Below are 143,759 nucleotides of genomic sequence, written 5' to 3'. Positions count from 1 at the left end.
GCTGAGAATAAATCTGCGACTCATCATTCAAAGGAATGAACGACCCTGGGAGTATTTCAGGCAGGCAACTCGAGCAGTGCGTTTACCTGGTTATTCCTCCCCACGGGCGGTTCAGTCTAATTAACTCACCTGTTCAGCGTCCTACTTAAGTTCCAGGTGCGGTCCAATCCCTCTTTTTTTCATTTCCGCGAGATCTGCGTTCATCACCCCACCCTCCTCCCCGGCTTCCACCTGTGAGCTCCGTTAGGGGTAGTTTAATACCCAAAGTTTTCTATGGAGATCTTTGTTTTATGTATCTCAAAGAAGCCTTAGGCTAAACCAAAAGAAATATGGAAATAAATCTTCTTTACTGCATGAGTTGTCTGACTGAAATAAAATATTGCATTGAAGTACTCCTAAATGAAATGCTAATAAAACAAGCAGACTGAATTCAGACTGAAAAAGTTCATTGGTCTGGACTGAATCGACTTAATTTAGTTCCGATCGAGTCCAGAACCTTGCATTTGGTCTGTATTCATACTGCCTTCAAACAGACTTTCCTGTTTTGGTCACGTGACTTGTAAACAAAACCATGTGATCAAAGATCTCTTCAGTCTTTCTCCGGGAAATACGAGGGTGGGGCAACACAACGAGAGAAAGAATAATGGAAGCTCTTCGCTTTGCAATCCTTGTCAGGATAATTCACGTACTCAAACGTCATATTTCACTGACCATGTGCAACAACTGCTTTTGTTGCTTTGGTACGGCAGAGGCATGTCGAGAAAACGGTGTGAGAAGCAATGTGTTGTAATGGAGACACATTTCAATGAGTTACTTTATTGCCCAGCTACTCTATTTACATCCCACAATGGCCGGCTACGGTGGCTGTTTCGATCCAGTTGTTCCGCTCCGAGCACAGAGCCTTTTCAGACTGAGGAAACTCATAGTGAACCAGAGCTTAGTCCTATTGTAAACAAACCAAGACCACCTCAAAAGATCCCGGACCACGATCTGCTTTGGTGTATTCAGACTGAAAATTTGTTTTCGAATTATCGGGGAAATCGAACTTTGGTTCTCTTTAAGAAAACCAAATATGTCCAGTCTGAATAAACACTAAATTTTAGGTAAGCTTGCCAGAGTTTTGTCTGAATTTGTGTATTCATATTTCTTATACAGAAACTTTTCTATATAATACATAACCCAAGCTTGAAATGCCGCTCAAAGAAAATGTTTTGCAATTAAATGTTTCCAATATCTTTTGAACATGAATGCTCAAAGGTTTGAACACAAAACAGCCTTATCTCATTTTGATCTGTGTCCTCAGTGTAAATCTTTAAACATGGTCTCTTTGATTTGAGAAACATTTATCTAGTGTCATTTGCTGGTTCAAATAGGCCGTATGGCTCCAGGACAAAGGACGAATACGATTTGTTAGTAAAGATCAATATACAGCCAGCCCAAACCATGATACCAATTATTTACTGATTTTCTAAACAGATAAAGGCAGCAATAAACATTTTAAGCTTATCTTTACATAGACCAACTTTTGGCTTGTCAACAAGAATTTCAAATCGCATGCACAGAAGCGGCCCTGCGACCAACTGGTGTCCTGTCTGGAGTGAACCCCACTCTCGCCTAACAGTGACAAGGATAGGCTCCAGCGACCCTGCAACCCCAAAAGGGATTAAGCAAGTTCCATAAATTGGATGGATTTTTCCCCTATTGTAATACCCTTGTGTTTTTAAAAAACATTTTTGTTTTGAAGCTTTCTTACATGTCACAGCAAGAAAAAGCTGTAACCATTGCAAAGATTCTTATAAGTTGAGATACTTAAGAGAACAAAACTGTTTGGGAAAGGCAGCAAGTGTCATGTTATGGTAAAGCATAGGGGCATTGTGTCCACAGACTCATAAAAAACACACTTCTCCAGAGTCTCTGAAAGCCAAAAGGAAGTCCCTCTTAAAAATGTGATGTATCTAAAATGTATTCAATCTTAGATAAATGGTTAGCTTGGTGAAGCAGCAACAAAGGCAATTATTGAGCCATTGCTTCTGAGATAATTAGGCGGATTCCAAAAATATCATGAAAAGCTTTTTTTTTGGTAATTAATGGAGGTAAAAAGACGTGATCATAGGTACTTATATGTTCTTATATCTATAAGATATATTGTTTGTTGACACCGGTTATTCTCATCTGTGGTCTGCTGGGGAAGCAGTATTGCAGTCAGTGACACCAACAGACTGAACAAGCTGATCAGGAAGGCGTGTTCTGTCATTGGCTGCAAACAGGACACATTTGAAACAGTGATGGAGAGGAGGTCACTGAACAGACTCCTTTCAATCATGGACAACCCAGTACATCCTTTCCACCCTGTTCTGGACAAACAGCGGAGCTCCTTCTCTAGGAGGCTCAGACAGCTCCGCTCCAAAACTGCCCGGTGCCAAAAATCCTTCATACCCAATGCAATAACCCTGTACAACAACTCACTATGCAAAAGATAACCTTTGCACATTTTTATTATCTATTTATTTAGTTTTTTTCTATTTTGCACATTTCTTTTGCACATCTTTTTACCTGCACTTTTCTGTAAATAGCTTTTTAAATTATACTACTACTTTGATGTTTGCATTTATGCTACAATTTCTTTGTTCTTGTTTTTTTTATTTCATTCTAAGTCTTTTTTTCCCTCTGCTGTCAGTTGCTATGGTGACAAACAAATTTCCCACGTGTGGGATCAATAAAGTATTTCTGATTCTGATTATAAAAAAAAAACGACAGTAAGAGGTTTATGAGAAAGAAGATATTTTTTAATGGGGATTCATTTTAGTAATGCTCTTTTTTATACATTGGGGCAAAAAGTATCTAGTCAGCCACCAATTGTGCAAGTTCTCCCACTTAAAAGATGAGAGAGGCCTGTAATTTTCATCTTAGGTATACCTCAACGATCACAGACAATATGAAAACCAAATCCAGAAAATCACATTGTCTGATTTTTAAAGAATTTATTTGTAAATTATGGTGGAAAATAAATATTTGGTCACCTACAAACAAGCAAGATTTCTGGCTCTCACAGACCTGTAACTTCTTCTGTAAGAGGATCCTCTGTCCTCCACTCGTTACCTGTAGCAGCACCATAATCATCGCTATCATAATCAATATGAAAGATAAACATGACCACTGATAATCTCCCTCCATTTGGGGCTTCAAGCAAGATGTTAAAAGGAAATTTACAGCTACCTAAAAAGCTTTTAACCTTTTTAGTAAACATTAAAAAATATTTCTATATTAATACAATAAAACAAAAACGCACAAGTGATGAATTTACACCCCTATTCCTCTGGTACAAATGGTTTCTTCCATCACCTTAAACATGTGTTTAAGCTCCAGCACAAACAGTTGCCAAAACACCAAAGACAGAAATGAAATGTTTAAAACCCAGGGATTCAACTTTAATATTCAGCTCTGCAATAGACTGCAACCATCATGTTTTCACAGGTTATTTGAGGTGAGATCTGCATCAACTCTACATAATGAGATGTCTAGACCCCTGGAGAATTGGAATTCACAATAAAAGAAATCATTAATAATGAACCCATCACTGAGTGCAATGCAGAAATGAAAATACCAATTAGTTTTGAAGTGCAATGAAATAATTAAATACTCTGTAAATCTAAACAAACCTCAGTAAATAATAAGTTCTTGAAGCCCCAAGAACGTAAAGTCCTCTGATCAGAATAAGTTCTGTTTCTGTGTCCACATACATCCGCTGCCACTATGTACAGTGCATATATATATATATATATATATATATATATATATATATATATATATATATATATATATATATATATATATATATATATATATATATATATATATATATATATATATATATATATATATATGTATATATATATATATATATATATGTATATATATATATGTATATATATATATATATATATATATATATATATATATGTATATATATATATGTGTATATATATATATATATATATATGTGTGTATATATATATGTGTGTATATATATATGTGTATATATATATATATATATATATGTGTGTATATATATATGTGTGTATATATATATGTGTGTATATATATATGTGTGTATATATATATATATATATATATATATATATATATATATATATATATATATATATATATATATATATATATATATATATATATATATATATATATATATATATGTGTGTATATATATATATATATATATATATGTGTGTATATATATATATATATATATATATATATATATATATATATATATATATATATATATATATATATATATATATATATATATATATATATGTGTGTATATATATATGTGTGTATATATATATGTGTGTGTGTCAGTAAACTGCCAGCTCTGAACTCACACAGAAAATTGCTTTAGAGATGTAAGGTGTTAATATCACCTGTTGCCTCTTAAGTCCTGTCAACCATCTCCATTCTGGGTTTCTGCTCCTTCCTCTTCCGCTCCTCTTGAACTTTCGCAGATGGTAGGAAAACTCACTAAATGTGACAAGCTTGCGGAAAAGAGAGTTTATGTGAAAGGAAAGTGTGCGTGTCCATGCGCTCTTGTATATTTGTGTGTTTGTGATGGAGGCCTTCTGTTTAACTAACAGAAAGATCTTAGGGCCCTGTTTTGTTCCTCCACTTAGTCTCCTGTAGATATCCGTGCAGGGCTCATGCAGAAACAAAAAAAACCACTAAATTAAAGACTCTTTACAGATTTTCCACTCTGCCTGCAGATACCCCACAGCTGAATGAGCTTTCCATAGACAAAAATCCTTTTTCTTCAGGTGGGCCAGAGTGCCCTTGTTTGGTCCACATTACACAAAGTTATCACACTTTCCATAGAAAGTTGCCCATTTGGGGGAAACAAAATCTGCATATGTGCAAGAGTGCATCAGAGTTCTGACTTGGCTCAGGAGTTATTTGAAAGTTGTTGCATTATCCCCCCCTTGGCAACTTTTCTAACGGTCTTCTTTCAGTCAGTGACACTTGTGTGCCAGTGGCTTTGTTTGGAGATTCATGGCCTTTGATGAGCTCCATATCCTATTTCCAAATACATCTCCAAATAATAAACTATCTTTTTAGACAATGTCTTTTATTCTTTCCTCAGAAAGTTTCCTCTATCTCTGTTCTTAGTGGTTTTGCACTGAGAAAATCCTTTGCTTGTTGAACACCAACATGTCCGACAGCTGTGGGACACATCTGCAGTTGTGTGTGTGTGTAGGTGTGTGTGTGTGTTTGTGTGTGTGTGTATCAGGGTCGTCCGTTGGCAGGAAGCAGTAGGCTGCGAGTGATGTGGTCAGACCCTCTGTCACCAAAAAGAAAGCGCAGTCTCGCTGTTTTTCTGTCGTTTTCCTGTTTGTTGTTTGTGTTTGCTGATGGATGTTATTCATTACAGAAAAAGCTTGTCATGTCTTTTAAAAACTTTCAAAGTTTGTCTTTTTTTGCATTTTTTTCTTTGCATTTATTTTCATAAACCTTATTTTTCTTTTTGTTTTTTCAAAAACAACTGTCTTCCGGTTTTAACCCCTGTAAAAGCTGTAGCGATCTTTTCATTAATGTCATGTGTGGCAAATCCATAATTAAAAAAGAAAAGCTCAAAATTCTGCAGAAAAACGATGGATGCATAACAAACTGCTTTCTGTTTTCCTCATGCTGGAAAAAGGAAGGTAATGGAAACTGCAGTGAGGGGTCATTGTGGAATATCATTTTTGTAAATAAAATGTGCAAATCAAAGGGAAGGAGCAACGAGAGGGGAAAGGAGGAAGATGACTGAGTGGGAAGTAAATTGAGGGAGTCAGGAGGACAATTAGACGGGAATTTCCAGTGTTAGTAAGAGAAGGAGCTTTTGTCATAACAGGGTGAGAGAGAGTTTCTGAGTTTTCTGCATGACGTGACTGAGTCAAACAGACATACAAAAAAGTTTAAACATGCAGTAGATAATGAAAAAAACAAGATCATAAAAGCAGAGAGTTCAACAAGTGTAAAAGCTGCAAAGACTTTTTTTTCAGTAACCTAACACTCAAAACATGAAATATCTAAATAACTTTGCTGATTTGTTTTAAAAAACTACATTATTATTTAGATGAAAGTTAAAAAAGATAGATTAAATTGATTAACCTCCTTTTTATTTCTTTTTGACAGGGCTCCAGTTATGCATTTTGGATGCGTTTTTTCTTCCAGATTGAAGCTTATTCGATAATAAACCTGGAGGTTACAGTTCATTTGGTGACCCCGTGTATATCTGTTCCCTACATATCCCCTGTTTGTTTTAAAAAGAAAACATACTTTAAGGTTTAAAATCACTGTAATGGAAGTAACACTTTGCAACATAAAATTCAACATAAATTCATGTTTATCAAAGATCCTTGTCCCCTCATTTTTTTAACTGATGCTTAAGAAGGAAGGAAATTATTCCTTAAAAAAAGGAAACAGTGCTTCAAAATTCAATGTCCGAAAACAAAAAGAAACATCCGAATTTCCTTCAAATTTTTTCTTCCTTCAGCTCTATGCATAGAATCTGTTGTGCAACTTCTTCGTGTGTCAGTTTGATGAGAAATATACCGTAAATCAGCAAGAAAACATATTAAAAGCACCTCTCCCAGCTTCTTCAATCAATTAAAAATAGAAAATGTATCATAAAAGTGTACTTAATATCTTCTTAGTATTGCAGTAATTTTCAATGGAATTAGAAATATTATTTGAATGTATATTTGGAATTTAAGCCTTAGATGAAAATGTGTTTTTCTGCGCTCTGAAGTGTTAATTTGAGGGCAAAGTGAAGAGGGAGGGGGGATGCAATGAACATGGAGAGCGGGTTACATCACACGAAGCATCAGAAATCGAGAGAAACACTGAATTGACACAACAGCTTTCGACTCAGTCAGATTTCTCCGGGGCCCTAAACAGACCCGTTCTGCCCCCTACAGGCCACCAGCGTGGATGCACACGCGTGCGCGTGAGCATCCTGAGGAAGAGTGACATCCTGTGATAGTGACTCAGTGCTTCTTCCCAACACACGCGCACACAGGCACGCGCACGTCCAGTGTGAGGCTCATTTTAAAGACATTCCTGATCAGACTCCCACATCTATCACAGCGGGTTACTGTAATCTGCGTTTTTACGCTAAATGAAGAGTGTGCGTTTGGAGACGTGGGGTTCTGTGGGGTGGAGTACACTCGCGCTCTCAGGTGAAAGCGCACGAGGGGGAAAAAACACACGGCTGGGCGGAGTCTGGAGGGAGTGGGTGTGGCGTTAAGTTTTTTACTCTTAGAGCAGAGACATGTAGACTGGGAGGCATTTGCAAACAAGTCTCTGAGTGGATCACAGGCTCTCCTGCGCTCATTTCAGCGCTCGCGCACGGACGCACAGGCTTGAGTGGAGTATCAGCGAGAGGAGCCCAGGGGGAGAACTGCACCTGTCCCACGCGCGCGGAGGATCCCACGGCTCGTCCTTATGTGTGGATGGGATCAAAGTTACATGGTGAGTCCGGGGCAGACTCCACATTTATACAAAGACAAAAAAAAAAGAAATATTTACTGTTTTCTTTTAGATATAAACTTTTTTCAGTTCGGTAAATTTCTTTTAAGTTTTTTTAAAACGAAAAGTTTTTATGGAACTTAAATTCAGGACAGTTAGGAGTTTAATTGTATTCACTTTAAAACAGTTGTTTCTAAATTAACATTTTTATAACATTTTAAATAATAGATTTAGAATTTTTCACACATTTGGAACATTTGAGTGTTATTATTATTATTATCTAAAATGGTTTCTTGGAATTTAAAACTTTGTTTTTTTTAATTGTTAATACTTTTTCAAAAATATGTTTTAAGTTTGACATCTGGACAGAAAGTGAAGAGGGAGAGGTCACTGAAACATGAAACTGAAAGCTGTTTTTTGTTTGTTTGTTTCTTTTTCTTCCCCTTTGACGCAATTTTGAAGGTGTTAATTTTTTTTAAATTATTTATTCCTCTCCCTCAGCTGTCGTGTTTTTTTCAGTTGGCCAGGATGTCTGAGAGCTGGATTGTTACTTGGTTGATGGTTTCAGTATTAGTTTTCGATGTTGCAGCTGTAATGCAAAGAAGTTTCTGACTTCTGCAGAGCAGAAAGAAATATTCAGTTTATTGTTTTAATGGGTCTCATTTAAATGGCAGATGGAGCTGAAGCTGCTGATTTAAAGAAATCTCTTTCTTGGTGGAAATGTTTGCGAATCCGTTTCTGATTTTAGTATTTTCCACATCATTTTATGTCTTTTGTAATAATTGTCTGGTCAGAGTTTGGTTCTGGTAAAGTGTTTAAAATAACTCATTAGAACACTTGTGCGGATTAATTTAGCATTGCAGGTGTGTAAAAGTGAGTTTTATTTGTACAAAAGCCTAAATTAAGTTTTCATGCAGCTATAAAGAATTTTACATTTATTTTCTGAGGGGGGGGGGGGTCAATTTTAGTTGTACATCTTTAAAAAAAAAAGGAAAAAAAATTCAATTGAGTCAGTTGAAAATGAAATCATTCTGTTCTTCAAGAAGACCTTACAGACTCTGATCACTGACTCTCCCCTCTCGCCTGCGTGGGACGAGCTCCTATCCCAGAGTGGAAATCTGCCTGTGTGTGTGTGGGATTGTCTTGGGTGGGATCATGTTTGAAGTTTTGTTTGCGCTGCCGTGGCCCCCCAAATGGAAAAGTTTTGACGCTCCCTTCCTCATTACTCCCCCCTGTCCATTACCAACACACGCACACACAGGCAGGGAGTTGGGATGATTTGCCGGTTCCGCTGCTTTGCCACTCTGCTTCCAATTTTAGCTTCATTCAGACACAGACAGCATTTCCTTCCTCTGTCTTCAACCCCAGGGACAGATGAGGAGGAGGGGGTCCAGAGCAAGGAAACACTGGGGATTTTACATCCCTAATTTGGAAGTAAATTTTGTGTTTTTGCATAAATAGAAAGTTTTGAGATGAAAAACGTCCACAAGACGTACAGGAATAAAAAAACAAAAAAATGCAGATTTGGAAAGAAATATTCAAAAAGTAATAATTTTGAGCATATTTTTGCTAACTATAAGTCATTCAATCCAAAGAAAATCATTTTTGAGGCTGTAGTTGTCTCTTTATTCTGCTTTCTTTAGTTTACTATGCAAACTTATTTTTTTACGACTTAAAAAGTAACGGCGGATCTACTGTCCCACAATCCAATAAAAGACTAGATTAGCCAGGGAAAAATAGGATCATGGGTTTGGATATTTGTGAAGACAATTATTCTCATTTTAGATGGTAATCAGACAGAATTAACCCTCTGCTGAATTCATGAATGAATCCCCTAATTGTTTCCCAAATTAGTTAACATTTAGTCTAAATGGTTCACAAGACGAGTAGTTTCCTGCCCGTTTCTTTGTGTGTGTGTGCCTGTGTGTGACATTAACATTAGTGACTCTTTCCTTTGAGTCACTACACAATAATCACTGATCTGTCTCTCCTTCTGTTTGGCTTTCCGTATTTCATCACTGATTGTATCTCCTTTATTCTTGTTTTTCTCATTTTTATTTCTTATCTCAACACACCCTTCTTTATATTTAGGTTTTAACTGGATTTTGCTTTCTTTGCTGCTGTTTTGGTTTTTGGTTTTTCTCTTTTTTTTCTTTTTTTTTTTAAATCTGAGCTCCACTTTTGCTCTTTGACTTTCAACAGATCCAAAAATAACGAACTTTTCTTTTTGTGTTCTTCTTGTAAAGGCGACCTCTCATAGCTCGGCCACATTGACCAGTGAGGGGGCACACACCATGGAGCAAGAGGACACACACCCCAAGATGGCCTCCACAGCCACCAGCATGCTGTCAGACGGAGCTGAGACGTTGACCGACACGGACGTCGACGTGGAGATGGAGGAGACAGACATGAGCACATGGACCGACACAGAGTTTGAGAAGAAGTGCACGTACATCGTCCAAGACACGCCGTGGGAGGCGGCCCCAGATGGCGATGGCATGATGACGACAACAAGAGCGGAGGTGTCGCTGCCGCGAAATCTTGCCTTCAAACACAAGGCTGGCAGCAAAGAGGTCAGAATATAACACACACACGGGAGTCGGTAAACTTTCTCTGCAGTCACAACGTCTGACACACATACAGGCAGAGAAAGCCATCTGCACGCTCTCACACAAATGAGTCAGTTGTGGGTCATGAAGGAAGAGGGGGTCGCATCTCGTAAAGTCTTCCCACAAACTCACACAGCAAAGCACCTTCATGGGAATATGTGTGTGTTGGTGAAAGAAGCTGGATTTGCACACAAACACAGCAACAATGCCTCTTCATCGGTTTGCATCCGTCCATGAAAACCCATTTATCATCCGAGAAAAAGCTGGCTCAGTCCCAGGAGCGCACTTTTATTACACCTTAAGCTCCGATTCCAGTCAGCAGGGGGCGCTCCGCAGCACCTTAACAGATGCATCTGCTCATGTTGCCTCACTTGTTGCATTAAAACACATCTTAAGCCACACAATATCCTCAGGAAGTGTTTTTTTTTCTTCCAGCTTTGATAAAATTTGATCTAATTTACCCGACAAGCACACCTTTAAATCTCCACAACAGGAAAGGATAACCCTTCTTCCTGATCAAACTGGATGTGAAAAAGTCAAAATGTCAGCCAGTCAAAGGTTGAACCCGAGATTGGATAACAGCGAGATAATACTCAGAATCAAAATGGCAGTGGCGACGTGATAAAGCGAAAAACAGAGGGTGTCGAGTGTCTGAGCAGACAAATGGGTTTGACGTTAACATCTGGAGATGAGTCTTTTCCACAGCTTTGATTGCCGTGACACTGAATAGTGTTTCACAATCAATCAAGTGACTAAAAGGGCAAACATAAACTTTCCTTGGCTGTCTGTTTCATCGTTGATTTGCTAAAGTCTTGAGGTACAAAAGCCAGGGTGCATGCTCTGTGTTTCCAGAGCATCTCTGGATTGAAAAAAAAAGAGGTGCATGACTGCAGGTTAAGAGATTGCAAATCTGTCAATTTTGACACTGTGGAGGAAAACCGGCGTGATCACATGGATTTTCTCATCAGGGTTTTATCAAGTGGAAACCGAAGCAAGTAAAAGGGAGAAAGAAATAAAAAGATGAGTCCTTTTTTTTACAATCTGATATGCTATCAGCTCGCATTCGTCGCAAGGAGGAGAGGAAGAAGGAAAAGCTATATGATCAAAGAAAGCTATGTTTTGGTTCAAAGGAAGAGGGAGAGCATTGTTAAAATCCTGTTAATGATCAAAAAAAAGTTGAGCACACAAGCTATCGCAGCCTTATGTCTGGTCCTTTTGAGGGAAAAGAGGAAAGGGGGATTTCCCACATCACAGTTTGGAAAAGACTTGTTTGTGTGGGTTTAGCATAAAAAAAAATGTGTCTCCTTTCCCTCCATGGCTGGAGCCTGAATCGCAGGCACTGCATAATCCCTCGCTTTTCTCCTCTTCCTCTTTGTCTGATTCTCACCCCTTCATCTTTGATTGTATCAGATGAGGAAGAGAAAAAAAAGTTTTTTTGATTATCTTGATGTCTTCCCTTGAGGTGTCTGAAGCGGCAGTGGTTTTGGTTTGATGTGGCAAACGGTGTAGGCGTGACTTGAACAAGAGAGGAGAGATTTGAGTTTTTCTTCAATCGGATAAAGACGCTCGTCATGAGCTGAAGTGCTTCTTCATTCCTTCAGCTGCCTGATGGCGTATTTGAAATGAGCCTTAATGTGAATGATGGATGTGCACATCAATATCAACACTCTGTACACTCGAATGAGGAACAATGGCCCCTGCGGTATACCTTATCACCCTATTTAAGTTGCAAATTTCCTAATGACTCGGCACGTCTGTGTGCAGGTGGTCGGCGTGTGCAGCAGAGAATACATCCCCCAAGGAACGCGCTTCGGCCCTCTGGTGGGCGAGATCTACACGGCCGACAGCGTACCCAAAGACGCCAACCGCAAATACTTCTGGAGGGTGAGTGCAGCGCTCGAAAACACACAACAGCACACACATTTCCTCAGAACCCGGAGGGACCCCTTCCTGTGACGTCACACACATCTAAAGTCAGTCAGTGGAACAGGAAGCCTCTGGGCTTGCTGTTTTCTGTGCGTGTACGAGGAAAAGGCACGGGGATGTGATGTCATCGTCACACAAATAGCTTGTCACACCGGGGTTCCTGTAAGCGCATGTATGCTCGCACACTCAGAACCATCACTACCGGTAACTAAGTGAGACCGTGCACGCTCACCAGCAACCTGCCTGACGCGGCTGTGTGTGTGTGTGTGTGCGTGGAGGGGTGGACTTGCTTGAAAAGAGTTTAACCACAAGCAGGCAGTCATAAAGGTGTTCCGTTAGTGCTCATATCAGAACTTCTCACACGTAGTGAAAGCAGAGAGTGGAGGGTTCGGATGAAAAATGAAAGACTAGCTGGTCTTTCCCTCTTCAATATAAGAGGATCTCCCCCCCCTTACAGACTCCTTTTCTTCAGCTGTCTCTCTGAAGGTGATGAAGGCGAAGAGATGCAGGTGGTAGGATTTGATGAAGAACAGGCAGAAAATGCCAACGTTTTAGATGTTTAGATTCAGATGGTTGAGAACATTTTAGAAGCTTATTTTTATGTTGAAATGATTCAAATGGGTCTTTTTCCTCTGGTTCCAGATCTATGCAGACGGTGATTTTCACCATTTTGTGGACGGCCTGGATGAGACTCGGTCCAACTGGATGCGCTACGTGAACCCGGCTCGCTCCGCCGCAGAGCAGAACCTGGCAGCGTGCCAGAACGGCATGGAGATATACTTCTACACGGTGAAGCCTGTCCCTGCCGGTGCCGAGCTGCTGGTGTGGTACTGCCACGAGTTTGCCCGCCGCCTGCGGTACCCGTCCTCAGGGGAGCTGATGATGCAGAAGCTCAGTAAGTTCAGGAACTTTTTAAAATCTATTATTGAGCAATCAGGCTGTTGAGGTGCGCTAAGGATGTCTTTTCTGCTGATAAAACACATTAGGAGGCAGGAGTATGCAAAAACAAAATCAATGATGAACCCGTGCATGTGCTCTGTGTCCTGTTGGCGCTGGTAAAGCATTACTGTTTTTGTGTGCTGCTCTGTCTCCTTCCTCTCTGAATGTTAGCCTGTCATTATCTCACACACACACAAAAGTACAAGAGCAACAACCTTTCATCTCTGTCAGTGCCATCGTTGTATTTCTGCGTGCGCGCCTGTGACAGTGTAATTACACACAGAGGGATACGGCCCCTAATGCCACAGTCTTCCACACTTAAAGACCCGCTTCTAACTTAAAAGCTGGCGCACACACAACCTTGCTCAATAAAAGGAGCGGAGACAGAGTGTGTTTGCTCGACTCCGTGCTTCACTGACTTTTTTTTATGAGGACAGCTTAATGTTCCCCTGTACTCACAATTGTTATCACTTTTTCTGCAGTATGACTTTCCTTACAGTCCACCTCAAACACAAACACACACAAAAAAAAAAATTCCCCCACATGCACTTTCACGACACAGCAGCTACAACGGCACTTATCCACTCTGGCCTGAGTGGATCAAAGAGAGCAAGCTGGGAGGAAAACAAAGACAGAGTGGGAGCTCAGGGCTTTCCAGGTGTGACTGCAGCCTAATAGTAGTGTGAGGGTGGCAGAGGGACCGGCCAGCCAAAGCGACTCCACTGCCAGGGGAAAAAATGCGCATGACCTAAGGGGCAGGAGGAATCCCCAGTCCGTTCACTATAGCCCCCCCAATTCCACCAGCACATTGTGTAAATGCCATATATCTTGTAATGGATTAGTGCCCTTTGTAGCAAAGCTTCGAAGGTCTACGGAATACGTTTGACTGTTGCTGCAGCTCATGAAATGGTTAAAAGGCCATGAGGAAGAAGCTGCTCTCTGACAGACATCTCAGCAGGTCACTCCACTCAAAAGAGTTTGTTTTTGCCACCTAAAAGACACCCAGAAAGAATAAAAATTCATGATTTAGTTGACTTTCTAATGATCTTGTGTGCAGATTAAACATGTTCATTGTTGAAGACTTACTCTGAGGAAAATGCTGGTTTTGGTGTTTTTAACGTGGACTAGTAGCATTTTTCTAAAGATGGAGGACACAGATAAAAAAAATTGAGCGTAAAATAGCATTTCTGAGTATTTCTTTATTCAAATTCTGAGCTGCTGTCTGGCTCAAAACTCTGCAGGTGGACGGCTCCAATATAGCTCAGCATTTTTGTTGTATCACTAATTTTAGGTTGGGGTTGTGAGGGGCTGTAAGCTAGCAGGAGAGAGTGTAAACTGAGAGCTCTCAGCAACAGGGAGGAGAAGGGGGGGCGGATTTGCTCCATGGCAACAGTTCCACCCACAACCCAAATTTCTAACAAAGTCCTGAATTTGGCTAAAAATGGCATAATCCTAATTAAAAGACCACTTGGAATGCTTTTAAAATGCATCAAAAAATAATCACAATGTGTCTTGAAGCAAAAAAATGCACACCGGTTGCTCCATAGGGGGGCACCAATGTTTCTAGTCCCAACCAGGTGCGATATCACTGAAGAGGGCAACTTTCTGAGCTTTCTCCAGCACAGTCATTGCAAAACTTTGTGCTTGGGTTGTTGCGCAAAAATGACTGGCAGTCATGTGACTCTTTTTAGTCCCCCTCCGTTTAGCATTTTCTAAGTATTAGCACTTAACAGCACCTGTCATCCATGTGTGTGCATGTGTTGTGTTCAAAGCCACTCTGGTTAAAAAAAAAAATAATAATAAAAAAAAGCACTCTCTCCTCCCACACTCTCACATTCACAACATGCCAGCACATTTACACCCCTCTTTTCATCTCAGACACATGCAAGCTCACACAGATTGTGCATGTGTGTGTGCAGTAGCATGTCGGCCAATCGCTGTGATATATTTGCCACTTAAAAAGACCAGCAAAGGGGTGGAGGAGTGGGTGAGAGGAGGTAGAGTAGCACCTCCTTCAGTTGACTACTTGAACTTCCTGGCAGAAGGGCCGTGTTGACAGATTGATATCTGCAAGATGGCCGCCCTGTTTGTTTTCTGGAAGGGGGATAGTGGGAGGAGGAAGAGGAGGAGAAGGAAGGCTAATTGATAACCTTTGTGTTTACACAATGCTGCAATACTACTGGAGAGAGGGTCACCGGTTGTCTGTGCAGGCGAAGAGGAGGAGGAGGGGAGGAGGAGGAAAATTTCCCCAGTGCCTGCACTTGGGATTAACTCTGACAACCTCCATATCTCTCACACACACTCCCCTCTGAGCGACCTCGCAGCAAAGAGTTGACCAGGCACTTAATGAGCTTATTGATAATAAACGTCTGCATTTTAAGGCCCTGTCTGTGGAAATTTAACAGCCACGATGTGCCGCTAATTGACATCCCGTGGCTTTTTACATTCACGAGCTCCCCTCTTAATCCACTCTTTCATCATGGAGAGGAGACAGTAGGTGTGAGTGACTGAGGAGGAAGCTCTCCGATTTCACCTCTGACCTGGAAACAATAGACATCGGGCAGAACTAGAGAGCGGCAGCTTGATCAGAAGTGTGCGTGTTGTCCAAAAGTAAGGGAGTCAACAAATCAGACAAGGTCTTTTGTGTGCAGGCGTCTCTATGTGTGTACTTTGTCACATTGTGTGGGCGTGTTTGCGTAAGGCAGGTGGAGGCCAAAATTTCTTCAGAATTTCTTTAGCAGGAAATACTCCATCAGGCCTGTCTGTCTGTCTGCCACCATCCCTGATTTTATCTTGATTTGATAGTCACACAGCATCTACATGGACCACGAACACATACACACAGGTGGTAAATGTCATGCCTTGTTTCTGTCTTTTGCCCCTTGCGATCATCAATTGTGTCACACAATAGACCCACTGAGGTGCTTCAAGTGTTCCTGAACACCGACACCCAAAATCACATTAGTTTTCAGGTGACCTCAGTGTTTTGTTTTTTTCTGATGACCTCCCCCTGACCTCATTTCTCTGTGTCTCTTCAGAGGAGTCACTTTTAGAGGGCAAGCACCATAAGTTGAGCAGCGAGGAGCATTTAGATGAAGCATCCAGCCCATCTCCTGTCAGGGTTACCCCAAAGCCACCAAAGAGGGAGCACAGCGTCCTTTCCATTCTGCGTGGCACCAACAGCACCTCGTCTGGGTCCAGCAAGAGGGAGCCCAGCCGGCCGCTTGTCACCCGCCCTCTTTGTGCTGACAGCCCAGAGCGGCCCCTGTACCCCCGTGCTCTTTACCCGGCTATCAGGCCCCACCCACACATGTCAGATGACTTCCTCAGTCACAAACCCAGCAACCTCGGCTACCCTTCAACTCACTCCCCTGGAAACCAGTCTTCAGCTACACCTAGTCCATCTGCAAGGAGCAGTCCAGACAGCACCCCACAGGGGAGCCCCTGTGGTCCTGCCCCATCCCCTGCGTCATTTTACCCTACCGGACTCGGTTCCTACCCTGGATACTCACCACCATCTGCCCCCCTCTCCACACAATTTTATTCTCCAGCAAGCCCCTACCCACGGTACCTCCTACCACATCACTACCCTCTTTCTGGTGGTGGTGTTCCTACAGTTGGAGGGATGATTCCTAGAATGTACCCTCTCTTGCACCCTCATGTGCCCCTCTTGCCCTCTGACCCAGGAAGGCACTTCTTAATGCCGGAACCTATGCACCCCTCTTCCTTTTCTTCCCACAGAGACCTCTTTCTACCTGGGTCCACCAGTGCCTTCACTATCAAAACTCCCCTGATAGACAGAGCAGGGCCTCACAACCCTTATTCTGGACTCCTTAACCCACACGGACCGGCCCGAACCCCCTCAAGTGGCTCCCCAACTGCGGGCACTGCACCTCCCAGCGAGCAGGTGCCCACAAAGCCTACCTCAGCCCTACTGGGCAACACCAGCGAACATCGTACTGATGAAGAGGCCATTAACCTGACAAAGGTGAAGCGGGGAGCCGGCTCTGCAGGCTACAAGGCGCTGCCTTACCCTCTAAAGAAGCAGAACGGCAAAATCAAATACGAGTGCAACGTGTGCAGTAAGACCTTCGGGCAACTGTCAAACCTGAAGGTGAGACTGGAGTTGTTTTTCTTCTTCCTTGCAACATGATGTCTACTTGTGTGAAATACTGCCCCATTATCATTCTTGCACTCTGTAAGGGCTGAAGTATAATCACAAGGCACTAAAGATAGTTAAAAAGACTAAAAAGAAAACAGAGTGTCCCCAGATGTTCACACCTTCAAATATTTAAGTTCATTAACTGAATCAAGCTAAGCTTTTTTTTTTGTTGTTTTCTTAACATGCAGGTTCATCTACGTGTGCACAGTGGAGAAAGACCATTTAAATGTCAGACCTGCAGCAAAGGGTTCACTCAGCTTGCTCACCTGCAAAAACACTACTTGGTCCACACTGGGGAGAAGCCACATGAATGTCAGGTGAGAGGCCTTTCTAAAAATTCTCAACCAAATGCGACGTGTGGCAGATTGGTCACTAAGTTCTTTTATTTCTTCTCTCCTTTCAGGTTTGTCACAAGCGCTTCAGCAGCACCAGCAACCTGAAAACTCACCTGCGTCTCCACTCAGGGGAAAAGCCTTACCACTGCAAACTATGCCCGGCAAAGTTCACCCAGTTCGTCCACCTCAAGCTCCACAAGCGCTTGCACTCCCGTGAGCGTCCCCACAAATGCCCGCACTGCCATCGCCACTACATCCACCTGTGCAGCCTGCGACTTCACCTGAAGGGTTACTGCCTGGCAGTAAACTCTGGCTCTCGCAGTCCGACTGTTTCCAGCCAGGCTGCTTTGGAAGAAATGCATCGCGCCAATGAAGAGATAGAGCGCTTTGATATCAGCGAGCATGCGGAGCGGCTGGACCAGCTTCCAGGTGGGGCGGAGATAGACACCATGTTGGAGAAACAAGTGCTGGGGATGCTGTGGAGAGACACTGAGATGAAGTCTCTCCACTTTCACCCCCATCACAAAGGCGGCTCCACCGAGCTTTTGTCTTCAGGCTACGGTTCGTACGAGTCTGCAAAAGAGACCTCTGTCATCAAAATGCGGCGCAGCAGCCCCGACTCCTCACTTCCTGTTGGCGTCACTGTCAAGCAGGAGTCAGACGATCATGCCTAAAGGACTTCATGAGCATTCAGGTCTGCTCGACGGGGCTTGTTGCCAGGAGCAACAACTGTAAATAGATATTTACCTTAGATGTCATCAGGAGTGACACCAGAACTATGGCAGGTTTTTTAAATCTATCAGGGACTCATGAACTCAGGGCTGCAAGAGACACTGTCCCATGACTACTTTGAGTGTCTATCAGTTTTAGACAATCATATAAAAAGGACTGACTTTTAGTGTAATTAATATAATTTTGCTATTCTTTTGTGGTTTTGTCTTTTTTATTGTCTTTATTTCTTTGATTACCCAGTTTGACCATATTCTAATTTATTATGCGTTTCGTTTGTTTTCAAAAGCAATAAGTGGATGGGACTGTAACACTGATAGGGGGAAAACCCTGTAAGAACATAGATGCTTGGGTTTGCTTTGTTGCCATTTCACCGCACATAGTCCCTTTTTATTTGTCAGTTGAAGTCCAGTGGCCTCTGATCAGCAGAAACGGGGGCGTCCACTTTTCAGGGTCTTACTTATTTATGTTCAGGAGTCAAAGTAGCAGTTTAAAAGTGGGAAAAACTTGCCAAAGTACGGCACATGTTCATTTGAAGAGCTGACTTTTGTTGTAGCTCTCCTTAAGCCCTTTTTTTGTTCTTTTTCTGATGACTGATTTATTTAATGAAACAGAAAAGGGCATTTTTTTGTATACTTTACAACAATTACCTCAGTGTGGATGTGATGATGTGATTGTGTGTTTCAAGGGACAGCTGAAGGTGGGAGTTTTCTATTTATTGATGTTTTTGCTACTAAAAAGGGAAAAACAGAACTGTTCTTCATGTGGTCCAAAAAGAAGTGGCAAATCCCACTTAACATGTAGCACATAACGAACTTGGGACTTAAGGGATGCCCCCTCCAGCCTCCCGGCCCGCCTCCTCTTGTCCCTCTTTTTTTTTTTTTTTTACTTTTTTGTTCTTTTTCTATGACACTGTTATTGCCCAGCAGGGATGTGAATGGGTTTGGGTAATGATGAATTAAATATATAAATAGGTGATGATGAAACCAAAACTGAAATGCACAACAAAATGTTTGAAAAATGAAAAAGGTGGACAAAAGAAGAAGGATTTAAGGGATAAAAATGTTGAAGAAAAGATGTACTTTTTGTGTATAAAATGTTGGCTTTTTTAGGTCTTTTGAGTATGTTTTTTGTTGTACGGTTGTTCTGAATTGTTATGGTTTAGTTGTAGAACAGTAGCATCTTCTTAAGCCCCGCCCATCCGCTGCCTTGTTAAGAACATTAGAGCACCTCAACTTTCTTTTATGCACTGACTCCCTTCTTCTTACTTCACTGTGTCCAAAATTCACAAAACAGGTCAAACTGCATTAAGGCCCCATCTGATGTTACTACAAATGTAATTTTTTTTCTATAGCAGCTCAGCAACTTCAGCTGAAACTCTGAAGCTTTAAGTCTTTCTTCTATGTTTTCTAATATTCAACCAAAGCTTATCTGTCTCTGGTCAAAGCTTTACTCCAAAGAAACATCCCCAAAGACTTGTCTGTGTTTACATTCTGGTTTACATAGTTATTTATGTTCAAAAAATATCAAAAACTGTAAATTATTATATAAATGTTCACAGTCCTAATCAAAACCCTGTTTTTGTGTCTTTCTTTGCTCTGTTGGTACATTAGATCTTTTTATTTAGGAAAGATTATGCATTTTATAATCACAAAGGCATTTCAGGCTTTTAAATAGAAAAGCTGTCAACGCATCAACGTGTATCTTAGTTGTAAAACAAGAGGAAATTACTTAACCTGCTCTGACACCTTTTAAACATATGTCAGATGAAATTTCGCATACTTCACATCCCCTTAATAGTAAAAACCTGCAGGTGAAGATTTCCCGCCCTCAAAGGTAAAACAAAGAGTGTTACATAATGCATTACACAGTAATTGTATCTTCCAGGAGGATAATAGGACACTGACACTGCTGGATTACCAAAATTAGCTCTTCAAATTACATTGGCCTTTGAAGGTTAACAATAAAAAAATTTGAGTTTGATCACATTTTCCATCATGATTCTTTTTAACTGTGGGATATAAAAATCACTTCAAAAGGTTCTCACCTTGCAGTCAAGTTTCTTTAAAACGCTGACTTTAACACAATTGTAGGGACAAATCGGTAAAAAAAAGGCTTAAAGCACATTAAAATGCACCCAAAAAACGTAATTAATAAAAAAATAAAATAAAATAAAAAATATTTTTGCATTAAAAAACTGCTGCGCATATTGAAAAAACACAATAGGTTTTTTGTGCACATGAAATATTACTTTTTTCATGGATAATGATGGATTAGCAACAAAAAAGTTAAAAAGTAAAAAGAAATGTAGTGTCTTGCTGGCTTGTTAAAGCTGGATATTAGTTGCCTGCACACCCTCAGAGTATTCTCACTAATCAGAGCAGATAAAACTTTTAAGATTGTTTGATTTGATATAAAAAAGAAACTTTGTGTTTCGACCGGAGGAGATAAAGATGCCCTTTTGATTAGAAAGTTGTAGTAGACGGCTCTCAGAACGGTTTCACTTTCAGACTATAAAGATGCAGACCTGAATTTATCACCACGCTTGTATACGGTGGGCATAGCTGGCATATTTAGATTAGATGGATGGATGTATAAAAAAATTAAGAGGCAGCCTTTTGACTTCTGAACTGAAGCTTGTTTAAACCCTTGTGCTATCTTAGATGACCGCACTCTTGCATTAACGTGTTTTCCCTACCATGATAAAGGTGGATTAAGGTGGAAAGATTTCATGTAATCCATGGACACCAGTGAAGATCACAAATCATTGAAGAAAAAAGGTTCAGCGCACTGTCTAGTGGGTCTAGATGACCCAACTCCCAATGTTAAAGTGCCTAGGATAGCACAAGGGTTACAGATAAAATAATCTGGAGTCAGTTGTAGTTCACCAAATAACCCCTAGGAGGATCTCACAAAAACAAACGCGTCCTCATTAATTCCAAAGTGAAACTCATTCAACTGTAACATTTCAAAAAACGTCCTTGCAGTTTGGTTCTAAAAACATTTTTTTTTTAACATTTCTGAAGCTATTTATAAGATGTATATTCAGTCCTTAATATCAATTTTATGTTTTCATACAAATATGGTGTTGTTAATAAGTCATAAATACAAATTCAAGGCGTCACCAAGGTGGGAACAGCCAAAGAGTTCAAATGAAACCTTTGTTAAAATAGCTGAAAACAGAATCCGACAGCGAGGCCACATTCCAGCACTGTGGGCCTCGCCTGGGGGAATGGCCTGCCAGAGGATGTGAGAGCTTCATCTACTGCTGATGTTCTTAAGAAAAAATTCAACAGCAGTTTTTATTTCTTCATGTATTTTTTTTATTCTATGCATATGTTTCTATATAGTCTTTTGTAAAATGTGTATGTATGATTGGGGGGGGGGGGGGGGCTTTTATTATGATTGCTACTGTTACTATTCATGTTATTTTTCTTAATTTATAAAATAAAAAAAAAAGTCATATGGAACAGACTGAGTAAAATGACAACATTAAATGCGCCTGCGGTAAAAAGGCTTAGGATTATGAAAGACTGGTATAAGACCCTAGTATTTTATTTTTTATGTATGAAAGAAACAAGAGAAATATAAAAAATTATTATTATTTTGAACGAGTTCAGTCTGACAAAATATGACAAGCTTATTAGTTTGTTCATATTAAAATATGATTTTAATATGAACAAACATTTTAAAGGCTTAATGTTCCTCCTACTTTAAGACCTGTGCATTTTCTAAATGTTTTTCTTTTCTTTTACCTTCAACACATCAGCTCACATCTCACATATTCCAACTTTTATCTCAAGCCCTGCAGTAAACCACTGCCTTTGGTGAAAAGTCATGAATCTTTATGTCTATTTCCGTGCAAACCCAAAGTTTAGGACTGGAGCAGGAAATGGGAACACGGCTCCCGCTGCCTCGTGATCTGTTCTGAATGTGCTCTGTCTTTTATCTCGCCATGCAGGAGGCACAGAGACAACATTACTCATTTAAGAGCATCAACGCCAACAGCCCATTCTCACAGGAAAGCCTATGGTTTGTTGGGCCGAAAAATTATGGCTTTAAACTCCGTTAGTGCAAAGTGTGAGATGTCCAGATAATGAGAAAAGCACTGGAACACTGAAATCTAAGACTGACTTCTCATATTTACAAAGGTGTGCTTTGTAGATGTTCAAAGACAAACTTTGTGAAACCAAAGAACCTCATGTTGATTTTGTTTTCTGAATAATTTGATCACTGAAAAAAAAAGAAGAAGACAAGATTCCAAGTTTTAAATGAAGGAAAAAAATTAATGGTTCAACCAAAATTTTAGACATTAACTGATCAATGCTGTTTTTCTTTCAGAAACTGATGCCCTGGATTCTTATTTTTACAGTTACGGGAGCATTCAGGCATTGACCCATAGCAATGAAAGGTGTATTGTGCAAGATGTGAACCCAAATTCCTTATTTCTACCAGAAAATAAAGTCTTAATCTTCTGCATTTTAAAAAAACAAAGAAATGAGTTTTAAAGTAAATCTTTAATCAAACTGTGAAACCAACTTCCTTTTTTTCATTAACATTAAGATATGTTCCCACACACAGGTACAGACTACTGGAGTAAACTGTAGAGTTAGGAGTTATTAAGTATTTCTATCATAAACATAGCCAAATACATCCTGGAAACAAAATCAGTACATATTTTCTACTACTCTCTGGTATTTACATATTTTCAATTTTATACTGAAGTTTGGAGAAACATATTATCCCTTGTGCCAGTATCCTAGCCACTTGAACATTGGGAGTTGGGTCATCTGGACCCCACAAGACAGTGCGCTAAACCTTTTTTTCTTTAACCCTTGTGCTATCCTAGGCACTTTAACATTGGGAGTTGGGTCATCTAGACCCACTAGACAGTGCGCTGAACTTTTTTTCTTCAATGATTTGTGAACCTCACTGGTGTCCATGGACTACATGAAATCCTCTTCACCTTTATCTACCTTTATCATGGTAGCGATAACATGTCATTGTAAGGATTGGGTCATCTGGACCCCATAGGATAGCACAAGGGTTATTCTACTATTCTGCTATCCATCGTCTGTACATACAACAATGAAGGACTATCAGACCAATTTGCGCTAAATACTGCAAACACACCCATCCTCCATTTCTAAAACACCGAAATGATCTGACTTTAGTGCATTCAAGACAGTTCAGTTTCTATATGAAATAAGATACCACCTTCTTATAATTTCCTAACAAAACATTTTTTTGAAAGAGATGGAGGATACAGAATAAGGAGGACGTTGAACAATTAAATTTAAACAACATTAAAAAGATTCTGCAATACAGTAACTGGTGTAAAACTGTGGAATGATCTACATTCAGAATTAAAACGTTCAAACACGTGTTACTTTAAAAATAAATACAAAGACATTATTTTTACTGTTTCAACCAAACTCAGTAGATACCAGTGATGTGGTCATTGGTTGTCCCATGATGATTGTAATGGTATTTATAATGTGATTATGATATGTAGGCGACTGATAACCCTCCAGCAATTTATTTTTTTATTCATTAAAGGGTTTTGTGTGATTGTTAAGGAGTGGGCATTAATAAGCTAAAGCTTCTGTCTATCTCCTTTTCAAAGATCTTATTTTTCTTAAGTTCTGTCAAATGGAACTTTCTTCCTCAACTGAAAAGGTTTGTTTGACAGAAAAAAGGATTATTGAACTATTATTGTTTTAATAATAGTTTTGACATGAATAAAATAAAAACAAAACAAAAAACCATGTAAAACATGTTAATGACAGAAAAAATTACATTGTATTGAATGTATTTTCAATTTTAATAACTTAAAAATGTGAAGGCAGTAAGCATAAACATGAAACTGATGCATTGCAGGACTTACGACATACCTGTTAACTTACATTCTTGCCCCCATGCGGCCCAAGCTGAGGATTGTGAACACATAAAACCCCGGATGCTGTCCAGGGTGTACCCCGCCTTCGCCCAACAGTAACTTGGTTGGCTCCAGCAGCCTTCTGACCCAAAGAGGGATTCCCCCCATTATAAAAATGGATGTATTTTCAAAATAAAGGAATGTTATGAGAGTGATGCATACTGTTGAGCCCCAAATTATGTTAAGATTTGCACATTTCATTTATCAGAGCACTCACTAATTGTGACCAATTACCTCAAATCCTTACTGGCTTACTCTAAAACAAACAGAGGATGTGTTCAATGTTTAGAAGCAGGGATTAAATTTTTTTCATAAGAGGTAAGGAGAAATCTTTGACCTTTAATAGATTGTTTTATTGTAGGGTTGTGTGTCTTTTCCTCTCACATGATTCAATACACTTATAATACATGGTCTACAAACTGATACACAAAAGATTAAACTAACTTTTTTTTTACCTTAATAGATACAATATTTACAGTTGTACACTTAGTTACATCATAGTACATAAATATAGTAAATACATTATTATAATATTTATCATTCAATTGGCATTTAGAACTAAATGAAAAATGCTTTTTAACCCTCCTGTTATGTTCATTTGTGAGGAACAGAGATGATGTTCCTGGGTCAATTTGACCCAGTGCATGTTTTATTAATAAAAAAATATCTGAAACCCAGAAAATCCTAATGAGCAGTGTGAATATATCATCACTAACTCCATCACCAATGATTCTTTCAAAAACCAAGTGAAATGGAGTTCCTTACCTCTAACAGGAAGTGGTTCAATTATTAGATAATTCACTCGTTTTTCTTAAAAATATACATGTTCAAACTTTTTTTTTATTTTTCAGCACTGTACTACTTTTGAAAGACTAACATATAAAATACAATAGCTTTGCATAACACTGAAACATAATCTTGAAATTGTGTTTCACATACATACACTGTGAACAAGAAAAAACAAAATCACAATTCAACAGACAAGCAATTGCAATATGAAGTTGTGTGTGTGTGTGTGTCTGTACATCTACACAGCACAAGAGTGACCAGTCATCACACTGTCCTTTGTGCAAATTCCTTTTGCACATTTTGCACAGGTCATGCTTGTCTTTACCTGGATCCTGTCTCCGGCTCAACTCGCCCCCCCAGCCGTCCGCCAACTCCATCTGGATGAAGCTCATTTACTAGACTTTAAATATGTAGTTGTAGTGTTAGGTAAATTAATTCTTCTCTATGAGTTCTGGTAAATCCCTTGTCCATCCTGGGGGAGGATCCCTCCTTCATGTGTACACCCCTGAGGTGTCTTTGTTTTTTCCGGAATCCATTTTTTTTATTAGTTTTTCCTTACCGCGAAGGGGTGTCTAACGGAAGGAATGACCGTTTAGTTTAGCCTGTTTAGTTAGTTCAGTTTAGTATTTTCCTATTGAATTCTATATATTCATGATCCTTTTGATTTTATGTTTTACTTTTTCAATTACCAATACGAAGCCCATCGAGACGACTGTTGTTGTGAATTTGGGCTATACAAATAAAATTGTATTCAATTGAATTGACAGTCACATGAGTCACTGCCATCCTAGTGGGCCCTGGCACCGTTTTTATTATGTTTCTGCAGACAGGTTTGTCTGACGCATATTTGGGGATGAAGACCATTGTACTTCACCATTCTTTAACATGAATGTCTTACTTGGAGGAAGAGGAATAACAATTCCTTCATCTGTTTCAAAATCAGAATCATTAGAATCAGAATTTAGCTCAAGATAGTCTTCTTCTGATCATGATCAGTGATGACTTCCACAGCCTCCTGGACTGTCATCTTTCTGCTTCTGCTGCTCATTTTGGAAAGGTCTGCCTGACAGAGTGTAATGTTGGAAGGACTCCCATGCAGAGAATCTTTTATATGTTTTGCCCCTCCCCTGTTGAGTGTCCACTGAATGTGAATTGAGTTTTCCTGCAAGAACATAAAATTGACCCGAACAGTATCTATGTGATATAAACATGCAGGGGTGGGTTGCATACATGTGAGATGAACCATTTTCATAATATATGTTGATTACACCAATTAAGGCAAGCAGAAGAAGTTTCATGCTGAAAAAAATATTTTTAACTATTTTTCCTAGATGTTCAAATTTTAAAGATGGGTCACTTTGACCCGTAACATAACAGGAGGGTTAACAGAGAAACATTTTTTCTTCCTGACACTTTTTATTTCAAGCAACCACAACTAAATGTCTTTGACATAAAAAGCATAAAAAAAAATGTCAATCAAACTAACTACAGAATAAAAAAGAATAAAAGTAATTGAACGTTCACAGACCCTACTCATGCCCCCTCCCCTCCCAGCTGCATTGGATAGTCTTATTGCATTTGGTGCGAAGGACTTCCTGAGCCTTTCTGCAGAGCATGGCACAGAGCGAAGGCGATCTCCGAAGGTGCTCCTTTGGTCAGCGAAGACTCCGTGTAGGGGGTGACCAGTGGTCTTCATCTTCAACTTTGCCACCGCCTCCAGGTTTAGCCCCACCACACAGGCCATCCTCTTGATCAGGCACTCTTAGTTTTTTGAGATGTCCTTTTTGTTCAAGCAGCCCTTCAACACACCAACACATAAAACAGGACACTGAAAACAACAGACTGACAAAACATAAAAAGGAGTTTTGAGCAGACATTAAAAGAGGCAAATCTAGTACAAACAACACACATCCCTCACTGTGGTTCACCTACAGCTGGTTGTATTTTTGACCCAACTTGGTAGTAGCAAGCTTGTGATTGGACGTCTTCTTGTTTGCATCACATGTACGTATAAAGGATTTAGAGACACAACTGCAAGTGAAACTGACAAAGTTTAACAGAAAATGATTATTTACTTCCTGATCGATTTTTTTACTAATTTAGCAGCATATTCTTGTTCATGTCGTGGTTTTCCAAAGACGCTGTTGTGCCGTGATTGATTTTTCGATTTGTATATTTTTTTTAAACATCCCTGTTTTATAATTAACGTTTAAGGTGCATAAATGAGTGTGTGTGTGTGGGGGGGGTAACGCTTTAGTAAAGTTTTGATAATTAATGACATCTCCTGCCTTTTAAGCATAGATTTTAATTGGTTTAAAGATTCTTTCAACGGTTTTGAAAGTTAAAGAAAGGACCAGATCTAAACCTTTAAAAACATTTTGAAGAAACTTTAAGTTAAACAGTTATTTCAAATAATTCTTATATGAAAATATTTCCAATGTGACAGTTGGGGCTTAGTTGAATTTCATAAATGGTGTTAAAATGTTGTTTGAATGGAATCATTCAGCAAAGAGAGAAACCGACAATATATGACTTTCTACGTATTCATGTGGGTATTCCATACTCAAAACTGCAGCATATTTTCAATCTGGTTTTTCTTTTTATGTAAGGAAGACTTCCTTTGAAACTAATCTTGACAGCTGTGTAAGCTGACATTTGTCAGAGGAAAGGTGATAAAACTATTTCCATTTTCATGTTAAGGATCCCACAGAGCATCATAAAATCACAGTTTGAGAAAGCAGTATCATCTAAACCCTCGTCACCCAACTAAAAACACTTGGTGCGCCCCCACCCTTTGACTCAGCATCTTCCACTTTTGCACACAGCACGGCTCTTTCCTGTTTGCTCGATCTTATTATTACTATGAGGGAAACTTCTCAAGTCACCCGTTGACACAGCAAGTTCCATCATGGCGTCGGGGTTTTACAGCCCTTTTCTGACCCACGAGGACATCGCCTACCAGTTCTGAATGAAGGGGGGGGATATCCCATGTTATACCAAAACTAAAGACCTGTCTGTCACTGGTCTCAATTTAAGGTAATGTTTGTTTATCTTCCATTCAGTTTCTCCAGTAAGTTTGATGCGCTTTCTGATAAAATCTCATCTAACAAGGCCCTCCGTTTCAAGCAAGCAGCCTTGATCTAAAGTAAGACGCCCACGGGTTTGAAGAACAAGGACGCCCACCGTTTAATGTTAAATGAGTTTTGAAAAAAAGGAAGAGGAGTTGTGTTGCTGCTGTTTTTAACCAGTGATTATGCAACATGTTCCTTTTAACTGTGATTTCATATCAGTAAAAAGCCTTACTGATACACGCACAACTCTTCTTACATTTTATTGATATTGTAATATCGCGAAATGTCCTTATCTTTTTTAAAAAAAAATCTGCTATCTCCCATCTCCTATTTGTCCAGAACGCTGTAGCTAGGCTTTTAACAGGAACCAATAGAAGGACAAACACACCAGTTTTATTCTCGTTACATTGGCTTACATTTGGAATTGATTTTATAATCTTAGCTTTCACTTTTATTGGCCTAAATGGAGAAGCTTCCAGTAATCATTTTGATCTGCTGACCCCCTACAACTCCGATCTATCTCCATGGTCCTCAGACCAAAACCTCCTAAATGTCCAGAGAACCAAGTTTAAAATTTGTGTCCTTTCAAGCTGCAGCCAGGCAGCCCTAGACCAGGGGTGCTCATTACGTCGATCGCGATCGACTGGTCTAAGGACATGTGAGTAGATGGTGGGCTATCAAAGATAAATTAACAAAAAAATAAAAACATATTTTTAAAAAATCCATCGGCAAATGATCATCCTCAGCGTGAAGCCCCTCATTTGAATCACATGCAGAACGGCCAATCGAACGTCCTCTGATACATACGTCACTGCACATGCATGTTTAACTACACTGAACGCGCATTCTTTCCGCCATCTTTAAGCCTCTGCGCCCCGGGTCCCCAGGTTCTGCGTGCCTCCTCGCGAGACCGAGACACCCCCGTCTGACATAGCTTGTTCCTGTTGCCGGGTCTGTGGTTCCCGCCCGAGGGATCCAAACCCACTTAGGTAGCAACGTTCTCCAGAAGCCCCAGCTTCACGAGTCCTGCCCACGGAGCAGGCGCTGGCATTCACTCAGCCGTGGTTAAGCAACCCTGCTTTAGAAATCTAATGCACCCCCGACATTACACAGTCTAAAGCAGAGCATGAAACACGATTTCTGTTTTCTTAATAAAACGCCTTATCTCCTAATTATCTTTTACAAGAACAATAACAAGAATACACATGACATAGCTATCTCCTCACAAAGATTTATGTACTCTTACTGTGTAGTTTTTGAGTTATTAGAGCATAAACATAGCTATATTGACTGAAGATATTTGAAGTTGGGGCTGCACGGTGGCGCAGTGGTTAGCGCTCTCGCCTCACAGCAAGAAGGTTCAAGCCCCAGCTGGGGGACCTGAAACAGAACATCAACGGTGGACCTTTCTGCATGTTCTCCCTGTGCATGCGTGGGTTCTCTCCTCCCACCGTCCAAAAACATGCTCCATAGGTCATTTGGCAACTCTAAATTGTCCATAGGTGTGAATGGGTGTGTGATCTGTGGCCCTGAGACAGACTGGCGACCTGTCCAGGGTGTCCCCTGCCTTCGCCCGTAAGTGGCCGGGATAGGCTCCAGCAGCCCCTAAACCCCGAAAGGGACAAAACAGAAGAAGATGAATGAATGATGAATGATATTGGAACTTATCAACTTTGAGGTTAAATGAAGTGACTCTGGTGCATAATTTCAGGACTTGAATAGTAACGCCTTGTTCTACAGATCCTGCACTGTCACCTCATACAGATTTGTGTACTTTTACTGTGTAGTTATTTGAATTATTAGAATATAAACATAGCATTTTAGACTGAGAATGCTGTCTCTGGAATGGCCTGTCAGTACTTCTCTTTATGGCTGAATCTGTTGGTTCTTTTAGAAAGCTTCTTAAACCCCATCTGAATAAAAATGTCTTAATCTCATTTTTGCTCCTGACTTCTTTTATTTGTTTTAACTTTTACTGTATTTTACCTATGATGTTTTACTTATTTTATCAAATTTAGATTTCCTTTTAATCATCCCCTCTAAATAATTTGGTTTTTACCTGTGAAAAGTGCTGTTTGAATAAATGTCTTCTTCTAAAACATCTGCTCGGACAGCGCTGATATGCTGTGTGTGTAAAGATCATCTGTGTCGTCAGGGCATGAGGATCCACAAGTTTTGTTCTGGTGCAAGAAACACACCACCTCAAATAAGATAAGGGTCACTTCAACTAACTGACTGTGTGGTTAGTTTTTGCCTTAAAGCAAGAGCGCATGGGTGGGATAGTTGGGGTAAATGAGTGGGAAGTTCACAGGAAGTTAACAAGTACAATTTGACTGGTTGGTGTTAAGTTTAAAATGGGCTTTTGGAAAAGGATATAACGCTAATTCTTGTGAAAAAAAAACCCCTCCAGGACAAAGGGGTGGTTTCATCGGTTTGGGCAGTGAGAGTGGAACTACTCAGTCAGTCTTCGTGTAACTGTCAGTCATACAGTCAGGAGTAGAAGATAAGGAAGTAGCTTCACTTCGTGTTCTAACTGTGGGATAGTTTCTAATGAGAGAAAATGTCACATCACTTGTGTATTATGTCAGAACAGAGGGGGGACAGAATTTTCTCTGCCGAGTTTACATGAAATGCAGATATTATTACGATAATATTCTTTAATTTTCTGAATATTTGACAGTTGAGGGATTCCACCTTACTCCATGTCCTTTTGCATCAGAAAAAGCCCAAGGATGTCAAGAAACCCATTATTTTTAACAAGTTTGTGAATAAAAATCAAATTAAAAAGATCTTTTTTTTTCATTTGTCGTCTTTTTGCTGTTACCTGAGAATGTAAGTGCCATCACTGCAAAAACTGAATCTCAAAGAAAAGAAATCTTGAAAAGAGCCTTGTTACAAGAAGAAATGTCTTATTTCTGTCTTATTAACCCTTGTGCTATCTTAGGTGACCCCACCCTTACATTGAAGTGTTCTCCCTACCATGACAAAGGTGGATAAAGGTGGAAAGATTTCATGTAATCCATGGACACCAGTGAAGATCACAAATCATTGAAGAAAAAAGGTTCAGAGCACTGTCTAGTGGGTCTAGATGACCCAACTGCCAACGTTAAAGTGCCTAGGATAGCACAAGGGTTAAAAAAGTTTTTCAGATGCAAAATAATCCTAGCTTGAGAAAATGTTTTTGTTAATTTTTTCTTTAAGTGCCTGTACCATTCAAAATCAACTTTTTGGAGATTTTTAAGTGTATTCTAATGTTAATGTCTCACGAAAAACAACCCCAAAGTTGTATTTTGATCCTTTTTTAGCAGTCCTACTTAGTCTGCCAAGACAGACTAACTTGACATCTTGAAATGGGCGACACCCACAAGGAGCGAAAGCCGGTGCCTCCGAGATTGAGTCGTTTTACGACTCGAGTTGAATAAGAACTCAGGAAAATAACTTATATATTATAAAAAATGTGTTCTTTAGTGTGCCAACGGTAATATGTTATCATTTACATGGATATTTTTTACAATAAAAAGCTTACGTATGGCATGATATTGACCCTTTAAAATATGACCTGTTGGGGGCAACTTAGTGTGTTGGTGTTGTGCTCTGAACAATTCATTCAGTGCTGAGCAACATAAGAAGAAAATTTTGTTCATTATAAGAAAGTTTTGAAATGGTGAACTGACACACTAAAAAAGTTGACATTTGTTTTTGTTTTTTCATTTAATCATTTTAAAATAATATAATATAACAACAAGTCCTCCAAACACTAAGAGGGAAAACTTTATTTTAGTAACACATTTTTATGAGCGCCTTTTAAAACATTCAAAGTTACTGAACACGAGGAACTAAAAACAGATTTAAAAACTTTAAAACAGAAGAGATGTAGAGACAAATTGCTAAAAGAATTCCTGTTTTACAAAAAAAAAAGCAGTTCTAAACAAATGAGTTTTGAAGTTTGATTTGATGACACGAAGTTAATCAATGTTCTGATGGGAGTAAGTTCCAAATACTCGCCATGGTTCTGAGGTAAAGCAGATGGAAGACCAGGATGTGAGAGTGCGGGTGGAGATGGAGGACAGAGGTGGTAAAACGGCTTTGAAAGTGTACAGATTTATTTTGAACTGACTTCTGAAAATGAACTAAGAGTCGGTGAAGATCTTACAGGATGGAGGTGATGCGGTGCAGAAGAAGGAGCCTTCTCGATTCTGCAGGCAGCAGAGTTCTGGACCAACTGGAGTTTAATGAAAGTGTTTTTTGTGGATTACCAGAGGAGACAGTTGCATTAATCAATACTGGAAGGTGACAAAGCTGTGGACAAGTACAGAATCTAATAAGAGGGTTAGAAAAGAGGCAAAGACAGTTGATATTTTGCAGGTGGAAATATGCTGACTGAGTGATGTCATTGATGTGACACTTAGGCTTTTAAACTGATTGTAAGAAGAGACCGTGGAGGAATCAAAACTGATAGAGAATTGTCCAGCTTTACTATAGATACTGTAGATTTAGAAGTAACAGGAATTCCTATTGAATAAGAATCCTTTCTTTATGCAAAGGTCTTATGTTTTTTAGAGCACACTCTAACAATTTAAGGCTCAAATGATGTTAACTGTTGTTTACCTTGAGGAAATTTGAGGTGAACTACAATAAAATCCGGAGTAAACAGTTGGTCAGAGTGAGCTTGGAGGTTCAGAGAATTCTCAAAAAAGTTGATTGAATTCATGAATTTCAAGGATCATACTTTAACCAGGCTTTAGTTTTGTGAATATCTCATAACTAAAACTGTTTTCCCAAAAAAAAAGGAGGTTTCTCCCCCAAGCTGGGGTCCTCTACCAGAGGCCTGGGAGCTTGAGGGTCCTGTGCAATATCTTAGCTGTTCCAAGCACTGCGCTTTTCTGGACTGAGAGGTCTGAGGTCTTTCCAGGGATCTGTTGTTGCTGAGTTGGAGTTGTAAATAGAATTATCATCTCTGCACAGATAATGAAGAAATCTGCACCCCCCATCCTCCAATCTGTCAGCACATTTTTAAAGATAAATATTTTCTGTAGCATAAAGGTATTCACAGTTTATCTTTTTAATGCACGTTTTTGGTGGCCAGTTCACCAAAATGAACAGCATTCATGCTAAGAGAAACTTAAACTGTTAGAGAGACAGTTAACAGCAAAGGGCGATAAAACTGCTGTTGCTGTTTTTTCTGAAGAGGCTCATGCACGTACACATGCACACACCCACACACATTCTCACTCATATAAGCAAACAAACTGCACATAAACACAATCAGAGACACATACGCACTTTACAATACATGATGATATGAACTTTTAAATATAAACACACACAGAAACCCAGAGATACTTCTGCTAGTTTTCATGCCTGCATTCACGGATTAATCATTTGTTTTCTCGGGAGATATTTGAGTTTCCCCTGACATCTTGTGATTAGTTTCTAGCATAAGTAAACCACAGGCCAAACAAGCCCTTCAACACCCACAAGCACACACAGACCCACAATCATTTTCTCAAACATAATCTCATCCAAATGCAGTTCCAGTGTGACGCCACTGAAGATGTGTCAGGAAACTGAGCAGCATCCCCAGCGGCTCTTTTCCCGTAAACGCTCCCAAGGGTCGTGTCATCGTGTCCCTGCTGTGGAAAGTCACTGGTCAGATTTGATGACTCACATTCATGCCCCCCCCCCCCCCCCCCCCCCCTCCCGCCTTATCCAGCTTCCTATACATTCCGTCTTACATTCGATGCCTTTTCACTGTTGCTGACACACAGCACATCTTCTCTGAGGTTGGCAAACTCTTCAACAGTTCCTTAAGTTCTGTCAAAGACACATAAAAATGAAAAATGTCACTTTTGTTTTATATTCTTAAAAAAAAAACCAGCAACTTTGACATATTACTGTAAAAGAGGCTGTTGACAAATTGGATTAATATGTACACTTTTGGGAGCCAAGTATTTTTTCAGATTAAGACCACATTTCCCCAAAATACCACTGCAGCCTGACAAGACTGTTAGCAGGAACTAGCAGAAGAGAACACATCACTCCAGTGTTAGTTTCACTTCAATGGCTCCCAGTTGAATGTAGAATTAAGTTCAAAATCCTCCTGCTTACCGATAAGGCCTTATATGGTATGACCTCATCTTATATTAAAGACCTCATAGTGCCAAACCAACCAAACAGAACACAAAATGCAGGACTTCTTGTGGTTCTCAGAATTTCTAAAAGTAAAGTTGGAGTTAGAGCCTTTAACCACCAAGCCCCTGTCTTATAGAATAAGCTCCCAGCTCATGTAAGAGAGGCCAACACAGTTTCTACATTCAGAGTTAGGCTTAAAACATTCCTCTTTGGACAGGCTTATTGCCAGACTAGCTGGTAATCAGAGAACATCTAATTCATTAGTTCTTAGTAGGCTGCTAGAAGTTAGAAGTTGGGGAAAGTATGGTGCATTGAGGTTGTGTCCTCTATTCTCATTGACTTACTTACTTAATCATTTATTTCTCCACGCTTCTGTTTGGTGCAGTGCGATTCATGTGTTGTCCCTATTTCCCACTCCCCTCCGGGGGAGCGGGTGAGATTCCAAATTTCAGTTGGGTCGTCTGTGCTCCTGTACTTGGCTGTGGACCTCACCTCTGGCTCGTCTCCTGTCCCCAGCTGTCCCGCAACTCCATCTGGATGATCTGCTAGACTCAAGGACCAGTGTCCTGCATGTTTTTTAACCAACATGCCATTGAAGCTCCTTTTGGATAATCACACCTGATCCGTGTAATCAACAGCAGACGAGGCAGGATTTCTGAAAAACCAGCAGGAGGCCGGCCCTCGAGGCCTGGAGTTTGACACCCCTGTGCTAGACTATTCAAACATGTAGCTGTAGAGTTAGATGAGCTCATTCTTCTTTAACAGTTCTGGTACATCGCCTGTCTGTTATGGGAGAGGATTACTCCTTCATGTGGACATCCCTGAGGTTTCTTCTTTTTTTTTCCAGAATCTGTTTTTTCTTATACCCTCCTCACTGAGAAGGAGGGTGTAAGGGCTGGGATGTCCAGGATCTGCCTAGTTTAGTTTCAAGTGTCAGTAAATAAATGATCTAGAGTAGAGGAGAGAAGGAGAGAAGTGGATGAGAGTAGAGGATAGAACCCCAGTGTACCATACTTTCCTCTCATACTCTCATACTCTTCTAACTAACAACTAATTGTTATTGTTATTAATATTTAATTACAGCATGTTAAAAGTAAGTTGCATGCACTATGGGGATGGTTATTTTAATAACAATAATAGAAAACCTACAATTTTAGCATATCAATATTAATAGAATCTAAGCCAACGTCAACCACAGCAGAGGATTTTATTTGACTGGTTTGTTGTCAAATGGACAGATGAAAATGCCTGAAACCACCTCACAGTTACAGGAGCTGCTTTTTTTTGGCGTCAAAAAGGAGATAAATAGAATATTTCCACTACTGTAACCTCCTCACCAACCCAGGTTTAATCAAGACTTATACCACAGTCCAGATGAATACTTGTTTATGATTGGCTACACTGTGTCAACTAAAAAGTGATAGCGGACACCTAAAAAAGAAGTTCCAGTCACACTGCCTGAATGTTCCATATTATAGCTCTGCTAGCCGAAACGCCAGTTGGTAATCAGAACAACAGAAACTTGGAACAAAGGTGAACAGACATTTTCCCACAGATTATAAAAAGCAAAAGATCTCCGTCCTTCAACTGGCTCTTTGATGGACATCAATTGTTTTTTTATTTGATTTGATTTCTTGCAGTAAAAAATGATCTGGGGAAACTGGCCAAAAATAGGGGAAAAGAGGTAAACGCTCCCTCTGAAATGATGCTTTATATCATTTAGCATGACAATAAGCACTTTCCTCTGGAGGTTCGTTTTTATACATCACCTGCAGCAGAGCGAGGGGAAGGCTCCGTACCCGTTACCATGACAGCGTGTTCCACCACACATCAAATAGTCCACCTCCTCTATAAAAAGCTTAAAAGTCAAAATTAACAAGATTAAAGTACAAATATTTGATTCAGTTTTTATTTTTTTCATAAGTGGCCATGGTCATACGTGGTATGATGCCCTTCATGATGTCATTATCAGAATTTATTGGACGACGCCATTCATTTCTGATAATGGACACCTTTTCCCTGAAATATTTTTAACTTTTTGAAATTTCTGCTTTTTCGGATTTGTGCTTAAAACTGAAATGTATGACTATGTCACTTACTTTCTTAGGTTTTCTTTCTCTGGCTAACTATTTTGTTGGCATTCACACCTTGAGCTGAATCTCATCAGGGTTCACTTCCAAATAAATCAAGACTGAAGCGTATCAGGGTTTGGTCCATCCTGGAGTTACCACATGCTGTCAGACTTACATCTACATGTTCACACAAATAAAACGTTTCTCAGAGAACAAATGTAGGTTAGGATCAAACAGGTCAAAGTTATTTACGCAGCAGACTGCCATAAGACATGAGTAGGAAGTCAGTCTAACAGAGAATTTAATGACAAACCATCTTTCAAATGTGTCTGGCTTTACCCCTCCACCCACGTCCTGCTCTCATAACAAAAGAGGAGACACCCTAAAACCAAACTTCACTTTGTTCTTCTGTTTGATATGACTAAGAGCCCACCAGCTGAGGCTTTGACATTAGCCTCTGATTTGTATCTATAGTTTTATAGTGCCATCAGGATTATTACTTGAAAGCAAGATTTGATCATATTTTTCCCACACAGGGAACATTTTTTACCTTTTTTTGGCATAGTAATATTAATAATTATAACAATAACTTCATCGGACCTGATTTAGCAACACTACTTTCTGACAAATATTGGATTCTGCAAGAATGAAGCCTGAACCTCCCGACTCAACCACCTCCTGCCAATTAAACAGGATGGAATAAGGTTTAACCCATTCATGTCTAAATTTATTTCCAGTTATCTGTAAATAAAACATCTTTAGTGTTTTTTCTGTTCAAATGAGTCTTGGATTCAATGGTATGTTGGGAATTTGGTGACATATGGTGCAAAGAGGTAAAAGCTCAGTTGGGCCCATTCACCTGCCAATTAAAGAAACTTTCCTGCTAAATCTGCAAATGTAGGCCCTAATAAAAATTAATATGTTTAATTTAAAAAGTGAAAATTCCCCCCCTCCCTTTTTCCCACAGAGATGTCATTTAATGTAAATAAAGCAATGTTGTTCACCTTACAGCATATGGCCTCAGGGGTCGCCACAGCCAATCAGCTTTCACTGGTTCGCACAGGTGCTTTGGCAGGCATTTTTAATTTTAAACCTTGTGGTGCTTTTTCTTGTCATGGGAGTCAATAGCTGCTAAGCATTAATCCATTTATTTCTCTGCAGGCTCTTTGAGCTAAACTACATTCTTTTTCATTTTTTTAAGTATTCTTGGAATTTTTCACTAAATGGTGTACTTTTCTGATCTGTGATGCCGCTCACAGTATAAAGATTTTATATTAAACTATCTGTCTTTGTCTTTACTCCTTCAGTATATTTTTGCCTCTTTTCTTTCTTAGACAATGTTATACATATATGTGCATATTCAGTGTTGAGCAATAGGCTCTGAAACTGCTTTAAACTTCTGTTTTGATTTGTTTTTTACATATTCATTTATTAAATTTGGACAAAACTGATGTAAAAGGAATGACAACTTTTTCTTCTTGGATCTTGTTTTCATCTTGTTTGGCTCTTTTTGTGGATAAGTCTTAAAAAATAAGGACTCATTAAAGTATGGCTTTTTGACATAGTGTGCATTTTCGATAAGTGTCCTAAAACTGTTTTTAGACCTAAAGCACTCAAACATATGTGTCTGACCTCTGCTTGAGTCATGTGAAATTTTTACAGTAAGCTCATTAAAGAGGATGCTGGCTAAAACCTTTGTTTCTGTTTGACTCCTTTTTTTTGAACATCTTCTTTATGGCAGCAAAAATACCCATGATGGTCAGCCGGTATGGAAACAATCACTGGTGAGTTGTGGTGCTTGTGGTCATTTAGGAAATTATTGCACTATTTAATAAAATCTTGAGGTTTGTGGAAGGCTTTAATGTCTGCCGTGTGGTTTTTAATTAACAGCTGGGATTGACAGTTGGCTTGCATGCTTCTCCTCTGGCCGCTCACCTTATTGCTGACTTTTGGAGCACATCTGTTTAAAGGGAATGTTGTGACTTTCTCCAGATGGTTGGTGCTGCACAAGTTTGAGGAGCAAGATGCTCTCAAGATGCTGAGTTGTACTGTGTTTTGGTGGATTTTTAAGTTTTACTTCTGTTGCAGAGCTCAAAGACTTTCATCACAAAAATTAGCTTTTGTTCAGACAGAGGTTCTACCCCTCAACTGTCACATGGAAAAGAAATAAAAACAAAAAATCTTTACCTTTCACCTGCAATGAGGTCTAATTTCCACTTCATATGTGTTACAGGAAGAAAACATTAAAAAAAAGATTAATGTGGCTCAGAAGAACCACAAGTTAATAACTTTGCGAGCACATCTGCAATCTTTCACCATACCGCACTGCATGGATGTTAACCAAATGAACAAGCACATGTACCAGACACCCACACTTAATATGAAAACCTAAAGAGTTTCTTCTCACACACCCACACACAAACTTTGTCTCTGCTGGCTTAAAGATAAAATGTTTAGATAAAAGTTTGGACAAAAAAAAAAGTCTTTTGTCAGTTTTCTTTATAGAATAATTCCAGATGATTAGAATTCTATTAGGTATTTTTAATTGAGTTCAGATTTTATGTTTTAGTTGTAAATATGAGGATCTGAGGATAGATTCAATCTGATAATTTAGAGACCCTTTTTAAAGGAAGTGTTACCAATTTGACTTCTTATTTCTTGTTTTTCCATTAAATAAGACAAATTTAGATTTTTGTTTAGTCTAATTTTTATTTTTTATATACAATGTTGTGTTTTTATGATGTATTTGGTCAGATAAAAGTTAGACTTTTTTATCAAGAATTTTTTATGTCAACTTTATATTGTTAACTTTTTAATGTCTCTATTGTATTTAAGAAAATCAAACTTCAACTCATTTTCCTTTTCTCCACTTTAGTCTATATTAGTCTCATTGCTCCATAATCTAAATGTTTTAAATTCTTTCAAAAAGTATTAAGACACAAGTACAAGTTTAATTTTTACAGTTTTTGGACAAAATTCTGCAGTTCGACTTGATGTATTTCACCTTTTTGAGTCTTAAAAATTTTAAATAAATAATGTCATTAATTTTCAGAGTCTCCGACACACGGCAATACATGTGCAGAGGGGACTGAAGTGACTCAGCAGACTCTTCCTCATCTCCCACATGTGGAACCTCAGCCTTCTTTTCTTCTTCTGGAAACCGCAAGTCATGATTCGCTCCTGCAGAACATCCACATCAACCGCTCTTCTCATCCAAGTAGCTCTCATTTCAAATGTGTTGGGCTTTTTTTGTTTGTTTTTTTACGTTGACTGAGAGTGTTTGTGAGCATATCTGACTGCAATTCTCCTTTTTTAGCTTCAGAAAAGTGTTCATTTGAATTATTACTGCAGAATTGGGCTTTTATAATTAGTTACTAAGTTTTTCTAAGCTCTTTTCAGAATTACTTCTTTAGAAAATAATATTCTCCCTAATAATCTAATATGCAATACAAGATTTAAAAAACATCTACCGTAATTTCCGGCCTATAGAGTGCGCCTGATTATAAGCAGCACCGATTACATTTTTAAAGGAAAAAGCATTTTGTACATACATAAGCCGCACCTGTCTATAAGCTGCATGTGCCCACATTGAAACATGTGTTGTAGAATGAGGATGTGTATGTGCTGGAACTGCACGCCGTGTGTGTAAGAAAAAGGAGGGAGCACGTGCAGCGCGAGAGGGAGGGAGAGCGCACAGCGGAAGTGTGTGGGGGGGGTGCGCATTCATGTTTGATATACAGAGTGAAGTGGAAATGTAATAAAAGAAGGTTTCCCCCAGAAGAACAGTGAATGATTCGTTACTAACCTGCTCTGGAGGCTCTGGGGCTCCCAACAGGGAAGTGAACCACGAAGGAAGATCCGCCTTCGGCAGAGAAGATCTCCCCACCGTCAGAAAGAAAAAAAGTAATAGCAGGAAAGGTTCAACACATGATATATTTATAAAGAAAGACGTTACACAGAACGAGTTTTCAAAGTTTTAATGATAAACCTGAGCTTTTCTTTCCAAACAGTGCCTGTGACACGGCAGTAACACGGCTGTAACATGGTAGCAACAGGGCTGGTTAAAAAAACGTACCGGTAAAAGTCACTGAGAGAGAGGAGAAAGAAAAGAAAAAAAGTAACTGAGAGCAGCAGTATCTTATAAGTATGTACCGGAAGTTTTTCTTCCACAACAGTGACACACTGTAACTCAGCACTAACAGGGCTTTTTTTAAAAACATAAACATTAAAGTCACTGAGAGCTTTCTTCATCTTCCTCCTCAGTGTCGGATTGGAATAGCGTCAGACATTCTTCGCCACACACTCTCAGTATCTCCTTCGTTGTCGCTGTCAGTGTCACTCTGAGGCAAATTACCTCTTGAGCTTGCGCTCTCCTCTTCATCACGCAGCAGTCCGGTCTTTTCCAAACCCGTTGGTGACGGTGGATTTTTTCACACTACTTTTAACGATTGCTTTTAACTTGAAAGCTGCGTCATATGCATTTCTTCTTGCATTTTCCATGATGAGGGTCTGTTTGTGCTATTCATTCACAAAGCATGAATTTACATTAAACTTACGCCTTCCTCGACACATATACCGTATTCCCCCTGTCTCACTCTTACCTTCTCTGCTCGAGCATTAAAAAAAATGCATAAATTAGCGGCATCATTGAATAAGCCGCAGGGTTGAAAGTGTGAGACAAGTAGCGGCTTCTAATCTGGAAATTACGGAACGGTTTAAGATTTTGCTGTAATGTTTAAGAAATAAATGATATAGATTTGCTGTTTGAAAAAAGTTTGTTAGTGTTCATTTTAACAAGTGTTTATTTAAAAAAAAAAGAAATTAACCGAGTAATTACTTTTTATTATTGGGTAAACAATGAAGTCTAGACTTAATGCAGATAGTTCTTAAAGAGCCACTCTGATCATCTTTAGATCGGTTTAAAAAGCATTCCTAGTGTTTTCATAATAGTCACAATTATAAATTAATATTCATTATGACGTTTTTATTATTATTATAAATTATGATGTTTTTACTCCAAAAAACATTGCATTTTCTACATCACAAATACATTTTTTAAACGGTATTTTTTCTGGCTGCTCTTTATTCACAACAATTGGAATTAAAAAAAACAGAAACCCAATTTTATTCTGAGTTTCCTTTACAAATGTACATCAAAGTGGGTTTTTAAGACAGGCGATTCCTGAGAAAACACCAGCTCAGCTTTTCTTCTGGGAATTACTAATGTCTTTACCTCAAAGGTGAGTTCAACTTTCTCTGAGTCTGTAAATCTGTCCCACACAACGGACTTCCTGTCTGAGAAAACTTCACGGAACAAACACAAAGCAAGACCCCATGACAATTTCAACACGTTGTTATCCCTCAACCAGTTTGTGACAAATAATTGCAGACAGTAAGGAGCCACACAAAACAACACTCAGACACTGCAAACATGATGCCCCAACCTCAAGGCTATGAGTGGAAAGCAACACACACTGCTTATTAATGGTGTGCGTGTGTGTGTGTGTATGGCATAGATCAAAGTGTAATAGTCGGCCTGCCCTTTTCAGCCACATCCTCCTGTCATACTCTGTTTCTCTGTGGATCTGTCCGTCTCTGTCTGTTCAGCACCTGCCTATTAGAGGGCAGCAGGGTTAATAACAGGTTAGTGTGTATTTGTGTGTGTGTGAGATGACTAGAAAGGAGACGACATTTTTCAGGGAACAGTGTGTCTGTTGTGTTCTCAGACCACCTTGGCCACCAGTGGGGTTTTTTTATTGGACATGCGTGTAATAATGCACATCTGAAAGTTTGCAGGACCTTTTTTAAGTTCATTCATTTATTTGTCAGAGCTTTTAACAGACTTCTAACAAATCAAGACGAGAAATTCAACTTAGTTGACTTTCAAAACGTAGGAATGACACTTTGATGGTAAGGGCACATCAGATGATACTGTAAGAACATTTCTATGAATTGAATTTTTATGAATTTTATGAATTGAACTTTATTGATCTCACAGAGGAGAAATTCACCCCAAAAAACAAAAAAACACACAAGTATAGATTACAAAACACCAAATATCCAAACAATTAAGTAAATCAATGAGTAATTTTTGGTAATCTAGTCATACAGAGGAGTTGTGCAGTCGGTTGGCTGTGGGAAATATGCTCGTTCCTACATTGGGGGCGTCTGAATCTGAACTTCTCAGTCCTGTCGGCTGCAGTGGGTGAGAGCTGCTGTCCATGTTGGATCTAAAGCTTGGTCCTCCTCTCACCCACCTCCTCCACAGAGTCCAGTGACAGGCCCCAACAGAGCGGGCCCTCCTGAACAGCTTATTCAGTCTCCTCTTGTCTCGGTCATAGAGAGGAGCAGAGGTCTGCGCATTCCGAAGGACTTCAGTCTGCTCAGAAGATGGGGGCAAATATGGCCCCTCTTATACAGGGCATCTGTGTTTTGGGACCAGTCCAGTTTTGATAGTATATATTTTACATGTTTACATACATATTTATATACTTTACATGTTTTAGAGCAGGAGTGTTAAACTCTAGGCCTCGAGGGCCGGCCTCCTGCTGGTTTTCCAGAAACCCTGCCTCATCTGCAGCTGATTACCTGGATCAGGTGTGTTTAGCCAATAAGGAGCTCCAATGGATTGTTGACTGGAAAACACATTGGACACCGGCCCTTGAGGCCTGGATTTTGACACCTCTGTTTTTAGAGTTTATCATTTTTTGTATTTAATATTTAAACTGCATTGTATTATGTCTAATCCCGACTTTCATATATTCTTTTAAAGACCTTGGGAGAATCTTAATCTTGATCATACAATGATAATAAAGGAAATTCTGCTTATTGTTGAAGTTAACATCCAGGTTCCTGAAATCGTGTCCATGTCAGTTCCCTGGATGTTCAACGGGGCATCAAGTGAGAACTCCGTTTTAACCGGGAGACGCTAAAATAACCAAACTCACCTGCTTGAAGAAGAAGAGATTGGAAGTCTGTTAGTAACTGTTTCAGCCGACCTATTTTATTTTGGGTTACACAAAAAAGTAACATTTTACATGAAATACTATTAAATATTCAAATAAACTAAAATAAAGTACATAAAGCAGATGCATCCATGCAGAAATATGATAAAGGCTGTCAAATACATAGAGATCCCTGTCACATAACTATTAGAGCTTATTACTTTCATAGCAGTACTTCTACACTGTGTTAAGCAACAGATTTTATTATTATTGACCTCCTTCCTAATACTTTAATCCCATTCATTACAACAATGATAAATGCTACACAAGGCTAATTTGGTGAAGCACAGGAGGGCTGTTGCTTATTGATATGAACTAAATGGGCTGTACAGTGTTCCCTCACTACATTGCTGTTCACTTTTTGCAATATCGCAGATTAGCAAATTATGTTCCAGTGCAATTATTCATGCTTTTTTAATTTTTATTTTTTTACAGCCCACTGTGTTCTGCGTCCTGCTTGGCTGTATACCACTGTCAACCAATCTCCTCCGTGCCTGTCTCCTGTACAGAATGCGTTTAGTTAGACAAATCTACATAAATCTCAGATTGTGAGCATATCTCTGTTTTCATTTTGCAACACTGGACCTTTTTTTCTGCTAAGATTTGATCTTTGAGAGTTTAGGCAGTATGAAAATATTCATTTCTATCTGAGAAAGGTGTGTGTAGTGAGGGGTTTAACAGCCTTAAAACATATGTAATCCAACTTCATGGATTTGACTGAACGTTGGTTATTTTCTGAACAGCATTTATGCGATAAATGAGGGTACACTTTACAGCATGTTTTGATAGATTTTGCTGCATTTTTGGGCAATTTGGCACCTTAAAGTGAAGCTGCTGTCACTGCACCATGATATGCATTTTTTATCCAACTCTAAAAGTGCAATGTGAAACCAAATGAAGATGTTGAAATGTTTTAATCCATTGTGCAGAATCCACCATACTATATTAAAATCTAGTCAGGCATTCATTTAGCATCGAAAGGTTGGGAAAGCAACAAGATATGCAAATGAAAGTTAGAAAAATGACTTTTGTACAAATTAAGAAAATTAAAGCTTGTGGAAGGGGTGTAAGAAAAGAGAACAACAAAGATATGATATTACAGAATAAAAGTAAAAATAAACAACTATTTATATATTACTATTCAGACTTATAATTCCTATACATGTTTAGGATATTTCACAAATTCTAGGTTTTAGGCTTCCAAGTGTTTCCTCTTATCCCCTTTGTTACGAGAAGGACATGAGGACAAGTGTCTTTACAGAAGGGGCAAAAAAAAGAAGAAAAAAGAACATTATATGACGAGTGAAAATGAGAGGGGGTGATTGAATCTTCTGCATGAAAAGGCATCGAAAAGCAGCCTAAAAGATAAAAGAGAGATGCATGACATGGCAGACTTCAGCGTGTCATCTGAGTGGGCTGCGTGTGCTGCTGCGGGGGGGGGGGGGGGGGGGGGGGGGGGGGGGGGGGGGGGGGCGCTGATCCGGGTCCTTTGAATCATTACCAACTTCAAAGGCCGTTGATCTTGTTAATGAAATGGACTTGTAGCCCCCTGTCTTCTGAACCTCAAAAGAGGGAGAACCACAGAGGAAGACGTGAGCGTGTGTCACTCTGCCAGGAACAGAGACACAAAGAAACACACACACACACACACACACACTTTTGGTTTTCGGGTTGTTTACCGGATCTACTCAAGGAAACTCAACTCCATTCTCGCGGAAACCCAGTCAAGCAGTGTCAGCTTAAATTACTTTTGCATTACAATGTTTTTGTTGCATGGAAAAGTGGAGATGGAAGTGAAAGTCAATCTGAAACATGCTGGAAAAAGTATTTCAATGGACATCATTTTAAATGCTCATAGACTTGAAAAACCTTTTAAAAAATAAGTTTAACCAAGCCAAAATAGCTTTTACATTAAAAAAAAATGCATGAAACCCAAAATATTACACATTTGAATAAAACTTATTTCCATACATAGAAGGGCTTTATTTTTGTGCTCTAATAAAACTAAACAGGCATTTTAGAGCTAAAGTTCATGTCTTTGCTTTGACATGTTAAATACTTTCATCTCATAAACTCTAAAATTTAGTTAACATCATTAAATTAACCAAACCCTAGAAAAAATGTAATCTTGTCTAATGTGAATACAGTAATGAAAAATACACATAGTAAACGCAGATCATAAAAAAATACCAACATCTTTGTCTTTAATAAATAAACAATCATTTCTGCTTCTTTCTGAAGCAAAACAAAGCAAGGACACATCAATTAAAGAGGCTATAACACAACTTTTATTAAGCTTCTTATTCAAAACGTGGAATTGTTTTTTGTCCTGTTTTTTACATAGAAAAAAAAATGTAGGAGTGAGCTAAACCTTTCTATAAAAGTTTTTTAATATAGTTATTTTAATTCTTGCAGCTTCTGTGTAAACCCAAAAACTAAGCATGGAAAGGTTTTACCAAAACCTAAAAGTTCCTGGATCCGGATTCAAACAGAGAAAAAAAGTGCTTTGCATTTGGGCAACAGAAAGGAGAACTGCTTCTAAAGATGTCTGAAATGGTTGCTGAGAACGATGTCGTCTCTGCACAAACACGTCTGTCATCCTCAGATGAGGTATGCGATCGTGACTTCCTCTTCATCACTAATCGCTCTCATGTGTTCATCTTCAGATCTCTGCACTGCTGTCTGATCCACAACAGAGCTCCGAGGCCCCATGAGACGCATAAAAAAGCTGAACGGTGTGTTTGTGCTTGCACTTGTTTGTCCTTTCCCAGGACCAGGTTGAGTTGGGACAGACCTTTGAAGATCTAGTTCATGGTTATTAAGTCTACGTTTGGAACAGGTGGAGAAAACCTTAACTCAGTTGCCCTGAAGCTCAAAAATAACCTGAAGCTGCTTATAAACTATCTTAATAGATTCTATTTAAATAAACTGGTTCCTATAAGCTACAGACCAATTAAATGACTATTTATTCCTATTTAGTTATGGAAAGACAATTGAAAACCAACTTTCTGCAGAATGGGGTAAAACACTTAATGAGTGATTGAAGATGCGGAGCAAAATTTGTGGTCTGAGCTGACGGTAAAAGTGTCTTGAATAAAACAAGAGGGATTCAGGGAATCTGGTGGAAGTCAGTCATCCGGTAACTGGTGTGGATTTTATTGGATAACTATTGGCACAATCTGGGGAATGTTTTCTCTTTGTTTTTCCCATCTGTGGATGTAAACCTGTGTGCCAACAGCTGAACTCTGAAACTAGCAGATTAGGTAAATGTTTGGACAATAATGGAATTTAGCAGACCAACATTTTAACTAGAAAACTATGTTTTTAAGGACAATTTTAAAAATCCATTTGACATGAGTCTGACAAAGAAACTTTTATTGATTGCTAAAGCAAAAACTACATGAGGTTTTGGGATTTTAGGCATTTATGTTTGAATTTTTTTTCATGACTATTTATCCTAACTGATAAATCTAAGAATAAATTCATATTTCTTTGGTTTTTAGTCTTTTTCCAGCTGTCTTTCAGATATACATGAAACATGTAGATCACCAGATCAAACAACTTTTCCCGCAGCATTAAAGTCTCAAAACATTATTGTTTGCCATAATCTGAATTTGTCAAAACTCCTTTGAAATATTTTACGCTGTAAGCTAGAAATTCTGAATCCCTGTGCGACACTAAATCATCACTAATTTTACCGTGGAAAGTTCTAGCAAAAAGTGACGTTTCTTGAAAATTCCCTCTTCAAATCTGAAACAAAAGGCATTAATAAAATAGCATGTTAATGTTTCAAATTAAATATTACTATAAAACTATTATAAACACGGAATTTGAATGAGTTTTTTCTTCCAAAAATCAAACAGCTGAACTTTGCGGAAAATCGAGTTGTGTCAAATTAAAATAAAAAAAAAAGTATTTTAGTTTTCAGAGATGTATAAAAATGTGTATCTGCATTAAAAATTGTATAGGTTGTTTTTTTTTCTTTTTTTTTGGCAAAGTAGACTCAGCTATCATTTTTTTCTTCCCTTTTATTCAAAAGTTGATTCGACATGGAGAAAAAGTAAAGTTTTTAGGCCTAATTCAGGTCACAAACACGCCAACCAGAAATGGAAATAGATCTCTGTTTGCAATTTTACTAATTCCACCCACACACCTCAGCAAGCGTCCCACGCGGCGGCCGCCCCAGCGTGTTGTACAGTACGGGGGTTACATGATGGCTCAGAAAATCCCATTAAAGCGTGTGTCAGCGAGATGACAGAGCGAGGCAGACTCTTCATCACCGCGCCTCGAGCCGAGCGCACAGGCACATTTTCTCACACTCAAACTCCGAGCGCCAGCTCTTGAGTCAATGCCATAAACCCGTCGTCCCATCATGCTCGGCGGCGGATGAGGAAGCCTGATGGAATGACATGATGTGTGACATCACTCACACAACATATTCTTTAAGTTTGCAGACTGGCGAGTGTGTGTGCGAACAGGAATGGAAATCTTTCAGCACATGCACACACACACACCTGCAGAGGGACGAGGGGGGGCTATAAATGATGTCTGTAATTATACACACACTCAGAGCATACAGTTGAACTCCCTGAACACAACACAGACGGAATGACACAGCAGCCCGAGGCCCGTCTGGACAGTTTAGCGGTCTCATTAGCAGCGAGTGGATGCCAACAGATAATTAACCAGGAGAGATGAAGAGCGAGAAGGAGGGCGAGTGTCAGCCGTAAAACACATAAAAAGCAAGAGATGCTCTTTGAGATGAATAAAGTGAAAAGGCGGTAAAACACCAGAGGCAAGAGAAGAGAGTCTGGTTTGGTTCAGTCTGACAGTTCAAACAGGAAAAAAACACTTTCACTGCAGCACTTTGGGAAATCTTTGACTGAGACTTGTCTGACATAAATTAAAGTCAACACATTTGTTTCGTTTTCCAATCTTCAAGCGTAATATGAATCAGAAGGAGAAATGTATTTCTTATTTGTTTCCATTAGTTAAAAAAACCTGCACAGCAAATACTGAACCTTAAGAAAGTAATAATTCAATTTTATTTATATAGCCCAATATTTAAAACAATAGTCGTCTCAATGGGCTTCATACCGGTAATTGTATAATAAACATGAATCATAAAGAACATAAAGTCATAGAATACAACAAGTAATAGCTAAACTAAAATAAACAGTAGACTCTTGTTTCAAGAAAAATGTCTTAAAAGAAAAATAATCTTATTAGGAAAGTTATCGAAATAAAATTAGTTCAGCAAAACCTGTGACTAGATTTTTCTCTTAAAATTAGAATTCGTGTACAATCATTTTTCTTACCCCATTGGCAGATATTGTTGCTTATCCAAAAACATTTGTCAAATTCTAAGAGTTATTGACTTATTTTTTTAGGGGCCTGTATTTGCAGTGTGTACTTTTGTTTGACCTTTACCCAATGAAAATATAAAAATATAGTGTAGCTGAAAGTGTGAAGAAACTTTATTAAACTTTATTCATGTCAGAACCAACCGCTTCAACTCATTTTACATCATCACACGGTCACCTGAATGTGTTAATGAAGTTATGCCTAAACTGTATAAAATCATCACTTAAACATCACTTTGTTAATGGTAAGTGTTATTTCTCTTGGAAAACACAAACTTAAAGACGCACTCCAATGAAAATCCCATTTTTGGTGTTTTTAAACAAGCTCTTGTGGTATTTTTTGGAGAATAGAGGACATAAATAAAGATAATTTTTGAGTATTGAATCTATTCTAAGTTGAGTATTCAGTATTCAGAGTTCTCTGAGCTGTGAATCATGAGCAAATGGTAAAATGCTGTTTGAAAAAGGACTTGATTACGACAGAGAATGAACCGCCTGCTTCAAAGGGGGAGGGGGGCGTGGCCAATTTGTGCCAATAGTCCCGCTCAGAGGCGAATTTCTAATGAACTACAGCCGCTCTGCAGAAACTAAGCCCTAAAAAAGACAGTTTTCTTTTTTATATGGGTAAAAATGGCATAATCCTAATTAAAAGACCACTGGGAACGTTTTTACAATACATCGAAAGATGGTCGGAGTTGGTCTTTAAATAAAAGCGTACACAGCAAGAGCAGAGCTGGGCTGCAGCGCATTAAAGCTAATAGTCTCATCATCTTAGCTGAGCTTTTTTTCCCTCTGATAAATCAAAAGCAGATGCTCATTTCAATTTGGCATCAGACAAACAAGTTGGAGCCAAATCTCACAAAAAGCAGACAGTAAACCAGCTGGAGGTGCTGTAGAGATGGAGAGAAATCAACACCTGTTTGGAAACATGTTTGTTTCCCATAATCCCCACATTAAAAATGTTTAAGCCGAGGAACAGCTTGAAGTTTGGTTCAATCTTCGCCATGTTTGCTTTATTTGTTTTTTTCCAAAACAGAAAACTGCAGCTCCCTTTTAGCCCATAAGCCAAACACTTATCATTTATTTTTGTGTTGTTTTTAATACTCATGGGTTTACACTGTCATGTGAGCGTCATGTAACCGATTTAAGAACAATTCCAAAAGAAAAAAGAAACTCAAGGACATTGTGTTCAACATCAAACAGTTTTCTGAAGCGTATTAAGACTAAAACCACAATTTACCACTTGTAATCAAGTTTATGAAGAGAAATCCAAATATTTAGAATACAACAAATCATTTTCTGGGTATGCTGAAAAAAAGGGTAATTTGAGAGAAATAAAGTATTTTAACACTCATGCTACAGCTAATGGAATCACACAGTTTTGTGAGATGCAGTATAAACTCAGTGGTTGATGTAAATCGGAATGCAAGTGTGCAGTAACTAAGGCAACGTCAGCAGGATTTAATGCATCACAAGCAGTAGTCTTCATCTTCTTTGAAAAGGTCAGGAGGAAGATGCTCAGCAGGGAAGAGAAAGCCTTCCATTTCCTTCAACCTGTGAGGGTTTCTTTGTTTAGAGGAAGAATAAGGTGAGGGGTAGAAGAGAAAGAGGTGGTCCTCTCATTCTGTCATCTCTGCTTAAAGAAGTTCATTTTGTCTTTTCATGAGTTTTTGGAGCAGCAGAGAGGAGTACCGGTAGTCTTGACAGAAGGGGGTAAAGCAGCAGCTCAGGGGGGGAAAGGAGGTTTGTTAAATACCTCATGTCCAAACTTCAAGGCTGACTCTTCTGGTTGGAGACTTTCAGATGACTGTCTCCACCAGGGGCAGCAACCCTGTGTAGGTCTGACTGAGCTGTGAAGCCTCAGTCAGTGGGAGCGGGGATGATGCAAATGTGGAGGAAGTTGTCCGGGTGGCTGAGGTGTTCGCTGAGCCACTGCAAAGGAGTCTCCAGCAGAGGTTCGATTCCGTGGATCACGACCTGGAAACGCTTTTCCTCGCCTGGACAGAAGGCAGGAGACCATCGGTTAACTCACGGTGGGAGGGAGGTTTAAATAAAAACTGTAACTTTGTACCATCGTGTCAATAAAAAAAAATAAAAATAATTAAATCGATAATGTGAGAAGAAGAAAAAAAACAAGACTAAAAATCTGATTTTAGTACAAGCGAAAGAGAAAAGTATGATCTAAAAAACAAGCAAAAGAGAGGGTTAAAACACAAAACCCAAGGGAGCTACAGTAAAGAGCAACGAGATGGCTGCATGAGGTGAGAGCAACCACATCAGACATGACAGTAATACCACTGCTGTGGTGGATGGCAGGAAGAGGAAGGAAAGTACAAGTGTGAAAATGAGTCTGTCTTCAGTTTTTATGCAGAATCAAGTGACAGTTATTGTTTTTGTATAAAAAGGTGCCAAGATTTGAATTTTTACCTTTCACTCTGACTCTGGGGGCGTGGGGGTGCGTGTGCATGCACCGGCAAATGGTAATGGCCAGAAAAAAAAGACGAAAAAAATAGAGCTGCAAGCAACAAGTTGTTTTAACCCTTTCAAACCTCCATGTTTGTGAATCCCGTGAGGGTTTTTTAAAAGAACCTGAAACCTTTAAACGTGAAATTTTAACAAAGATATGGAGTCGTTAAGAACACTGGCTATTCAACTTTGGAATGAAGTCACAGAGACGTGCACATTTGCAGGAGAACCTGCTGAACTGTATTCTGGGAAATGTAGTGTACATGATTTAAGGGGAGTTGTTCATGACATGTATGCAAAGTCTTTGCAACCACTTCTGTTTTATTGTTGTATTCAAATAACCAAACTACTGTAGTTTTCCTTATAAGGTAAATAACAATATTTGTAATCTAAATATTTTATAAAAGCTTAAGAGATGTGTGGCTAAATAACGGGTTTGTCTGTGGACTTAACAGCTCTCCAGCATTGGTAGTACAGTTCTGATCAGGCCCAAAATGCATTAAAAGGCCTTCAAAGTTTGAAAAAACACAATATTTTGTGTTGGTATGTTCTGCTCTGTGTGGCACAGGGTTGCATCTCTATTTAAACGTTCACATTGTACATTTTAATAGATATTTTGATCATTCCAAAAACCAAAACATGTTCCATGACTTAAAAATCCACTTGATAAAAATGCACTTAATTGGCAAAAATAGCTCTAATGCTTTTAATTTGTGTTTTTAATAGATACATAATTTTATTGCCAATTTAAACTATATTTTCTGTGTATTTTTAGGTTAGTCTTGAGTTCTCACATTTAGATGGAAGCATGCATGCATAGAGGGAGACAGTTAAAGACCCTTAACCGTTTACCCATTTTTGACCTCACTCACACGAAACCCGCAGAAACGGACTCACCGACACGCACATATATCTGCAAGCTGTTCTGATTCACTCAGAGCGCACACGCCATTTTAATTCCACGTAATATCAAGAGGACAGTTGAGGCAGAGCGCAAACTGACGGTCTGAGAGAGGGCTCCACCCCACACCTGCCGAGCGTCTGACAAACTGAAATGTGCAAAGGCTGAGGCCAGGGAAAGGACACGCTCTCTGCAAACGTTTGCTCCTGAAAACAGCAGCAATGCAACATGGAGAGGACGACGAAGGCCTGCCTTTGCCATCCAGAGCGGGAAATGTCTGTGTAGATATATTGTCAGTTAAGTGAGAGCGCATGCGTGTGACAAGATCAAGACGTTTGATGACAGAAAGGGGGGCGATTACTCTCTTTAATTTTCCAAGTTGAAACAATATTTTTTGCTGTCGAAGTCAGTGTGTCGACTAAGGAAAACTGATTATTTTCTTGCAGCTGAAAAAGAAAAACGAATTCAAACACAAGCAGAATAACTCTAGATTACGACCTGAATAAGTTTAGAAATACCTAAACAATGAAAAGTGTTTCTTTAATTAAATTATAGTATAAATGTATGAGAATGTTTTAGAAATCTATGAAAATGTATTAGAAATGTAAAAGAAAGTAGAAAAAAAACATAAAGCACTAGTGCATTAGTAGGGCATTGAATTTTACTGTGCGTATGTGTCTGTGTGTGTGTATGTGGGGGGGTCATTTTATTGTATTTTATGCACAGCACTTTGAGTGACATGTGTTGTTGTAAAAGTGCTATATAAATAAAGGTTGCTTTGATTTGATATACTGAAAGAAAGTAAAAAATAATATGTAAAGGACAATAAAATAACACGTTTTTGCATGTAAAAAATTTACATTTATTCTCAAACCTTTTGAGACACTTTCCCGTCAAAAACTTGAGCTGGAGCTGCTTGTAACAGAAAATCAGCAAAACACTGAAATATCATGACATTCAGCTCTGAAGAGCAGAAAGTAAAAGGCGTGACTCTTCTTTTTTGAGGGCAGTAGTGAGAAAACACTTTCACTGACACGCACACACACACCTGTACACACATTGTTACCCAGCAGTAACCTTTGGGCCTTGCCTGGCAATAGGCAGGCAGACGTGGGTGGAGTAGGTGTACTACTGTGTCATTACGAGAAACTGTGGGAAATTCATAATGAGCCACGCCCCCCAGCATACTCAAATACATATCTGCCTGGGTCATCACATAACTCTCTTGCACCTAAATCACACATTCGTTTCGTTCTCAAACCCACGGTGATCCGTCCAGTGATCTGAAGAACGCTGAAGAAGAAAAAGAGTTTGTGCAGCATCAGAACAGCTGGGACTCATTAAAACCACGATCAGAGACACCTTAAAGATGCTGTCAGACTGTACAGCTGCTGCATCATCTTCTCGTTTCCAGTAATGCTAAAGACCTTAAGCTCAATCAGCAAGCAATGCTACGATACACTTTGTAGATCATATTTCTGACGAGTTTCTTAAGCAAAAAAAAAAAACATTAAAGAAAAGAAAAAACAAAGGAGTGTTAAAACTTGGGGAGATGCTAAAGGTCTCAAATTACATTATTTATTCAGTTCCATTTCATAATAGACCCAATATAATATACAATATATATATATATATATATATATGAAATAGAACTGAAAAAATAAATTCAGTTTGATGTTTTAAAGTGATTTTAATTGACTTCTGTAATCTCTTTCGATGTTAAATGAGAAAAACCTGTTTGAAGGAGGTCAGTGTCCCTGTGTCATATATGTCATACGTGGCAGTGTGTCAGGAGTATTGGAACACTTTTTTTTGCCCTAATGGGGGAAAAGAGGACTGCAAGTTCTGTCAGTTTTAAATCTACTTTAGTCACCTTAAAATATTTTCATGACAGGGTAGGTATGGGAAAGGAAGAAAATAATGAGAACAGTAAAACTAACTGAAAGTTATGAACATTTTTTGAGATAGTTTGAATTATTTTTAAATCTAAAAAAAGACCACAGAAATAATAAGTGGTCTATTATTCTAATGATTTTGAAAGATGTGACTTAAAAATTGTAGACATTGATTTACATGACCAAAGATTTTAATGTTAAACCTATGCCTGGCAGCTTATTATGGTTAAAAATTCTTTTTTTTTCCCCCCATAAAAATGCCAGATAATAATGTATTTGTACCACTGAACAGAGTAGTTATCAAAAAGAAAAACCAGAACTATTTTTCCAAATATGTTTCATCTAAAAAAAATATATATATATATACACACACATAGGAGAAGCTTGTGCCATTTCTTTTCTTACTGTTATTCTCATTTTTGTTGATGACTGATCGTAATTTAAAATACAGTGCGACTTATTTTGTCAGTATTTTCTCTGCAGAGTGATTTTATACGCCAATTTTCATGGACACTGGTATTTAAAATGACTGGATCGGTTTGCTGTAGATAGGTTACAAATTTAAAAATTCTAGACTTTGTTTTCATTTTTTGAGGCATTGATTAAAATACTTAAAGTATTTTAGCTGCAAAACTAACCATCTTATTTTTGTTGTAAAAACTCTATTTGACCTTTCGAGGACAGCAAACTACATGTAACTAAAAACAATCTGTACATAGAATATGCCGATTTCACAGGAGGAATACACACTTTCCAAATGCGGTCAACTATTTTCCCTTGATAAGTACACTTACCGCATTAAGAACTGAACTTTTTTTTCTAGCTAGACTAATATTTTGTCAAAATTTGGTTGATGGTAATCATTAAAGAGTCACAAAACGGCCCAAATGTTGCTAAACTGATGTTTTCCTTTTCTATTTTTCTAGATTTGTATAGATTACAATAGTTATATCCTACGTGTTTGCTGATTCTTTTTCTATTTGTGTGACTGTTAAAAAACCAGTGTCCAGAACCCATTGTGGATAATATTATGCAGTTGTGAAAAATATCACCAGGAAAGAAACAAAAGAAAAATGTTCTCCAATAACAATAAACATGACTAACTAGTAGTAACTCTGTTCATATATATATATATATATATATATATATATATATATATATATATATATATATATATATATATATATATATATATATATATATATATATATATATATATATATACATATACATATACATATATATATATATATATATATATATATATATATATATATATATATATATATATATATATATATGCAAACTCAGACAGTGCAGCTTTGTGTAGTAAACTGAGTTTTCCGGTCAAGCCCTTATTTTTTTCTCCTTGTTTATCCTTTAATGCATCTCAACTGACAGTTGCTTATTGTCTTTACTTCGGAGAAAAATGGAGTCAGGGATGGTGTCCGATGTCTCGTCTCCTCTGATTGGATAACGTTTTGCTCCACACCTCAATTTCGCGGAAATTACACACAGCAACCATGCAGCAGTTGACGTTTAAATTAGTTATGAAAGTCTAATGGGATTAAAATGTGTTCCGGAAGTCATACTTCCAACACCACATGTGTAATAAATTTTAGAATACACAACCAGACCACATAACATAAGCTAAGAAACCCTTTTTTAGCCGTACATGGCAATAAGAACTGTACACATCCAAAAATTGCCTTCATAAAAAAGTCGCAGAGGCAGTAATGGTTTAACCAATAAGACTGTCTTGAACAAGCCCCCAGCTGTGGTAGAAAAGGTATGATTCTTCTCTCATCAACACAATTGTACCACTTTCTGCTTAAACATGCAGCAAGAACAGCAGAGTGGCTGATAAGTCTTTGAAAAAGCCTCAAAACAAAGGTCAACCATAGAAGAAGAGACAACAGACATTGTCCCCAAGACTTTCACAAGTCAAAAAGCTACGAGGGAACAGAAATGGTCGAGAGCACTCAGTGAGTGTTATGTGACCACAATATGCTGCAGGTGCTCCCCCTTGACTTCTTCTACGCTCACCAGCACTGGAGCATTTACAGGGTAAAAATGCAACCAATACCAGAGACAGAATTTTAGTTATCGTCCATATTTGTGTCACCTCCCCTTTTAAGATTTATATGTGGGTCTAATTCCTACCAAGTGCATGTTTTTGAACACATAGGTTGGTACATTATTGAATAAAAACTATAAAAGAGAAAAAAAATATGAAAAGTTTAGAATGTGTTGAGTTCAGTTCAAATATGTAACTGTTACAACTAAAATATTACCTAATTGCATCTTTACTCAATATTCCAACCACTTCCTGAAATCTATGCAAAAAAAATAAAACTCTGTGAATCTAAAAGAAATTTGGAGGTAACTGAAAATAGCTTTAAAGCCCTCAGAAGCGCTTGTAATTGTTTAACAGATACATGAAAATGTTCGAGCGGGCCAACTGGGCCCCGCACACGAAGACGATCGGTGGCCTTCCTCCAAGCCATAATTGCATCATTAATACGTTGTCTTTTCCACTGCAGCTATAAAAAAAATGGACAAATTAGTTTCCTGACTTGCACACACGCCTTGCGGTTTAGTGGCACACTACTGCTGGCCAAGATGACATTTTTTACAGTCAGGCACAGCCAAACCCTTCTTAGGAAAACCACAAGCCTTCACTTTCCAAACAGCCAAAGAGTTTCTGACAGAGGAACTGGCTACTCTTACTGACTGTCTGACAGTATTGACAAAAGACTTCTAGAGACAAATGTTAATGATTTGTCTCTTTGGACACAAATTTGCTTGGAAAGGAGCCAATGCTCCCATTTGAGGATTAAGTTAATAGAAAACAATTTAGTAGAATTGAGATAGCTTCCTGAGCAAATTTTTCAGTAACTGTCTCCAACATTTGCATCCTCTTTATATTTACCAATATTCCAATTTGTTGACTTTTTCTCAAAAGGTGTTCAGATTTTATTGAAAAAAGGAGAGAGGAGACATCATCCAGACCAAATGTTTTATAAAGTGCCTTAGAACTCTTCAAACTGAAACTCCACCATTTACACCAATGTTGTATACCAGAGATAAAACAATTTTGTCCAGTCCACAATTTTCTTTTTTATTCCACCACAAACTACAATTCCTAGAACCCCACTCCTTCACATTTGGTTTACTTACAAGCCCAAAATGTCCTCTGTAGACACGAAAAAGAGTTAATTCAGTAGTATGCAGTGGTTGGTAGGACAAATTTGCATTGCTGATAGTCAAACACTTTTCTAAAACTTTGACTCAGAAATGCATTGACTTTTTATTTATACTGTTGTTTTTTTGCAAAGTACTTATTATCATCTGGGACTATTCGTACTGTATTTATTACATCACTTTTAAATTGTCTAAATATACAAATTTAATTAGATCTATAGTAATAGTTCATATTTTAAAAACATATATTTAAACAGTTTATTTTTGTGTTTTGCTAATTATTGTTTTGTAGAAACGGAATGGTTAAATTATTAAAAGTAAAACAAAGGGAATAAATAAAATATAATCAGTGTGTGATTTTGACACCCATGATTTACCAGTCCACAAGCATTTTTTTGTTTCCCTTAAAGTAAATTACATTTTGTTGCAATGTTTTTTAAAAACATAGTCACCGGACTTGTAACCGATTGAAGCTGTTATGTTTGCAGATCCTTTTAAAGGCCTTCTTGCAAAGCAAAACCTGAATTAGAAGAAATCCGGTGTTGGTTGTAACGGGTTTCCATTATGTTGTTTGGAACAGTACACAAATAAATCGGGCAAGTTTTTCTCAACAACGTTTTTTTATTTCTTCCAAAGCAATACCAACCTTTATAGCCTTTTTACGGTTAAACTATGCAGACAGAATTAGAAAGCAAAAGACATTTGATCAACATCTGAGTCATCAGCCAGGCTTTCGAGCCATCTTGAATTCCCCTGCAGGGGCACATCTCACACGCCTCCACACATGAACCATAACCCCCTGTCTGCTGTATCAAAACAGCCACTGAAACCTGCTCTTGGCGCTGCAGCCTCTGAAGTGAGCCGTACAGCTTGATAAGAGCGCCGTGTTGGCTCACACGAGGCAGCATGCCAGTGACTGGGCTGCACCACAGATGCGACTGAGATGGGGGAGCGTGGGAGGAGCACCGTGTGGATGTTGCCTTCAGCTGGAAGGGAGGAGTCAGGGTGGGGCTATGTGGGTAAGTGGGGGGGGGGTCGAGGTGATGTGGGGGGTTTCCTCTGATTATTCACACACAATAATCAATGTGGGACTTTTCTTTTTCTTTCCTCATGATTTAGCAAACGTCTGACAAGCAAAGACACTGTTCGAGCCTTTAGCCTGCGTGGGCCGCACCAATCGTCACGCCACCGAAGCCTTTGCTCAAGAACACACCTGGTTTCAGAGAGAAAACATGACAAACACAGAGCAGCTCCAGTACCCGTCAGCGCTGACCGCTGCTTACAGGAACCTGATGTTTGGGTTAGTTTTCCATCGCGTGGGGACAAACTCACAGCAACAGAGACTTTTTGGCCAAAGCCTGAGATCAACTTTGGGAATCCCCTTCTTTTTAGCTTCTTATTCAAGACTCCAGTTGTTTTCTGCGCCTGCTTTCTGGGTCCCGCAGGGTCAACCCCAAGCCTCCCTCAGACATAACAGAGGGTAGTTTTTCTTAAAATAAAAAGAAAGAGAAAAAGAAAAAGTCGTTTGATCTTTCAAAGATCACAGAGAGGAAGGGGACCCCTGATTCTCTTTTTGTTATAGAGGACTGGAAAAAAATCCCCAAGGTCGCACACCACCTCACACAGGCCCAGAGCATACGACTTGGGATCTCTAATCCAAACACACCACCATAATCCCTGGCTATCACCCAACTCATCTACCATTCGAGGAAACCAAACAAATGACAGGAGACAAAAGGGGCACTTTCACCTTGATCAACCAAGCAGGCTGGCAGACTCCACTTTGGGGGGAGGAGAAGAAGAGAAGCAGAGATTTAAAGTCAAAGACATGAAAGACGTCCACGGCAGACAGGGAAGATGTTGAAGACAACCTGCCAGACAAACATATTGGATCAAAGAGTAGAAAAAACGAGTCTTAGATCAGGGAAACTACAGGCGGCAGGAAACAAAAAAAAAAAAGAGTAAGAGAATATTTCTGACTCCACCATATTGTCACGCAAGCTTTGAGCAAACCTTCAAATCTGGCTATAGATTCACTGGTGATTAATAAACTTAGAAGAAGTGGGCTGCAATGGATCAGTGCCATTAAAACCATCCTCAACATGCTTAAAAAAATCTTTCAGTAAGATCTTAAGGGTTTGGCAACGTTTATTGCAAACTTGCAAAAAATTGGAAAACCATGACAGAGCATCACAGGAGGGAAAGACCGGGACATTTCCATGTTAGGAAAAATACGTTTGAGCCAACACTGAAATGTTTCTTTAGCCGTTTCATTTTTCCAACATCCGATTCAAAGTGTAGCGTTAAGAATTTTTGCCCAGATAGCAAAAAAAAAAGAGTTTGACTTTTTCCCGATTCTCTCACCACTCATTAACCGCTAAACGACTATAGAACTGGACTATAGTGCGCTGGATTTTAATGCAGTTCAAACACATATTAAACACTGAATATGACATAATTTATTTGCTGAAGTAAAAACGTAATAAATATAAACATTTTACAAAAACCATTTATAAAACCAATTTTCTGATAATGAAAACTTGCCTATGTTATCAAAACTAAATTCAAATAAAAAATGTTTATATACGACAAATCATTCAAATACAGGGCATTATGATCTATATTTGCTAATCTAGTGGACATCGATGCACCCTAGTTTTTTGCAGACATCTGGAATATTTCTAGGGCGCTGGATTGTGGAATTGTAGATTTGGACTTAACGCTGTATATGAGAACTGGACTGAGTGACTGTGACATCATGCATAGAAAATGTCTCCAACAAAATTAAGTCTATTCAGTTTCGCAGTATGGACGCTGCCTTGTTGGAGTCAGACGACGTCAGTAAGCAGTGATGGATCCAAATTGGTCTAGTCAATATTTCTGCTGCAACTACTCTTGCCAGTCAGGAGTGAGTTTTTTGAAAGGCCACACCCCTAGCACTTGAAAGTAGGCTCAAGAGAATCAAACATTTCAGATGTTGGACGACTACTTTTATAGAGGCATCTGATTGGCCAGTTTATAACTTGTATACCTTGCACTAAAGAAAAAATAACATAGCATTAGCAAAAAATGGTTAAAAAAATAAAAGTCAATGGGATTTCATCTTCTTGGAGCCAGCGGGGGCAGGGGTCATTCAGTTGAATTCTCACATACAGTCAATTATTTGGACACCACTACAAAATAGCAAAAGCCTAAGGCCTGTTCACACCGGGACGAATTTCGCCGGCGATTTTCGCCGACGTTTAACGCCTCGTGACTAAACAAAGGGCACCAACGAGAGTGTGCACACCGACGCGAAAAAACGCCACGCGTTAAAGCGTCAAAAAAAAAAAACGCCTCGGGTTCGTTTTTTTTTTTCGACGTGTTGCGTCGAAATCTACTCGACCAATGAGAATGGCGCTTTTGCTCACGTGTCTGGAGCTTCTGAAGTTACAGTAAAACACAACTTGGGGGCGCTCAAACACAAAACTGCCTTGCTGAGCACACATACCAGCGAAGAAGATAGACGCCAAGTAGCGTCTACACAGCCGCGAAGCAATAATGACGGACATTCTAAAATATCCCCGAACCAAGCACCAGTTCGAGCTACTGGTGCTTGAAATATTCATGTTTTCTTTGTTTGATTCTGACAAGCGTGTAAATACTTGCTCTCTTCTTCTGAGTGAAAAGCGACTATAAGAAGCGTAAAGTTGCGCAGCGCCACCTTGTGTACAGGAGTATTTCTGTTTTACATTAAGCGCCATCTAATGTCAGGGAATGAAATCGCATGTTCACTCCACTCATCGAAAAACGCTGGCGAATAACGCCTGGCGAATATTCGTCCCGGTGTGTACGGGCCTTTATATAGTGCTCTGAGTAGTGAGGAAATTCTGACACGACCATTTTGTTTTCTTATTTTTCGTAAGTTTTTACTTCTTACAATCCAGACACTAAACATCTGTACGGCCTTCGAATTTCGTTTTAAATTACAAATGAACATATAAGTAAAGCGAAAGTAACATTTGTTCATCATCCTTTTGTTGTTGCTATTTCCAAATAAAGGAAAAATATAGCATCATGGTGGCTAAAATGTTAATGAGACAACAGCAAAAACCAGTTTCAAATAGATTTGTTGGTTCATACTTGATGGTAATCAACAACCCAACTTCCTGGTGAATGGATGATTTTGATGACAACTTAAATGAAAAGTACAAATAAAATGTATCTCAGCTAGTGCGCTAAACAAACAAAATTTGCCAAAATGTTTGAGTTTTTTGTTGGAGAGCAAAGTTCAATTAAACTGCTTTACACGTTGTTGTACACTGGACTTTGGTTTGAAAAAGCAAGTATAAAGTAAATGTTAAAGCACACACATCTTCAGCTATTCCCCTCCTCCACAATCAACCGTCACTATTGTCTCAGTAATCAAGCATGAAAAGGGAACTGATTTATTGCCAAAATGATTTCCTTCTCAAGTACTTTAACTGGCAGCGTACTACTCAAGTCTCCGTATACTTCATACCTGCTGTATGTGTAATCTTTCCAGTCAAATCTATTAAATCAACTTTGTGTTACATCAGGGTAAAAACCCAGAAACGAAACACAAGAAACATTCTCAGACCGGTTATTTCGCAACTAGATAGAAGGAGAGTTGACCTGGTAGACTTAGTCTGGGGTTGAGAAGCTCAATTTAGTCTGAATTCAGATATCTTGTACTTTGTTTTAATCATCCAAAGACACCATCTCCTGATTTGCTATTTTATATAAGACAGGAATTTTTCAAATGTATATTATGGGCTGATCTCTAAACCTAAGAAATACAAGACATTTCATCTCCTCTCTTTGCCTCTCTGATTACAAGTCAACCTTTGAAATATCTTAGTATATAATTACAGAACTCTTATCAGAAAAAAAGATTTAGGACAGTTTTTTTTTATAAAGCTTTTAACTCTTAATGCTTTTAACGATAATGATCTGTTTGAGCCAAGGTCTACTGAGTTTACCGTACTTGTCATCAATGAATTTATTGATAAAAAAATTCTACATAGCTAAGAGTCATTGTTGCTTTTCATGCTTTATTTATAAAAGCTCTACACATCCTTGTTTTTTCCCCAAGAATAACTTTTCTGTCAAATGTTCTGATATAGAGAAGATTATATATCCTCTTGAAAGATATTGGATCGCCTTATTTTTGAAAAACCTAGTTTTTCTGATAAAACCTTCAGTCATTTTCTTCTCTTTGAATAATATTTCTGCATTTTATCACACAGCCTTCTACGCAGTGAACGCACGGAAATAGAACACGGCTAACACTTGTGAATTGCCTCACAATGGAAGAAGTGCATCACAGACCAGTCTAAATCCTCCTACATTACCCCCATTTAAAAAGATTTGTAATATTACGTAGGACTTCAAAATCAATACACAACTTGTCGGCCTTTGATTTTAAAGAGGGCATCAGATAAACAAAGAGGAGGAAGATTGTGCTAGAAAACGAGGCTGTTAGACAGACGGGTTGGCAGACAGACAGATGGACAAAGAGCGGAGGCGTTAATGGTTCTTTCGCCTCTCTGCAGGTGAATCTCCTGCGGGTTCTCTGTACCAGCTCACCTTTGTGTGCTTATCTGCTTCCCCTCTCTTCCTCTGCAGACTCAGTCTGTTTAGACTCCAGCTTGCCCTCTCTTTATCCCTCTCACCTCATCTCTTCTTTCATCGTTCTTTGCTTAAGCTGCAAGTCAACAGCAAGCCACAGATCCAAAGAACCTTGGGATTTTTCTTCAGTCAAAATGAAAGCGTGCAATAATTAGGAGATGTGCAGACTTAAATTTAGTTGAAAACTGACATATTGAGCTTTTATTTTCACCAACTATTAAAATAAATGTGTCCTTCTGTTTGCTAAAAAGAAAAGAATATTTTCAACTTATAGAAATGATTCCACCATCGTCTTCTATACTTGGCGTTTCTAATCTTTTGAATGGTTTGGTTGCTTCAAAAGGTTACCACAACAAAGTAGTTCATACAGCTTTACGCTGGAAATCCTTAACGAAAGTCGCACTAAAGAGTCCTCAGTTTTTTTGTTCATGTCATAACCCACTTTCACAGGAGCCAATTCATTTACAGACAGGTAATAAAAACGACAAAAAGGTGCATTAAGATGACTGTATATTGTGATGACTCCTCCTTCTGTGTAGTCAATGAAAGTCAATGAAACATTATTAATATTACTATTTTTGTTTTTTGGTCAACAATTGTTTCTTTATTGTGCAAGTGAATGTGAATTTCTGTAAATTGAAAAATGTACAATAAAGAAGAAAAAAAAATGAAAGTCAATGAGATGTATTGTGGGAGTTTCCTATTTCTGTCACTCTTCTTGACTAGTTTTAGTCATGGATAAATTAGATTACTTTCGTTATTGTTCTTTCTTTCCTTAAACTCTTTTTCATCTTCAGTTTTATATTGTGTGATGTTGTGTGTTTGAACACAGCACCTGAATGTGAGCTGGACGTTTCATGACACGGTACAAAAGAAGACAAGGAAAGAACTTTGGATGTTTTTAGGAAAAGTACCTTCATTTGTGGATGTAGCCTCATGGAAAAATAAAATAATTACACAACCATCATTTCCTAAAACTATGATGTCAGTCAAATCCCTTTAGAGTGATAATGTTATGATTTGAACAACAGAATAACTTTTCTTATAACAGAAATTCTTAAGTAAGCTCTCAAAATCTGATTTCATGTTTTAAAGAAGTATCTCCCTATAAATCAATCCAAATCAAACTTTCTTTGTAAAGCACTTTTCATGCACGCGTAACACAAAGTTCTTTTTTTAACGAAAACATTTATCATCTAAAAAAACAAAAAAAAAATAAAACAAAGACCTTTACACACAAGCAAACCCTAACCATTTTAGGAGAAAATTATTGACAACTATTTATTTCTTATTCATTTATTTTAAAGATTTTAAAGGTCAGCAGTCTAACAAGGCATTTTGTTACTCTGTGAAATTATAAAACATATAAGAGAATGAAAAGAAATGTTAGATTTTTTTATACTGAACTTATCAAAGACAGATAAAAAAGAACTTAAAGAACAAATGTGAAGGTATAGAAAAAAGACAAGTCTTGAGACACTCAACAAAATTCGGCATTAGCAAATGCTTAAAACCATAATCAGAAATATCCTCAAACCTTATTCTGTTAAAATTGTCTAATACTTCCTGTAGAACCACTATTTTTTATATTTCATCTGCATCTTTGACTTTTCAAGGCATCTCATCATCCCTTCTCATATTGTCTTGCATTTCACTTTTTATGGCAGCCTGCCTCTATTTTCCTTAAAGCTTTTCCACAGCCTGCTTTATCTGGCAGCAAAGATCTAAGATATGCCTCACATAGAAGCAGAAATACAACAAGACAAATGGAAAAGAAGTTTGTCTCATCTCCCAGGTGGGAGAAAACACTGATTCAAATAAAAAAGAAAAAAATACAGCTTTGGGCTGCTTCAATAGTAGCTCATAGTAATGTTTGATGAGACAAACTTTATTTTAAATCTTGATGAGCAAAAAAAGAAAAAAGGATTATTATTAATTATCTGTCCAGTTTGTGTGTGTATTTAACAGTTCCTACCATCTTTTGTCAGAGCATCTGGGCACATCTCCTTCAGCAGGTCAAACAGCGTGTGCGGATTGCCTTCGGTCGAAACGGGCCGAAACAGTCTTTGGATGAACGGTCTGTCGTTTGTTGTCTAGAAACAAAAGACAGAAAATCCACAAGTAGTTATGCAAAAGCATAGAAGACAATGTTAGAAAAGGTTATTTTAAAGCACTCTTGCTAATCTGCGTAATAAAGAAGGAGAAGAAAACGGATGAAACAGTGACAATGGCACTGCATTTAAATGTATTTATTTTTGGAATATTGCTATGAAAAGTGTTAGTAAGAAAACCTTTTACGTTTGTTTTTCCTTTTTTATGATATGAAGAATATAGTTTTAGGTTAAATAAATTCTCAGATGTGATTTAAAGACCCACTCCATTCATCTGTTCATTTTCAAAGCGTTCCCAGTGGTCTTTCAATTAAGATTATGTCATTTTTAGCCAAAATTTAAAAAACAAATTCTAGGTCATACATTAGCTCCTGCAGAGTGGCAGGAGTTCATCAGAAATTGGCCTCCGAGTTGCAGGTGGGACTGCAACTCACACCCCCAAACTAACATTACCAGTGCAATAAAAATGGCGAGCAATATTGGAGCAATCCAGCAGTACAGTTTTGATCTAGATTCCAGCTCGGACTAAATAGCTAAACAAGGACGTACATGGATCTAGTCGTCTACAGTGGATGCATCAGAATGGAGCGAAGCAGGAAGCTTGTGGCCCGCTGGTTGTACTTATGTCACATCTACAAGCTTTTTCAAACAACTTTTTTTTTTTTTGTCTGCTCCTGACTCACAAGAATTTCAATAAAGAAAAAGTCACAAATACAATTTTAAGCTTATGTTTTTTAACATTTGTCCCCCATCACCAGAAAAATGTAACAAGAGTTTGTTAACATGATTTTCATGGGAGCGGACCTTAAAGTGTTTCTCATCCATGTGGATCATAGAGAAGGTACCAAACTAAAAAGCTTTTTGTTATCTAGTTTTATAGTATATGGCAAAAAATTTGAATATGCTGTTAAACTGCTTTAATGTAATTGTGTACATTTTTATTTGTTTTGCATAATGTAAATTTACTGTTTGGATATGATCCAACACTAAAGCAAGGATGCGTATAATGCTAGACTGTCATTTATGTTGTGAGCGTTTTCTTTCCTTGTGTGAGAGTTTAAGGTTTTACATCAATAAACATTTCATTGTTCAGATCAATCCTGGAAAAGGCGGCTGAGGTTAGAAAAACAGCCGATTGGCATCTATGGGCTGGAGAATTGAGATTTAAATGTTTAGCATTGAGTTTGCCTTTTCAATTTTAGATTTTGCATAGGGATTTCAGCAGCTGTCAAATGTTTAAGAAAGCCAATAGGCGACATTAAAGAGTAATAAAGTTTTAGGGAGCAAACAAAAAATCCAGTAAAAATGTTTTATTTCTCTGAGATAAAATTGTAGAATGTTTTTGATCATAAATGGATCAAAAATGGATCACTGGGTTAAAGGACAGGGAGGAATCCATAAGTCTAAGCACGCAAATCCTGTGAATGAAACGCTGACAATGTGGCCCTTTGATGAGCCCAACTGTTCAGAATGTGTTATGTAGCAATCTGCAAGAATTCTACAGATGTTTCATGTGATGCTGACATGTTTTACTGATCAGGATCGGTCTGGAAGTCATTAAAAGCTGCTTTAGCCTGTACTTGGCAAACAAGAAGGGTTCTACCCTGACTAAAAGCTCATCTGGCACTCCTTGAGGTTGTAAGATAGATTGATAGAGAGGATAGTGAAGTGCATGTGATTTTGCTCTGTTTTTGCTTCAAAGACGAGCCAATACCTTACTTGATCTGTTGGAACAGATTGATTGAAGGCTTTTTGTGGCTGATTGCAACAGAAATTCCTAAGTCATGTAAATCTAAAGGTTTACACATAGGAGTCACTAGAACTGCACAGAAAATACCAAGACTGACGTATCAACGTAAATCTTTTTTTTCCCACATTGTGAGCTTTCTCTGTGACAGTAAGATGACACAGCCCTGACCTCTGACCTTCCTCTGTGCCATCACCCTATCTACTGCTGACCACAGTGCAGCTCGGTCTGAGAACGGCTAATTGCCTCAAATGTAAACGGAGTAAATCAGGATGGGATTGCTAAACAAATGTGACGTATGCTGCAAATATCCCCAGGACAAGACTAAGCGCTCGAGACTCTGCCGCAGCATTCCATGAGTGAGAAGTACGGTAAACTTGACGGGAATTACCAGAACACAAAATAACATCTAGTAAATGATGTCCAGAATTGGTAATGGATTTTAACCTGGGGGCTTTTCGAATAAAAGGTTTTCTGTGATGTGTGGTCTGCAATGCCATTAAAAACACATTTTTGCATCACTACCTTCCTCTATGTGACTCATTTAATACAATTTAATTATTAGCTTTATAAATATTTAGTCATATTAGCGAGATTCACTTTCAACAAAGTAAAAAAAAAGATGTCTAAGTCATTAAGCAAAAAACTTGGATAGATCAACATGGATCACAAAAACCCTAAGAAACAAAAACAAAACAGGCTTTTTTGTCGTGGTTATGTAAATGATCTACCTTGGGTCTGGGGATCTCATTCCCAAACAAGAATAGTCTCAACAAACTTCATGCTTACAAACAAATCTTACATATTTAAACCATTTTTATGAGGTGATTTAAAGGTCTCATAATAACTTAATCTCTACAAACCAAATCAAATATCCTCGAACCTGGTTATATAAGTTATCCACTGTTAAATCATTAGTTAAATACTATCAAATATTGTGTGGGTTGTGAAAAGATTCCAGCAGAAACGCCTTAAGTTCAGGCGTTTCACTGTGAAATAAAGGGTGAAAATTTATAAAAATCTAATTAAAAACATGTGATTAAAAAGACATACACAAATTCCATCATTTACTTAGGAGTACAGGGAGTCCCTCTTTCTGAGATTACAAACCATCTTTGGAAAAATGATGATTGTTCATACGGGTTGCAGCATTCAAGATGTTTGGAGTATTTTCAGCTATAGTAAGGACGTAATTCTTATCATAGCTGTGGAGGAAAAATGGCCAAACCGGTTCGGTGCACTTGTTTGTTTTGTGTAATGATGTTTGGTCATTGAAGGTGTTTTAAAACTCAACTCTCTCTCTCTCATCTACTTTGCTTCAGTAGCTCAAAAATAAATGAGAACAGAGAATTCCTCCGTAAATTCAGCTGTTTTATCTTCAAAGGAACCCAAAGTTCAACACTGCCTTCCCCCAGTTTGAGCAGTTCCTTTAAACTGTTTGACCAATTATCTACCAACATTTTAAATGTATTATTTTACTTATGAGACGCTGATGTTTTCACTTTGTTTTATCGCCTCCCCCCCCCCCCCCCCATCTACCCTCATTCTAACCCCTTATCCCCCCCATCTCTAACATCCTACTCTATTTCTTTTTCTCTTCCTTCCTTCTGTCCGGTCCAACGAGGAATGCATACAAATATAATTACCATAAATAAAGCTTACCCTCAAATACATAAGGGGTTTATACAAATATACACTCCGTTTGTCTGAAGATCCATAAACCCCTATTGTAACAGTAAAATCTGTCCAACACAACAGGCCATCAGCTCTGATCTGCTCAGCTGTTGTACAGGACAAGTTAAAAAAGAAAAAAACAATTATCGACCAATTATCTATCTCATATTAGCATATGAGGAAAACTTGCGATATGCAAAATTATTGATCAGTATTGTGATGACGATGTAACTTGCAATACATTAAACAAAACAACCAAATACTGGATTTCCATTTCACTGTATTTGCTTAAGTTAAACAAGAGTTAACCCTCGTCTACATAAGATCCCAGCAACTAACATTAAAGGGCTCCATCCGATTGGTCAACAACGTGAAGGCGTCTTTCCAATTGGTCAAATGCATAAAGGGATTTATCTGATTCGTTAAAAACCTTAAGCTGCCACAAGATTAGCCCATTTAAATGTGCGATTTATTGTGCAGGCCTAACCAAAAGTATTAATTTATAATTGTTCCTGCATTTAATCAAATCCTTTCAACCAAATCAGAAAAAAATATTATTCAAAAACATTAGAAGAACCATTTAACAGATGAATAATATTTCAAATAAAACACAAACTCTACACGTCAAGTCGGGTCGACATCATTTCCAGGTGGAGGTCTAAATATGTGCTGATTGGATATTGGTTGTAGTTTGAATTGTGATTCTGTTGGTTCTTTGGCTTTGAGACACTAAACTATTTCTTACTTTCAGCTGAACCTTAAATATAAATAATTGCACTTTCACTAGCGATGAAAGAATTCCTTTGCAAAGATGCAAACCCCTTAAGGAAAAAAAAACTCTGCAATGTTGGGTCACAACACAAAAGTTATACATTTATATTATTGTGCAAACTGAGTTGCAGTGTAGCATGCTTTAAAACCTGGGTCCTTAATCTGATTTTGGCAAGGAAGCAAGGATGCTCTTTGTAAACGCTCACCTCCCTATCAGTTAAGAATCAAGTTAAAAATTCATTGGTGGCCACAAAGTCACCCATGTCATCAGGGCTTCAGGAAAAAAAAAGGGCTGGGAGCCTGACACCATCCTATAGAGTTAGTGACAGCTGGTGACCTACTGTGTATGTGCCATTTGGTTAATCATCTTTCTTTATCCCAAAGCAGCAGCTTTTTTTTATGAATGGGTAGTGCAACATTAAGAGAAACGATCAAATTGATGGAGTAAAATACAGTGGCGTGTTTGATGCAGTTGGGGCTAAAATGTGGTTAAAACAAATTTAAAAATAAGAGTATCAGGCAACTGCAGAGCAGAGAATCTATCTTACAAATTGGAAACAGTAAAAGCTCTTTGTGTTGTTTCTAAAACTTGTTGATCCATTACCCTTGAATTCTCCTGAAAGGTGAGGAAAAGATTAGACGATTTCAGACTCTTGGTTTGTTCTTACCTCCTGAGAATCACAGGACAATGGCAAAGCTGTCTTCTTAACAAGACAGATCCAGCTAAGCTGATACCCAACCTGAGGTGTCAAGCGGAGAGTCCGACACACTATATGGCCTAATCATGAAGCTGTGAAAAGGAAACCGATGACGAGTTGGATCAAGTAACCCTTTAGTAACTACACACCGCCAAGCCAGGCGCGAAGCAGCAACAAGGAGGTGGCGGCGGAGGCGCGAAGGCCTTGCTTAGGTTACACAGAAACACTGAGTCACTGACAGGAAGCACGGCCTTTCGTGCAGGATCATCGCCAAGACCCGGAGCAGAGAGAGTGCACTAAGTGACAGCTACTTTATTGCATAGTTGAGAGGCTAAACATGAATTATGCAGGCGGTCGGCGCACAAAGCAGAAGCTATCGATCCTTCAGGGGAGATGCATGATATTGTTTGGATGGAGACACTTTCTTTTTAGGCGCTGTGACACCTTAGCTGGCACAGCAACGCAATGAGAGCGAGGTGATTAGCTCTCAGGTGAAAAGATATGGGCCGCTCACGCCGAGTGAAAAGAGCAGAGGAGCTCAAGATGCCAACTAATTGATGGAGCCAAATCAATCCATCTAATTGGAGGCAAAGAAATGGGGCCGAGTGAACCAGGGTTAACCCCCTTTGCACAGTTAGAGAAAGCCTTACCACAAGACTCCAGGATAATCCTTTGCTAAATTAATTTTCAGTTCCTTTTATTTTTAGGTCAGACACCATTTTTTGGAAGAATCTTCTCAATTAAAAGTGAGATAAGAAATAAGAATCTTCTTTGAATAAAACTGCGGAATGAAAAAAACATTTAAGAAGGATTGGGTTAAAAAATCTGTTTTAAATGAACCTTTAATTAAATATAAGCTGATCAAATCCATCAATTGTTTTTCATTTTATGTATTTTTTATATATTGTGAGGCAAAAAACTACTTCCAGGTAGTTTTCAGTGTAGGAAATTATCACTTTATCATCTTTGTTCCATTTATATCACTAGTAATATGAAAACTTGTATTTTGTGACCAAATAAAATGTGTTTTAATGGGAATTGGAAAGATAAATTGATACCCTGTGGTATTTTGACAGTGATACTTGGCACTAGTGACTGAATTTGTGTTTCAGTTCTGATTAAGAATGCAACAAAGATCAAATGCAAACCACACAAATAATTTCAGGTCTGGATCATAGAATTTCCAAAGAATAAAAAGATTGCACAAGAACTTGTTTCCAACATTTTTTACTGTAAATGGGAGAAATTCCCTGCTCATCACCTGCCGCCTCTGGCATGACTACATCCAACTGTTTCCAGCGTTCCCAGCATTTTGTAATTGTCTGTGCAGTCACCACATCCGCCTCGTCTCAGTCAGCCATTACAAGTTATCTGGAAGGCAGTGTGCATTCTCACAAGCAGCTCCCCTTAGGAGCACCACAACATAAACGGCTGGCTGGCTGGCTGGCTGGCTGGCTGGCTGGCTGGCTGGCTGGCTGGCTGGCTGGCTGGCTGGCTGGCTGGCTGGAGGTGGACCGCTCGCTTTGCATTGGGGGTTGGTGAGCAAACTCTGAGTCAGGGAGCGGTAACACGGGAGAGAACCTGTCCAGCAACAATGTAAGCCATCTTTAAAGGAAAGATAGTAATTTTCACTTTCCGTGCAGCGAGACAGCCGTCCCCTCTGGCTTTTTAAATCACAGAGAGGCGTCATCACAAAAGTAACACACCAGCCACGTTCCGGAGTGTGAGCAATCCAAAAAAACAAAAGACAATGTTTACAAAGAAAAACAGAAACGCTTACTGGAAATCACTGGAAACAGTTTTTGAAAAGATTTTCAGATTTTATTCTTGTATTTGTTAAAATAATATTTACAAAAATCACATACAGAAGATAAAACCATTTCAGATAAAGGATTATCCTTATTTAAAGTCACAATCACAGACACAGGCAGGAGTGGAATTCACGGCGTGACACCACCTCTGTGAAGACCAGACGAGACGGACACCAGCCCTCCATTATTAGAGCTGAGTGTTGTCATTAATGCCCTCTGAATCAAACACAACACATGCTATTTACACTAAATACCACAACCTAGCTACAAGGAACTCTGCGATTGTGTGCGGGTGCAAGGCAGCTTCAAATTATTATTTTTTTCTTTTTTTGTTTAAATTCTTTTTGATTTATCCACAATGTAAATAAAGTACCATAAATGGGAAAAATCAAGAAATATTAATAACATGAATAAAATTCCTCTTTTTCAATACTCAGTAGAGCAAAAAAAACTACACAATTTTGATTTTGTGAGTTTCTCCTTCAAGGTTTTTGTCATTCTACATTTGGAGGGAAATACGGCGTTAAAGGAGGAAGAAAAACGACTGTGTCAAACAAAAGCGTTGGACTCTCATGGTACCGCCTGTCCTTTCAGTTCTGCTGTTTTAAATGTTATGGCATACCCCAAAATAAGATGTTGAAGAGCAAACTCAAATGATCTCTACATCACATTATTTCTTACATTTTGCTCTTTGCATATTATCTAAAAGCGAAACATCTATCAACATTTTGCTGAGTTTTTAACTTTGTTGGAGGAACTGGAAAACCAGTTTGGCCACCTTTTAAATATAGAATCCTTCATGAACTATGTCGTCATATCATCATACTCTCTCCACTTCCATGCTTGAAAGCTGAAGAAAAGGAGTTGTTTCTGTCAACATGTTGCACTTTTCATACTGTGCAATTGTGGTTTTTTTATTTAATAAAAAATGATGTGCCCTAACTTCACAAGCCTACAAAGTCAAAGCTGTGACTTTTGATGTTTTTCTGAAGCTTTTCTGTCTGGCAGTTTAATGAGACGTTCACTTTTGGGAACCAACAGGTGAAGATGCAACTCTTTTTACGTTTTTGCAAACTCTTCAAGGTTAAAAAAAATTAAAACACATAAATGGTATATTTAAAGGCATAAATACCTTGTTTTTCCATTAAGCAACTTTAGTTCACTTTTATTCATTTAAGAAAATAGACATTTTTTGATTTTATACGATTCCAGCTTTAGCTTGCAGACGCATCTGTACTATTGAATCAAAGGTGCTTCACTCATGGCCTTAACTCCACCTCTGCATTCATATCTCTCAAATCCAATGAGTCGATTTAAGTTGTTTTGTTTTTTTAATGTGGCTTTGGATTTTGAGTAAACAAGTCTTGTGTTTTAATCACACAATCCAGCTCCTGCCTTTTAAAAAAAATAAAATATAATCTCAATCATTGTTGCTGAGATAGTGGTCACAATGTCAAACACCGAGAATAGGTCAAGTTTGGACATTTTAAATTCTAATGGACTAATCAGTCAGGTGGCAGAAAAACAATCCAATAGAGAGGAATTACATCAACATGGGGACTTTTTTTTCTTTCAATTTGTCCAAATCCTGAACTTCTGCCGCCTTAATGTTCAAGAGTGAAAGTCGCCATTGACACTTCAAACAAGAAAATGATCATAATGAACTGATTAAGTTCAAAGTCTTTGTCAGAATCCCTAGACAAGTGTTACTTATAAATTACTCAGATTAAAAACCAAACTGTCTCCACAACTATCCACCCTTTTGTCCTGTGGATTTGGAAACAGCCCCATGAGGCCGGAACAGACTTTGATGCTGCCATTGTCATGAGACCAGTGCAGCTCATAAATGACCGTGGAGACTTTCAATTCAGCCAAGAAAACCGCCACAAACTGGATTCTTCTCAACCAGTCGAAAGATGGCTTTACAGTTTCAACAAGTGAATGTCTGAGAGGGCGGGCTGCGTTGGTTGCACTACATGTTTTAGTCCTCCACTTTAAAAGGCCCATGTTTTATTGCTAAAAACAAGAATGCTTTTGTCAAGACGCACAAGGCTTTATGCATGTGCCAGCGATGCTAAAGTGAAAACAAAAACCCAGAATCTCAAAGCAGACGGGGATAACGGTGATTGACAGCTGATGCTCTGCCCCTGTTGTTGTGCAAAAATGTAAACGCATCCATATGCATCACCCTCCAACTCTAATTAGAACTTTTACTGCCGAATGATAAATCATCATGCTGGGAAATTACCAGCTGTCAGAGCAGATACGGTGATGGAAGAACATGTTTGGTAGGAAGGTTCACTTCAGTTTCTCAGCACATCCAAACGGTTTTTCTGGAAAAAAAACTCTGAGACGATCATCCGAATCTTTCCCTTTTTGTCGGAGCGGCTTGGTGGTCCGACTCATTACTTTCCATTACCCTAACTTGTCTTGACAGGCTGTGATGTTTTCACAAAGACTCAATGACAGTGACGGGGGGGGGGGGCTTTCTGTTTGCAGCCACTAGAGATCAAGGCACTTGAAGACTTAAAGCAGAGTTCCAACACGTCTTGTTGTTAATATCGAGATGTTTTCATCTGCCTGGCTGAACTATGACGACTGTCTTAAAAAAAAGACCAAATTAAAACAAAGATTCGATTCGTAAGCGTTTTTACAGTTCCGCCATCCTCAAGAACGTCTTAACGCTTGACTCAATTCGCTTTGACCCCTCCGTCTGGCTTGCGGCAGACTAAGGTTTTCCAGGAAAAAAAATCACCCACTTATTCATCGTGCCTTCTTTTTGTTTTTTTTCTTTTGCTCTCCAAAGGGACTTTCTACCTGAGTCAGGAGAAGAAACAGCAAACGTAAAGCCGTTAGTTCCTTCCTCAACCCAGACAGAAGAGCCGGGCTCGCCCAGTGGCTCATCCTGGGGTGATGGAATTACACGTAGAGTCATAGATGCCAAATTAATTTCCATCCAAAAAATACCATCCAGCAAAAAGAAATCCAACATTTTTTCCCCGCTTGATTGTTGAAGGCGTTATTGCTAAATCGGCCATTAATCATATCAAGTACCAGCATGTTTGATTAGGTTAGTAGAGATTAAGTCTTTAAATTACCTCATAAAAATGGGGCAAATATGTAAGAGTTGTTTGAAAGCATGAATTTGTTGAGACTATTCTTGTTTGGGGATGACATCCCCAGAACTAAGGTAGACAATAAAGAGAGCCGACAGGTTGTTATTTGGAGGAGATATCAGCCAGAGGCTTGACTTATCATTAACTTGTACGCTGTATAAAAAAACGATTCTCCCCGTTTTATCATTTAAAAGGTAAACTTAATGTGTTGGACTCTATATTTATGCCATGTTACATGCCAAAATGATTTTTCGCTGCACAGAACAAAGACATCTGATAGATTTCTTTTTATGCAGACCTCTGGCTCCCTCTACAGGAGAAATTAGGCAAAACATCCTTTTTCTGTGAACTGTTGTGTTGCTTGTTTTGCTGGTGTATCTAAAATGATGTTACCTGGTATATCCTGAAGGGAATGTATCTGAAGCCGCCTTCCTCTGTGGGATACTCCATCAGCTTCCTGTTCATGGCCCAGAACTGGTCAAACTTATCTGGAGCAGCAAACAAACAAACAAACAACCATCAACGACTGCAAAAACCAGTCAAACCGCAGGCGCTTGGACTTTAAGTGGTGCAACTACGCCTCCTGCTGGCATACATTTGAAACTGTTTTTAAACACGAGGTAACTTAGACTCATCAATAATGGAAGAGACATAAATAAGTACATAAAGCTGTAAGGCCATTTCTACAGTATTTACTTTCATAAAATAATAAGCCAACCAACCAAAGTCGAAGCATTATTACAACGAATGTGTCCAAACTATTAAAAATAGTTCAAATAAAATCGACATCAACATTCAAAAGAAAGATCTCTGTTTTACATCCTGATTGCCTTTTGAGATTCAGTGTGTGAAGGTCAAACTAAAGACTGAAGTGACCTGGAAAAGTTGATGCAAATCCAATGCAAAAGGAGCAACAGCCACCAGCTGCAAACACCAGTGTGAGCTTCAAGCTGAGGACCAATTCACAACTTTCACTGACAGACGTTTAGAGACCAGGAGGACACAGATGTCAGAAAAAAAAAAAAAACGAGCATGATGGGCGATAACTAACTGCACAGTTTGTAAAGCCAGATGTAAGCATTTCAGTTTTGTCAGGGTGTTTCATCGTCCGGTTATGGTTTGCAATGGAAGTAATAAAATAAAACAATTACAATGACAAAGTGTCATTATTCTCGTATTCACTTCTGCAGTCAGTAGTCAGTTGACATGACTGGATTGCATCCAGATTTGGCTGAAATAATTCAAACTGTAGCAAGATCAGAATGCTGCCGATTTGCCTTCACACAAGACATGCAGACTTTTCCCAACCGAGACAGACTACTGCCTTCCAATTGTTACTTTTTAGATATAAAATAACATCAATTAATGAAAAAAACACTTTTCAACACTGTTATTGTTCTGGTGGAGTACAGAAAGTAGAGAGAATTTATATTTTATGTTCTAAGAAGTCCTAACAGCACAAATGGGCACAACATGTGCAAGTTTCAGATTTGTTCATATGTCATTTTCTTCCTGGGATGAAAGTTGAAGTCCTCTCTGTTTCAAGTCTGTTTTGGATGTGAAAGTTTTGGTTCAGATGGGGTTTCATCTCTCACTTTCATATGCAAAGCCCCTCCTTTCATCAGCTCTTCAACTGATTTCACAGATGAATGTGTGAATGTTTAAATGCGAGGTTTTTTTCTGGCGTGTTTTTTCACTCATGAGGTTTCAGAGGGAATTGGAAAACAGAAGCAGCTGGAACTGGGTTGATGTGAAGCTCTGGGCTTTTTTTTCTGCACAATGTCGTCAAAAAAAGAGTCAACAGTTTTGTCAGCAACAGAAAAATATCACGTTTACATTTTCTCAGACAAAATGAGATTTTCAGCTTTACTTTTTGGCCTCTGAAGACTCAAAACTAATTGACCAAAAAACTTTGAAATAAAAAAAATAAACATGTTTCCACATATCATAAATTAGAGATTATTTCCAGCCATTAAGAATATATGCACAATATCTGCATATGAGAGTAAAAAGGCTTCACAGACACAGAAAGAAGGAGCATGAATGATATCGCTACAGTCCAAACCAATTGGATAGGCCTTTAAATGGATTTACAGTTATGGGGGAAAATAAATCAAACTAAGAAGTGCAAATTCATTACCTATCGACCAAGTCAATCCATCAACTAAAGAACTGAAGAAATTATCAAGCAAGAGATGTTTGAGTACAAAAACAATAATCTTTGAAAATGAAATACATGTTGATCTGTCAGATCGATTTGACCTGTTTTTGGTTTTCTAATGATAAAAAAATATATAAAAAAAGATAAAGTGAAACCACTGGTGCAGAATTCCAAGCAGTGGAAGTTTTTACAGTTCTATTTTTTGATCAAAACGACCAGATTCAATCCATGGAAAGCTTGTTGTTGTTGTTTTTTAAGATAACATGTTTAAAAGAAACCCCCAAATACAGGAATGCCTTCCATCTGCCCATGAGCCAACTCCCACATCACAAGCTTCAAGCTCATTTGCAGACCTCCCCAGAATAACCTGCACTAAACAGCACAAGCTTAGAGAACGGAGAAAGGAAAAGAACCTTTGTGGACAGATGGGAAATCAAGAGCTCAAGCAGTAGTGGGAGACAGAAGTTCAAAGCCGGGGTTTTCATGCATGTCGTAATAATAATACTAATCAGGATTCTACAGAAATGATTAGATTTATTTAAAACAACACATAAAAGGGAGTAAAAGTGGGAATGGATCCTCACTGAGCATGCTCAGATGCACGTGTGAGCCTGAGTGTGGGTGGATGAGTTGCAGTGCGACAGCATGTGGGGATCGGAGCGTTAATTAGTGAATGTGTGAGCGTGTATGACTTCCGACAGCTGCCTGTGGTCTCTGCGGGAAGACGTGTGCGCATGCGCGTCTCACCGTTCTGCAGGCCCATCCACAGCTGTTTGTGGTCTTTCTTCTGCATGTCGTTAACCACTTGACTCTTGTGCTTCAGGGCATCGGCCTCCTTGATGCTGGACATGAAGTGGGCCTCTACCATGGAGTTGGTGGGGCAGTGAAGGAGGTCTACATCTGGAAAATTCTGCCGTTCGCAGCCAAAAGTGTTATATTTAAAAAAAAAGGAAGATCAATCAATGTTGCCATTTACGTAATAGCAAAATTAAAAAAAGGACAATAATTAAATTATTGTTTTAAAAAAATTAATATGCAGGCAAAACGTACCGGTCAATGTTGATTTACTCTTTTTGTTTGCAAAAACGTTGTTAAAAATAATACACATGTATAGCCATTAAATGTAATTTTATATAACAAATCCTCAATATTAGCTCAGAAAACCAATTTTGCAAATTTGGATAATATTAAAAAAATTCCAAATTAAAGAAAAAACACCTTAAAATCCCTGCAGATTAAAGTAATAGAGGAAAACAAGCCTCTGTTTTTAAACTGGCTCTTACCTTAAAGTGCACCGTGATGCTCCAGGGTAAGACCGTGTTTGAGGCATGGAAGTCGAACAGAACTCCAATCGGGTAGTGCCTTAAATCAAGGAGATGCAAGAAAAATGGAGCAGAAAAAATCTGCTTCAGTTCAACATCAGAGGGGAATAGGGCTGCGCGATATAAGGAAAACTCCGGATATGTGATGTTAGCTATAAATATTGCGATGATGATGATGTTACTTGCGATACATGAACATTTAGCAAAACAACCAAAAACATCATTTCCATTTCACTGCAACAGCTTAATTTAAACAAGAGTTAACCCTCGTCTACATAGGAAGCTAACATCTAACTTAAAAGGGCTCCATCCAATTGGTCAACAACGTGAAGGCATCCGTCTGATTGGTCAAATGCATAAAGGAATTTATTTGATTCCTTAAATACTTCAAGCTGGTTGTTTTAGCACATTTAAGGTGACCATTTATCGCAATTTTCGTCGTCTTTTGGGATGTGAGATTTGCACAGCTTGATATTGCGATAACAATAAATTTGCGATATATTGTGCAGGTCCAGTAGTACATTTCAGGGCACAAAAGCAACCTATAATTTAAAACTAAATGTTTTTTTTTATTTCCAGCCAACATTCCAAGTTTGGCAAATATACCTCAGCAGCTGCATTAAAAATCACGGTAATTTCAACGTTTATGCTTAGATTGAGCACATAAAACACAATAAGCATGAGCAATTTTATGTAATGTTCAGCATTATGGTCCAAATGACAATTCTGTCAACTTGGTGGCCTAGAGGTAGAGTGTCCTGCACTAAGACTGGAATGTAATAGGTTTGAACCCACAGCCAGGTCATACCAAAACTCTAAAAATGGGACCCAATGCTTCCCTGCTTGACACTCACCCAATCTTACTTTCATACACAATGAATCCAGCTGGTGTTGGGGTTAATCCAACAAATGGCTCCTGCACCCAGCTGTGACTGCAGATGCCTGCTCCCCCAGAGCACATCCAGGTGTATGGCAGCTCATGGGACTTCAACAGCTGAAATGTTCTCCTTACTATTGTATTTGTTCAATGCCAAAATACATTTGACACCAGATTACCCTAATTTCTACTAGTCCTAACTGTGTCCCCAATGCTACATGCGCTGGAATTTGAGTATAACTGTGTTTATGATGTTTGGACAGCATTAAAGCAGTCAGAGCTGCTGCATTTCTGTAGTGTAGTGTGTCAGAAAAAGGCAGATTTTCCCCTTTTTTTAATTTGTTGTTTGTGTTACAACAGTGACATCTTGTGGAAAGACGTTTTAGACAGTTTTGAAGTTGTGAGCAGACACATTATATTCATTCAAACTCTGGCAACTAAATACAACAATGCCAAAAAAAATCCCCTAAAGATTGAATTTTTAAAAATTGTTTTATTAAATGAAAACAGAGAAAGGATCAACTCACAATCCACATATTTGGCATTATTTCTAATGACAAGACTGAAGAAAGCATTTAGTTTTGGAGTCATTTTCTCACCATTTGAGAGGTGTTCCTTCATGCTCAAACCACATCTCCTCCACATCTTCTGTCCTCATCACTTTAAGGAAGTGTTTTTTCACCTTGTCTGTGACCAGAGGCAGGTAACTCACCCTGGGCAACAGCAGCTGACAAAGAGGACACAAAGAAATGTCATTCAGAGTATTTTAAGCCCCAAGAGTTACATTAAATCCTAATTTCGATTTCAGAGAAGTGGCTTCCATTCAGTTTGTCAGTTTATGTGCAATAATACAAGAGATAGTTACGAGAAATGGGTGCAAAAGCATTCATGAATGCGTCAATTTCTGAGAAAGAATTGCTGTGGTCTTTAATGTCATGTAAAAATCCGAAATCAAGCATCAAACACTGTAAATCAGAGCATATTCTTCTCCTTTATGATGTGTGGCACAAAAAAAGCTAAGAATGAATCCTGTCCCTAGTTTAAATATTTTCCTTACAGGCATTTTTAAAGCTGCTTATCCATTAAGCAGACATGAAATCTAAATGATGAGAAATGAATGTAAAAAACAAAAATGCAACGGAAAACTAATATATTCAGACACACACACATACAAAAAAAAGCTTTCAAGGTGCCTGGATGGGGTTTCAAAAATGAGGTGTGTGACATACATAGTACACGCTGCACTCACATAGTATGGCTCTGCCTCTCTCTCAGTGACTTCATCCGGGTTAAGGGTGAAGCAGGTGGGTATACGGCCGAACCAGACATCCCTCAGCACGTCTTTGTCATCTGCCATTCTGCTGGAGCTCCCAGTGGCACATGAATTACTAACTCCCCAAACACAGGATCCCGAGAAGTTCTAAATCTTAGATGAAAATTATTCATTTAGGTAAAACGTGCATTTAAATATTTAACATTCCTATCTCTGAAGCATTTTGGGAAGAAAAATATATCTGCAGTAAGCAGTAATTACATTACGGAGGCAGCAACTTACCTGTCAAACTACGAGACGGAAAAGTCCAGAAGTGACGTTAGCATGGAAGCTAGCTAAGCTAAGGAAAAATGAATGTATCATTAAAATTAAGGTCACCGATTGAACTTGCTTTACTGCTGCTTTCGGGGTCACTAACGTCCGCAGAAATCTGCATGAAAAGAGATAGCGCTAAGTCAGAAATCCTTACTTTTTGTCGATATTTGTTCTCAGCATAAACGGGGTTAGGGCCATATCAGATGTTATCATTCTCTCGACTGTCACCGGAAAACGACAACGACCTGCCAAAGAAACAGCGACCCCTGGCGACAAGAATAAACATCCATTGCCTACGTCATCATTGTGCGACGCTACTTGCTAACACAGAGTACGGAGCTTGTTGTGCTTGTTTTTTCGCTTTAAATATGGATAAAACACTGGAGACCGAAAGCCTTGAAATGCGTATCGAGGCACTGGAGAACCAAATAAATGGCGAAAGAAGAATTAGAAGTGGAAAACAAGTTAAGGTGCGCCAATTACGGAATTATTATAATGAGTGGATTTTTTTTAGGGCGTCGTTGGTTAGCTATTTAATTTAGCCAAGTATAGCAAAACGATTATTGTTCTAATTTTATACAAATTGATGCCTATATTATCTTATTTACTATAGTTTAGAGAGTGTAAGTGTTGGCAAAAAGCTTAATATGGGATTACTGCACGAAATGTATTTTATTTTTATATCAAATAGTACGATGGAAACAGGTCCACCTTTGGGTTAGGTTGCCTGTACATGATCGTTTCTATACATGAAAAATCAACGTGCCCTGGATCTCATTGACGTTAGCTGGTGGCATCGTGTTGAGAAATTGTGTTATCTGCCTGAAATTGACTAGATCATGTGATTGTTGTCAGCCTCCACTAGGAGGGATGACTCGTCATCATCATGTGATGGTGAATAAAAAGGGTAGCTAAGATGAGAGACTGACACTGGACGACGGTTTTTACAGACATTAAATTAGTGCTTAAGTTTCATTTAGTATTTGTTTGTGATACACAAACCACATAACGTGTCTGGACTCTCTTTTGTGATTACTTATTTTATTGAATCTTTAATAGCTGTTTTGTTTTTACTTTTAAAGACTTTGGGCTGGGAGTTTAGCCTTAGTCCTTCTTGCGTTTTTGCCCCCCTGCAGCTGTTTAGATTGGAAACACTTCTGTGTATCTATTGTTCAATTCCCATGCTTTTTATTGATACAAGTGTTTTGAATTAAGAATTTGAAATTTCCCTAATAATTTCTGTAATCCCTGTCTCTTGTTCTTTAGTGTGCAGAGTCTTTGGCCAGGATTCAGTCCGCTTTGACTAACACAGCCAACAAGAGGGAGCGAGTAAAGATTCTGCACAAAAAAAGTAGGTCATTCTAGAAACTGATAATTGAATCTTTACCTATTCCATCAGAAGGAACTCCAAAAAGAAGGAATTTAGCTTTGATGGTTTGTCGGCATTTAACTAATAGAATTATAAAGTATGGAGAAGGATAGTAGTTAAACAAATTAGCACATTGTAGCTAGCTAGTACTTGTGAATTACAAATAGGTCATTGTCATAGGAGTTTTGGCATTACACAAAATGGAAATTCTGCAGTGTTTAGAGAAGAGGAATAAATAAATCTGGACAAGAACTTTATTTTAGAATTCAGCTGTCTGAAGGATCTTCTTTTTTCTAAATATAGGTTGTAATTGTTCTGCTATCTTTTTAATTCCCTGCTATGTGATGCAGTTGAGGACCTAATGAAGTATCTGGATCCGCAGTTCACCGATCACATCACAGTACCAGACACCATAAAACTGGAGTTCATCCTTGCTGGTAGGAACTGATACGACAGTTAAACCAAACCTGGCGTTTAACAGAAGATGTCCTTTTCATGAATCTACTGAAACACACAGTAAACTTTTGTTCTTTTGCTTCTCCAATCAGAGGAAGACTCCCTCCTGTCTCAAGCTGCGTTGCTGGAGCAGGTCAGCAGCCTGCAGCCACTACTAGACAGTACCTACATCCGAGGTAGAATTCATCAAAAAAATGCAAATTTAACACTAACATTCAGACATTTCTTTAAATATTAAAATACTAAAACGCAACATGAAAAAAATGTCATATTTTGCTACCTCGTTGACTCAATATATTGAAAATAAATATAGTTCTGAGTTTTAGACCTTTTTAAAAGTGTTATTTTTTCGTAAATAGTTATGTGTTTATGATTCTGTAATATTTCACAACTTCCAATGTCTGTTTTGGTGCTTTACAGATGTGCCTGAACACGCAACCAAACTGCATCGCCTGTCACAAATTCACATTAAAGAACAGGTTGCCTTTTTTCTTCCTTTCTGTAGTCCACTGCATTCAATTTCTTTCAGTTTTTTCTCTTTTGAAGTAACGTTTGATTATCTTTCAGGACCAAACTGAGGCTCAGTCACAGGAAGTCAAGAAGCTTTTTGAAGAATACAACAAAATGGTACCAGCCACATACAGCACTCGTTCTTCACATTCAGTCCAAAGTATTAGTTTCAGGAGAAGAGTCAGAAATATTAAGACGATAATATTAATATGCAGCATCCCTGTGTTTTCAAACTCATTTATTTGTGAATGGGTCAATTCTTCAGCAACTGAAATGTTAATGTCTGGTTATCAGATGTTCCTGCTGTCAAAGCAGTTCACCCAGTGGGATGAGAGCCTGAGGACCATGGAGGAGGCCAAAGGAATCCGACCGGTGGAGTAGTTTCTGTAAACAGGATTGGATTCGAGGTGAAGAAGCCTGGACCACAGACAAAACTCTGTCCAACTTGTTTCTTATTTTTCCTCCTGCATCAGTTTATGTTCAAAGAAACGCCTCAGACTGATCCGCAAATAAATGAGAACATTTTCGATGAATTAAGAAGTCTAAAATCTTTTGGGTCGGTCAAATTTTGGGTTGTTTATTTAGGGAAAAGTTAGTGTCTTTCTCACTTTTTAGGCGTTAACAGGAGGTTTTTGCCATTTTAAACACCACCGACTTCACAGTTGTGTGTTTACAGCTTGACACCCTTAATGAATTCTCACCCTGCAGCATTTTTGTGTCTCTGTTACACAAACTGGTGTCCATGTTGTTCATATAGACATTCTGAAGTTAAAGAGTTCCTCAAGAAAAATGTGTCAGTCCAGGTTAGTACATTGTTAAAATCCACAATGGCTTCTTTCTAGAAATATATAATGAATCCCTTGATGAATTTCTAAATTTGGAATACTTTAGTTGTGGTAAAGAACTCCTTGTAAGTGCATTGTTTAAGCCCCACTGCTAAATAAGTAAATACAATTTCAAAGTAATTTTTTTTTTATTATAAAACCTCTCTAAATGGTCCGGAAGCACTTGGAAACCAGAGCTCTAAAGAAAGCAGACCAGAGCTGGATCTTGTGATTTGGGTCTTTTTTGTCTTGGCTGTGGCTCAATGGCTCTGCACAGCTGCTATGCATTGATGTTCATTTCATTAAGCTGTTTTTTAATGATGTTTGGATGCCTGAAATGTCAATATGCTCATGGACATTCTCACCCTTTTAAACTGCAAAAGTAACAGTAATAAAGTGGTTGTTCTTCTGAAATGATTAGCTTTTCTTTGTGCTTAAAAGCTGTTTATAAACTCTTGCCCTCCCAGATTCCCTAATTCTCTTATTTTAATACCCATCTGTGTCCACTGGTCTCTTTATTTACATCTTTGTATCCAGCAGGGGGCGCTGTGTTGACTGATATTCTAAAGACCATTTTGATGTAAAAGTGGTTTTGATTTCCTCTTGAGGAACTGCAGCAAGTGTTCTTTGTCGATTTCTTCAGGAGTCATGGAGAAGCCCTCACCAGTCATGCCCAGCTGTAACAAAACAGAGAACCTTGAGGAAAAATGGGAGTAAATATAAAAACGTTCATCTTAATCCTGATCAAATATTTCATCAGTCAGTCCTATAGAAGCTAAGCAGTTCTTGTAATTACTCAAAAGCGGCAGAAGCAGCTGTGTTCACAGACACCAAGAGGAAAACATTTAAAAGGGTTTCGCATTTATAATGAGGTCAGAACTGGATTAAAAAATATCAAAGTAAAGATTCAGCCAGACTTTAATTAATAGACGGTCAATGGTGGAGAAGTTTTCTGGACACTTTTATAATATATTTAATTTCATCGTCTTCCTTCCATTAGCTGGAAATCACCACAAAGACACTTTTGATCTAAATAAATCTTGCCCTGAATTTGTTTATTTTTTTGTGCATTTCTCATGAACTGTACATTTTTATGTCAAGATTTAGATTTTGTGTCACAGCTGCAAACTTGGATTTTATATTTTTGGATTTTGCATATTATGCAGCATCATGTTTTTTTCATATGTCAGTTAAAAATAAATAAATATCGCTTAAAAACAACAATCTATTAATTAATTTTTTTTTGGTTTATATTAGTTTTATTTATTTTTTGTTCCCTTCTCTACCTCTGCTGGTTCCAAGCCCAGTTTGAGAAGGTTGCGTCAGGAAGGGCATCCGGCGTAAAACATTGCCAAATTTACCATGCGACTTGTTCGCTGTGGCGACCCCTGATGGGAGAAGCCGAAAGTGGAAGAAGAATTAGTTTTATTTATTTTTAATATATATAAAAATGAGCAACGTAAATAAAGGAAAATATTTCATTCCTGCTGTTTTTTAGACCTAAATTATTATAAAAATAATTAACTTATTGAAGCCAGAAAGGAGATAAATGTATCCCTTTGTTTTTAAAGATGACAGTTTTTGTTTGTCAGGAACTTCAGATTGAGTTTTTCTCTACTGTGACTCCCAGAGGGGGGGAAAAGATTAACATATGTATATTTATTTGTTATGTTTTAGCCAAAACAGAACATAAAAAACTATTTCTTCATGGTCATACATGCACTCACCTGCACTGCTACCTTGACTCCATAGCGCACATACGTAGCCAGGTGTTCACAGTTGTAGTGAAACAAGCCATACATCCCCGAGTCCTCATATGTCTCCGTGATGCGATCAATGATGCTCTTGTCGTCTCCTTTACAGTACGTTCTTCCAGATGAAGGATCCGTATAGTCGTCTAGGTAGTTGTTCACCTCAGGCTCCAAATTCAAGTGGAGTTTAGAAAATTTACAGCGGAAAATCTTCTCTGTAAGCAAATCAGTTGTTTAGGACTCTGTCCTTTAGATCATTTCATTGAACTTTAAATATAAGCACACTCACTTGATTGTTCATAAATGACCTCTGTTTGCTTTTTGCCACAGATGTCTACGTCTCCCACATAAACAGCAAAGTGCATGACGCGAAATCCTGCCCAACACTTCGGTTTAAAGGAAATGATATCTCCAAATTGAAACTGGAAGACATTGAAAATAGAACTAAATAAGCTGCTTAACATCTCTTAAAAGATTTTCAAGCTAAATCAGATTTAAAAAAAACGGTGATGAACTCACATTGCTCATTTCTAGTTCGGAAAACCAGAAGCAGATCAGATCTATCATCCTCTCAGAGGAGAAGCTCTGGGACGAGCGTGTTACACATGTAAAACTATCAGCATCCTAAACAATGGAAAAAATACCAAACAGTAACATTTAGACAAGAAGAAGATTAAAAAAAAACATTCAATTTGTGAATTTTGCATGGATGAGAGACGGTTTCTGTGGTTTTACCTTCTTCAGTGGAACACTGGAAGAGGAATTAGACCAAAATATAATTTTACATCCACTTATGAACAATATTCCTGAATCTTCTGGCGCCGGTGTGCACTCCTGTCCCGCTGAAGATTACATTGAAACTGTCAGGGTTATGACTTTTCCTTAGCAAAGACAAGGACCACACATGAAAACGAGAATTTCTGTTAGAGTTCTGCAGAAGGAGAAGTCTGTCTGTCACAGCTCAAAGCTGTCACAGAGGAGTTCTGCCTTCCCAGTGTTTCCAGTCTGGTTTTATTGGTGACCGGGATTGATAACATAAAAGTGAGTCATTCTATCAGGCAGAACAGGAACATCATATCTTGTATAATAAGCGCTTTTCACATCAGTATTTTCTCACTGAAGAACAGAACTGAGACACATTAATTTTATGCTGATATTAGTGTGTAAGCAAATGATAACTGTGAACATGTTTACCCCAACATCTCCTTCTGTTCATCATTTCACACATGTCAGCTACACACATGAAGCATCGTTATGTAATCTTAAGAACAGGGCATCAGAACATGTTCATTTCACCACTTGCTTTTGACATTTTCAGCAAAACATTCATACAATGCCTTTGAAGTGGGAGGATTCACATGATGGGGTGTCCTCTTCAGCTTGTTGGACCAGCTGGTAACGGATGATAGCCTGTGTGGTGGCCTTTGTTATCATGGACTTGACACAAGCCAGAACACATGTTGTAAAAAAACAGAACAGGCACAAAACGATGAGTCTAGGCGTCAATAAATTTAACAGAAGTTGAAACCAAGGGCCAGTTGTCACTAGTGGGACTGGCCCCAGGAGTCGCACACTTCACGTAGGCTTGCAGCTCTGCTAAGTCGTAAAGTGAGAGAACCCTTAGGAAAAAATGGAAGTAAATATAAACATGTTCATCTTCCACTGTCTGTTTTGGTGCTTTACAGATGTGCCTGAACACGCAACCAAACTGCATCGCCTGTCACAAATTCACATTAAAGAACAGGTTGCCTTTTCTTCCTTTCTGTAGTCCGCTGCATTCAATTTCTTTCAGTTTTTTCTCTTTTGATGTAACGTTTGATTATCTTTCAGGACCAAACTGAGGCTCAGTCACAGGAAGTCAAGAAGCTTTTTGAAGAATACAACAAAATGGTACCAGCCACATACAGCACTCGTTCTTCACATTCAGTCCAAAGTATTAGTTTCAGGAAAAGAGTCAGAAATATTAAGACGATAATATTAATATGCAGCATCACTGTGTTTTCAAACTCATTTATTTGTGAATGGGTCAATTCTTCAGCAACTGAAATGTTAATGTCTGGTTATCAGATGTTCCTGCTGTCAAAGCAGTTCACCCAGTGGGATGAGAGCCTGAGGACCATGGAGGAGGCCAAAGGAATCCGACCGGTGGAGTAGTTTCTGTAAACAGGATTGGATTCGAGGTGAAGAAGCCTGGACCACAGACAAAACTCTGTCCAACTTGTTTCTTATTTTTCCTCCTGCATCAGTTTATGTTCAAAGAAACGCCTCAGACTGATCCGCAAATAAATGAGAACATTTTTGATGAATTAAGAAGTCTAAAATCTTTTGGGTCGGTCAAATTTTGGGGTTGTGTTGTTTATTTAGGGAAAGGTTTTTGCCATTTTAAACACCACCAACTTTAATGTTGTGTGTTTACAGTTTGACACCCTTAATGAATTCTCACCCTGCAGCATTTTTGTGTCTCTGTTACACAAACTGGTGTCCATGTTGTTCATATAGACATTTTAAAGTTAAAGAGTTCCTCAAGAAAAATGTGTCAGTCCAGGTTAGTACATTGTTAAAATCCACAATGGCTTCTTTCTAGAAAATATAATAATTTTTTCTCTTTTTCTTTTTTATTCCGTGTGTTTGGTACCCAGAAATACCTTGGTGATTTTCTAATTTGGAAATTCTTTAGTTGTTGTACAGCACTCCTGTTCCAGCAGGTGGCGCTGTGTTGACTGATATTCTAAAGACCATTTTGATGTAAAAGTGGTTTTGATTTCCTCCTGAGGAACTGCAGCAAGTGTTCTTTGTCGATTTCTTCAGGAGTCATGGAGAAGCCCTCACCAGTCATGCCCAGCTGTAACAAAACAGAGAACCTTGAGGAAAAATGGGAGTAAATATTAAAACGTTCATCTAAATCCTGATCAAATATTTCATCAGTCAGTCCTATAGAAGCTAAGCAGTTCTTGTAATTACTCAAAAGCGACAGAAGCAGCTGTGTTCACAGACACCAAGAGGAAAACATTTGAGTTAAAGGGTTTCGCATTTATAATGAGGTCAGAACTGGATTAAAAAATATCAAAGTAAAGATTCAGCCAGACTTTTTTTTATTTTTTGTGCATTTCTCATGAACTGTACATTTTTTATGTCAAGATTTAGATTTTGTGTCACAGCTGCAAACTTAGATTTTATATTTTTGGATTTTGCATATTATGCAGCGTCATGTTCTTTACATATGTCAGTTAAAAACAGATAAATAAATATCGCTTAAAAACAACAATCTATTAATTAATTTTTTTTGGTTTATATTAGTTTTATTTATTTTTAATATATATAAAAATGAGCAACGTAAATAAAGGAAAATATTTCATTCCTGCTGTTTTTTAGACCTAAATTATTATAAAAATAATTAACTTCTTGAAGCCAGAAAGAAGATAAATGTATCCCTTTGTTTTTAAAGATGACAGTTTTTGTTTGTCAGGAACTTCAGATTGAGTTTTTCTCTACTGTGACTCCCAGAGGGGGGGAAAAGATTAACATATGTATATTTATTTGTTATGTTTTAGCCAAAACAGAACATAAAAAACTATTTCTTCATGGTCATACATGCACTCACCTGCACTGCTACCTTGACTCCATAGCGCACATATGTAGCCAGGTGTTCACAGTTGTAGTGAAACAAGCCATACATCCCCGAGTCCTCATATGTCTCCGTGATGCGATCAATGATGCTCTTGTCGTCTCCTTTACAGTACGTTCTTCCAGATGAAGGATCCGTATAGTCGTCTAGGTAGTTGTTCACCTCAGGCTCCAAATTCATGTGGAGTTCAGAAAATCTACAGCGGAGAACATTCTCTGTAAGCAAATCAGTTGTTTAGGACTCTGTCCTTTAGATCATTTCATTGAACTTTAAATATAAGCACACTCACTTGATTGTTCATAAATGACCTCTGTTTGCTTTTTGCCACAGACGTCTACGTCTCCCACATAAACAGCAAAGTGCATGACGCGAAATCCTGCCCAACACTTCGGTTTAAAGGAAATGATATCTCCAAGTTGAAACTGGAAGACATTGAAAAGAGCATAAAATTAGATTAGTTTAGATAACTTTAGTTATCCCATGATGGGGAAATTCACTTATCTGCAGCAGCAAAAAGGACGTTCAAAAATGACATCCAAATTAAATAAATACAGCAGCAAAAGTAACATTCATCAAACACTTTATAAATACAAAAATAAATACGTACGAAAAAAAGCAGCTCAACATCTCCTGAGAGATTTTTAAGCTAAATGAGAAAAAAAAAAACAGTGATCAACTCACATTGTTCATTTCTAGTTCTGAAAACCAGAAGCATATAAGGTTTGTCATCCTTCTAGAGGAGAAGCTCTGGGATGAGCATGTTACACCTGTAAAATAAAAATACCAAATGGTAACATTTAGACAAGAAAAAGATTTAAAACATGCAATTTTGTGTGAATAAAAAGACGGCTTCTGTGGTCTTACCTTCTTCAGTGGAACACCGGAAAAGGAATCAGACCAAAATATAATTTTACATTCACTTATGAACAATATTCCTGCATTTTCTGTCCTTGGTGTGCACTCCTGTCCTGCAGAAGATGACATTGAAACTATCTGTGGTTGGTTCTGTACAGTTTTGCATATGAGCTGTGCTATTATTTTTTCTGCACTGCCAACTGTTCCGATACTCAAAGTTAGTCCATTTAATACACTGCAGGTAACGTGCATCATTCTGGTTTTTGCATCAAAACTAGGACCTGGAATTTCTTTTCATTTTAAAATATATTATAAATTTAATTTTATAAACATTAAAAAAGACAAAGGTTTCTTAGTCACAGAGACACTGTGACTGAGGTAACCCTGAAATTGTCTGCTTATGTTTTCTTAGACTGATGTAAAGGAGTGGAAATGTGGATGTGACTCAATTTAAAATCATTTGTTTTACATCACAATTTTAAATATCATTATTGTCTATTAACAGAGTATAAATTACTCTTAATCTTTTTAAACTTGTATGTAAGGAAAATAATTACTCTCCAAAAAAATATCAGTTACATTATGAATGATTGTTTTTTGAGTATGAATCCTGCCTGACCTCAAAAACAGTTTCATTCTCCAACTCTTGGGATTGTCCTCCATATTTTATCCATTTTAAAAACACATTGCACTTGAGAAAGCCAGCTCAGAGCTTCTTAATTTGTGGATGCCTGTGTTTTCTCTGCTGTAGTTTTCAGTTTGAAGAAAATGTGGAACAGAAACCAAGAGGTTGATCATTGCCATGCAGGCAATTATGCAAAATTGATTCTTTAATATCAGGCTGGTTTAGGGTTATCTGATTTGCAGGAGGTTACTGCCCTGATGGGGTGGCAGCGTAGGCAGCCATCACATATATGTTATGCAATAATTCATTCATTTTCTGCATGGAGGCTGAAGACTATTTTATACTCACGATTCTACATACCTACTTAACGTACTTATTGATATAAGTGAACTTTATGTTTTGTTTTGTTTTTGTTTTTTGCTTTTTTATCCCACAGCTTTTGGATTTCATTCTAAAAGTGGCTGCAGTTGATATTTTCTCACAATCAAGTACGTTAGACTGTGGAATAAATCTGTTATTTTCCTAATCTGATGAAGTTTCAAAGATGGTTTGGGTTTATTATTTCCACTTTTTAATAATACTTTTTTCAGGTTTCCACTGGCTGCTGTAAAAGTGGAATCATCACACACAAGGGGGAACTTAAAAAGACTAAGACAAAATACAACAAACAAACGAAACTACTGTCCAACATGTGATAAATTAACATGCACAATGAATGAAACTAAGGACCATCAAAATGGAAACTAAAGTAAAGAAACACAGAAAGAGTTCCTTGTCCACTGGGCGATGGTTCAGTCCAATTAGCTGCCTGCTGAATATAAGGCCTCTGCTGACTGGCATGCATTCTTGTGTCAGGCCTGACTTGATGGTTCCAGCAGCAGATGGCAGCAGCAGCAACAATGGTTCCCTCAGCACTGGTAACTCAAAACAAAACATCAAATTATAATAAAGTAAACTGAAACATGTTAATACATTTAATGTTCAAATGTGTGTTTGGGTTATGTTTGAAAAAAAGAAGTCTAAAAGTATATGCAAAAAAATATAAAATGAACAAATTTATGTAGGGTGTGGTGCAGGAGGTTACTGCCCTGATGGGGTGGCAGCGTAGGCAGCCATCACATATATGTTATGCAATAATTCATTCATTTTCTAATCCGTTGTATCCCTTTCGGGGTCACAGGGCTGCTGGAGCCTATGTCCCGGCCACTTTAATACTTTAGTTTCCAAGAAATGTTGTGGTTTGATGGTGGAAAACAGGCTACGTTTACATTGCGATTATCATCCTCTCATGTAGCGTACCAGTGCTAACAATATTTTCACCAATAGTCACATGTTTCTTACCAAAGGCTCAACAGACTGCAACACTCCATTCCTACAATCACCTTTATGAGAATATATTAAATAAATTGGTATCGAATACGAAGCAGACAACTGGGAATGTGCAAAAAAAAATGGAAAAGCTTGTTAGTGCTCCACTTTAGATTCAGTGAGGATTTTAAAGTCAAAAAGATGTGAACACAAATCTAGAAACAGACCTTTATTTGAATAACATCAAAAAAAAACATGTAATAATATGATTTGCTCAGAGTACATTGCTTAAAAAAACATTTGCAACAAACACCCATAACTTTCATGTGAGACAAATGTCAAAGAGGCATTTATTCATGCCAGCAGGTTTCACTTCTAGATTTGAAAGCTTGTTTAAGTTCGACTTTCAACCCTGTGAGACAGTTTTTTTTTTTTATGAGAACCTTAGAAAAAACAAGCAAACACATTCAAAGTCATCAGTAAAGCGGATTCCAGTGTACATTTAAGCATGGGCTTCCTATAGCTCAGTTTCAGCTTTTTTTCTAAACAACAGATCAATCTCAAGTAGGAAAAACTGAAGAAGGTCTTTAGCGATAAAAAATCATCCGGCTTTTACAACATTAAAGAACTTTTTAACAAATAAAGTGCCTAGCAATAAATAAAAGAATCGTACTGAGACAGTAAAATGTGGGTTTAAATCCACAATTAGACTGCTATAACATCAACAAAGTTGTTGAATCTAATCCATTTCCTGAGTTTACAACCTCTGGAGTTCATCATCACAGGGACTTTTTCCTTTCCCATTTCTTTATTTTGGAAGAACCCCATGGGCTCCATGTATGTCTCTGCACCATCCTGCGCATCACCGCCTCCATCTGTTCTTTTAGATCTTCGTCCTCCGTCCGTCTCACAGGGACCTCTGTCCGCCCAAGCACCACGGGGAGCAGGGCGTTCTGTCTGGAACTCCCGTCCATCAGAAACCCCAAACATCGGTCCACTCCATCTTTGAATCAAATCTGTTTACAGCACTTTTTTCTTTGTCAATTTGTTTCTTTACGCCTTTTGTTTCCATAGTTTACCTATTCATTTTGAATTTGGTAATTTTCAGTTTCTTTGTGGGTTTTAAAAGGTGCGTTTAAAGTAAAATGTAGTAGTATTGCTCCGTCGGACCTGTTGCTCCACAGTTTCTTTACTCTTGAACACTAGATTTCCTCAGCATCTTCAAACACAGATGTGCTTCATAGAGGATGCCTTAGGACCCAGAGTGTAGATCAGCATCAAGTCCTTCTTTTCAAGCGGTTTGAGCGGCGCATCCAGTAGAATCTCAGTCTTTGACTTCTTGACCTTTTCTTTGAGAGTATTCTTCAGACAGTACTGTGGGGAGGATTAAAAGAACATATTAAGATCAAGAAAAAAACACACCAAAAAAGTTATTGTTTACAACTGAAATATTTATGGTTTCAAATGCTGAACAGATGAGAACTTTGTACAAAGAGTAAAAGGATCAAATGAAAATAAAGGTGTGCCATTCCATTCATTACTTACATGGCTGAGGATGAATATCAAAAGTGCAATTATCAGCAGTGCTGTGGCAAACAAAACCAAGCTGGTATCCCTTATGACAGTTTCCATCACAGTATCAGTAGGACAATCTGAAAATGAAGGGGAGATCAATGTTACTCTAATTGTATTTGAATCTGCTTTAATCGAAGATGTTGATTTGCTAGCCGTGGTGTTCAATTCATTTATTTCTTCTAACAATTCTGTTTATCTCTCCATAAAAATAAGAAATGCTTAAAAAAAAGACAGTTTTACATTGCTTTTTAGTCAACACCATGATGTGCATTGGAATTATTGGAATTAGGGTTAGGGTTTCTTTAGTGGAACCGTTTTAAATATGTGCCTTTAGGCCTTTTTTTATTTTATTTTTTTATAAAAGGCAGCCTGAATGTGTCAGGAAATGTTGCTGCAAATATCTAAGAGACATCTAATCTAAAACCACAACCTAAAAGCTCATATTTACCTTCCACAGAGAGAAGAATCCTCCCTTCCCTGTTCTGCTCGCCCACAGGTGCAGCCAGGGAACAGATGTAGACGCCGCTGTCGCTGCACGCCAGGCTGGGCAGGAGGATGCTGTGAGCTTCATCCAGCAGCTCCACCTCCCTGTACATGCCCTCATACAGCCTTGTTGGACCATCTGGCAGCTCTTTTCTCAACAGGCCACTGCGATGTAGTGATGGGCTTTTTTCAAGCTGTGAAAGCATCAATGATAGATTTTTAACAGACTATCACCAGTGATTAAAATAAATGAATTTGTCAGTCCTGCAAGGAACGAACACTTTGTATTGAATTGAAAATATAAAAGCATTTTAGCTGCGAATTTGACACAGTTTTATTGGACTTAATTTTAATGGTTTACGAAATAATTAGAGAGTAATAATCAGTTCAAACCTCAGGCAGAAATGGTTTATTTCAACTAATAAATGTATTTATTTAAATTAATAACCCTTAGCAAAAAGTAGTCTATGTAAGTGTTCTACAAGTATACTAATAGTGAGTATTACTTTTTTTCTTTTCCTATTTTTGCACATTTTGTATTTGTATTTTTGCACATTTTGAACACCCCTCATTCTTTTTCTTTTGCACATTGCTATCATTATTCTCTGCTTTTTGAACTGCTGTAACAATTGAATTTCCCCAATGTGGGATCAATAAAGAATAAAGGATATCTCATTTTAAGTTTACCTTTTATATACTATTATGTAAACTTAAAGTATTTTAATTTAGTCTGAAGATGTATTTAGTTAGTAAACATCCTACTATTATGGACTTGCTACACTTATACTTAAACATTTTTAAGTGTATTACTTTTTGCAAAGGGGACATTAACAGCAGTACAGTAATTTGTGTTGTCCTTGACAAAATCTGGCAGAAAAAAGTTTGAAACTCTCTGCAATTGCACATGTTCCCCCTAAAGGAACTCTTGGCAGATTTTCCAACATATTCCAGGAAAAAGGAAATAGAGATGATGGGTTTCGACTTTTAGAATCAAATGAAGGATCATCGTATAAAACACGTGACTTATGCTCCGTTTCAGCCTCTAGTAGAATTAAACCAAGTCTCTCTTTTTTTCCTCAAATAGATGATTACATGAAGTGAAACTTTTAATAATAATAGTTTTGGATTTACCTTGTACCAGCTCACTGCCAGGTACGCGACCCCCTGCTTCAGCTCAGCGGTGCACTGCAGGCTGATGTTCCACCCGGTGGGAGCCCTGACTTCCGGGGTGTCCGCGACGACCGTCCGAGCCACCGCCACGCATGCGCCTGAAAGCACAAGTCCGTTAGGATCCATCCATCGCAGAAGCTCCGGGTGCTCGGCAGTACTTTAGTGAGGGAAACCATTTAACTGCGTCGACATTGACAAAAATAAATGCATAAAAAAGGTTCTCCAGCGCTTACTGAGTAACAGCAACGAAGCCAGAAGCAGCAGATGTGAAGATCTCATCTTGACGTGGAGCTGAAACACAGCACGACGAAAGGAATCTGAATTTGAATGTAAAACAGGAAACTGCAAGAGCGCTTTAACATAACCCGACTGTCGACAGAGACGTCACGTGGGTGGGTGGGAGGGGCCGGAACGTTTGATATTTCCAGGACGTTTAATCATTGTGCGCATCGCCGCTTGAGGTAACATGGTGTTTAACGGATTATATTTCGTTATCGGTAAGTGTATTATGTCTACAATTTTTGTAATAAACGTGTTAATGCTGCGAGTTTCATACACACGTGACTCGTAAAAACTACCTGCATGATGATGATGATGCACTCGGTCTTCAAAACAAAGAGGAAAAATAAATGTAATGCTACAACATTCTAAAATAATCTTTGTAAAACACACTCCACTCGGGATCGCGGTGGTGGGTCTCCCCTGGAACTGCAGCCGAACAAATAATTTTTATAAAACTTGGAAACGTTCTGACGTTAGCGGGTCATCTCACCTTCTCCTAAAGAACAGGTTTTGTTTAATGCTTTAACCCACAACCTTTGTAGGTTTAGGCTTTTAATGTTGGTTTATCGTGTTTATAAAGAAAGTGAAAACATTAAATAAATAATAAATGAATCGAGGAATTTCCCGAACTTTCCCCCCACACACGAGTGAAAACAGGTTAGGAAATCCCCCGTGACGCTGGTCTGACTCACTAGTTTCACTACGAAAAGGTTGAGGAACTCCACTGAGGAAATGACAGCCAAACACGTGTAGACCACATAACAACCATAGGCTACTCACTGTATAGTATTTAATGTATTAAAAACAGCCTTAAAATGATTACAGCTGATATTATCAACACAAACAAAAAGTGGCCAAACTAATTTGTTGGTGTTTTCATTTTAGTTAATTTAAGGCTGACTTTATTTACCCCAAGAAGAATATCAAGCCTTCCAGCTTTATTAAAAAGTTTAAAAAGTGCAACAAACATCCAAACATCTGGGAAAAGCCGATATATCTCTACATAATATGCATTCAGTTAAAGTTCAACTGTGGAAGAAGCGTCTCTGAGCTATTGCAGAAGATTAGAGATGATATTTAGGAAGTCCACCACCCCCTCAATGAAAGTCCATGTGGGAGTCCAAGACAAAAAGATCTGATTCTTTGCCATTTAACCTTTTTCTTGTTTTTGTTTTTTCACTTTTCTGTCCTTTGAAGGAAATGAACATAAAAAAACTCTGACCTTCTTTATCAAATAAACATATTTCTTCTTGCACAAAACATTAAACATAACGACCAAACCACCTTACTGTTGTGTAGATTTTTGTTTACAAATGTGTGTTTTATTTTATTTTCTACGTTCAGAAAAGTGTGGTACAAACATTAACTCTATTATTAAAGATGACATCTGTCAATTACATATTTGCTCTCTCTTGTTCCCTAAAAAAGTCAAATATATGTGCTAAAGTGAAGTATTAGAAAATGAATCCTAAGAAACTGACTTTTGTACATAACCTCATTTATAACCAAGTCCTGATGTTTATCTTTAAAAGTTGTTTTAGCTGCACTAAGCAAGGCAACTGGATCAGAAGAGGTGATTCTTCCTTATGACTGCTGTGACCCAAATATCCGGATCAATTCAGCCTGTGAAAACATCCTGTCACATAACGGCGTGGTAAGTCTAATGATCCACTCTGATCTTTTTTGTTCAAATGAAAGGATTTCTACCCTCTATTGCACCCCAGAGACAGAAGTTAAAGTTTATAAATTGGTTTCCATCCTTTTAGCTGCTGTCATTTCCTGTCATATAGAGGGCAATATTCTCTAAAGAAGCTTGAAAAGTCAAAGGATTCAACTACACAACAGCTGCCACCAAAACAGCAAATCTATCAAGTTTTTTTCAGGTTTTGTTTCATCACAAGAATCTCATCAAATAAATGAACAAAACAAAAACAATCGACTATTCAGGCAAACAAACTTTAGACCTGACCGAACAATAATCTTTTATTTGTTAATTGCATTTTGTAGTCTGAAGGTTAAGCATTTTCAGTAATTTATGCTCATTGTCTTTTTCAAATACAACCAAAGTAAGTGTTAGCATACACACTTCATGTTAAATTTTCTGCCCAATTCCTGTCAGACATTGACTTATCTATTTCTGAATAAGGCAGGAGGAAAGGTTTAGAAAACATGTCTTGAGACTACACTAAACCTCAGTAGTTTTGTCTGTTTGTGTATTTAAGAAATGTATATATTGTATACAAAGAAGACTTATCTGAATAAAAGTCAATTTTATCGCAAATGGTTGATTAATTCTTGTTATTTTTTATTTTCTTTTAGACATTTGCTGTTTTCAGTGGGACTCGTAAAGACTGCTCTACTCCATGCGAAGGAAGAAATGGGGACATGGTGACCCTGAGTAAATGCGTGGATGTAACTGTGTCACCTACGTGCACCAATGTGAGTCACCCAATTCTTTGTTTTGCTCATTTCTCCTCGTCTTAATTTATGAATCGAAAAATAAAATCTACATTATCTGAGCATAAACTGTTTGTTTTTTTCAGGGAAATGGTCAAATCAAAGGAGTAAATAGAACCAAGTACGTGGGTCAACTTTGCCCTGACTCTCAAAGGGGCAATTCATCACCTGGATGTCAGGGTGAGTTTTCCTAATTTATTCCAATTTTCAGAACAATTTGAAATAGTCGACATTTAGCATTTTTAGATTAATGGTTTTCGGATAAAGTAAGAAAAAATATATGAACTTCCACAAAATACAGGTTTAGCATATTTCTATCATTCTAAAAAAATCCCAGTCTGTAGGTTTTATTGTAATCACCTATCCAATTTTCCATATTTATTGATCATTTTTCTACAAATACAGGACATTTCTGGCCCCTGAAATCCCACTCTACATGGCTTCTTTTTACCATAGGCAAACTTCTCGATTACTCAAAAGATTTTAAGGCTGTTTTTGGTGTTTTTAACATGATTTTTTTTAGATATTTTTGTGATGATGGAGGACATGAACATTTAGACAGACAGACAGACAGACAGACAGACAGACAGACAGAAGAGTAAGCTCAGAATAGCATTTCTGGGTATTTCTTTATTCAAATCGTTGTGAATCAGGAGAACAGGAAAAAATGCACTTTGAAATAGAACACATTTGTGGTGTAGAAAATATGGTGGGCGGGGCCACAAGCTGCCTGCTCCGCCCAATTCTGATGCATCCACCTGCAGACAAATAGATCCATGTTTTCCTCGTCTGAGCTGGCATCTGGCTCAGAACTGTACGGCTGGATAGCTCCAATGTTGCTCTCCGTTTTTGTTGCACCGGTAATGTTAGGTTTGTGAGTGTGATGGGCTGTAAGCTAATGGAAGAACATGTAAACAGAGAGCTCTCTGCAACAGGTAGGGGGGAGGGGGGTGGTTCTAATGAACCCCTGCCACCGTGAAGAAACTAGGTTCTAGAGAATGACATAAGTTATTTGGTTTTGGTGAAAAATGGCGTAATCATAATTTAAAACACCACTGGGAACACTTTTAAAGTAGATCAAAAGATTGTGTGAGAGAGAGAGAAAGAGTGTGACTTATATCAATCCAGTGACAAAGTCTCTGTTCATCATTTCTTTGAACTGCAGAAGTCCTTTTTGCTTTTTCAGATTAATCATTCTTTTCTATTTTATGTATTTATTTAGATAAAATGAGGCGCACTCACCTGATTTTATTGTTTTTATGCTTCAGCCTCCATCACTGTGCTGCTGATGTTACTCATGGCTGGAAGGTTTCTGCTGCAGGGAATCTGCTAAATCATCTCCAGAGAGAACTCCTCTGCTTCTTTGCTTGCTGATCTCATCACGCACCGTCTTGCACTTTTACTCTTTAAGGTCTGGTTCTAAAAGCAGATATCTCATGTTGCCTTTGATTCCCTTCAGGCATCTAATTGCCTAACGCCTAACGCCTATTAATTCTAATTGCCTTCAAAACCACATTAAGCAGTTAAAAAAAAAAGATTTCTATTTTTATTTTCCCTAAGCTTTAATCACTGTCTACAACAAAACAAATACTTTATTATAACAGCACAAATCGATTATTGGTCTGACAGCAAATGAATGTGGAGTTGTTCTCAGTTTTGCCCAATTACGAAATGATTTAAACTAAATCCACCCAAAATTTCTTTTACCAAAGAATGTTTTGATTAAAAACTCATAAAGCATATAGCCTTAGAGATCAGAGGTGCTTCACAAATGGTGGATGATGATAATAATATCACTGATCAAATATTTATTTACAGTTTTTATTTATTTTACATCTAAACCACTACAAACTGACAAAACAGCAGCTATAACACTTAAGGGAGTTAATAATCATGTCAATGAAATAGTTGGGTATTTTATAAATTATTTTTGTGATTATGTATTTCCATTTGTGTTGTTTTTAAACAAAAGAAGGGAAAACACTATTGTATTGGCTTCATCCAAATATTTATTCTTAAAAAAAAGGTACATTAATTATTTTTGTGAAGGCATTATACATTCCAACAGCTGTTTATAAATGGAAATTTTTATTTCTATCATTTTTAGCAAATGTCTTCCTGTTTGCTGGATGATTATTGACTGTCTAGTGTTTTAACTCCATTTAACACTCTAAGTTGAGGTTCATCAAACGTTTGCACTGAGTCATTAAAAATACATGAAGGAAAAGTAGAGGTCATCGGAGCAAGAAAGGGCATCCTGTGAATATTTATTCAGTCATGGAGAACCGTTATGGAAATGTTTTTTTCTGTTGCTTCCATAAAAACATTGCCTTAAAATGAAACGCCAGGAAGTATCAGTCATACTGTGACTTTATTTGTGCCATGCCTTTTCATTTATTTACAGGAAAAAACAAGACACAGTTCTATTCTCACTGCCACTTTCTAAAATCAAATCATTCCAATTAAAAGAGATCTAACTGCAGATTTTTGTACTTTACAATTTAATCTATTTTCAATATAACTCAATTTTTTGGTCTTAAAATTTGCTTGGGTGGCAAAAAATACTTTAAAAAAATAAATGCTGTTAAATTTGTCAAAAATTCAAAATTGCCTGATTAAAGTATTTAGCTATTAATGGCCCTGTATTAAGCAAAATCAACTTTTTCAGCTTTTAAGTGTAATATATTGTTATTCCTCACGAAAAACATCCCCAAAGACAGTATTTGGATCTGTTTACGCATGTCTGAGCATTCCTCTCAAAACCTGCACTTTGATCACCAGTCCCTCCCAATTCATGAAAACGAGTGGATTCTCACATTGTGATGTCACAAAGTGAGGAACCGCCCCTTCCAGAAAGAGTCTGTGCTTCTAAATTACTAATAAAATCTTCATTAAAAATGCGTCCTTAGTGTAGCAAAGTTAATATATATATATAAATATGAATATTAATATGAATATGATTCAGGAACTTTAAAAATGCAACCACTAGCAAAATGCTTTTCTTCCATTGAGAGAAAATCAAGACCCCAACCCATTTGTACATAAAAATCAGCTTGAATTTGTAATTATTTTATTATTTATTGTATTTATTTAACTACTGCTATATTCAAAAAATTAAAGCCCACTTTTGTTAAAATGCACTTTACTTCGTTTACAGTTGTTAAAATGTTTCACAGTTTTTATTGTTTTTTTTTTTTTTCATATTACCAGCTCATAATTTCATCCTACCTTTATGGTCCTGCTACACTTTGTTTTAATCCCGCACTACTAACTAACCTTGTGCCAAATTAAAGGATGTGAAGCTCTTGATAAATCAGTATTAAGCTACTTTCTTGCCACAGAGAAGATCAATTTTTTCTTAACTTAATGAACAGAACAGCTGAAAACTCTGACGATGCTCTTTCTTGCTCCATGATGCAAGTGGGGTATTTTTCAAAACTATGCATTAATCAGTGACTTATTGCTGTTTACAGCAGCATTAACTGTAGTTTCCATAAGAGAATTTCCTGTTAGACTCCTACATTTTGTAACCGAAAAACCCAACTACTCAGGTTGAAAACACTCTAGAGAAACCCATCGGATACTTGAACTGACATCCTGAAACATCAATGTTTGGTGTAGGAACAACTGATTTCAGGTTAGACAAGCACATTTTTTTCTTCATTGTATTAACTTTATACTGAATGTGAAATTGAGCCAATTAATCTTTTTTTTTTTCTGATACTGCACCATTTTCATAGAATGTTCTCATCCAGTCTGTAACAAAGCTGTAAATAAATATTTGTGTACTGGATTTAAAATGAACAAAGACCAGATATTTCCTTTCAGTGCTGCTATTTTATCTTGCAAAAATAAAATATTTATATAGAAACTTTATTTCTTGTTATGTGATTTGTTTATTACTCGAGAAACTGTTTTTTACTGACATTGTATGAAACCACCAAAATGAATTATTTTTTTTCTAAGGCAGAAAATATAGTAAATCATGGATCTACTACTATTTCTCTTCTTAAAATTTTATTCAGAATTTGTCATCTTTTTATGACATCTTCGCCATCATCTTAAAAACGTGTTTTTAAATGCAGACATAAAAAAGTGTTTTCTTTATTTTTGTCTATTTTCTTTTTCTAAGAAACTGCTTTTAATGGAATTTTAAAAGTAAATGGCACATTTAAGATTAACTGGATCAAAATGAGCTGGATATCGTGGTAATGTGTCTTTATGGACTTCAAATTACTGATTCTGTGCAACTTTTGTATAAAAAATAATATTACCGTATTTTCCGGACTATAAGTCGCACCGGAGTATAAGTCGCACCAGCCCAAAAATGCATTATAAAGTAGAAAAAAACACAGATAAGTCGCACTGGACTATAAGTCGCATTTTAACTTTCACAACCTTATATGACACAATCATTGAGCCGGTTCAGCTCGTGCTGGTTTGCGGTGCCTTCCGTCCGTGAAACCAGGGTTCGACTCCGGGCTGCTCCCTGTTCCCTTCTCTACCCCTGTGCCGGTTCCAAGCCCGGTTTGAGAAGGTTGCGTCAGGAAGGGCATCCGGCGTAAAAAAACATTGCCAAGTTTACCATGCGACTTGTTCGCTGTGGCGACCCCTGATGGGAGAAGCCGAAAGAGGAAGAGGATATGACACAATCATAGCAGACTGTTTATCTAATAATTTCACAGTAATTTTTTCTTATACTTATTTATTTATTCCTTTCATGAAGCATCATTGGCTAACTAATACTCTGTTTTCATCCTGTATTTGTAGAAACAGTTTTCACTTTTATTGCATTTCTGAATCTATGAAATCATTGGAAAATAGAATATTATGTTGTTAGCCTTCAAGATCTTACTGTAAAAAAAGTTTGCTGATTCTCTGAGTCACTTAACATACTCTTAACACTTAACATACCTCATACATCAAATTGACCCAGGAACATCATCTCTGTTCCTCACAAATGAACATAACAGGAGGGTTAACAATGTATTTATTTCAATTTATTTCTAATATAAGTCGCTGCGGAGTATAAGTCGCACCCCTTGCCAAACTATGAAAAAAAGTGCGACTTATAGTCCGGAAAATACGGTAATCTCACTTCTCTGTTTTGTAAGGGTAAAAATATGTTTCCTAATAAGATTCTCTTAACTGATTTTTTTCATTTGGTTCTAAAAATTACTGAACTATAACTGAATAACTGAATATAACTATAGTTGTTTTTGTGTTTTTTTGTTAACATGTATGGCAAATATTGTGACAATTTCACAACTGACAGACCAGAGACTCGGGTTAAAAAAAACATTTATCTGAGAGGTTTGCATAAAGATACATACGTGTTTTCTAGATTCTTTTTTTACATAGTATTTACATAGCATTATATATTTATTAAGATTTAAAAAAAAGAAAAGATTTCTTTCATGTCAAGCTGTTTAGATCTTTACCTTATTTATAGTTTTTGCAAAAACCTCTGAATTTATTCATTCATGACAGTGTAAACACAATACTGGAGTTCACACGAATCATTGTTTCCGCTGGAAAGAAACATTTTTTCCAGTTGGATTTTTGCACCAAAAACAATCCAGATTTTTGTTTGCAGAACCATTTGAATTAAGCATCAACCTATAATAAAAAGTTTTTCTTTGGTTTGTTCAGGCTCAGGTTTTTGTACTGGTGGGTCCTTTTACCAGACCCTGCTCTTTACGCATCACAGGTGCGTAGATGCTGCAGTCTCTGGCTTCACAAAATCCTGGCACGCCTGGAAGTCCCACCATTCCCTGCTGACCCACAGGACCGTGGAAGCCTCGGGGGCCACGGGAGCCCTCCATGCCATTCTTGGGTTCTGCCGGGTAACCCGGCAAACCTGAAAAAGTTTGTTTTTAAATATTCACAACAATTTGTCAGGAAAAAAAATCAGAAACATTTTACCATAAGAATAGTGTCAATTGAGAATTTTACAGCCTTAAAAGTAAGTGTATAAAAATTAGATCTATATTTAAAAAATTTGGTTTTGCTGTCACTAATAATTAAGGAATTGATGTGGAAAGTGTTCAAAGAATCAAACCTTGGAGTCCCTGCGGTCCGTCTGGTCCTGGTAGGCCTTTACCTGGATCTCCTGCATTGCCTTTGGGTCCCTTTGGACCTGTTGGAAGCAAAAAACAACAACAATACAGGTCACAACCCTAAAGCGCCATCAAGTACCAACACAAAACTAAATGTTCATGGATCCAGGTTAAGAGTTTTATTGGTATTCACTCTGTTTGGTTAAATTTGCAGAATTTAAAAGAAAAACCTATTTTTTACCTCTTGCACCTTGAGCCCCCGCCTGTCCTTCCAGCCCTCTCTCACCCTGAATGCCCCTGCTTCCCTTTGCTCCTGCTTTTCCTGCTTTTCCCTGAAAATTGGGCACAGAAGAGTATTGATTATTCCAATTGATTCACACAGTCTCCAAGTTTGTAGCATTAGTATAAGATAAGTGTGGTGTCAGTGTTTTCAACTTCCTTGTACACACCATTGTTAACTCAGGTTATTGTGTGATTCGTGCAACTCCGCCTTGATTTACAACATCATAATCTGAATCATTTAATAATTTTCAAGATAAGTTTTCACTAATATTGCTTTTTAAAGTGAAGAAAATCTTTATGACATGCTAAATTATGTTTAAATCTTAACATTTATTTATTAAAAAATAATATTGATGCATTATTATTGAACATAAAAAAACAAATTGAAATATGTGAGATTTTAGCAATATGCTAACTTCCATCCGCAGTCCTTTGGCAGGCAGATATTATAAAAGACAGAAAACATGTTATTGGAAGTAATTTTACATAAAATGAAACTAAATATAAAATTGAAGTAAGAGACATAACATACTATATAGTCAGTATATAGTAATAAGAAGTTCTGATTTCTGTTCTCTAACATTTGAGATTTCTGAAATTCCATTAATTCAGAATTTGATTTAGGTATGTTTTATAATGTACGGTTGGCTTATGAACCATAAAGAGCTGACAGATGTTTTCATGAATCTGGAGGAAACACTTACAGCTTTTCCTGGGGCTCCAAGAGGTCCCTGGGCTCCTGGCGGCCCAATTAGAGTTCTGTTGTTGATGGGACAGCCCTGAGAGCATTTGGCTCGGATTGACTGGGCATACTGGGAGATCTGGGCTGTAACCACTCCTCTGCAGAGCTGCAGAACCTGCTCATCGGTCAGACCGGGACCCTGCAGCATGCACAGGAACCTCATCTTAGCTTATCAGAAGACTTGAAGGTTATTTTAGGCACAAAATGAAAGAAAAACTTAAAAAATAGGAAAGAATATGCTTTACCTTTCATTTTTTCCCCTTAAACATTAAATATAGGAAAATTGTTTTAGCACATTTAACAAAAAGCATAATATTATTATAGGTTAAAAAGGAGCGTAAACTAAAGCATTAAAAAAGGGAATTTGTCAACTGTTGAGCTAACTTTAGAACTGCTGAGACTAAAAGATGTGTGTTGGTTTAAGATCAGTCCAAACATCAGCAGATGTTGCTCACGACTGGTCCTGGAGCTCCTTTTGGTCCAACTCGGCCTGTAACACCTGGATCGCCGATTGGACCTTGCTCTCCTCTGGACCCCGGAACTCCAGGTGGACCAACCGGGCCTGGGACGCCAGTACGTCCGAGCACTCCTTTTGGACCTCGCTGGGTAACAAGAGCAAACAGACGTCCAGAACTATTTCTGAGTATATTATTGCTGCACTTCAAAAGATTAATTACAAACCAAAGCGTAAAAATCTTTCTTCTTAGTTCACAATAAAACCCCATTAAGTTCAAATAATTCCCTTGAGTTATACTTTTTATAAATAAATAAAAATTCTATTAGTTAGAATTTCAGGTCTGCCTAATTTCAATGAAATATTGCTACTAATTGTTCAGATCTAAATTATTACATTCAGATTTTACATTTTTCTACATTTATCTATCAATTCATTGAACATTCAAGGTTCTCTTAGAATATATATTCCAATATACACGTAATATTTTTATATAATATTATACATGTAATTATACATAGTACAAAGTTGAAGTTTATGAATATATTTTTAGTGTAGCATGTGATACATTTTGATTTATAAAAACATGTAGGGACCTGCTTACTGTTCAGAAACCTCCCTAAATGTTCTTTTCACCATCTGTTCAGGGTGGGATGTATAGTGCATGCAAACCATTCCATCACCTGTCCTTTGTCTCCACGATCACCTGGACTGTTCTGATAGGTAAAAAAAGAAAAACGAACAAATGAAATGAGAGGTAACTTCCAGCAGATGTGCAAACAAAGTGGGTGGAAGAAGTATTCAACAAGAGTCAAAATTACCTTCTCTCCCTTTTCCCCTTTAATGCCCTTCTTTCCTGCCGCACCCTGTGAAAAAACAAAACAGGTGATGAAAGAGGAAGTTGAGAAAAATGAACGATAGGTGTGAGTCCACAAAGGGTTAACTAGGGGAATAAACTAGGAGGTGGAATACACACAACAGACCATAACAAATCCCTGTCTCTGTCTGTAACAATGAGCTTTTGAGACAATTACTATGAATCACTGTCATTGTAAACAAAACGAAACCACAGATGATCATAGGGTTTTTTGTACAAACTTGAAGCCACACACCGAGTTGAAGTTGAACTTTTATTAACAGCATTTCACAACATGAGTGGTACCTCATCTTTAGAGTTTTGTGGATTTGTAACTGAATTAAAACACACTATTAAAAGTACATTTTCTGTAGCAAAAGAATTCCAGCAGATAAACATTACTAACAAGCATGTAGTCATTTCCTAAATGCTTAAATCCTAATCAATTTGGTATAAGACTCTGAAATAAAATGAGATTTGAGGAAACTGAAAAAATCTTTTTGCTTTGAAATATGTCAATTGTGTTTTAAAACATTTTTTTAAAGTTCACACTGATTCACGGTTCAAATTAGTTTTTCTTCTTTCCGATTTTCAATGTGGGAATAGTCATATTCCAAAAGCTAGATGAGTTGCTTTTTTTAGAACTGTGTTTGCATTTTGCAGTTCACAAGCTCACCTTTTCTCCATCAGGCCCTGTCTCACCTTGTGCACCCTGGAGCAAAGAGAAAAAAAATTAAAATACAGTTCAGTTCGTAGGACTTCGATTGTGACAATAAAAATCACAGACAGTTTCACAGAAAGATAAACACAGATGGGAAAAAAATACATTTTTATTTTGCATTTCAGGATGTCATGACTGCAGTCTTCTTGTATGCTATAAATCAAAGTTGTGCTTTTTTTGTTATGCTGTCTTTCATATTAAATCTGATCTTGCGTGTCAAATAAATTCAGTCTAATTCGAGTCAAATATGAGCAATCACATTAAAAAGGGAAGCAAAAAGAAGAACCCCACATCAAAAATTCCTTTCTAAAATTACAAAAACAGAATGATCAAATTTTAAGATCAGTAAACTGTTGTATTTTCAGACAAATTATGCCCCATCACAAGCTAAAGCCATAAAGTACTTCCTTTCATTAAAAATAGTTTATAATTGAACTTTTTTTGCTAATTTGCTAACGCGGATTTTCAGAAATGACTCGTATATGCAGTACAATTTGACTAAATAATTTGTTTTGTGTAGTCTGTTGTTGTCTTTACAAACCGTCTGGCCCTGAAGACCCTTTACTCCCTGTTTTCCTGGCACCCCAGCATCTCCAGGCTCTCCTTGAGGTCCCTGTTGCAGAAAAAGATATGGTCATATTTAAACTGTCAGTGTGTCGACTGACACTGAACAACTTAAAAAAAAAAACTACGTTACTGTGTTTTTGAATTTATTTACTCTTTATATCTAGAATATATACAAGAATATGAAGTGGTACGACTGAAAACATAGAACTGCTTGTAGCGCATGCAGACTGAATGGACTGCATCAAAACAACTGGTTAACATACTGAGCCTCTGCTGCATGATGATAATGATATTTATTTTGGAAATGTACTTTAAAAGGAAATAATAGGACAAAAAATAAATCTCAGAAAAGGGACTGAGTAGAAGTAAAAGCCTTTAACCCTTGTGCTATCCTAGGCACTTTAACATTGGAAGTTGGGTCATCTAGACCCACTAGACAGTGCGCTGAACCTTTTCTTCAATGATTTGTGATCTTCACTGGTGTCCATGGATTACATGTAATCTTTCCACCTTTATCCACCTTTGTCATGGTAGGGAGAACACGTCAAAGTAAGGGTGGGGTCATCTAAGATAGCACAAGGGTTAAATTCTCACCTCCATGAACTAAACCAAATGGGTTACACCCTCAATCTATTACTGTCCTGTTCCTTCTCTAAATTTAAGCTGGTTCTGTCCCACAGCCTTCCTCCACATATGGATACACAACATCATTTTTTGCTTGTGTGTGCCTTGTGTGCAATAAAATAAGACACTAAACTAAAACTTAACTCTGGTCCTATCAGCAGTCCAAAATATCCTACATTTACTCTTTATCTCTGCTACAATAATATTTATTCAAATGTGATATTTTCTCCTCTATCGATTCAGAAAACTGTTTTTTGGTGTTGTCCCTCTGCAGCTGCTGTGCAGTTGTTGAAGTGTTTGAAAGTGTCTTTTATGATGGTGACTCTGTTACGATTTCACAATAATTTTGCTCTTAACTTCCTTGTGAGGTAAGATCCTAGTTACTTGTCTCGCCTCCTTGAAAACACTAAAAAAGACAATGTATTCCCTCCAGACCTGAAAGCATGCAACATATCAAATGGCATTATGTTTGTTTCCCTATAACTCAAATAAGTTTGCCGGTCTGAATCCAGGATTAAATTATTATTTAATTATTAAAATGCAATGATTATCAGAAAGAAAGAGTTTGCAGCAAACCCATCGGGTTGAAATTTAAAAGAAGTTGCGTGACCGGATGAGAGGAGGAAGCCGAGTTTCTCTGTTGTAAATAAGCAGCTATCTTTTAAAAGATGGCATTTAAAAACAACAACACTGCCATTGACTTCCCCATATCATGACAGTGAATAGTTCTCCTTTTCTATGAGTTGTAATCATGGGTGTTTGTATTTTTCTATCAGGGAAATTCCCTCACAAGGTCAGCCTGGTATCTGGTTACGACCACAAAGTAAAAACAATCCCAACATGCTGCTGCTAAGCATACGAGCATGGGGGAACTGCTAATGGTCACATGTTTGGGGGAATTTCTTCCCGTTCTAGATTTATAGTAAATTCTGCAAAAACACACAGAAAATTCTCTTCTAACATTAGGACTCTTTTCTGCAGAATTCTGTGTGATAACGCTTAGTTTGGAGGGGGCACTCCATCTCTGTTACTGCAATATTTGTTCCTGTTCGGGTTTTATCCTGAGTTCATCAGGTTTCCAGAGCCAGTTTTTTGGGTTTGGGTTTTTATTAGTGATTGATTTTTTGCTTAAAATGCAGCAAAAGTCAACATTTCTTCCTAATTCAGTTTACTCTCACATTATCTTAGTAGTTTTATTTAATGGTTCTAAAAAACTTGCACACATACAAAAACAATTTTTCAAACTTTCCACGAGGGTGACATTTATTTTTGCACTCGTGAGTACTATTTAAAAAGCAGAAGTAACTCCTAAATCTGTCACAGAGTAGTTTTTGTTCTCTTCATCAGAAATGAGAAACAAATCGGACTCTCACTTCCCTGACTGGACCGTGACTTCTCTCACAATGTCAGAGTGTCTTGGCATTGCCCCAGTGGACCAGAGAAACCGACAACAAAGACACTTTTGATGGGAGACACACTTGTCTTTAATAACAGTGACTCACTCCAATCACATTTTGATCGATTGTAAAAACATTCCCAGTGGTCTTTTAATTATGATTATGCTGTTTTTAACCAAGATTTTTTTTTGTAAATCTGTCATTTTCTAGGACCTAATTATAATTAGGGCATAACTGGCTTATAGTGCGAAGCATGCCCACCTCCACTTCCTATCACCCCTCTGTTTACATGCTTTCCCACAAGCTTACAGCCCCTCACACCCCCCATCAGCAGTGCCACAAAAACGACGAGGAATATTGTCGCAGCGAGATCAGACGAGGAAAACAAAGGCGTAAATAAATCTAGTCGTCTACAGTGTGGGCAAAAAAGTATTTAGTCAGCCACCAATTGTGTGAGTTCTCCCTCTTAAAAAGACAAGACAGGCCTGTAATTTGCATTATAGGTATCCCTCAACTAGGACAGAGAAAATGAGAAAAAAAATCCAGACAATAACAGTGTCTGATTTTTAAACAAATTAATCTGTAAAATATGGTGGAAAATAGGTATTTGGTCCATAACAAAAGTTCAACTCAATACTTTTTTAGATCCCCTTTGTTGGCAATGACAACAGCCAAACATTCGCTGCAAGTCTTCAGGCTTTCACAAACTTTTGCTGGTATTTTGGCCCATTCCCCCATGCAGATCTCCTCTAGAGCAGTGATGTTTTGGGGCTGTCACTAGACAACACATACTTTCAACACCCCTCAAAGATTTTCTATGGGGTTGAGATCTGGAGATGGGTTAGGCCAATCCAGGACCTTGAAATGCTTTTTACGAAGCCACTCCTTCAATACCCAGACAGTGTGTTTGGGGTTGTTGTCATGCTGAAAGACCCAGCCAGATTTCATCTTCAATGCCCTTGCTGATGGAAGGAGGTGTTTACTCAAAATCTGCTGATACAGTATTCTTTCATTCACATGGATCAGTCATCCTGGTCCCTTTGCTGAAAAACAGCCCCAAACATAATTGTAGGAGCTAAAGGCCTAGAAACTATTTAACTAAGTTCTAGCTCCTTTGATACACTGAGATGTGCGACGCCAGAGTTGATTGACGCGCCAAGCGGGCTGTCGTTTCCTTATACGACGAAGAAAAATGAGTCTTTTACTCCGATCAACTTTGCATTACTTTGTTTCTTTTATTAATTTACACTACTGAACGGATTGGACTACTCTTTTGCTTCATTTCCACCACAAGCGGTCAAAAACCATTTCTCCATCTGGCTCATGCACACCTGTGTGTGGTCAGATCATCAACCAATTTATAATTGACAGCAAAACATGAAAACAGCGACACCCACAGGACATGTTTCTCCATATGGCTCCTACAATAATGTTTCCACCCCCATGCTTTACAGTTGGAAAGGTGTTCTTTGGATGCAACTCAGCATTCTTTCACCTCCAAACACAATGAGTAGAGTTCTGACAAAAAAGCTATATTTTTGTTTCTTCTGGACATTCTTCCAATCATCTTCTGGATCATCCAAATGCTCTCTAGTAAATCTTAGACAGGCCTGCCCATGTACTGGCTTTAGCAGGGGGACACATCTGGCACTGCAGGCTTTGAGTCTCTGGTGGGGTAGTGTGTTACTAATGGAAGCCTTTGTTGCTTTGGTCCCAGCTCTCTACAGGACATTCACTAGGTCCCTCGTGTGGTTCTGGGAATTTTGCTCACCATTCTTGTGATTATTTTAACCCCACGGGGTGAGATCTTGCAGTAAGCCCCAGGTCAAGGGATATTATAAGTGGTCGTGTACGTCTTCCATTTTCTAATCATTGCTCCCATTGTGGATTTCTACACACCAAGCTGCTAACCTACTGCAGATTCCGTCTTCTCAGCCTGATGCAGGTCAACAATTTGGTTTCTGGTGTCCTTAGACAGCTCTTTGGTCTTGGCCATAGTGGAGTTTGGAGTGTGACTCTTTGAGGTTGTGGACAGGTGTCTTTTCTATGGATAACCAGTTCAAACAGGTGCCATTAATACAGATAACGAGTGGAGGACAGAGGATCCTCTGACAGAAGACGTTATAGATCTGTGAGAGCCAGAAATCTTGCTTGTTTGTAGGTGCCCAAATACTTACTTTCCACCATGATTTACAAAAAAAATTCTTTAAAAAAACAGACAACAGGCCTCTCTGATCTTTTTGGGTGGGAGAACTTGCACAATACTTTTTTGTTTGTGGATGCATTAGAATGGAACGGAGCAGGAAGCTTGTGGCCCACCAATCGTAACTTCTACATCAAAACTACAATCTTTGTCAAACAGCCTTTTTTTCTCTGCTCCTGAATCACAATGATTTGGATAAAGAAATACTTGTAAATCCAAGTTTAAACTTTATTTTCTTTATGTTTGTACTCCATCATGAGAAAAATGCCATGTTAAAAAACAATTTTCATCAGAGTGGGTCTTTAAGGGGGAAGTAAAGACATGGCTTTGTGTTGAGTTTGTAAATTTTTATTAAAACCACTCATTAAATGAATGGCTTTTAGCAGCTGAATAAATTCAGTTCCAACCAGTTAACAATTGTGAAAAGCTGTTCTGCACTTGTGAAGGTTAATGTATTTTTTTTATGCTTTGCATACATGAACAGGGGGAGAACATGCTTACTCTACACAGGAAGGTCCCAGCTGGGATTTGTACCAGAACCTTCTTGCCTCATATGAGTCACTGAATACTATTCACTTTAGTTGTCTGCTCACTCACCACTCTACCCACTCGACCACGAGGCCCTTTGGTGCCAGGATCGCCTTTACTGCCCTGTAAATAAGAAAAAGTGGTGAACAATTTTTATGCTGCAAAAGACTTCAAATACAGCTTTAAAACAAGCATGTCTGACTGAAACATGGATCATTTTAAATGTAATATTTAGAATGAATGCCCATAAATGCATTCTGCTTAAAACAAGTTCTAACATGATTCAGGATAAGGGACAGGATTGCTGCTCAAAACCAGTAAAAAAAAAATCTTTGGCTTAGTAAAAACAAAAAAGGACATTGTTATTGGAGTTTATCCCACCATCTTAATTTCTAAAGAGATCCGGGTGACTCATAGAAAAGTCATGGCAGAAAACAATAAGCAAAAGGAAACAGGAACTTGAAAACATCTAGAATTTCCCAGAGAGGGCTCTGCTGTGACTTTCAATTCACAGACTCAAAGGGATTTCTGTTTAAATGCTTAAGCAATTGCTGAAACAAAAATAACAAACATTTGAAAGAGACTTAGGGAATTTTAAACAGAAGAGAAATGAAGGAGTCAGAAAAAGCACATTTAAACGTCATTACCTTGACACCAAATGGACCGGGCTCCCCCATGAACCCTGTGACTCCTGTTGGCCCCTGAAGAGGACAACGGTGTAAACAGGCAGAAACACACACACAAAAACAAAAGATAATATATTTGATTTAAGTTGGATCTTCTGACATCTTCTCCAGGTTCCCCGTCGCTGCCTGGAAGACCACCATGACCTTTGGAACCCTGAAATAAAAACCGGGGAGAAAAAGGTATTACGTTTTTGTTTTCTTTTTGTTTTTTTGCGAGGCAGGTATTTATTAAATGATACAACTGAGTAAAATGTAAAATCATAGTAAAAAAATATTCTATTTTGAGTTCAAGGTGATGCTAAATTAAGTGAAGTCCTAGAGCTATGTTGCAAATTAGCCACAAAGTACATGAAAGTTTTGATAAAGCATTTTTGGACGTGTGTAGCAGCATTCAATGAAAACCAGTTTTTCAAAGGAGCAACCAAAGGTGAATTATTTGTAGAATAACGTTGTGTATACATTTTAATAGGAAAAAGTTAAAGAGAAACTAAGACACACAGTCATGAAAAAACGTTTCTGTTTTTATTAGATTGGTTCTTTTTGTGTAGCTTTATGTACCAATTAGTGGATTTTACTGAACAGTTCCTGATTGCAGGTTTTCCTCATTGCATTGCATATTGCTGTACACAAGAAGACAGGTCATGGCTGTGGAGTGTTGGGGAAATTTCCTGGCAGATACCAAAGCCTGTTTGTCAAGGCTCCGCTTGAAGGTACTTTCAGTTTCACTTTTCACTATGACCCACAAAGCAGCCATTCAAACACTGTTCTCACTGTCTTTTTATAGAACACAACTCCATCCATCTGGGTTGCTGGGTTGCTGGAACCTATCCCAGCTACTGTCGGGTGAAGACAGGGTACACCGTGAACGAGCCACCAGTCTGTTGCAGGACAGACACACACTCACATGCACACCTAGGGGCTATTTACAGACGCCAATCAACCTGTGAAGCAGGTTGTTGGGATGTTTTTGGACTGTGAAGGGAAGCCAGAGCGCTGGGAGAAAACCCACACATGCAGGAAGAGAACATGTAAATTCTACACAAAAAGGGCCCAGCTGGGATTTTCGAACCAGGGCCTTCTTGTGAGGTGAGAGCGCCAACCACTCAGAACAAGCTCGCGCTAAATAAAGCAAAACTATATGCAATAGAATATATACCTAATAAATACATGTAATAAAACAGAAAAAAAGGGTTTGCAAAACTGTATTTCTGTTGCTTGAACAGATAATAATGACCACTCTGTGCTTACATTTACAGTTTACTGTGGAAAATTCTACAGTAAACCTCTTCCAAGTAAGTGTGGAAACTCAAATATGGACACAAACTCACAACCTTTTTATTTTTGATACACTAACAAACAGTCATACTAATCTACATGGAGTTGCATTGTAATTCATGGCTAATTTAGGAATGTAAAAGTCAAAAAATGACTTCTTTTTCTTTTCTTTTTTCATCCAGAAACTGTTTAGTTTCACTTCTCATGATAATGTCTAGTTAAAGATCAGCTCTACCAAGCGTACTTTAGATGCTTACCCAGCAAACCACAGCGAAACGACTACACTGAACTTCCCCAGATTCCACATTACAGATCAACTTTGCACTTTCATCTAAATTTCACAGGAATTTCATGACAAAGATAAGGCGAAATACTTTTGTTGAGTTGCTAGAGGACTACTTCAGCTGTAAAGGAAACTTATAAATATAAAGTTACTCTCAGATAACTGACAGAACTGGAGCTTTAAAAAAGGCGCTCTCTGAAAATATTATTTTAAAGTCACCTTGATGGGGTCTGGTATGGGACAGGATGATCAAAAAGACGTTAACGTGGTTTTGGGTTAAAGTAAAGTGTGTAATTAAAAAATAAAAGCTAAACTGATTTTTAGATCTGTGCCCTTTGCTTTGCTGAAAACAATAAAAATACCATTATGAAATGTTTTTATCTGTTCAGGGTTATCTATATTTGGATTCAAGTTAAGAGCAGGAAAGAGCATAGTCTGTTGTGATTACTTTTTGTTTTTATCAATTACCCCAAAGCTTAATTTAAGCTGCTGGTTTCCCTTTGATCATTTTCCAATCTTCTTGTCATCATTGCCTTCAACATGTATTGTTTTGGTGTTTTGGGCTTTGTTATATAATATTTTAGTACATTTTTCCTCCTCTGGGTTTATTTCATTAAAGATTTTTGCCAGAAAGCCTGACTTCCTGCAGCACCAAACTTCTATTTCTGACACCTAACTTGTTAAACCAAACGATTTAAAGACGAGAAATTGAATATGTCACACAGCTGAAGCATGATCAAAACTTTTGAAAAGATAAAATGATTTCAGTAGCTCCTAATTTTTTTTAAATTTTAATCAGCAATTGTGAAAAGCATTCATATGAAGATATGAGAAATTTCTCGCATGGGTCATTATGAACGCAGATGTAAGACCGGTCTGCCAAAAAGCTGACACAATCTTCTCGGTACTCCAAGGGTCTTTCAGCAGTGGCTTTCTTGGGCCGGCATGAGAGGATGGTGCCCTTTGGTCTGCTTTGTTTTCAGTCATGTCTTCTTGGTTCTTGTCAGGTTTCAGTTTTTGATTTTTTTCCCCTTGTTAAGTTATTGATTTTGCCACACTTTTTGTCTGTCTTTTTTTGTTTCTGGATTTTTTCTTGTTTAAATTTATTTATTAAAACCTAAGTTCCTGCCATCAAACCTGGGCTCCTGCAATATTGGGTTTTACTCCAGTAATGAGCAGTTTTACTGTTACAAAGAGAACAGCTCATCTGCTTAATATTGTATTTTCTCCATTTCCCACAGATTGGCCCAAAGTAAACAAGTAATTTTTAGATTCTAGTCTAAATTATGGATTGTTGCAACATGCCAAATAACTATAATCTACCGATAAACCTAATCATCTCATTTCTCTGTGTTGCTTTTGAAAAGTTAGATATGATTAAATCAGGCTTATATATATGGTAGATTGGGCATTAATAAATAACATTTTACTGATTTATTTAGCCTATAACCTGTGATTTTTTTTGTTTTTTTTTTAAATGAAACTTTTCTTTGTTGGGCTTATTTTGCACAAGGGGGCAAAACTAAAAAAAAGTCCAAACGAGTTTTTTTCTGAAATTGCATCATGGGGGAACTAAAAGCTCAATTCAAAAGTGATATGCTGGTAAAGCATGATACTTCTTAGAACTATACTGTCTCTCCAACCCTGAAGGCTGTAAAATGAGGGTCACAGAAACATTTTAATGGGAGTTTGTACCTTGGGTCCACTTGGTCCAATCCCCCCTGGCTGTCCTGGATAACCCTGGGGGCAACACAGGGAAATAACTTACAAAGTTTTTACAGAATATTAAACAATGAGAAGAACAATTGAAGCTTTTAGTCATTTTTTAATAAAGAGAATCAAAACATGTTGAAACTCTAAAGAGAAGTCTTAGCAGCACAGTTGGAGCAAAACCAGCATGAGGAAGTCTGGGGCCAGCACGTACAACGTCACATGCTTATTCCATCATGTGTGGTAATGGAAATCACAAAAAGCAGAAAAGGAACAAGTTATTTTTGCATAAAACTGAGATCATATTGTTTAATGGAACAAACAAAGTGACGTATAAAAAAAATACTTTCACTTCATTTTTTTACTTGTGGAAATAGAATCAACCCTCTGGTGCGTAGCAGTCACGACAGTGGACAGCTAAATAAAGCACTATCTCCTCAATGCAGTGGTTTCTGTGGCAGAACTGTACAAGTCAGTAAACTCGTCTCTGCTGCCACAGACCATTGACTTCTATTCAGCGGTTAGTTGGTGTAACTGCAAGTAAATTTACTTTTAATCCTGGATCGATAATAAACAGTCCAGACCCCATAAAATAAAATAAAAGAAGCCACCATGACTACCGCTTGCATGTCCTATCAATTCTTCTATGCTGAAAAAAAGTCTCACTAGTGCAAACATTAAAAAAAAAAGCATAAAATATGTAAAAAAACTGGAATAAACTATGTGTCCAATGAAATAGAAGAAATATGATTGATCGTCATTTGATGTCACATCGTGGGTCGCCCAGTATAGTACAAAAACCATGGAGTTGCTTCACTGTATCTTGAGGTCTACTGGATTGGACATTTTTGTAACTTTCAGGAAAATAACCATATTTGGAAGGGAAAAAAATCTAAACACTTTTATCATGTCCTGAGAAGAATAAAAACTCTTTAGACAAAAAATCTTGACCAAAGCTTTCATAATGTATACATCAGAGGGTTAATATTTCCTAATGGCCCAAGAACAATTAGATTTTTTTAAAATCGACTTGAGATTTTTGGAGAAAAAGTAAAGTTTTTTAAAAGTTGCTTCAACGACTTACAGAGTATCCTCTTTCTCCATTGTCTCCTGGAAAGCCTGGTGCTCCTATCTGACCCTAAGGGAAAAGACAGGAAGGTTACAGGGAGGTGACGTGTGCTGGTTGGCAAGAGAGTGCAATAAAAACCCTTGAAAATCTCTTGAGCCCTGAGCTCTAGTTTGATATGCTTTTTCTTCATTTATTTTGTAGTCACAGGGCCCCAGGTAATCAGAATTAACTAGAGTGAAACTTAAACCCACAATGTGATGTCCTCATATGTGGACGCCTGGTCTCATGAGGTTAAAAAATGTTAACAAAAAAATTCAACATGAGAAATCCATTAAAATCCCAACTTAAAGAAAATGTGAATGTGAAATAATACCAAATAGCATTTTACCTTCAGTCCATCTTTTCCCTGAAGACCCTGTTTACCTTGTTCACCACGAGACCCCTGCAAAAATATTACAAACACTTTATGCACATTCAGTGCACTTTTAATATTCTGATTAACTAGAATTTTGTTTTTTTACCTTGATACCTTTACCTCCCCTGGGTCCTGCAGGTCCTGGATCACCAATGGAACCCTAAAAAGGACAATAAATAATGTATGATTAAAATTTGAATTAATAAATATCAGCCTTTTCTAAACACATCTAATAAACCTTTTTTTTTCCGGGGGTATCATAATTGAATAAAAATGTATATTTAAATTGAACCAGATGTGATAAACAGATTTGTAAATATTGAAAAAATGTGGTGGTGTACTTGATTCCAACCAATACATTTATTTTGATTTTATTTAATGCTTTTATAATGTATTGATTATAATAGTGAGGTGAGGAACTTCAGCTGGTGAAAGTGAATTTGAAGCCATGCAGTAACTGAAGCAGCTGTTGTTTTGTAAAAAATCCCCACCCACATCCTCATACACCACCTGTTTGATGATAACATGACGGCCAGCAGGGTGGCATGTGGTGGAAGGAAGCATGGGGAGTTTTTCAACTGTGCATAAACACAATTATGACCTTACAGGTGCTTTTCATGCAGTTCTTTTGGACCCACATAATTTTCAAATGCAAATATAAATGATTATTTATGATTATGCAAAACAGAAAAGCCTACACAATCAATTAAGCATTTTTAGCATTTGTAGCATATTTAGCTTAAAATGCAATTTGCTTTTTTTATTTATTTACAATTTTATTTTTATTTATTTTTTAATATCTGAATTGTAATTTTCCATATTAAATTTTGAATAGCAATATGCATTTTCAAATTGCATGATCAAACTGTAAATTGAATTGTCAGTTAAGAAATACATTTTACTTTGAATCACGGCTGAAAAAAACGTTGATTGGTCATCATAACATTTCATTTTTTTTAATATCAGCTCCCCGACAGCTAAAATTTAAAAAAGTAGGGAAAAAGTCATTTTATTTTTTAAGATTGAAAAAGTTTTGTTTTAGTTCTTCCTGGAAAAAATGGGGTTTCCCCTCAAGGCAGAGGCAGACTCATGCTCTAGCCTAATAAAACGTGGGTACTGTGTTGTTAAATTCAGGATTGAGACAGTTTGTTGTAAAATGCACTGTGTAAAGTCAGTGTGAAGCTTGTGTTACTTATTTCTGAATTAATCATTTTTACTAGTTTGTGTTAATTTATTTGTTTGTTAAAAGGAAATCACACTTCTATAATACTAACTACTTCGAACAGTCATGGTGTATCATACCATACTATGCATTTGATACTGAATATTAGTATAGGAAGGGAATTGGTGATAGTTATGTATTTAAAATTAAACATTTTTCATTTGTAAAATTGTGTAAAATAACTTTAAGTAGAAATTTTCCAGCACTGTCAGACAGATAGGAAGCTGTTTTCTTACAGTCTCACCAGGAGCGCCGACTCCGCCGCGGGGTCCCTGTATGCCGATGTCGCCCTGCAGACAGAGAGGGTAGATCAAAACAATGCAACACATTTTGGTGTGAAATCAGAAAAAAAACTAAACTATTAATAAATACTGTAAAAATTATCTGGAAAATAGACCAATATGACAAAGTCCTGCTGCTTATAACTGTTTGGATTCATTCTCAGATAAATACAATAAAACAAATGATAATAATAATTTGTAGAAATGTGTGTATTAAATCAAAAATGTGTTTTAATTTTGATAAATAAGATGTGAAATTTGACCAAAACTAAACAGCAGTTTGCTTGTTTCTGTAAATGTGAACTTTTTGTAAAATGTACCTTCAGACCGAGCTCTCCACTCTCGCCTGGGTCGCCCTGCAGTCCAGGTTCTCCCTGCAGGAAGAATCCATCCAAATCAAAAGGCATTTACAAAAAGTCAAAGCAGGTAATCATTCAGAGAGCATTGTTTGACGTAATGCTTGATGCTGACATGAAGCTTTGGAATGTCAGATCTGCTGGTGAACTCACCATCCCTCCAGAGAAACCAGAAGCTCCTTCTTCTCCTTCAGGTCCAGCATCCCCCTGCAAATTAATTCTGAAATCTTTTTAAAACCGAAAATTAAAGCCAATACAACTTCTCTTCTTTCACGTTTGTGAAGATGTTCCTCTTAGAGGTTCCCTTATATATTTATCAGATTTAATCAAACCAGCTGTGCATGCATTCGCTCTCTTTTCCATTAAATTTGTACATTTATGTGCTTTGGGCTAATTGAGACAATTTTCTGTGTAACATAAACTAATGAAAGTCATCATAATTGTTACTTTTACTGTCTCACTTTCATTAGAATTTACTTACCACTGGTCCAGTGTCTCCTCTTTTTCCCATGACCCCTTTGGTTCCCTTATAACCCTAAACACAACATAAAATTGAATTAAAAAACCCATAGAAATGATTTCAGACACGCTCTTGTTCTTTCATGATAATGAGCCCGCAGGACAGGCTTCTTCACCTCTCTGCCTTGAATTCCAGGCCGACCAGTTTGCCCTTGAACACCTCTTGATCCCTAAATAGACAACAGATAAATATCAAATTTAGGAAATTATGATTTAGAAAGAAAAATCCTGTTTCTGCCACTAAATAACCAAAATTTTAGAACGAAAAACATTAATATTTCTTCGTGTCCTTTTATATTAAAAGGTAAAGTGTTGTATTTTGGTTTGCATGCTAACTTGAGAATCCAGTGGGTTTAATACAGAGAGCATCAACTCAAACTCTTTAAGGAGTTTTTAACATCATTTACTTTAAAAACTAAGAACTGCATACATTTGCAGATGACATCAGTCTTACAAAAATGCAACTTCCTGTAAGCAGTCCTTTAAGTAAAAAGAGACAAATTCTCAAACAGACATATTTTATAAACTCCTAATTAAATTAAATGACCTAACTATCATGACTTTATACCTTTGGTCCCGCAAAACCAGCAAATCCGGGCCCCCCAGGTTCACAGTCACACTCTGTGGGGCCCTCCTCCCCGAGCGCAGCATCGCCTCCAGACTCCTCTAAGGAGTCGGTGTCCGGGCCTGCAGGACGGTACGGCACCTGAACAAGGACAATAACGTTCAGCGAGGGTCAGAGAAATTCATTTGAGTCACTCCAGAAACATTTAAAGTCAAAGTTTGTTTGTCTTGTACCGGTGAACACAACAGTAATGTTTAACATTTGATTTATTGACATGATCAAAAATAAGCTGGTTTGCAGACTCGTTTGTATGACCTCATGAAATGATGCTGCCTGACCAGGACAGAATCATACGACACTCTGGAGAATTCAAGGGGTCAAATTTGGCTGCTATTTTATCTTTTCACATTTAAAAAAAATTGTTTTCATTTTTTTCAAAATTTATTTTATTTTTATTTTTTTGGCTGCATTTAATTTCTACGCGAAATGAATAAATAAAAATAGCTCAAGAAGTTTAAAAGTCCAGAAGAAAGTAGTTCTTGAGTTCTCCAGGGTTCAGATCCTTTCACTTAACAAGACATTTTTCTTTGAAAATGTCCACATTTTTTATTAATTACATTTGGTGATGGAGTAAATGCTGTTGTATCAGATGTATGCTTTTTATTAAACGCATCTCAATTGTTTTTCCGTAAACCCTCTTGTTGTCTCTGCTAAGAACCTGGACCGAGCTCCCTACCTGCATGGTCTCAGTGTCCTCCTTGGCGTAGTGGGACTCGGTGGTGGAGGCGATTGGAAAGACCTCCTCTGTGATCATGGTGACTCTGGTGCGGTCGTAGTCCTCCTCTGGTGACTGGCTGTAGTGGTCGACGGCAGGAGATTCTTCATAGATGTTCTCAGCTGCAGAAACACAGGCAACATGAGAAAACTTCAACTCAAAATAAATCTGTTAGTTAAGATTTATAATTCCTCCTTTAAATATGAAAATTGACAAGTTTTTAATTAAAAAATTTGGGACAAAGTTAAAGGGAGAAAAAAGCCCTCCATCAATCGATCATGTGATTAAAGGAGAAAAAAGGTGATTGAAGATTTTTATATTTCAACACTGACAGGACACTTTGAAAATTCAATTTTGGACATTTTGATTTGCTTCATTGTCATCATAAGAAATTCAAAACAGGAGCAAAGAAGCAAACATCTCAAATATACATACATGTATCTGTTGTGTCTTCGTGAATGAATGATTTGATTTGCTTTAAACCGGTTTTGTCCACCTTAGTTAAAATGAAAGAGGAGCATTTGAATTTTAAGAACTTTATTGTACCTGACGGGTATCCCGAGTACTCGTCCTGGCAGAGAGAAGAGACCACACACAGCAGGAACACAAGGAGGTTCCACACCTGCAGCAAACAGCCTTAATTTAATCCACAAGATTGTGTGAAAGTGAAAAAAGACAAAGATAAAGCAGTCAGATGGGGAGTTTGAAAAAAAAACAGCTCTGGCGAATGTTTTCAAAAATTCTTTCTGTAGAGTTGTTAAAAGAAAAGCTCATTTTAAAATGTTTGCTAAAAAAATAGTCCATTTATAAACTATTTTCTAGAACAAATGTATCTTTTAGTAAGCGCAAAAATCAAGATATGTAATGTTTGAAAAACAAAGAGAACTTGTGCATTTAATGTTTTTTTTTTTTGTGGAAACAAATCTATGACGGGAAAACATCAATAACAACATCAACAACAACAACAAGTATTATTTTTAGAGCTTAAAAAAAACAGGTTTAACATCTTGAAAAATGGAGACAAAGAAAAAAGGGTGTGTTTATTGAAAATTAGAAAATATAGTTTTAGTTCAGCAAGTATTCTAAAACGCTCTTAACTTTGGACCATAAATGCATCTTCTAAGATGTTTAGGCGTTCATTTTCCCAAAGAACTAAAGTTAAAACTGTGTTTGTGTGCTTTTCCAGTTCCTTTTTTTTCTACTGTCTGCGCTGACTTTGAATTTATTTTGGATTACATCTTTGAGCCTGAACAAGCTGTAATGACATAGTACTAGACAAACATGCATATTCTCATTCACAGCAACAAAACTCATCATAGCTGACATAAATGCATTTGGAATGTCAGAATAAACCCAGATTTTTCTAAAAAGAAATGAAAAAATATAAGAATATTGCACCTTTTTGCTTTTAAAAAGCTACCTTAATCTACTGAAATGAAGAGTAGGCATCAACCACTTCCACTGATGAACCCTCTGACCTTAGTGCAGAATGTCAACCCATCAAGAGCATCAAAAATGCTGCTGAAGCTCTGAAGAGCCCCGATGATGATGGTGGTGGTGTTTGGGTGAGAAGTCAAAAGACTGAGGTTTCTTTGTCAGGGTAGAACCGCACAGCCCTTCTCAAACTCGTTCCACATTCCTGAAGCTGCGGTGCGAGCCCGAACACCAACCCAGCAAAAAGCTCCAGGGTTCAGCGGACAGCTGACACCAGGTCAACGGCCTGATGGTTGAGGAGGACCAAACCTCAGCAGTAACCACCATTTCCCAGCATCAAGGTGACAATGAACTTAAACACCTTGGAGAACATAAAGGGTTGAGTTGTGGGGGCAGAACACTTTGAACTTCTTTTTTAGAGTTTATTTGATACTTTTGAGTTTTAGAAACATTGAGTTCCATAAAGCAGTAAAAAAATCAAATAACTGATAATGTTAAACTGACAGACTTGTTGAGAATTCTCGGTTTTTCAGCTTTTTCTGAATTATCTCAGAAAATGAATTTACTTTTTCAAATCACTGTCAGTCTAATACCTGGAAACACTGGAGGAGCTGCCTACTGACCCTCCCACTTTAATTAATTTATTTTGTGTTTTTTAACAATCGTGCTATTAAGTTATGCATTTTCAACTATTTAAATCTTTTCTGTACTATACTATACCATACTTTACTATACTATACTACACTATACTATACTTTAACTATTGTATTTTTTCTGAGCCACAGAATGCTGTTTTGTAATGAAAGAAAATGATACAAATGAACAAGAAGAAATTATCTTACAGTTAAAAAAATGACTCGATTGGTTTGAAAAAGCAGTTAAAAAGAATCTTTATTACGTGCAAAATTAAAGAAGCTTGTAATGTTTGAAAAAAAGCAGAATGGATGCGTTTGATGGTTTATTTTGGTGGAAAAATGTATGAAGGGAAAACTCAAAAGCATTATGAACATTTCATAGACTTTAAAGAGCTTGAAACAGTGCACACAAAAATGAGCTGTTTTTGTTTAAAAAAATCTTTAAAAAATAATTTTAGATTAGTAAACAAAAGTTCTCAAGATTCTAAAAATTGTGGCAGACAAAAAGTACTCAGATTAAAAGACTTTAACTCCATCTTTTACGTTTTCCATCTATTTTAAACCATTTCCATGAAATAAAATGGATTTTTTTTGTCCCCCTCTTACCTTGGGACTGGAGGCTCCCATGATGCTGCAGTCTTCTCTGATCAGATCCTGATCAGGAGGCTTGAAAAACACAGATCAGGACTCGCTCGGGCTGATTTAACTGTCTGGCTCACAGCATCTTGACTGCAATGGTTCCTCTTCCTGTCCTCCTTCCCAGGATCCCTCAGATTCCCCGGCTCTGAGCAGATCCGCTCCATCTTTTTCTTTTGCTCCCTTTGCCCTCCATCCCCACCTCTCAGCGGGGTGAGAAATATTTGCTCCAGAATCCAACATTAGTGAAGAGAAAAATCCACGAAAAACTCATTTTCTGTTCATATTTTAACATTTAAAAAATGACAAACATTTAAGCTTTGCCCTATTTATTAAAAAAACAAAAAAAACAATATACTGATTGAAATGTTGGGCCGCCAAGTCAAAAAGTATTCGCAGAATGAATCAAAAGGCACATTTTAATGTTTCCTGCATTTTAGTTGGAGCAAGGACGACCTTTGACCCCATGGAGAAAGTCTGTTAGTCATAACGCTTCTGTAACACATTCTTTAGTGTGTAGAGACACAAAAACGCACAAATGTTTTAATAATGAGAAGATTTAGTCCATTTGAGATCAAACTGAAAATGAAAAGCGCCTTAAAACATCTTTTAACAAAAGGATCAACAGATTTGTGATGTTTATTCCAAAAACTTTATTCCAGTTTACATCGCTTCACCGTGTGAATTTGAAATGAGGTGACATGTTTCTACATCTGAGAGTAAAGGAGTTTCATTTGATCAGCACTTTTCTCTCTCTCTGTCGTCTTTCTTCTTTTTCTTCTTCTTCTTCTGGTCGTGGTGATGATGATGATGATGATCCTCTGGAGAACGGGAATCCCTGTTGAGATTCATCCAAAGTGATCTTTAACATTCAGAAGATATTCTGCAGTTTAACATAATAAATATTTCATGTTGCGATTCTTAGAAGCAGTTTTGATCATTTGGGAGACTAAAATGTTGCGACCTCTCCTTCCTTTTCTTCTTCTTCTTCTTGCTCTCCCTGTCGGGACTCCGTTCCCGGCTGCGATGACGTCTTCCGTGCGAGTGACGAGACTCTGTGGACGCCGACCGCCTTTGATCCAGCCGCCGACTGAAAGGGAAACTTCCTGTTATAGTAAACCGGCCTTAGCCGCCCACGGCGGTTAAGTCCTACTCGACCAGAATATGCGGGACATGAACATGAGGGATCTGTACCTGTGGCAGGAGGGCTCAGATCTCTGTGACTCCTCTTCCTCTTCCTCTTTCCACTGACGGGCCAGTTCCTCTGAATGGACACTGATCACTTCTCTGATCACCTGCAGGGATCAATATGATGTCATTCATGAGCGTCTGACCTGACGCAGGTTCATTAACAGGAGATGTATTCACTGATTAGAGACTGCAGCTGCTGCACGCCAGCATATTTCCATACAATGAACGTTTTCTGGAACTGTTTGCTTTCTGTGAAGACAGTGAAAATAAGCCACGCCCCCTTGTTTAAACCTGTAGTTTATATTATAACAGTTTTGTGGTTTGTTTCCACTCCTTCAGGGTTTGTTTACAGCCAGCAGGTGGAACTAGTGTCATGCTGAAGCGGAGGGGAGAGTGTCGTCATCCTGCAGAGCAGCTTGAGCGGGAAAGCAGAAGCGCCGAGCGCTGAGGTCGTTTTCTGTTGTACTCGATAAGATAATGCACAAAATGCTCTATGGTTTGCTGGCCAGTTAAAGTGTGCAACATTTCCGAAGTTAGCAACTTTAAAAACTACTCAAGTGTCAATTTTGAGTCAAACAGAAAGGCAAGAGGTCAGAGCACCAAGTCCTTCTTAGATTTCCAGTGTGTTAGATATTTAAAGCAGCGCTCCGATCATCTTTTGATCTATTTTCAAAGTGTTCCCAGTGGTCTTTTAATTGCGTTTCTGCCATTTTTAGCCAAAATCAGGACATATTTTCTGCAGAGCAGCAGGAGTTCATTCCCTTCCCCTTTCCACTGCTAAGAGCTCGGAGCAGGGAGCCCTTGGGAACCTCCACCTGGCGGACGAACAAGCTCTTTTTCCAACAGCACTTTTCGTCTGCTCCCGATTCACGATTCAATAAAATAAATACTCAGAAATAAAATTTTAAGCCCAAGTTTCTTTATAAATGTCCTCCATTATCAAAATAATACGTTTTTTTAATCAGAGTGGGTCTTCAAGTGTCAAAACTTGTTTTGTCAAACGAATGAAGAGGCTGGAAGGACAAACTAAGCAGCAAAAAAGTAAACCCCAAATGTAGTGAAGGGTTGGAGATAAAGGGAAATTGTGACTTCCTTGGTTGGTTTACCTCAGTGTAGGACTTCTTGGTGATGTGAACATTCTTGGCTCGGTAGGACTGACGCCGCCGCTTGTAGTCCCTCATCTCTGCTATGAGCTCCAGGTGACTCTTTGGCTCATTTTGTTTGTCATCTGCAAATAAAACAAAAACACACATTAGTGCTTAAACAAAACAAAAAAAAGTTCCTGTTTAAAACATTTGCTAGACTCAAAAATCGGATAATTTGCTTTCCAGCTATGTCTGTTTTAAACAGTTGATCATTGAAGGAAGTTCTCTGTAGAAAGTGACTCGCACCTTTCTGGAGTTTGGACACCAAATCTACGTAGAGATCGTCTTTGTTGCCTTCCTTCTGCTGGCCGAGGGCGCCGATCACGTGATCGTAAAGAGCCAATCGATCGGCGACGGTGAGATCGCACACGGCCCGCTTGTGGTTCTGAGGAACGTCGACGGCTTCGCCGGAGTACTGACCTGCAGGAGGATCAGGGAGGCGTTAGCACGCGACCAGCAGACGAACATCTGCTTCATCTGTAGGTCCGTCATTCACACAGCAGCGTCTGTCATCTCCACAGACTGGCATGTGCAATTTCAGACACAAAATTCTGTTTTTTCTTCATTTATAATGTAAGAATATTTGATTAAATAGCCTTGCAAAGATGAGATAATAGACTGAGAATTAAATAATGTTTAAAAATCCATGTGCTGATTTACCTTAATAATAGAAGCTAAACACGTTGGGGGGAAAAATAAGAATAGAAAAAAATTACTGAATAATAATACCTTCTTTATGTGTTTGTATTTCACAAATTGTTTTTTATAATGAGGCTCTAAAAATAAGTTATTTATTGGTTATTGATTTATTGGGGTTTAAACCTAAAACTTGACTTGATATAATAAAACATGAGTCTATCAGGATCAAATGGGAGCGACTGAATATCAGACTTTTTTTCACAACTAAATCTCTTTACAGATAAAAACAACTTTTCCAGCTGACGTTTTTCACATTTTTGTTATTAATTTACATTCGAAATCTGCTGCACTTCCAACTGTTTGCGCATTTCAGACCTTTAAACTAAAGATTTGTCTAGTAAATGGAACAGGAATGCACTGTTTATTATGGAAAGATCAAAAATATATCAATATGTATGCCTATATGAATAAAAGTAACATTCTAAAAGTCTAAACTTTCCCCACCACGTAGAGGGAAAAGCCTGCTTTAATGTAAATTCAATGACCCTGCAGATTCCTTCTGAAGGTTTCAAAGGATATTCTTTTTTAAAGGATACTGCACGCTTTCAGGCAAGCCTGAACCAGAGCAGCAGCACTTTCTACAGCCCACCTCTTGTAATACTCACCCCTGTTGCTGCAAAAAGAACACACAGGAAAAAAATGACATCAAACCAAAAAGAAAAGTCATTCTTGTCTGCTGTAGCCGCCATGTTTCTCCTCCAGAGAACAATAAATACATATTTGATCTTAATACAGAGTGGCAGACATGGTCATCTGACACAAATGGTTCTGTATTCTCCTTAACAGGAGCGGATACCTTGCCAGAAAACTCCCTCCATCTTCATCAGCGGCGCTGCAGATCTAGCCTGAAGGATCACCTGGTGTTGGGTGGCCTTGTCTGTCAGACAAAAACAAACTGTCAGAGAACCAAAATGATCCAATTTCAACATGCATGAATGTTATCAGCACGGTTTTGCATCAATTTATGAATTAGGAATAGAGGGTTCTTTCAGGGTTTATGAATGAACCCTCAGTAATCTCTAATCGGTGAGTTTATTAATCACATCAGCTAAGACAGGAATGACGCCAACTCATTCAAAATTTAACATGTAAAAGGTTTTTGGCTTTGAAATTTTTGGTTTTTAAACAAACAAGAGGAATGAAGCATAATTGTGACATGCCTTAGAATAAATCTATGTAGGATTTAAATATTTTAGGAAAGTTTTGCTTGTTTTTCTAGTCATTTTTAATATTTTGACTTTGTCTTTACTATTTTCTTTATACATTTTTTTTATGTTTGAACACTTTTAAATTTACTAGTAGTTTACCATTTGGTTTACTACAGTTTTAGATTTATTGTGGAAATAACGTTTCATAATATAACAATATCTGTAAAGAAAATATTTAAAAAAATAAATAGCTGAGGTTATACTCATTAAAAGCTGTTTAAAGGTAAATTATTAGAGCAATTTGGAAAATTGTAAATAATGCTAAGAAATGCTGCAGACTAATTAGAATTAAGATAAGTAGATCAGATATATCTGTGCCTTTCACTTTTTATCTTTTTCAATCTGTTTTACTGCTGAAATTTTTAAAAACCGTCTATAATTGTGGAAACTGTTAAGTGTTTATATTCCTTCAAATTAGCTGGAGTTTCTTGTTGTTCTAAACCAAAACAATCCAAAAATGATTGAATATCAAGAAGATCACAGAAAAAATAATCATTTTTTCATGACTATGAATAAAAACCTGAACTAAAGAACAGCTAGAAACACAATTTTTGTCTTTTTTCCACTGAATACTCACCCATTGTCAAGCTTCTGACAGAGCTGTTTTCATAACACACAGATGGATCGTACATCTCTGCCTAAGAGAAGAATTGACAGATTTGGAGTGATTTAGTTATGCAGACAACAACAAAACAAACAAAGAACACAATATTTGCATAGTGTGCATTTCTCATCAGTAGATTCTGCATCACCTGCATCACCTGCTCCTCAGCCGAGTAGCCCATTATCTCACAAAATAAATTTCAGACTGATCTGATGTGGAATTTCAAAATGAAATTGAAATCATGTATAAATGTGTTAGGCATAGAGAAAATTTGAAAGATTTGGAATGGTTTAGTTATGCAGACAACAACAAAACAAACAAAGAAGACAATATTTGCTTAGTTTCTCTCTGCATCACCTGCTCTTCAGCCGAGTAGCCCATTTTTCTCAGACTGCAGGATGTCTTGTGTTTCTCCATGGACTTGGCTGGGACTCTGTGGTCGGGGTCATAGGGACACTGCTCCAATGGCTCCTAAAATCACCCCAAAAAGACAAGAAAACACCCCGTTTCTCACTCCATAGTGCGGTTCATAGGTGCGGATCTGCTGATCTGTGATCATCATGATCATGACACCTGGTTGGAGGTTCTGTAATCCGGTGACCATCCCAGCGTCTCAAAGATGTCGTGCAGCTGTTTTTTGCACTTTTCCGTGAACTCCGTCAGCTCCTGCAGACATTTCAGGCGATCCTCATCGGTTTTTGGTTGGAACGAATCCGACATTATGTCTTTTTTTCCCCATCCAAACCAGCAACGTTTCTGCTTTCCTTTGCGGAGACGGAAGTTTGTTGTATTTCGGCGCGATGTGATGACGTAACACTACTTCCTCGCAAGTGCTTTCTAAGAAATGTAGTTTGATAACTCCCTTGGTGGTTTTGTCCTTGTAGCATTTTTCTCAAATTGGAAAAAACATTTAAGGAAAATTACTGTTAAAATGTCTTTTCTGAGCGTTTGTCCCCCCAAATCGTTGTGAATCCGGACCAGATGAAAAAAAATGCAGCTGAAAAAGCTTGTAGCACTGACATAAGTGCTGCATTTCGCAGGCCTTAAGCTCCCAGCTCCCCTCCATTCTGATACATCTGCCTGCAGACAAGTAGATTCATGTCCGTCTTTGTTTTCCTCGTTCAAATTGGCAACTGACTCAAAACTACTATTGCTCGCCATTTTTGTTGCACCTGTATTGTTAAATTGGGGTTGTGAGGGGCTTTAAGCTTACAGGAGAGTATTTTAACCATGGGACGATGTGACATGTTTACATCAACAGTCCCACCCACAACTCAGAGGTGAATTTCTAATGAACTACTTTTGCTCTTCAGAAACTATGTCCTATTAGAAAACTAAACATGTCTTTGATTTTGGCTAAAAAGATCAAGATAATAATTGGAAGACCACTGGTAATTTTTAATAAAATAGATCAAAAGATGATTTGGGAGGGTCCTCAAAATTCAATTTGACTCGACTTGGCTCAAAATAGTGGAATTGCTGAATATTTTTACCTTTAAAAAGGGATTTTGAACATTGACAGTGAATCTAAAATATGAGGAAATGAAAACTTGATGCAATAGAAGAGAACTAAAGTTAAGGAAGGTTCACTCAACCATTATAGCTTCTATAAATGTGTAATGGCTCTTCCGCACATGAATGGTCATGAGAGATTGCTTGGTGTAAGTAAAATCAAAAGCTTAAATGTGCACAATGATGTAGCCGTTCCAGTTTAGCCTTGTTTTATTCAAATACTTTGGGTTATTTCGAGAATAAACAACATTCTAAATATATGTCGAGGCAGAACAACAAACTATTTTAAAATACATAATTTGTACCGTTTTCTCAAATAACCTAGTAGCTGCAGTGGTCTGTTTCAGGATGACTCCATTTGACTGCTTAGAACTGTACTGTACATATTATCACCAGCAGAGGGCAGCAGCGCAGCATCTGATACATTAATAAATATATGCACATACATAGAGAGAGAGAGACTGACAGATATAAACATATTAAATTCATTAAAAACAGTTCCGCATGGCATAATTATTGATCTCAAATTACTTTCAAGACATGAAGGAGAATGACATAAATATAACACACACAAAGTGACCAACTGAAATGTAAATAGCTGTTTCAATTCATTTCAGTTTCACGTGGGGTACAGGTGTCCTTGCAAAAACTCAGGATCCATGAGGCCATCTGTAAACACATCCCCTGTTCTGTGAAGAAAAAGACAGCAATCGCATGTCAAGTTTCTTTGAAAGATGTCCAAATTGAAAGAAAAAAAATCAAGGTATGAATACAAGATCGTATATTTGTTATTCCAGAAAGTACTTACATTACTTCAACAGTATCTTCAACAGCCACTTCTTCCACCACTTCCACTCCCACCACAACATTTCTTGCCACTGCAAAAAAAACAAACAAAAACAAAACATTAGTTTGGCAAATGCACAAACTGACATTTGTAGAAGATGACATGCTTATCCGAACACATTCAAAAAAGATTAGACGAGAAGAATTACTTAATGAACAAACTGAAAACATTTGTAATTAGCAAATTAAAGTCTAACGTTCACCACAGGCTTTTAGTATCAGCAAACACATTGTTCTAGTTCCTATTAAAGGATTTCTTTTCTTCTGGATTTTCAATTGATTTACATTTTAGATTCAGATTTCATTTATTTGTCACACAAAATTTTTTCACACAAAATTGGTTTCAGTACTGCCCAAACAAGATCAAATAGAATAGAATTCGAAGAACAAAATAAATATTTGATATTATTCCATATAACTATGTGTTATATTGAACTTACTTCCATAATAAATCAGTGGAGATCCTCCCCAGAGGGGGCTCATTCCTTCTGGGTCCCTTTGCTCATAAACATCAACACACTGGTGAGTTTCTGTTCTTACTCCATCACTCCAGCAGCGACTTTCAATGAAATGTTGCATCTCCTCTTGATCATCTTCAGCTATGGTTCTTCGATTTTCCCATGAGGAGATGCTTTGCTCCTGGTCGGTCACGCACAGAGAGCTGGAGACTCCTGAGTGTGTGGGAGGTTCACATGAAGACCACTGAGCATCAACCGCCTGACAGATGAGGTTTTGGTACCCTGAAAGCAGAGGGGCAAAGTCATCGGGTGTTGACACGAGGAGCTGAATCGTCAACACTAAAAATTGCATTTCAATTTTTCATTACAAAGAGACATGGCTGTTTGATGCAGGAAACAAAGGGGTTGGTCTTCAGGTCTGAATCCTGTGTTGCATCCATCTGTTTCCTGTCCTTTCAGCGGAGGCCTGTTGTGCTTGGACGGAAAATAAGATCTGCAGTCCTGACGTCACACTGGCACTCGGTCATAGTGCGCAGACTCTCCTGACGGGAGGCCACGCAGGTCTTCAAGCTCCAAACAAAAATGCTCACACATGCACACAATGTCTGGATAGTTATCTGGAAAGTTTCTAGTCAGATAAGACATTTTAGCCTCAGAGATTTAGTCATTCCATTATTTTTCTTGATGAGAGTCTTGCTTTTATGTTGGATCTAAATAAATTTCATAAACTGCAAGAACTATAAAATAGAAATGATGAGAGTATGTAAGAAATCTCTTTTTAAAGCCTTGGGAAAAATGAGCAGCCTTTCATTAAATGCAGTTCAATCTTTAAACTTGTATTTACCCGTGTGATGACACACCGAAGAAAAATCCTCTGCTGCTTCTTCTTCTTCTTCTTGGTAGGCTGGCATGCTTGAATGTAGACAAAGACGAGGACACACAGGTGGCATGACCCAAAGATTAGGATTATGTGGGTACATTCCTGTTTAGACGAGGGAAAACAAACAGCCTCTTCCTTTCTGCTCGCCTTCTAAATAAAGGAGCAGACTTCTGGGTATTTCTGCTCTCTGCAGGAGCCACTGTGTCACCTCAAAGGACACGCTGATTGGGCGAGATTGGTCACTTATGATGTAATGCATTCTAGTGAAGGATCATTCCAACACTGCAGGTCTGTTTTTGTCATTTGCCGCCACAGCTAAAGATTTTTATGAATCAAAGTTGTTATTATGTTTGGCAAATCCTTCTAATGTTAGAGACATTAAAAAATAACTACAGTAAAATACAGCTCAGTGGATGTAATTGTTATCATTTATTATTTATGTATTTGATTATCTTCTTTAGAGGGGTTGGGCTTTCCTGCATTCTGGAGTAGCCTACATTAGAAGGCTGCCTTCTGCAGTGGATGTGTTTGATCAGCTGTTACGTGTTGGGATTCTCCCTGGGGAATTTGCATCCTTGCACTCTGTGGATGTGGCGTTTGGGCCGAACAGCAGTACAGGAAGGGTACCAGACTTGGAACTGCTTTGTTCTTCTAGGAGGCTTTAATGCCCACATGGGCAATGGCACTAATGCTCAGAGGGGAATGATGGAGAGGAACCAAAATCGTGTTTGGATATTGGACATTAGAAATGTCTTTTGACCTTCAGTCGTGTGTCCTGGACACTTGGGTGAATGAAGAGGTGGAGCTTTTACGACTTCATGTTTCAGAGTTCAAGGTCTCTTGTGCCAGTCGGAGCAGCAATCCACAAACCCAGTGGTGGTTGTTAAAAGTAAGAGCTATGTCTCTCTGCTGGTCTGAAAGCATCTTGGTGTCCCATGACAGGATGGAAGGAACCCTCTGTGAAGACGTTGGTCTGAGGTCCTCCACATGGACTGCTGCCCCAGTAATCCAACTCTGGATAAGTGGAAAAAGATGGATGGAAGGTATTTTTTCTGTGTAATGAATTGTACTTTTTACACTATCCTCCTGCTAAGGGTAGGTTAAATTTGATGCAACAAACTGTGCAACAAAAGTCTTATCTATATGACACACAATAAAATACGACTGCACCCACTTTGGCTCAGAGACTGATAAAAAAATACTGAGGCCCGTTTTATCCTAATAGTTTTTTTTCTTCTGTTTAAAAAAAAAAAGTTCCATCTGATGTTGGTTTTTTAGGTTATGTATTTGGACCGTCATAACACCATTACATTCTCTTGCTTTTTAATTTAACTAAACATATCTTAGGTGGTATATATTACATTTACACTGTTACATTTCTTCTATTTTTGTCCTCAAATGTACTCTTAGCAGTAGTGATATCAAGCTGGGAGTGGAAACACCGTACATTTTACTTTTACCTGAGGAGTTAAAATTCAAGTACAGGGCTCGATGTGGCTACAAACATGGCCAGCACTTTTATTTATTTATTTATGTATTTATTTATTTATAACAGTAACATTTTCAGTCCCCCCCCCCCCCCCCCCAGGGCATGGGAATGGGACGGCCTAAGAGGTCACGTGGTCCCTCTCCTCCAATAAGAATGCAGCATTGTTCAGGAAACTGGCCACTAGAAAGAATCCGGAAACAGACTGACGCTTTCACCCTTTTTCTCTCTTTAACCACAGATCCTGTGTTATCCCTTCAGTTTTGCCGGAGGCTACAAAACAAACGACTCTGTCTGTTGTAGTGGCCATACTTTGGTTTGAAACTTTATTGTCCACCGGCAGAAACAACCCTGTGAAAACAGCGAAGCTTCGATTTTAATTGGCTTTTTTTTCCTTTGATAAATTTCCTCAAATGGCCTATCCTGGATACGGAGCCCCACCAGGAGGATTCCCAGCAGGAATGGTAAGGAACTCCAAAAATGCATCTGAATCCTGAATAAACTCTAAATATTTCCAGAGTGACACGCCCGTCCCCTGCAGTTTAGAGGCTGCTTTAATTATAAAAACTAAAACAAGACTTCTTCCTTCTCTCAACTTTAATCATCAAACCAATGCATAAAATGGTTATAAAGATTTATTTATTTAATTTTAATATAATGATCCTTGATTTAAAAATAAATAAAATCAGATTCAATCACAAGACAAAAACTAAAATAATAAATAATAACGAAAAGATATATATTTTATGAGGTTCCATTTGTGCCAAAAATCTGTTTTTGTGTCCACTGTCTGTCTTTGGTCGTCTCACTTTGTCGTCAGGACTTAGCAACCGTTGCTACTTTGGTCGTCTCACTTTGTCGTCAGGACTTAGCAACCTTTGCTACTGTCGATAGCTACTGTCGATAGCTATTGTCGTTAGCTACTGTCGTTAGCTAGGGTGTTTGCTACTGTCGTTAGCTACGACGTTTCCCCGTGTTTTGTTGTTAGATGTTCTCGTTTTTCAAATTTTGCCAAAGTCGTGAGAAAAGTCCTTTGTACAGCCGGTAAATTTTTTCCTGTACTACCACGGAACGAAAAAGAAATGTTTATCAAAGCAGACGTCAGGGTTAACCATGACAACACGTTTTTAATATGAACTTTATTTTGATATTCCCTCAAACGCGTATTGCCAGAAAGGGTGGGGGGTGGGGGGGGGGGCATGCATACAACGCTTGACACGAAAACAAAGTGGCGCATTACCGCCACCACCTGATCTGGAGGCGAACTACTTCTATTTAACGCGGAGAATGACACATAATAAATATGAACATTTTACGAAGACTATTTATGAATGTGCTGTGTTCTGATCATGAAAAACGTGGCTGATTTATTAATAATAAAATTACAAACACATTGGTGTGGATTTAATGTATTTGTTCAGAAATAAACCCTCAAGTCATTAGTCCATGGCAATATTTATTTTTTTTGCCGCTGAACGATTTACGGGGGCCTTGCAAGGAGGCCTTTAAAATATCTTTGATGAGTTACCTTCTCAAATTTTAGTGGGTCGAGTCACTAATTATGAATATAACAGTCGAAAACTGACTGGTTTTTGAGCTTTTCTTTTTAATCTATTTATGTGACCATGAGATGGCGCACTCGGGACCACATAAGGCTCTTATTAGCCCGTCTGATCCTCGTTTATCCATCAGATTTGTAACAACATATTTTATAAAGATCAGTCATTTTTCAAAATAATTTGAAATAATAGTTTCATCATAAGATTAAATTAAAGCCATACTCTAAATAACTTTAAACGGGAACGTGAAACTTTTGTACGCTGCACCCCCCCCCCTTCTGGCAGTGCGCGTTTGCAGGATTGTCAATAAAGGTTTTTTTTTTTTTTAAAGTGTTTTGTTCCGTGATAATACGGGAAACAATTTATCGACCGTACAAAAGACTTCTCTGACGACCTTTGCAAAATTTGAAACACAGCAAGATCTAAGGACACGACATGGTGAGAGAACGTTGCAAACGACACTAGCAACGGTTGCTAAGGATCTTCCTGACGACACGTGAAACGACGTAGCAAACGACACTAGCAACGGTTGCTAAGGATCTTCCTGACGACATGGTGAGACGACGTAGCAAACGACACTAGCAACGGTTGCTAAGGATCTTCCTGACGCCGTAGTTAACGACATGGGATAAGGACAATGACAAAGATAAAGTTTAAGGATAAAGCAAGCATATACATCACAAAGTTAATACAAAGTAATAATCAAAGAATCATGGGCATGCAGAAGATATTGCTTAGTAATACATAGACATGAACCAATGTAAAATGAACTCGTTCAATAGACATAGACAATGAGCCCAAAGCATAGACAGTGGACGCAAAAACACGATCAGTAGACATAGACGATGGACCAAAGACATAACAGTAGACGCAAAAACACATTTTGATATTTTTGGCACAAATGGAACCTCATAATATTTTTAACCCAAGTATGTTAGTATTTAAATTTAAATGAATTATATTGGACATTAAGTGATTTAAACAGTGTTAACATGGTTTTACAAAAAAAAAAAAAACTTTGATTTTAATGTATTATTTTTAATTGTGGCAGGTACTTTTCAGTGCAAATGATGAAATGACCGTTTCCTATGGCGACATGGCCACAGGTTTATTAGACAAGTGTGACACTCCTTATGGTTTTCTGAATCTTTTCCAGGAGATCAAAGGTCATTTCAGTTTGTAGGTTAGTCAGAGGTCATTCACAGGTCTTCTCTGCATTCGTGTCTTTAGATAAAAACTGATAAAAGTGGTTTAACACTCAGCAAAGATACAAAGAATAACTTGTTATACTGGAAAGATAACATCGGAAATTCTTTTTTGTCCTAAATTTTTGGATTTAATAGAAATTTATTTAAAAATAAAATAAAATACATGTGTTATACTTCTAAATATATATAATATAATTAAAAAAAATTAAAACCAAGGTTAAATATTGATAAATAAGTCATTATGAGTCACATTTTTGTTTTTCTTTGTCCAAATTAGGCAGTGGTAAAGAGACTGATTTAGTTTGTTTCTTCTAATCTTAAAAGTTTAACACTCCTTTAATTAAAAATATAGTTTTGAGTAGCTGCTTGTTTTTTTGAATGAAGTTTTTTGTTTGTTTGTTTGTTTGTTTTAGCAGCAAGATCCTCTTTATGGATATTTCTCTGCAGTGGCTGGACAGGTAAGAAACCCACTGAAGGAAAATGAAATCCTCGTCAAGTTTCTTCACTTTGGCAATTCTGCTTCCTGTGACTTTTGTGCAACGACTGTCAGTTATTGGTCGTCATCCTGAACCTAAGCCTTCATGGCTTCTTCTATCAACCTGCACGAGAAGCTAGTTTTATCTCCTGTTCTTTTATCCTGTCTTGTGTGAGGATGTTATTATTCATCTGCTAAATAAATAAATGACGTTTCTCCAGGACGGACAGATCACAGCAGATGAGCTGCAGGCCTGCCTCACTCAGTCCGGCATCTCCGGCACATATAAACGTACGAGCAGCAGCTTTTGTTCTTTGGTTCTGAAACTTTCTCAACTTAAAAAAAAAATATTAGATATAATAAAAGCGCTTCTATTCCCAGCTTTCAGCCTGGAGACCTGCAGGCTTATGATCAACATGCTGGACGTATCCTTTTTAAACAAACTGCTGTACAGCAGAGTCAGTACTACTAAGTATTCATCTGTACCATAAAGTCCTTCTAATTTGTCATGTCTTTTTCCTAAATTACTTTCTCAATTTCACTAGGACACATTTAGAATATTTTTTGGTGAGTTTTTTTTACATCAGAGATGTTAGAGGTCCTTGACTGACATTGCTGTCTCAGAGGGACATGTCGGGCACCATGGGCTTCAACGAGTTCAGGGATCTCTGGCAGGCTCTTAACGGCTGGAAGGGAACCTTTGTGTCCTTCGATCGCGATCAAAGTGGAACAATAGAGGGCCAAGAGCTGCAGCAGGCCATCAGGACCTTAGGTAAGGGTCACACGTCTTTTCCCTGATCTATTTCAAACTGTTTGCAGATTGAAGACTCAATACCTTATCTTCAACTCATTCTGGAGTTTAGCTGCAGCTCATTTTTCTTGTTGAACCGTGGTATGACATTAGGTTTTTGTTTACTGCAGTTTTCAGAGGAATAACTGGAATTGAAAGGATTTTTTTTTTTTTTTACCGGTACATGGTTTCTAAACTTGTCAGTTTCTGGCTCAACGGTCTGTCTCGGCATCTCCGTTATCTAAATGAAGCTCATTTAAAGGAATATGTGATAAAATCATGTAAAGAAGACTCAATTATCCAGGATGGCTCCATAATAGAAAATGGTTTTAAAAACGTTACTTTTTAGAAAAATTGAGTCCTGGAGACCTTTTTTTTAAACTTCTTCTGATAACCTAAATCCATATTTAAATGGCATATGTCTTTGTTTAGGGTACAACCTGAGCCCTCAGGCCATGAACTGCATCATGATGCGCTACAGTAACCACGGCAAAATCCCCTTTGATGATTTTGTCAGCTGCAGCGTGAAACTGCGGGCTCTGACCGGTGAGTAAAACCCAAAATAAATCAGACATTATTTAGAAACTACGTCTTTTTATAAACTTTATTTCAACCTTTTTAATCTTTTACCAGTTTGTTTCAGAGCTTTGTAGATTGGTATTACCTTAAGGGAGGAGCTTTTTACTCTGAATGTTTAAAGTTTCCAACATGTTTTTTTATTCACCCTTTGATTTATTCTGATTTCTTTCAAATCTGTTCACCTAAAGTTGTGCGAAGAAAGAGTTCAGGTTGATAGCATAAACATTCAGATCCAGCCAATTACTCTGAGTACGTTTTATGATTTAGAATAAACATACTTATTGTTAATATAACATCTTTTTTTTCTATTAGATCAATTCCGAAGAAGGGACACAAACCAGAGTGGAGGCGCCTTATTTCAGTATGACGATGTGAGTTTGTACCTTTGGAATTTTTTAATCTTACATTTATACATTTTTTTTTCTGTCTTATTGTAACTTTAGAGAATTTTAAACAATCACTTTCATTAAAAGGAAATTGTTTAAATATTTCATAGCAGAACTAAGGATGTTGAGATTCATATTTGGACATGTAGAAACATTTAAAGACCCACTCTGATCATCCTTTGATCTATTTTTGAAGCATTCTGGTCTTTAAATTAAGGTTATGCTGTTTTTAGCCAAAAGCAAAATACCTGTGTTGTTTACTAGGAGATAGTTTCTGCACAGCAGCAGGAGTTCATTAGAAATTTGCCTCTGAATTGTGTGATGACAGCCCTTCAAACCCCCAACCTAACATTACAGATGCAACTTACTGTATATGTAGAGAAATATTAGATATGTGAGCCAGATGCCAGCTCGGCGAGGAAAACAAAGACAATCATGGATCAATTGTCTCTCTAAGCTTAGAACTTATGGCCTTCTGATTGTAACTTCTACATTACAGCCACAGTTGTTTTCCAACTCTTTTTGTCTGTTCCTGATGCACAACAAGTTTAATAAAGAAATACTCAGGCAGTTTTAAGCTTCATTTTCTTTTAAATATATCCACTATCATGAGAAAAATGCCTCAAGAATGAATATAAAAAAAACAACAAAAAGATGATTTTATTTGGAGTGGGTGTTTAAATATGCTTGCTTAAGTATTGTTTTATACAGACGGTAAAGTTTTTGTTGCATTAAATATGTTTATTTATTAATAAATAAATACATTTATTTATTAATAAATAAATACATTTATTTATTTCTACTAAAATCTTAATGATGGCTTTATTTGTACAACAACCCCATCAGAGCTGCATTGTGTCTGATTTTTTTTTCTTTGGACTGTTTGAAATGGTCTCATCAGTCAGGTTGTAACAGTAACACAACAACATTTCTGTCTCCTCAGTTCATTCAGGTCACTATGAGCGTATGAAGAGAGGACGACTGAAGGATGGGGATGCAGCAGCTTTTACGGCTTCTGATTAACTGTATGCCCTTTTAACATTTAGAACTGCATTACAAACTGGATCTTAATGACACATTCCATTGTTTTTTTTTTAATTACAATTATGTAACTGGTTATACCACTACACATACTTGTGTATGTATTTACTAAAAACCCTTAACCCTCACAGTTTTAAAGTCTTTAATTAATTAGTGTTGGTTTTAATCCTGACTTGCATGTAATGCACCACACTGTAATAAATGTATAAAAGACTAATCCTTCCCCTGTTTTATCTTTAATATACATGTACTATTTAATTGTTGTAGTGTCGTTTGTGTGTGAGTCTTTGTAAAACAGACTTTATTTTGGTACGACGGTGTATCTCAGTGCCATTCTGGCTCACAGCACCACACAGTTTTATACCATTATGTAGAAGTGAAACCGGATTATTTACTTTTAATGAAAGGAAAACCATCAGACAATTACTTCCCAGCTTTACTTCAAGCATCGTCCAGAAATAACTGAGCAAAGGAGGAAGAAACCCTGCTTCCCATGTGTTAGCCGATCATAGAGGATTCTTGACAGGAACCACAGTGCTCTGTTTCTTCTGTTATTGCTTTCATTCTTTTTAGAGCTTCATTCCACTCAGGACATGCTTTTTCACCTTTGCACCACATGGCTGCTGCTGCAAGTGATCCAGGCTGTGAACAGAGCAGATGTAAGAAAAATAGAAATACCGGTAGTTCTTTTAGTTTTGTGCTCTTTTACATCCAAACATGTTATTTGTTTTGAGTTTTGCTATTTTCAAAGCCTCAGTTGACAAATAGCAGAACAATGTATGGAAACGAATTTGACACGTACCTGGTTTGAATATGACACTCCGTATCGCATAAATGTAGCAGCATGTTCACAGTTGTTTTTTAGGAGATGGTAGTCTCCAGTATCAAGTACAACATGAATGCGTTTCTTAATGGCTGCCTTACTTATGTTTATGCAAAGATTTTTCAAATCCTCTAGGTAGTTTTCTACCTTGTAGGCACCTTCGACTGCTAGGTTACCAAAAATGATGCGGCCTCCTCTATTTTTACCTGGTTTAATATAGAAACAGACATTTAGGAAAAAGCAGAAGAATTTAGGTGAGTTCTTTGTAAACACCAAACATTGTGGTTTTGTAGAACAGCAGCTGATTTCAACAGAGTTAATGAAAAAGGGAAGTAAAAAGTCATTACCCGTGTATTTCTTCTTCCTAAACTTTCGAGAACATGTTGGTCCACCTTTTTTTTGTTTTTTTTTTTAAACTTGATAATATTATTACCATCCTTTCGGGGTGTTACAATTAATCGATGAATTGATTTCTATTTCTGTGATCCAACCAGATCAATCTGTTGCATGTAAATCAAATCGAATCGTCCTAAACCCTTACAAAATCCTTTCAAAATGAGATAAATCGATATTGGAAAATATTGTTTGCATTGAGACACCGTAGGTTTATATTAATATGTTGTAAGAAAGACAAAGTGTCATCACAGCAGACAACACACATGTGATGCAGCAAAAACTGATCAGTCCTTCATTCCAGTCTTATGTGTGGAAACACTTTGAATTTAGCAAAGACGTGTGACCATGTTCTATGTTCTAATAATATTCCCTTTGGATTGTTTGGATGTGGAAAAACAACAGTGGACTGAACTTTGGGAAACTAAACTGTGAATGGATTTGACATTCATTTTTGTTTACTTGTTTGTTTGTACACATTTCATTTATACTTGATTATCTTGAAGTGATAGAAGGAATCAGGAAAACTTCACCTGCACTTTTCAGTATCAGGTTTTTATCTCTGAGTCACACTGGTTGAAGTTTTGGTTAAAGATGTTCTGGATTGAATTTAGGTCAGTGAATTAGATTATTTAAAATTAACCAATATTGACAACAACTAATTATGAACTGAATGGAATGTTGTTGAAAGGAATAATTGTGCTGTTCTTTCATATTCACTTAGCTCAGTGCTTACCCATGTGATGGAATATGTTGCCTTGTTACAAAGAAAAGTGTTTGTAAGTAGGGATGCGTTTCATAAGACACTTTCTCGGAATTGATACAATGTCTCCAAATTTCTACAGATAAAAGAAAACAATCCATTACTTTCAAAATTAATGTGTAAAAGTATGAGCATTTGTTCTTTAATTAGAATCGTATCAAAGACACAAACTACTCACCGGTCCATTACACTGTACTATAATGATTGTCACATAGACGGCCAAAGCAAACACGAGAAGAGTCTTCATCTTAGACATTTTGAAACTGTCACTATCAATTAAAAAAAAAAAAAGCAAATCTGTTAAACATCTAAGTCATTGATAAAAACAAAAACAAATACCTGGTAAGTAAAAGACAGAACTATGACAATAATTTGTTAGGAATAACAGAATACAATTCTTTTACCCTAAAATGTTTCCGAAAAAATTAGAGAGGAAAATATGTGGATCAAATCTGAATTAAACCAAATTTCTCATTCAGAAGGGAGTTTTGCCTAGCTTTCACCAACTCTTTCTACAGTTAGACACAGCACATTTTTTCTATAACAATGCTTTAATCTGGGAAAAATAACATTCAATGAACATTCAATAGACATTGGTGATGGAAAAAACCATGTAAAGGAGACGTTTTACTTACCTTCTTCAGTGCAATGATGATGGTGAGTGGCGACAGAGAGCGGATATCCCAATTTATACCTCAGGCTACTCAAGAAGTTCACATGAAGCTGTGGATTCTGCCCACATAAGGAAGATATCATTCATGCAAATCCAGTTTTAGTTATATTTAAATTCAGTTTTAAAGATTTGTCTCAGAAGTCACCTTCATGAGTAAAAATAAGTTTACTTAATACTCTGATCTTCAGCTACATAATTTGAGAGTAAAACTGTCGTCCTTATGACATTTTTGGCCATAAAGAAAATACATTTTTAAAAGCAAAAATACTTTATCTGGAAAAGCATACAACTCTATGAAACCTGACTTCTGCTATGCTTGATCAATAAAAATAATTAATGTCACAATTGAGAGCCTTACAGAAATGGAATTCCTGGGGCTGATTATTCATGACAAACTATGCTAGAAGCAGCACATTAAACACGTACAAGCTAAAGTATTTCATATATATGTATATATATATATATATATATATATATATATATATATATATATATATATATATATATATATATATTATATCATATATATATGATATACATTTTATTGTGGTCTCTAATATAACTAGGGGTGTAACGATTAATCGACTAAATCAATGAAGCGATTTATATTCCTACCATCCAACCAGATCCATACCAACCATTAACGTGGGACAGGGTCATCGCAGTGGGATATTCCAGGTCTGGCTGATTGCCTTGATCAGGGGGTAACCCATGGTAACGTCCTTTGTGATCCCCAAAATATCTAAACTCCAACTTTATTTATTTATATAGCGCCTTTCATTCCACTTGAAAACACAAAGTGCTTCACATAAAAGCAGATAAAATAGTCATAAAATAAGAAAACACAGGACAATCACAGACAGATAGGACCCCTCCCTCACCAGATTCCT

General features: G+C 37.7%; 8 protein-coding genes across 11 annotated transcripts; 4 read left to right on the top strand and 4 right to left on the bottom strand.

The window, feature by feature from the left end:
* Positions 1–7,341: 7,341 nt before the first annotated feature.
* On the top strand, positions 7,342–19,797 carry prdm1 (PR/SET domain 1). Its single transcript, NM_001278886.1, is given in 7 exon segments — positions 7,342–7,527; positions 9,771–10,097; positions 11,898–12,017; positions 12,702–12,954; positions 16,037–17,112; positions 17,349–17,477; positions 17,564–19,797. Coding segments are annotated over 7 exon segments (2,538 nt in total). The 5' UTR covers positions 7,342–7,500; the 3' UTR covers positions 18,170–19,797.
* A 28,892-nt stretch (positions 19,798–48,689) lies between these two features.
* Positions 48,690–80,837, bottom strand: atg5 (autophagy related 5). 2 transcript variants are annotated; one of them, XM_011485633.1, is made up of 9 exons: positions 80,721–80,837; positions 80,534–80,591; positions 80,228–80,404; positions 79,578–79,705; positions 78,063–78,141; positions 77,527–77,689; positions 75,012–75,106; positions 64,666–64,783; positions 48,690–50,590 (listed from the first exon to the last, which is right to left on the bottom strand). In XM_011485633.1, exons 3-9 carry the CDS (start codon positions 80,333–80,335, stop codon positions 50,454–50,456), a joined length of 828 nt encoding a protein of 275 aa, XP_011483935.1. In that variant the 5' UTR covers positions 80,336–80,404; positions 80,534–80,591; positions 80,721–80,837; the 3' UTR covers positions 48,690–50,453. The 2 variants fall into 2 exon arrangements, with proteins under 2 accessions (XP_011483935.1, NP_001098250.1); NM_001104780.1 differs by lacking the exons at positions 80,534–80,591; positions 80,721–80,837 and having other exon boundaries at positions 50,454–50,590; positions 80,228–80,335.
* Positions 80,838–80,847: 10 nt separating this feature from the next.
* LOC101164183 (dynactin subunit 3) lies at positions 80,848–84,191 on the top strand. Its single transcript, XM_004078341.4, has 7 exons — positions 80,848–81,036; positions 81,833–81,917; positions 82,286–82,372; positions 82,484–82,567; positions 82,812–82,870; positions 82,959–83,018; positions 83,196–84,191. Exons 1-7 carry the CDS (start codon positions 80,935–80,937, stop codon positions 83,280–83,282), a joined length of 564 nt encoding a protein of 187 aa, XP_004078389.1. The 5' UTR covers positions 80,848–80,934; the 3' UTR covers positions 83,283–84,191.
* A 2,903-nt stretch (positions 84,192–87,094) lies between these two features.
* On the top strand, positions 87,095–87,786 carry LOC105356022 (dynactin subunit 3-like). Its single transcript, XM_020710376.1, has 3 exons — positions 87,095–87,220; positions 87,307–87,366; positions 87,544–87,786. The coding sequence occupies exons 1-3, from the start codon at positions 87,107–87,109 to the stop codon at positions 87,628–87,630; spliced, it is 261 nt and encodes an 86-aa protein (XP_020566035.1). The 5' UTR covers positions 87,095–87,106; the 3' UTR covers positions 87,631–87,786.
* Positions 87,787–92,103: 4,317 nt separating this feature from the next.
* Positions 92,104–95,468, bottom strand: cd83 (CD83 molecule). Its single transcript, XM_004078340.4, has 5 exons — positions 95,351–95,468; positions 95,079–95,215; positions 93,913–94,141; positions 93,435–93,541; positions 92,104–93,263 (listed from the first exon to the last, which is right to left on the bottom strand). Exons 1-5 carry the CDS (start codon positions 95,394–95,396, stop codon positions 93,111–93,113), a joined length of 672 nt encoding a protein of 223 aa, XP_004078388.1. The 5' UTR covers positions 95,397–95,468; the 3' UTR covers positions 92,104–93,110.
* A 7,672-nt stretch (positions 95,469–103,140) lies between these two features.
* Positions 103,141–124,218, bottom strand: LOC101154896 (collagen alpha-1(I) chain). Its single transcript, XM_020710577.1, has 25 exons — positions 124,121–124,218; positions 121,992–122,067; positions 121,288–121,567; positions 120,674–120,842; positions 120,222–120,275; positions 120,068–120,121; positions 119,740–119,793; positions 119,551–119,604; positions 119,186–119,239; positions 117,834–117,887; positions 117,701–117,754; positions 117,328–117,381; positions 116,229–116,273; positions 113,076–113,129; positions 112,937–112,990; positions 112,359–112,412; positions 107,512–107,583; positions 106,926–106,961; positions 106,215–106,259; positions 106,077–106,109; positions 105,395–105,541; positions 104,902–105,078; positions 104,157–104,247; positions 103,918–103,995; positions 103,141–103,716 (listed from the first exon to the last, which is right to left on the bottom strand). The coding sequence occupies exons 1-25, from the start codon at positions 124,139–124,141 to the stop codon at positions 103,511–103,513; spliced, it is 2,070 nt and encodes a 689-aa protein (XP_020566236.1). The 5' UTR covers positions 124,142–124,218; the 3' UTR covers positions 103,141–103,510.
* A 555-nt stretch (positions 124,219–124,773) lies between these two features.
* snrnp48 (small nuclear ribonucleoprotein U11/U12 subunit 48) lies at positions 124,774–132,928 on the bottom strand. 2 transcript variants are annotated; one of them, XM_020710374.2, is made up of 12 exons: positions 132,658–132,928; positions 131,796–132,095; positions 131,318–131,387; positions 129,571–131,198; positions 129,355–129,468; positions 128,971–129,031; positions 127,982–128,062; positions 126,733–126,906; positions 126,448–126,569; positions 125,345–125,445; positions 125,115–125,240; positions 124,774–124,988 (listed from the first exon to the last, which is right to left on the bottom strand). In XM_020710374.2, the coding sequence occupies exons 4-12, from the start codon at positions 129,715–129,717 to the stop codon at positions 124,889–124,891; spliced, it is 1,026 nt and encodes a 341-aa protein (XP_020566033.1). In that variant the 5' UTR covers positions 129,718–131,198; positions 131,318–131,387; positions 131,796–132,095; positions 132,658–132,928; the 3' UTR covers positions 124,774–124,888. The 2 variants fall into 2 exon arrangements, with proteins under 2 accessions (XP_020566033.1, XP_020566034.1); XM_020710375.1 differs by lacking the exon at positions 132,658–132,928 and adding an exon at positions 132,182–132,631 and having other exon boundaries at positions 124,834–124,988.
* A 1,423-nt stretch (positions 132,929–134,351) lies between these two features.
* On the top strand, positions 134,352–140,434 carry LOC101157587 (sorcin-like). 2 transcript variants are annotated; one of them, XM_023964738.1, is made up of 8 exons: positions 134,352–134,643; positions 137,363–137,404; positions 137,643–137,712; positions 137,803–137,846; positions 138,046–138,193; positions 138,644–138,757; positions 139,103–139,161; positions 140,120–140,423. In XM_023964738.1, the coding sequence occupies exons 1-8, from the start codon at positions 134,593–134,595 to the stop codon at positions 140,144–140,146; spliced, it is 555 nt and encodes a 184-aa protein (XP_023820506.1). In that variant the 5' UTR covers positions 134,352–134,592; the 3' UTR covers positions 140,147–140,423. The 2 variants fall into 2 exon arrangements, with proteins under 2 accessions (XP_023820506.1, XP_023820505.1); XM_023964737.1 differs by having other exon boundaries at positions 134,353–134,643; positions 137,360–137,404; positions 140,120–140,434.
* Positions 140,435–143,759: the final 3,325 nt, after the last annotated feature.

This window comes from Oryzias latipes, chromosome 16 (assembly GCF_002234675.1).
Source record: "Oryzias latipes chromosome 16, ASM223467v1".
NCBI lineage: Eukaryota > Metazoa > Chordata > Actinopteri > Beloniformes > Adrianichthyidae > Oryzias > Oryzias latipes.
Note: the sequence above shows the minus strand (reverse complement) of the source record. Positions and strands in the feature narration are given on the sequence as shown.

Coding starts and splice junctions, on each gene's coding strand:
- atg5 (XM_011485633.1), bottom strand. CDS start 80,335: ATGGCAGATGACAAAGACGTGCTGAGGGATGTCTGGTTCGGCCGTATA. Junction 64,784..75,011: donor TTCCCTTCAGGATATACCAG/GTAACATCATTT, acceptor TTTTGTTTCTAG/ACAACAAACGACAGACCGTT. Junction 50,591..64,665: donor AGATGCTCTGACAAAAGATG/GTAGGAACTGTT, acceptor CCTTCTGTCCAG/GCGAGGAAAAGCGTTTCCAG.
- LOC101164183 (XM_004078341.4), top strand. CDS start 80,935: ATGGATAAAACACTGGAGACCGAAAGCCTTGAAATGCGTATCGAGGCA. Junction 81,918..82,285: donor AAAGATTCTGCACAAAAAAA/GTAGGTCATTCT, acceptor TATGTGATGCAG/TTGAGGACCTAATGAAGTAT. Junction 82,871..82,958: donor AAATTCACATTAAAGAACAG/GTTGCCTTTTTT, acceptor ATTATCTTTCAG/GACCAAACTGAGGCTCAGTC.
- LOC105356022 (XM_020710376.1), top strand. CDS start 87,107: ATGGAAGTAAATATAAACATGTTCATCTTCCACTGTCTGTTTTGGTGC. Junction 87,221..87,306: donor AAATTCACATTAAAGAACAG/GTTGCCTTTTCT, acceptor ATTATCTTTCAG/GACCAAACTGAGGCTCAGTC. Junction 87,367..87,543: donor TTGAAGAATACAACAAAATG/GTACCAGCCACA, acceptor TCTGGTTATCAG/ATGTTCCTGCTGTCAAAGCA.
- cd83 (XM_004078340.4), bottom strand. CDS start 95,396: ATGAGATCTTCACATCTGCTGCTTCTGGCTTCGTTGCTGTTACTCA. Junction 95,216..95,350: donor GGCTTCGTTGCTGTTACTCA/GTAAGCGCTGGA, acceptor TTGTGCTTTCAG/GCGCATGCGTGGCGGTGGCT. Junction 94,142..95,078: donor TGGCAGTGAGCTGGTACAAG/GTAAATCCAAAA, acceptor ATGCTTTCACAG/CTTGAAAAAAGCCCATCACT.
- LOC101154896 (XM_020710577.1), bottom strand. CDS start 124,141: ATGGGAGCCTCCAGTCCCAAG. Junction 120,122..120,221: donor CTGGAATTCAAGGCAGAGAG/GTGAAGAAGCCT, acceptor TGTTGTGTTTAG/GGTTATAAGGGAACCAAAGG. Junction 113,130..116,228: donor TTGGACCAAGTGGACCCAAG/GTACAAACTCCC, acceptor TTTTTATTTCAG/GGTTCCAAAGGTCATGGTGG.
- snrnp48 (XM_020710374.2), bottom strand. CDS start 129,717: ATGTCGGATTCGTTCCAACCAAAAACCGATGAGGATCGCCTGAAATGT. Junction 129,469..129,570: donor ATTACAGAACCTCCAACCAG/GTGTCATGATCA, acceptor GGGTGATTTTAG/GAGCCATTGGAGCAGTGTCC. Junction 129,032..129,354: donor GCTACTCGGCTGAAGAGCAG/GTGATGCAGAGA, acceptor TTCTTCTCTTAG/GCAGAGATGTACGATCCATC.
- LOC101157587 (XM_023964737.1), top strand. CDS start 134,593: ATGGCCTATCCTGGATACGGAGCCCCACCAGGAGGATTCCCAGCAGGA. Junction 137,713..137,802: donor CATCTCCGGCACATATAAAC/GTACGAGCAGCA, acceptor TTCTATTCCCAG/CTTTCAGCCTGGAGACCTGC. Junction 138,194..138,643: donor GCAGGCCATCAGGACCTTAG/GTAAGGGTCACA, acceptor GTCTTTGTTTAG/GGTACAACCTGAGCCCTCAG.